General features: G+C 47.0%; 2 protein-coding genes across 3 annotated transcripts in view; one reads left to right on the plus strand and one right to left on the minus strand.

The window, feature by feature from the left end:
• The window catches only part of SOD3 (superoxide dismutase 3), a 5,312-nt gene extending 555 nt beyond the window's left edge, over window positions 1–4,757 (plus strand). The window contains exons 1-3 of one of the 2 annotated variants that reach the window (XM_057727927.1): window positions 92–156; window positions 1,028–1,136; window positions 3,071–4,757. In XM_057727927.1, coding sequence (XP_057583910.1) covers window positions 3,087–3,821 — 735 coding nt within the window. In that variant the 5' untranslated portion in view covers window positions 92–156; window positions 1,028–1,136; window positions 3,071–3,086 and the 3' untranslated portion in view covers window positions 3,822–4,757. Of the gene's footprint in view, window positions 1–91; window positions 157–1,027; window positions 1,137–3,070 lie in introns of those variants that run through there. The other variant, XM_057727928.1, reaches the window with a different exon arrangement.
• Window positions 4,758–10,686: 5,929 nt separating this feature from the next.
• On the minus strand, window positions 10,687–103,491 carry CCDC149 (coiled-coil domain containing 149). The gene is given in 13 exon segments (XM_057728146.1): window positions 10,687–13,077; window positions 13,080–13,459; window positions 19,174–19,290; window positions 25,122–25,198; window positions 33,748–33,892; window positions 35,953–36,037; window positions 37,447–37,519; window positions 38,220–38,392; window positions 39,189–39,305; window positions 55,044–55,151; window positions 69,077–69,115; window positions 70,588–70,749; window positions 103,299–103,491. Coding segments are annotated over 13 exon segments (1,560 nt in total). The 5' UTR covers window positions 103,347–103,491; the 3' UTR covers window positions 10,687–13,041.
• Between the last annotated feature and the right edge of the window lie 40,688 nt (window positions 103,492–144,179).

The following is a 144,179-nucleotide window of genomic DNA, read 5'->3' on the forward strand; positions in this document are numbered from 1 at the left end:
CGCAGTCTTCCCAGGCCCAGGAAGGAGGCACTGGCTCGGTGACTGGCTTTGTCCCCTGTCTCTGATTACCATGTTCTCCCCTCCGGACCAAGCAGGCCCTCCACAAACCACTTGGTCATCCACAGTTCAAAGTGAGTGAGAGACTGTGCAAGAAGGGTGAGTTATGCGGGCTGGCCTCGAGGGCTAGAAGAGAAAAGCTTAAGACCCAAGGAGTCAGGGCTTATCTGGGATTTAAGAAGAATTCTCTTTTTAAGAAAAAGAACATCTCCTTCAAGTGTTAATGACGACCCAAGCATTCTTGGAAAAGAAAACTTTGTGGACACATCTGAAACAATCTGTTTTTGCTGCAAGGTTTTAAGGAAAAAACTTCCAATCCGCAGAGCCCTCCTGAGGGGCAGGACCGGTTCAGAAGGAGAGGGGTGGTCGGTGATGACGGAGAGCTTGAGGCCATAGTCTGACCTCAGGGATGGTCCTCTGTGTGTCCCCGCTCCAAGCTTCAGTGTAGTAACCGGGCCATGTCACAGGCTGTTCCCTTGACGACACTTTCTAACCTTCTCCTCCTACCTGCCACTCCTTCTTGGAGCCTTTTCTGGCCACCTCCTCCTCCCATGGCTTCAATAGAATCTTTCAGCGGATGGTCCTGAAATCCCCAGTTCCTCTCTGATGGCTAAGAGCTGCCATTTACTGGGAATTTTCTACGAACCAGGCTCTGGGCTAAGTGGGTTCAGTGGTGCCTACACCTCGGGCTTGGAGCAGACCACACCCTTTCAAATCCTGCCTCAGCTGTTCTAGAATGTGTAACCTCAGGCAAGACACTTGCCTTTCTGTGCCTGGGTTTCCTGCACTTTAGAATGGGCTCAACAATGCACCCCCCCCAGAGGGGTTCTGTGAGGCTTCCATGAATTAACACAGGCAAAGTGCTTTTAACAGGGCCTGCACATGTGTTCGATAAATGTTAGCAATTCTGATTGTGTCTTTTAAGCCTCATAGCATGCCTCTAAGGTAAGAGTTATATCTCTATTTGCAGATAAGAAAACTGAGGTTCAGAGAGGAGGGAGAGCCCAACTAGAGTGTGCAGCCCAGCACTTTCTCTGCTGCTCTGCAACGAGCACAACAATTGTGCTGCCTCTTAAAGAGTAAGTAAAGTGGCAGAGTCAGACTTCAGATCCAGTGAGTTCCGGAATCCATTCTTTTAATCGCCACACTAGATTGCCTTTCTGTAACGGTTATGGAAAGAATAAACATTCACCTCCAGAGTTTAACTTTAAACTGGCACCTGCTTGGGGGTGGGAGAAGGCCTTTGAAAGTGCAGTTGACCCTCAAACCAGCTCTTGGGAGGCAGCTTTGATCCTTGCAGGCAGACTTAAAAAATGTGAAAATAGCCTGGCATCTCATATCTCATTTAATTCTCCTGGTGGCCTGCAGTGGTCTTAACAGCCTTGTTTGACAACTAAGAGAGAGTCAGTAACTTTCCTCATGATACTGTAGTGCATGTGTCTCACCCTAAAATTCCTAATTGGGTCCCAGATTCTTGATGGAGCTTCAAACAAAAGAAAACAAAACAGCTCATGCCCACTGAATCAGAATCTCTGAGGGTGGGGCCTGGGCATCTGAATTTCAAGAACCAGAATCTGATGTACAACCCACACTGAGACCCCCTTCCAGCTACACTGCCTCTTCCGAGGGCCAGAAGCCCCATTTACAACTGTCTGACAAACATGCCACCTGGGATGTCACACCTCAGCAGGCTCGGGCTGAACTTGCCCTCTCTCCCTTCTTCTCGGGGCCTGGTACCACCACCCATCACCCATCTCCCCTGCTCGGAACTCAGTCAACCTCAACGCCTCTTCCTCACTGCCAGTAGGATCCAAAATGTCTCCTGAAACCATGCTGCCTCCACCTTGGCAAAAGCCTTCTGGTCTGGATCGCTGCTACTTCCTCCTAACTCATCATCCTCTGACCACCTCTCTTCCTCCTCTGTGTCTCTATTTCTCCCTGTCCTCCTCCCCTGCCTTCTCCATCCCCGAAATCCAGCCCACGTTCTTTCTCCTGCCAGACTTAATGAACTAAAAACGATCTCAACACTCACTTTCCTGCTTTAAAACTTCCACCAGCACTAGCCTCCTGGCTAATAACCACACACGTTAGCACAGAAAACCCAGCCTCCATCCCTGGCTCAACGTTCCCTCTTCAGCCTCGACTCCTCCCTGGTGGAACAGGCCGTGTTCCAGCCACACTGAATTACCTCATCCCCAGAATGAATTGTGTCCCTTTACAGCCTGCGAACACATCATGTTGTGCCTTCTCCCCGAAATGGACTTCTGACCTGGCTTGGCTGAAAAACTCCTACTTGTCTTGTGGGACCCTTACAAGTCACCTCCTCTGGGAAGCCCTCCTGGTTTCCCAGGGGACGGGCACTCCTTACTCTGCCCTTCCCCAGAACAGGGCTCCATCTTCAGTCACAGGATGGCATTGGAATCATCTGATGTCATGTCTGCCTCTCACTGGACTCCTCATTCAACACTCACATATTAAATGTCTCCTACTGCCAGGTGCAGGCCCAGATGCTGGAGATACTCAGGAGTAAAACTGAGCTTCTCGGTTCAAGTCCTGAGCATGGCAGAGAGGAGGGGATAGGGCACTTCAGAGAGGAGGCACAGCAAGTCCAAGAAGCGGCGGCAGCAAGCCTTATGCTGCCTAAGAAAGGATGCAGAAAGAGAGCGGCAGGAGATGAGGGGCAGAGATGAGGAGAGGGAGGAGATCTGGAAGGGGTATGAGAGCCTCCCTCATGTATGCATACGTGACTGTGAGGGCCCGGATCAGACTTGTGGCTCAGAAAGATCCTTATGAGTTTCTTGAGATTAGGTCCCATCCAGGTTTACAACCACAGCCCCTAACAGTTCCCGGAACACAGCAGGCCCCGGAGAGACGGGCGGAGAGAACAGCAAGCACTCTAGGCGAGGAAGGGGCTCGGCGGGGAGGGTTTGGATTCAAGGACACCGGGGCCCCGGGATGCCAGGTTCCAGGTGGCTAAGTCTCGCTCCGCTCCCACCCCCGGGGGTGCCCGCAGGTGCCCGCCTCCGGCCATGCTGGCGCTGCTCTGTGCCTGCCTGCTCCTGGGGTCCCGCGCCTCGGACGCCTCGAGCGACCCGGGCCCGGCGCAGCCCGGCTCCCGCACGGAGGAGCAGATCCGCGACACGCACGCCAAGGTGACGGCCATCTGGCAGGAGCTGACGCAGTGGCGCGCGGGGGACGGCGGCCAGGACCCCGCGCTCCACGCCGCCTGCCGGGTGCTGCCGTCGGCCACGCTGGCGGCGGCGGAGCCCCGGGTGAGCGGCCTGGTGCTCTTCCGGCAGCTCCGGCCCGGCGCCCTGCTCGAGGCCTTCTTCCGCCTGGACGGCTTCCCCGCCGAGCCCAACGGCACCAGCCGCGCCATCCACGTGCACCAGTTCGGGGACCTGGGCCAGGGCTGCGACTCCGCCGGGCCGCACTACAACCCGCTGGCGGTGCCGCACCCGCAGCACCCAGGCGACTTCGGCAACTTCGCGGTGCGCGACGGCCGCATCTGGAAGTACCGCGCGGGCCTGGCCGCCTCGCTCTACGGTCCGCACTCCATCGCGGGCCGCGCCGTGGTGGTCCACGCGGGCGAGGACGACCTGGGCCGCGGCGGCAACCAGGCCAGCCTGGAGAACGGCAACGCGGGCCGCCGGCTGGCCTGCTGCGTGGTGGGCCTGTGCAGCCCCGCGCCCTGGGCGCGCCAGGCGCAGGAGCACGCGGAGCACAAGAAGCGGCGGCGAGAGATCGAGTGCAAGGCCGGCTGAGCGCACCCCCACCCCCGGGCGGCCCGAGCGCACCCTCCACGCCCCGGACCCCTTCCATGCGCCCTGGGCGCCCCTCCACGCCCTGGCACCCATCCAAGCGCCTGCGATCGCCTCCGAGTGCCCCAAGATCCCGCTACACCCTGACAGCTCTCCAACCTCCCGAGGTTCCTTCCATGCGGCCCAGGCCCGCCTCTGCGTACCCCAGGATCCCTCTGTGCGGACACCTCTCCCAAGCACCGAGACCCCCTCTACACCTTGACTCTCCTCCAAGCCCCGGAGATGGCCTGCATGTGGCTTAGGACGCCTGCGACGCAACCCAGGGTCCCGCCATGCCTTGACACCACCGCAAGAACTCTGGGACCCTTATACACTCTGACATCTCTCCGAGTGCCCAAGATCCCCTCCATGTGACCCAAGTCCCCACCCTCTCACCTTGGTTTTTCTCCTCCTGCTCCCAGAGGCACCCTCTACTCTGAGGTATCACCTCTGCCATGGCTAGGATCTCCCTGAAAATCCCCTCCACCCTGAGGTCTCCAGCCATGTGTACTGAGACACGGCCTTTCATCCTAAGGGTACCGCGAGCTCTGAGGGCCCCCAGAAACAGTGAAGTACCCCTATTTACCCTGATGGTCTTCCAGACTCCCTGAGGTCCCTTTCCACCCGGACACCCCTGCCCTCACCCTGAGAGCCCTGAGATCCCTGGATGCCCTAAGAACTCTCCTACCCCACCCCCTTTATGTTCCTTCTTGGCACTCTGAGACCCCTCCTGTGGTTGCCTACCCCTGCCCCCCCCCACTCCCGTAGGATGTGCATTGCAACCTGCACTTAGGCACCCCTGCCTGTGCCTCCAGCTATTCCCCCAACCCCACACTCCAGAGAGCTGCTCCTCTGGGGGCTGTTTGGCAGTCTTCCTGTTGCACATTAAAAACAGCAATTGAGTACTGCACGGGGGCCTTGGTTACTTTTTTCGGTTTGTTTGAGGCTTCTCTCCCTGCTCAGCTATTTTTTGGGAATGGCAAAGATGTTTCCCAAATCCCCACAGGACTTCTCGTTCTCCCCTCCCCAGATCTGCTGGCTGCACGTTTCAGTCACTGATCTTCATGCCTTTAGGTGTGGCTCCCAAGAGGGAGGAAACCAGGATTACTTAGGGAAGGGAGAAAAAAAAATACAGCTTCCTGGGTGATATCCCAGAGCTGTAGAATCCAAAAGGAGAGGAGGAGATCTATTTGCAAGAAGCATCCCAGTGATTCTGAGGCTGGTGCCACTGGCCTGGCATGAGGGGTGCACCAACTCACTGGTCCCGGTGGCCTCTCACATCTGCCTCTGTGCAAAGTCTGAGGCCCAGTTCCCAGATGGTGGAGACGGGGCCAGGGAGGCAGTGTCACTGGGCAAGTTATAGGGAGGTTGGTGTTGGTATTCAAAGTTGTCAGCCTTCTCCACAACCGGGACAATGCTCTTCTTGACTTCTTGTTACAAAAGCAGTTGGAAGCAGTGGGGTCCAAAGGCAGGTTGGTCTTGTTTAGGGCCTGATGGGGGTTCTGCCTCTCTTTTTGAAAATTATAATCTATACACAGACTAGATCAGTCTTGTGTATCCACTTTCACTTATTGAATAGAAGTATCCATCCTAAGAAGTGGACCCACTTCTTAGCTGTGGCTTTCCCACCCTGGTTCTTCAGAGGCAGCTTCTGTTTCTCTCAGACTTTTAAGCCAGTGAGTCAAACTGAACCTTAGCCAGAAACCCATCCCCAGTGGCTACTTTCACCTCTTACTAGGACTAACTTGTTATTTAGAAACCTTTCCTTGAACCCAAGTGATAACTGGGAAGAAAGGCTATTGCCTGGTGAATTTGCTCCACCAACTGGTTCTCACTGGTTTTGAAACCAGGCAGGACTCTGCAAGGCTTTCCCTGGGGACAGACCCCTTGTGTCCCCACCCCCCAACCTCACCAGGTTATAGAAAAGCTCTAGCCTCCTAGGCCTTCGCCAAGTTCCAGAGAGCAAATTTAATCAGAGAAGTGAAAAAAAAAAAAAAATGCAGAAACAAAGGAAACTAGTCAAGCAAGACAAAATAATAATAGTTCAGTTATAAAACAAAGTCAAGGACCTTTAGTTCCTCCTCGAGGGCTACAGATAATATCCTGAGCCATGTCCTTGAACTGTTTTGCAGAGACTAAAACCCCCACCAGGTGGAAGAGGTTAACAGCATGCAGACCACAAGCGCGTAGACCCCAGATGGTTTGGAACCAGAGGGTTGATGACGGAGATTCCTGAGACATCAGCCTGTCGTCATCACCAACCAACCAGAAGGATGTCCACGAGCTGATCGTGGCGCCCTGTGACCCTGTCCTTCGCCTTGCCTTCACCCCTTCCCTGAAAGCCGTCAGAGAGCTCAGGTCTTTTGAGCATGGGCCGCCCATTCTCCTGGCTTGGCCCCACACTGGCCCCATATTACTTTCCTTCCCCACAACCCAGCGTCAGTAGACTGGCTTTACTGCATGTCAGGCAGGCAGACCCAAGTTTGATTTGGTAATGGTTTGAAATATTAACTTGAAATGCGCAGGTCAGCACTGGAAGGGAATTAGCAAACTGCATCCTGAAATATCCTGATCTCAAATGGATGTGTTTGCCTTTCTCCACAATTAAAAGTTGTGAAAACGGGGCAGCAGTTACACAGGAACACACGATGGACAGGAATAAAAAGCCAACACCCTATCTTCGACTCTGCTGCCTAGAGGATAGGTTAATTCAGGATGGTCAAGGGACGTTTGTACTTTTTTTTTCAGAAGGAGGCTGGTGCTTCTCGTTGCGTGTCTTCCATCTTGGTCTGTTCGGGCTGCTGTCACAAACCACTGCAGACGGTGTGGCTTATAAACAATAGAAATCTACTTCTCACAGTTCTGGAGACTGGGAGTCTGAGGTCAGCATGGTCCGTGACAGCCCTCTTTGGGACCCACAGCCCGTAACGTTTTACAGGGTTCTCACACGGTGAGGGATCTCTTTCAAGCCTTTTTTAAGGCGCCAGTCTCATTCACGAGGGCTCCCCCTTCATGACTCTGGGACCCGCTACCAAAGGTCTCACTTCCTAATATCATCGTATCTGGGGGTTAGGATTTCAACATACGAATTTTGGGAGGACACAGACATTCAGACCACAGCACCTTCTGTTTTTAGTTTCTCCCTTCACTACCCTTGACTCCCCAGACGGAAGAGATGCCTTTCAGACCCACTTCATTTCTGTTCTGTCCATTCATGGGAATGGGATGGATAAACTATTCTGTGGGGTCCAGGGCCAAGAAGCAAAGAGCAGAAGTGATAGAAGGGCAAATTACAGCTCACCGTCAGGGCCAGGAATGGGTATAGCACAGGGGCTGCCCGTTCAGGTGCAGGTAGGAAGGCCTGCATGGAACCGCAGCCCAGCCACACGTCGAAGCTGCGTGACCTGAGCAAGTCACTTCCCCTCTCTCTTCTGTAAAGTAAGACTATCGCATCAGACTGCTGTGAGGATTAAATCAAGTGTTACTTGTGAGAGGTGTATAGCATAGCGTGAAGGCCTAAGGATCTGATGAGTGTCTAATAGCAATGGCTAAAGTCAGAAACATAGCCACCTAGTACTGGACTGGATGACCTTGCAAGGTAGTGAGTGTCGTGTCACTAGAAGGATTCAAGTAAAGGAAAGACTGCCACCTCTTCCGTTTGGAAAGATTTCCGCATCCATTAAGAGGCCCGCTGGGTTGAAGTCTGTGCTCCCAGCTCTTGAGGGGGGGGGGATCCAAGATGAAGGAAAGACTGGCGCCCATAAGGGCAGGCATCTGGTTCCTGGCGCAGAACCGGATGTGTGCCACCAAACCCGCCCACGGGACCCCACTTGGCCCCTGGAGGGTATTTTTACTCCTCTCCTCTTACAGATCTATTTTGTTAATCTCCTTATATTTTGCTGTTTTGACTTCCCAGCCAGCTTGCTAATCAGTTTGCCTATTTGACTCACAGGGTTTTGCGTTTGTCACTGAGACTTAAACACACACTTGTTTTGATTTCTTTTTGTAAAATTAGAAGCGTTTGATGTAATGACTCTACCTAGACACAGCTGGTAAAGTGAGAATAATGCACAAGTTGGCACAGTTTAAACACAATGTCGACAATAATTAGAAATGCTATCTTTAGATGTTTAGGATAAGCTTTTTCTCAGAATTGCAGTGCATTTTTTTCCAAGTGGGGCTTTTCAGTGCATGTATATACAGAAATACTAAAAACGTAAGAAAATAGAGCAAATCAGTGAGTGCTTTGGTCAACTTGAAAGATGGCAGGAAATAAACCAACTGATTTTAGATCTGGCATTTTCAACTGAATGCATAAAATCTTTACATTCTCCATATTTTTCATGACTAGCATATGACCTAATAATTTTAGGTGACAGATTGCAAGTGATAAGTTGCTACAGTATGCTAGAAGCTACGCTCAGCCTAGGTTTGGCCTTCGGCGAGGGTGGACCGGGGGTGGGGGAGGGTAATGTAAATAATCCAGATGATTAATCACCTACATCAGGAAAATTACATTTTAATTTCAGGTAACAAAAAAGGTATAGTTACGATACATGATGATCATAGATCCAATAAATCAAGGTCTACAACTGAATAGAAGTTCCTTCTGTCTTTAAATCAAACTATAAAACAGCAGCTGATTTTTTTTTAAAGTCCATTGTTTTAAATTTAATAGTCTATCACTGGCCTTCACCAAGATCCCGAAATATATCCCTGGGTTCATATAGATTCCAAAAAGTCATACCTGTCAGTATTATGCAAACTTTCCCTAAGTATCTGAAAAACATCCTCATTTAGTAAAGAGGTGATATGAAACGTAAGGCAGCACATCTACATCTATCATTTTAAATTGCCTTCATGCTGTATCAACTTGTTTTGTTTTTGTGAGCAACCGTAATATCGAGAGACGGGTCCTTCTTGTTTTTCTGCTTCTCATCTGATTAGATTCACTGTCTAGCTCTCTATTGCATCTCTCTGATCTTCAAATTTTTCTCTGTTCAGAAAGACATCTGGAAAACAAGGAATATATTCAAGTAGTGAGTTGAGGGGAATCCTTTGGCTTTTTGACATCCTAACTGAGCCGGGTGAAGGTACCCTCAATATTATTAAGGAGGAAGATTGTTCCAAATGGAGGCTTCTAGAATGAAAACAGAGGGCAGAGGGGGAGGGGACTCAAATAGAGACCTTTCTCAAAGAGAAATAAGGTACCAAGTCACAGGGCTACAGGAAACAATCCGGCCCGGAGAGAGCCACAGGTTTTAGAGGAAACCAAGAGGGGCAAAGGCACGCTGGGATCTGAAAGAGACAGAAAAGATAACCTCGCCCAGCAAGCAGCTGGTCTCCAAAATCCTTTAAAGAGAAGACTGGACGTCCATTTGGAACAATTCACGTGGTGAACTGGGGTGCAAGTGCTCCCAGAAGGAATAACACATCCCCAAATTCAGTCCAACACATGAATGACTGACACTAGAACTCTTTTTTAGAACTTAATGTCACGATGGTGGTGTGTGTTTGGGAGTGAGGGCACAGGAAGAGGAAAAATGATGGGAAAACGAATTTAGCTTCCTTAAGATCACCAACTAGCAGCAGGTTCCAGCAGGGATTGAGCTGAGTGCCAACGGGGGCCTCGCAGCTAGAGAGGCTTCAGGAATAGCTGTTCCAGGGAAGAAGAAAGGGGGAGGGGGAGAGGAAGGCACAGAGGAGGCATGGCAAGAGGAGTTAGGGATGAGAAATGGCTGGTTTACAAAAATCAATCCATTTCCACGGGCTGTAATTAAAAGAACAACAAACACTCATATGTAAAAATCCACACCTAAAGGCTCTCAGGTACACAGCTATCACAAGAAGCGCAGTGTGTGCAAACAAGCTTTCATTAAGAGACCTGTCAGCTCGGTTTCATTTATCCAGACTGTTCTGTATTCTGCTGGCAACTGAGCTGGAAAAATAATGGAAGGACAGACACACTTGAAGAGATAAACAAAGGTGGGAACGTTCCAGTTGCAAAATAGGACAGATGATAAAGAAGCCAGGGAAAGGGAGAGATGAGATGGCATTTTTCTTAACAAACAAACAAACAAATAACCGCCCCTCCCCCAACTCCACACTCATCAGCAATGTAATATTCTGGCTTTTGAAAGAAAAAAATAAAACAAGAACAGATATGTGGGGTTCAGAGACAGTGCTATTGGTGGCCTACTCAAATCTATTCCCAACTCTTCTACACGTCCCAAGACCTGATTTTATTTTAGTGTTCACCCTTTTAGAGTCTGCGTGTCCAGGGACAGGGCTCCTCCCCAATTCAGAGGATGGTCTTGATGAATCTAAACCCATCAGAGTAATTTCATCTTCCTTATTAAGAATTGTTTTAGACATAGGCATGTGACATGGTCACATAGGCATGTGACAATTCTGACCAATGAAATGTGACAAGAAGTGGGTTACTTGCTCTTAAAACACATATACACATACACAGAAACTTCCTTTTGCCTTTGGACACAGATGTGAGAACAGATGATGGCTGGAGCTGTTGCAGCCATCTTGTTAGCATGAGGGAGTAGGTGACACCAAGGTAGGCAGAGCAGGAAGACAGAAACCCAGATCCTTGATACCTTTCTTGAATGAACCAGCCCTGCCTGGAATTCCCTACTTCTTAAGTTCTTGTTATGCAATATAATTCATTTCCTTATTGTCTAAGTTTCTTAAAGTGTGAACTGTAGCTGAGAGTACCCCAAGTGATACAGGGTTATCTAGTGGAGTAGGGGACAGAATGCAGTACACTTTCACAATGACTCTTAAAAAGACAAAAGACAGCCATAAGTAATTGCCGAAACTCTTTTTAATGTCTGTGGAACAGAAGAACCATGTTGCGTTGGGATAGCAGAGGTGGGACAGTGTCACTTGTGTGTACAGGGCAATGTCAAGGTTACAGATATGACAGGATCAACTCATTGGTTCCAATTCCATCTAACAGCACAAGACACCCCCCACCCCCACCCCGGCTGATTGGACACACAGAGTTTAGGATATTGCGTCCTATGATTCTCTGCCCTGACCCTGTACTCTGGGACCCGTGGCAGTTTTCTTGTCCATGATGGAATGTGTTGGGGTTTATTATAAGCCCTGCTTTCCACAAGGTGATGAATGGGCCCTAAAGACATGCACCTGGCCAACCGTGTGTCAAAACCAAGGCTTCTGTGGGAGAGATTTTTCTTTTTATTATCATCGTATTAAATCTGGCTGTGTGTTCCTTTGGTGACTCTGGCAGTAGTGCTAAACATTTGCAGAGTTTAGGCCTGGTGCAGCAGGAAAATGATTTCTGTGGCTGCTGGCCTAGGTAAGCTTTGCTACCTCCCTGGAGGGGAAGGTGAGGGAATGAATCTGGGAGGGTGAGAGGCTGGAGCACAGAGGGATGAATGGGGCATCGGGGCCTGACAGGCAGGGGTAGATGTCGTGTCCAGCTTACCAGGAGCCACAGTGCTCTGACTCAGGCATGCCTGCACCCTGCTAGGTGGTGAGGGTGACCTGAGGGTCATCCTGGGGTGGCCTCAGGTGAGTGGGAAGAAAGCAGCTGGAGGTCCACCCAGGACGCATTCGGCAGAGGACCAGACCCTCTGGTCTGCACCTTGAGCTCCTTCAGAGCGAGATAGCGCAACGTCTGATGGATCCTATCCTGCTGGCAAAGTGATGCCAGGAGAGACATGTGGCAGGGAAGTGCTGGTAGGGGTGGGGCGGGGGTGCTGGCCACCCGCGTGTGTGCCGGGATTCACACCTGGGATCACAAGCCTGGTCTAAACATCTGATTTCCAGCATGAACGGACGAATTTTCTACCTCTCCTACCTTGGGAACTTCTCTTTTCCCTGCAGGAGAGTCTCTCAAAGGAGGGATTCTGGTTCTCAGGGGCATTTTGAGCTTTGGGATCTAGTGTTAGGTCTTGCTGGGGAAACACACTGCATTCAGCACAATGAAAGATCTGTCCTTTGATGCACCTTCAACGTGCTGCAGCACCCGATGCTGCCTAGGAAAGCTAATTTTATCCCTAAGGAAAGAAGCAGGTGGGGCTGACCGCTCGCCGCTCTCCCACTCTCGGAGCGCGAACGCGGTTCCACAGCCCCCTCCCCAGGCTGTCATGAGGTGACTTCGTTTTTCCCTTTCTTTCCTCTCTGGGGCCACGAGCTCTGTCTTGTCTTGAGACCCCCGCACCTGGCAGCCCGGAGGAGGCGGCCGCCGCATTCTGGTGCAGTGCTGGGTAGAGGTTTCAGGAGGTGGGGACTCTGGATTGGCCCTAAGCAGCTCCAGCCCCAGCCCCACAGGACCGTAAAATCCTACACGTAGTCAGGGTTGAAGGGAGAGAACCAGCATTCCCAGGTTCCGGCTCTCATCTCATCCCAGAAACAACACATCAAGACACCGTTGGCGTCCCCTTCCTCCCTACCTATCCACAGACCACCCCCCGCCCCCCACCCCCTTCCCTGTAGGTAGATTAATCCCCTAGAATTACAGGCTGGAAAACTCAGCTCTAGTAGTCAGCAGACAGGTCTCAACAGGGGCTGTGGATTTCAAACTGGAAGCCGAACCTTCTGAGCCCACTCAAGCCCCTTTCCCCCTGCCAGTCAGGCCACTGCAGACAGCACGGCAGGCAGGATGCCGAGAACACCCATGCTGGGTGGGTCCTACTGGGCCCCGACGTGATGGAGAGAAGCTGGGGGCCCTCTGGAGCCACTGCGCTCAATTACAGCTTACCCTACAGCCGCCTCATCATGACAAAGGCGGGGACCTGATGAAAAACCCCATCCGTTTCAAGCCCTTCCCACAATTTTGATCGACAACTTTAAACGCTAATGGAAAAACATCTTATCGCTAAGAAAACGAGTGCTGACGGAAAGATAGATGTTGAAAACCAGCCATGTGGCTGACACAATTCCGTGCCTGGCCGCGCTTACAGCAGTGCAGCTTCCGCAGAAAGAGATGACACTGAGAAGCTTGAGGACCCGCATTTACTACATCAAACTGTGCTGGTATCATCAGAATAGTCACAGTTTGCAACAGGAGCTGTGTGTCCTTTCTGGCGTGCAGACTTGGAGGTGTTTTAGGAGAACGTGGCTTCGGTGAGCTGTTTTGATGCTTAATTCTTTACCGTCCCTGGTGCCTTCGATGTGACATCATGCCTGATCTCTTTCCCCTTCAGGTTTTCATGGTGCTCCCTGTACCTCCACCCTCTGAGGTCTCTCCTTGCCATCTTCCAGGGTGGTAGCTTTGGCCGCTGGCTGGCTGGACTCAGAGGAATCCGGGCAAGGTTTGGGGCACGACCCGTCGGCGGTCAGGCCCGGCGGGGATGGCCCCATCTCGTCCCTCTGACTCTCCGCAGGACGCTCTCTTGTGACCGCTTCTGGTGCGGCAGCGGCCTGCTCCTCCGTCAGTTTCACAATTTCCCTTCCAAGCCTGTTTACTTCTTCTCCCTCAGAAGGTAGCTGGGGGAATGACGGATGAAAGTGCTTGCGCTGGTTCCTGTGGCTCTGATTTGCTGAGGAGCTGACAGCGGGCCTCCCGGCACCCTCCGAAGCCGCACGACTTTCACCTCGTTCTTGCTTCTGAGCCTCCCCTGAAACAGACCCGGGACAGCATCAAACCTCCGGCCGGAAGTCAGCCCTTACGTCCCGTCTCCTCCCAACCTCGGGCCCGCGTTGCCGGGCCTCCAACGTAGAAAATGCTGCTGAAGGCAATACAGGGCCCACAGAAGAGAAAGCAGCCCCTCCGGTGATTCCTGCGTCACTAACGGAGGGAAGGAGAGCACAGGGGCCGTGTCTGTGAGCCATCCTTTCTAGGCACCTGGTCACTGACTGCTTTGCTCTCTGACAGTGACTCCCTGTGTCCATGAAATATTTAAACTGAGGACGAAGGTTTTGTAGGTTCCAGAGCTCAGGGAAGACCTGGGGCTCTTGAGTCATGAAAAGAGACTCTGGCTGCTTTCCGTGTGGGAAGCAGACGGAGCAGTGAGGGAGGGACTGAGCGCCCCCAGCGCCCGTCTCCATCAGCACCTCATTCTTTGATGCAGACCACTGGTGCTTTCTCAGTTTCAATAAAATGTTATATGCAAAAGCAGCTTCAAGCTCCCTACCGCTCCCCACTAAACTGTTCTCCCTAAACCTGTATAACAGAAATTCTCTAGCTGCACCTAGAGGGGGATGGGAGAGAACACGGGGCCCTGAGAGCCAGCATCCGGCCCTCATTTTCCTCTTCGTTTGCTTTTTGATCAGGATGACCTGTTTGGCCTTCTGGTTTTTCAGATACAAAATGAGGCGCAGGACTCTCTGAAGGCCCTTCCGGACCTAACAAACACAAGGGGCTCGGCAAGCCCGGGAAGCCCTTGGGGAGTGAACTCTTGGCACCCGGACGTGTGTGTTCAGCACCAGACCCTGAGGTTCCCGGAAGTCAAGACAGACCTTGACTGCTGTCTCCACAACCCAGGCCTTTAGCTCTTCTCATACAGATGTGCTTCTCACGTTCAAAAGATGCCATTTTCTTTCTCTTTAGCCCTTTTAATGACCATAGACATTTCCCAGGGACGGACATTCAACCAAATCTTGTATACGCTCTAAAGCCTGTGTGTAGTCATGGACCACTATGTATTCCTAAGAACTCACTGACCTTGGTAAGTACTGTGCCTGGAAATGAGACCATGTCTTGTGTTTACAATGAAATTCATTCATGTATAAATGAGTGACTAGAGCAAGCCTTGATTTTTAACAAAGTAACTATTCAGATCTGTGTAGCCAGGAGAACCTGAGGTCCCTGCTGTCCTTCCTGCTTCTCCTGCTCTAATCCAATCCACCAGGAGAGGAACTTCCCCTCCCTAAAGTTTGCTACTCAAAGTGGGGTCGGTGGACAAGCAGCGGTGGCATCGCCCGGCAGCTGGTTAGACGTGCAGGATCCTACCCCAGACCTGCTGGTTCAGACTCTGCACTGTAACAAGCTTGCAGGCGATGTGGTGCACATGACAGCGTGAGACACGAACGCGACAACAGCGCCTTTCCCCAGCTCTCAAACCTCCAGCGGCTGCCACTGCCCAGAGGACGAAGCCCGAGCTCCTCCTGACATGTGAGGCCTTCAGCACCCGGCATCCATTCACCTGTCAGGCCAGGTCGTCTCCCTGTGTTCCTACAATCCAGCCACGCCGAACCCTCCACAGCCCCCGGCCCTGCCCCCTGCACCTTCGCTTACATGGTTGATGCCTCCGTGACCATCATTCCTTGATGCAGACAGATGACCGGCTTCAGAAGTGAGCCCCACCTCCTCCACGAAGCCTATGGGATTAAATCCTGCCCCTGTCCTCATCCCCACAGGGTTGTGTCTGGACCTCCAAGGGACCTTCGTACTTTTTATTTTTTTACCCTTCAATCGTAACTTATGTATAATTAGCTTATAAGATCCACCTGAAGTATAACATTATACCTGATTCATTTTTTACCTTTGCCAGTGTTCTATCGTGGGGGCTCAAAAAATAGCTTAAATGTTTGAATCTACGGACATATACAGGAATGCATGAATAAATGAGTATACTAGTACCTATATTTCAATACCATCTATTCACAAATGAAAGCAATCCTCAAATTTATTTGTTCCAGGTTCAGGTAGCTACCCTAAAAGTTCTTAAAACGGCACTTTGACAAAAAAAAAAAAAAGGTTATTTGTAACCCACACAATCATTTCTCTACATCAGAGGTAGCTCAGGGAAGCAATCGCATGGTTTTCACACTAACAAATGAAAAAGCGTTAGAGTGGTTGTGCAGGAGACACAGGAAACACGGAGTCACGATGAGCCAGTTCCCCGCCTACTGCAAGCAGCTTTATTCAAAAGGAGTAAATTATGGTCCTTTCTGTGGCTAAATTTTTTCACCAACGTCAGATGAATAAACTCCTCCTGGAGATTACTCTTATGAAATTACTTCTTCCAGGACACTTAAGAGTATATTCTGGTGCCTTTGAAAAAATTAATTAACCTTATCGGTAACAACCTAAGCCCTACACCATTGGCGGTGTTTTCACTGTGGGTCAGGTTGATCTTCTCTACCTTAATTTACATCTTGGGGAGGGTGGTCTAAATTACACTGGGGCATTTTGGTCGCCAGTCCTTTTTGCCTCGTGCCGTTTCTTTAGATGACATTCCACTCATGTCCAAATGTATGAATCTTTTTTAAAATGGCAAACCTCTGAGATTACCAGGGAGAACTTTTCAACTTTTGGGGGGTTGAGCTACACTGCTGTCATCATCGCAGGTCAAGACAGAGCCGCAGTAAGGGCACGGGCCCGGCTGTGATTCTTTTGTCTGGTCCCATCGCAGATTTTTTTTTTTTTCTGAGAAAGCTTAGATTTTCAGAGTCTCAGGACCAGAAACATACAGGGACCAGCCTCCGAGACTGGGTTAAGGGTCAACAGCAGGATTTGGCAGTCCTCTTCCCCCTTTTGTTTATCCAGAAGATTCTAAACAGCATACTCAAGTCATGATCAGAAGACAAAGAAAAGTTACTGAAAATACCCACAGCTCTTGAGCGAACAATAAGGACCTCTGGCTATCTGTTGTGAGAGCAACATCTTCCTTTAACTCTCTGATTCTGGAATGTTGACGCTTAAGCTGTGGGAGTTTTATTTTTCCTTGGAGAACAGACACATAGCATTGCCATTTCCGTAAAAGAAAGATTTCTGAATTGGCTCAGACTTGGAAAATATTATTACCCCCAAATAGTAATTATTCCGTGCTGCTTTAGCAAACAGAATTAGTATCATTAATACTTATTAATAACAATAGACATATCAATAATGATGAGGCAATCAACTGATACAAATGCATTAGGACATAAATAGTGCGGAAAGAAAAAATATTTCCTCTAAAAGGAAAAAACAGTAGCTCTTTGTAGAAAAGATTGCTAGTCTCCTAAAAATGTGGGTACCCCCCGCCCCCCCATTGGCCAGAAGAGCACATTCATCTTCTTTTGTTAACTGCTCTCGGATGGGCTTTCTCCTCCTGAGTGTGAGCTGCTTTCCGTCGGAATTAATCAGAGAGGCGGTGGTGATGAGGGCATCCCAGACACTGACAGCAGCTACATAAATGCTTCCTTGCTGCCACCCGTGCTGGCGAAGGACGGGGTTGGAACAATGAGAGCTAATGATGGAACTCTGGAAGCTATCATTTTGAATCAGGCCATTGCTTACGCCACCCTTCTGAAAATCAAGCCAGGCACAGACCCCAGGTCAGGTTAGCAGGCTTGGGCCCGCCGAGGGCTCAGCAGGCCACAGCAGACAGAGGGCTTTGGATCTCCATGGGGACCCTGGATGCCAGCATGGGATGACCACCAGCCAAGACATGGCCCAGACTGCACAGCATCCGTGGTGTGTTACAGGCCAGCCTTGCACACAGTCACATGCTGCTGGGTGCAAAGTCCCAGACTTGTCTTCCGGCCAGTGTGGGAACCACCCCAGTCAGAGGCTCTCTCCAGGAATTCTTCCGGTGTGCGCTTGGGGAACCTCTCTGTGGGATCCCAGACCTGTCCTGGCTTCTCTTCTTACCATTCCATGCACTAACATGAGTGACCTGGATAGGCTTCAAAACACAGCAGAAGAAGGAGTGAGCCCTGCTGAACCCAGCTCAGATTAGCAGAACCACCCATCTGATCCAAACACTCATGATAAATAATGCATAGTTTCTGCTTTAAGGTCTAAGTTCCGGGGTGCTTTGTTACACAATAGCCAACAACAGACAATCCAGAGCCCCTTGAGATTTTTGAGCAGAGTACAACCATGATGGAAAGCAGTGCTCCAGAAGCTTTATCTCAGAGCAGTGGGATGCAGACAGGAAGGGAATAAAGAGATTCCGGGAGGCAGGAAAACCAGCGAGGAGGCCTTGTCAAGGAAGTTGGGAGGGCCTCAACCAACCCAGAGGTGGTAGGAAAGGAGACACAAGAAACCCTGAAGAAACAGCAGCAGCAGACCAGACCCGGACGCAGAAGGAAAGTGGACAGTGGTGGATGACTCTGAGGGCTGCTGGACAGCTAAGTGACAAAAAGGAGAGGAAGCAGGCAGAGTTGTGATGTCATGCTGGAGAAGTCCATAGAATATGCGGTGGGCAAGTTTGTGCTTTGGGAAATATGAGACTCTAACTCTGCAGTTGAGACCCACTGTGAAGAAAATGTCAAAGTATTTTCATAGAGGGGATGGTTGAAGGCATGGCTCTGAGCAAGAGAAGATGGAGAGGAAATGTAGACATCCAGGGAAGAGGCTTGACACCCGTGTGCCGGGTGTGTTAGTGATCTAACGCTGTGTAACAAATTATCTCAGAACTTAGCAGCTTATCTGGGTGGTTCTTGCTAATGGACTCTAACGTGGTGTCATCAAAACGTTAACCGGGGCTGCTGTCATCTGAAGGCTTGACTGGGGCTGGAGAATCCACTTCCAAGACGGCACACTCACGTGCCTGATGGCTGGAGGCCTTGGTTCCAGGCCACATGAAGAGCATGTAGGGCTGCTCAAGAATCTTGCCCCAGAACAAATGATCCAAGGCAGAGAGAGCAAGGCAGACACCACGTCTTTTATAACCTGGCCTCAGAAGTCACATACCATCACTTCTGCTGTAATCCATCATCACACAGACCAACCCTGACACAGTGTGGGAGAGGACGACCCAGGGGCATGAATGCCAGGAAGTGGAGATCCTTTGGGCCCATCTTGAAAGCTGGCAAGCACACCAGGGTGGAGGAAGAAGGTAAGCAAAACTCAGAGAGATGTGAAAGGTACTTTAGTTGGGGAAATGAGACTGCCATCTGGTTCTCACCCCTGTTGCTTCCTCTGGCATCTTAAATGGGCCCTTGACCCCTTTCAAAACATACTGCCTCCAGAAAGTGAGCCTGGTAAAGAAGTCTTTTATCTCCAGTCAGCTGATTCCCAGACCACTTGCCACGTGCCAGGCAACGTGGCGAGATTTCCCTGAGGTTGGCACCATCATCTCACCATCTTATAGGAAGGGAAACTGAAGTTGAAGTTACCAGTCCAAGTTCTCACAGCCAGTGTGACGTGGGGCTGGGATACGAACCCAGGATGCTCAGATCCTGAGTCCTCACTCTTGACCTCTACACCACCATGCAGGGACCCTCGTTCTTCTGCGGGAAACTCCAAACAAGACAAACCCACGTGGGCAACAAGAGGAAACACGAGGGATGACCCAACAGTGCCACAGACGCTGCGGGAAGGCGGAGGACTGATGTCCACCGAGCCCCTGTGCCAGGCGCAGGCCGGGCAAAGAGCAAGAAGTCGAGGGCTGCTTACCGTCCTTGGGACTCGCTTTGCTCTCAGTGGGCGGCTCGATGAACTTGAGCAGCGGGGATCTCGACCGCTGCATGGCGGGAAGAGCGGGGTCGCCGAACAGTATGGTGTCTTTGCCTCCTGTCACGGAAAAGAGGAAAATGGGCATATCAGGTCGCCACTGGAGTTGTGGTCACACTCACCCCACACAAGGGACGGGCTGTTTGGGTGAACAAGGCACCTTCTTCAATCACAGGGAGTGCCGTGGGAGGGAAAGGGCCAGCACGCCCTCTCTGCCGTGTGAGCACAGGGCAGAGAGGCCCCAGGGCCAGCCGTCTCCGAGTCTGCCCACAAATGCCACCACTAAGGGGTAGCCTGCTATGTCTGCCAAGAACTGAGTGGCTGTGATCTGGGCGAGACCATAGGAATGAAAACAGCGGGCTCTGGAGCTGTGCCGCCGTGCTTGTGTCCTGCACCCCATCACTTGCCAGCTGGGTAGCCTCGGGCGAGTCCCTGAACCCCTCTGAGCCTCAGAGCCCTCATCTATAACGTGAGGAGGAATGACCGCGCCCGCCTCGTGGGGTGGTGGTGACAAAATGAACTGATCCGTGTACGGCATTTAGGCATTCCGTCAGCACTCAATAAATTTCACATATTGAAGTGATTACTTTAGGGAGTAGATAGAACTGCCATGCACACTGGGTCTGATTTAATGAGAGGTGGTCCTTTCGATCCAATCAGAAGTATGTCATAAGGCAGGTAGTTTCAGGTGCCCTAAATGATCACAGCTAAACTCTACTTCAGACACAGAGACCTGTACCCGCCAAACCCTTTTATCAATTCACCTGAGCACCCTAAGTGGATCGAGAAAGGCTGGGGCAAAGAGAAGGAGGAAAGGAAAGCCGTTACCACTCTAGTTTTGAGGCCACGGCAAGGTAGGGAGGCGAGGATCAGGGAAGCGTGGCTTTGAAACGTGAGCTTGATGAGCACAGACACATGGACACAAGACACGTACATAGAAAGTGCTGCTGCTCCAGGGGTCAGGAGAGCCCTGCAGGGAGGATTTGATCCCAAACTCCTGCCCACGGGCCCTGAAGAGTCTCTCGGTGGGAATCACCACGCCAACAGTGGAAAGGCCAGGGGCCATGGCCCAGGCCATTCTCCAGCTGCAGCTGTCGGACTTTGGATGAGACCTTATCTGAAGCCAAGCCACTTGAATGTCTCTGGGGCTCAGATCAGAGGCTCTAAAGTTCTATGGCTCTACGCAGTTTCAGGTTTGGCGGAGCACAGGATGGTATTTGGGTCAAGATGTCCACTCCCTCGGAGAACCAGGCAAACCTTGGTCTAGACCTTGGAGCCCTCAACTTGTCTATAATACGACCCTCCCTGTAGGCCACGCGTGTCTTCCTGATTTCCAGAACTGTAGCGGAGAATGTGACATACGGCAGGCGCTTCACAGACAGCTGATAACTGTGAACAAATGGCTGCTGCATTCTTGGGAATCCCGATGTCTCGGCGCGCGTGGGCGTGCGCAGCTGCCTCCGGCAGACGGAGCTGACCCTGAAGTTCTCCACCAGGACAGCTACTGTCTCAAGTGGAAAAACTCCTGAAATCTTCAGGGCCTCAGTCGGCAGAGGTTTCCCAAGGAAAACCATTGAGCTCTATCTTGGGATGTTGTAAGAGGCCCTCAGGATGAAGTCAACCCAGGCAGGTCTCCCCTTGTGCTGCAAAGATACCATCTAGCAATACGGTGAGGAACTAATCTGTTCTTAGGAAGCCACAGCAGATGCCTCGGGGGGCTTCCTTTTGTTTCTCTCCACCAAGGCAGCAGTTACCGTCCTCAGGTCAGGGACAGGACTGCAATTCCTGACCCATGTTTCCCTAGCAGGTAGGCTGGAAGCTCTAACCTACAGGGGACTCAGGAGAAGGCACCCGCTGCCCTCTGTGTCCCAACAAGCCTTCCAAGTCCCCTGTGCCCTGTGGTCAAGGAATCAGAACTACGGGCAGAGCTGGGAGTTGGCTGCAGCCAAGTGACGAGGGCACCAGGGCCGGGTGGGCGGCGGGGGTGGGCTGGGGAAACGCGGCCCTTCCTACTGTGAGGAATTCTCCAGGGCAGGATGCCTCCGTGGCCCTCTCCAACCACAGGGAGTTGCCAGTCTGCAGTGGCTCCTCAGAAGCGCTGGTGCCAGCACCCAGACCTCCTTCACGAAGCTGAGCACAGGCACGCAGACGAGGGAAAGGGAAGGCGCCCTTCAGCCACGTGCAGTCAAAGCAGGGCCTGGGGAGAGATTAAATACCTCCCGAAATCCCTGCCTGCAGACACCATTTCCCTATCTGATGGTAAAATGCCAAGATTTGGTTTTTGCAAAATATTTGAAGAATTCAAAGACCTTCCTTAGAAGGCTGGCAGCTTTACTGTTTCTAACAAAGCCCGGATTCTATCCGTGTTGACTACGTGGGGCCCTAACCTGACGGTCTGCTATCTCCCAGGTCCATTTCGGTTCCTGGGCCTGGGGAGGGGGTGTGGGTGATCCAGGAACTAGATTCCAACCACAACCAACGTGGTCACACAGGCCCTTCCGTTCAGCTGGCATTCGAGTTTCTGGAAGCCCTCCTGATTCCCTGTAACACAACGTCCCTCGTCCCCTTCTCCAAAATGTGCCGGTTACTTTCAAAACGCACATTTTCCTCCTCAGGCTGATGTTAAGAGTGGAGAACAGAGAATTCAAACAAAAACTCAGAGAGCCAGGCTCTGCTCTTGGCAGACTTTTTCCTGGCTTTCAGTGTTTCTGCTCAGAGCGCGAGCACATCCAGGAAATCTCCCCTCAGCAGCCCCCACCCAGCACCATTCTCATCTGCAGATGCCAGCAAAGGGCTGGCAGAATGAGGCTGACAGCTAGGGGGCTGGGAGGGTGGACGGTCATTCCTTCCTGAACGGCGTGGCCAACCAGCCCACCCTCTGGCTTCCTCAAAAGAGCCCCATGCCCTTCCCACTTCTCAGGGACCTGTAAAACAGTCTGCAGTACACTTTCTAGATGATTTCTCCACGCGGGCTGTGACCTCTGTTAGCCTTGTCTACTTTCCAGCAAGATCACACATTTGCCCCGGCTCTAGCAAACACCATCAAGAGCGATGCATTGTGGGCTGAGAGTGAGGAGGGAGGAAGAAGAGAGTCAAAGGAAAATCACAGTATGCTCCAAGTCCAAGAGTAATTCTGCCTTATAGTAATGAGTGATGGGCTCCTTCACCACGGTCCTTCAGCATCTCAGGAGAGATGGTTCCAGCTTCTGTATTTTTCTTCTCCAATTCAACTTGCTTTGAGAACTGATCCCCAGCTGATCTGATCTATGCCCCCACCCTCGTGTCTCTCGTCTCTGAATTGTACTTCCCCAGTGCAGCTGGAGCACTGAAATGAAGATCTGAGTCACTGAGTTCAGCCTCTGTGGCCTTAGGTATCACCTAACTTCCTAAGCTTCCGTTTCCTTATCTAAAATGAGGGGACCAGACTAGATCAGGAAAGGGAGAAATGTCTTCTTTCACATATCAACTGTGACTAAGAGGTGGCCTCTTGGAAAGCCAACATGGAAGACTGTTTTTAGGGCCACATGTGAGATCAGCAAGGAAGAATAATGTGATTGATTCGCAATGTCTGCCACTGGCATGGGAATGGTGCTGGTTATATACAAGTGTTTGTCATCCTTGAACTTTTTGCTCTCAACTGTCATTCTAGGTCCAGCATTCGATGACTTGCCACATTATTCCCTCACACTCTAACATCTTTGTCACTTAACTGATACTTAATTATGTACTATTTCGTGCTTTCCTTTCACTGTTTGATGCATATTCATTTTATTCCCCTAGTGGGACCATCGACTCTTGGAGGGGGCGAAGGGCGTGTCTAGAATGCCTGGCACGAGATTGGATTCACAAAGTCGGTGCTCAAAAAAGGTATCAGCATATTATGGGTTGATTTATTAGAGGAGACACTGATGCTTTCAAGATGCTGGTAAATGAGAGAAAGCTAGCAATTCTCTGAAACCAATGGGACTCAAACTCTCCAGTTGGCTGAAACACTATGATTTGGTTCTTACTTGGGGAAAGAGGAAGAAGAGAAGAGGAAAGTGGAAGAAGAGGAGGAAAAGGAGGTGGAAGAGGAGGAGGAGGAAGAAGATGAAGAAGGGAATGAAGAAAAGAATATGCGTCTTCTTACTCCGCTATTCAGAAGGTTAAATGGAGACCACAGAACAACGAGCAAAGAGAAGGGACTGGTCTGATTTGCAATGAGAGAGCCCGCCTGGCCCCCGGCCACGGTTTGAAAATGATCATAAGGGGACGCCTCATTGTAACATCCTTCATCTCTGCACCAGGGCAATGCCGTCGCCGTTACATAAACTGTGTCAGATCTGGGGAATTGCCACTCTCTTTTCTGTCCTCCCACTTTGCAGCTATTTGGAGGCCAGAGATGAGAACAAACATGGCAAGGGCACAAAATCCATTCGATTGGCGCCGTCCAAGCTAATTTTACCATCTAATATTTGCTTTGTGCTAAATGAATTCTCTGTTTCAATTCTAATCAGAAAAAGTGCAAGGATACATAGAGAATGCATTTCTATTTATTTACATGCAGGGGTGATATTAATGCACTGCTATTAGCCACAAACACAGATATTTCAAATAGAACATACTCCCAAATCCCACGGAAACATTGTAGCTCAGGCCTTCAGGCAGCAAAAAAAAAGGGGGGGGGGGAGAAGAAACAATTGTTATTGCATAATAGCCATTCTAACCTAGACCAAACAACAGCGGAGATAGGAAATTCTCAGCATTCTTTCATTTATTCAACTTCCATCTTTTTACATAAGTTGTAGAAATAAAACATTGTGAAATCTCACTAAATCATTTGGAGAGGAAAAAAAAATCCAAATTCCAGTACATGCACAGAAATAGCAATCCGACTGCACAAATAAACGATAAATTTGCCTGTGCTGAAATTCAGTGCAATAAAAGAAAGGCCTTCAAAGGAGATAAGGTTTTAACTGCATCAAAAGGTTCTTGTGCAAAGTGGATCATTCAAATCCCCAGCATGGCTCTTGCCACTAATTAGGTCTGTTAGGTCTTTTGACATCAAGTTCAAGGAATTGCTACAAAAAATTCCAATTTATCAAAAACACTTCCAGGCAATCTGAGGTGGCTATTCAGATTTACATTAAGAATACATGTGGTTTTGTCCACGTCCTGGTGGCAGTGTTCATTTCTCACATACAAGGAAGCAACCGATGTGCTTCAAGGGTAGAGAAGGGTTTGCGCAGAAAGGTTAAGTAACTAAAAATATGCATACAAAGTTGCTTCCAGGGAAAGAGGAGGTGGTAGAAAATGATAAATACAAGTTTCCGGAGAATGTAAAAAGAAAGAATAGCTGACGGGGGTCTCATGAAGGGGGTATTTTACCAAGACAAACGGGATAAATATAGCTAATTAAAGTGAAACATGTTTCTTAACACCCTGTACAACTGGGAAAAAAAAAAATCTCCAGAGGAAATTTTGATTTTCAAGCTATGGAACAAATGGGATGGGGGAAGAGAGAAGGAGGTTATAAACTGCATTTGGGATAGAACAATTGTTGGTTCTTATATTCATTTTTAGGACTAATGATTAAATTGAACACATCTCTATAAGATACCTACAGGGAAAAAAAAGAAGCAATTTACCATATTCACAAAAGTTAAAAATAAAATATATACAGACACATACAATGGCAATTTCAGAATTTAGATTAGCAAAACTTCATAGTTCACCTTGCATATTTATTAATTTTTTCTAATTTCCTCCTAAGTTTAAAACACTTGTAGATTTTTTAGCAGTGATCATCAAATAAAAGAACATTAATAAGGAAAAGTGTGGTCTGCAAATTTTCAAAAAACCTTTTTTTTTTTTTTTGCAAAAAAAGAAAATTTTCCTGAAGTCCTGCTTACCTGGAAGACTCCACAAACCAGAAACTTCCAGAGTTCTTAATTTTTTCTCCAGTTCAGCCACCCGATTCCCTAGGATTCTGGAAAAGGGAAAAGAATGGCAACAGACAGATCATTCAACATCGATCTTATTAGCTCTCAGGGCTGTGAGCAGGCTACTTGGGAATGTTTTGAGACTTAACACATAGGCTAAAAGCTGCACGTGTGTGTTTGTTACACACACACATACTCTATTGAAAGTACATATGAAAATAAAAAGTGAATGATTAAAAATGATGTAAAAGTTACTAAAATGTTGCCATTCAAGTGCATCTTCTCCCACAAAAGTAGCTGGGAAGCCAAACAAGGGTTCTACCATCGCCCAGACATCTGACATCATTTCTGCTTGCTCACTGCTCAAGAGGACACTTAATTTTGAATACTCTTACACGTATCACACCCTGCTTCTTTAAGGGTGGATCTGAGTTTTGGAAACAACCAAGTCTAACAAACGAGGTACAAGAACATGCTTAGTAATGTTACTCAGAGTCAATAAAATCATAAGACTTGCCTTCTTGGACCTAAACAATGGCTTACAGGTGTCTATGTCCTTGATGTCCAGCATAATGCCGGGTAGATGGTAGGTGTTCAATAAATACATTTGATAAAATAAACGCGTTCCTGTTTTTTCACGGCTTGTAATGATCGCTGGAGAGAATTTAAAAAGAGCCATTTCAAAAACTCTCAGAGATGACAGAATCACTAGAGTAATTACATTGCCTTCCGAGGTGACCGTTCTGACTCAAACCATGATATGTAAGATCTGGAATGTGTATTTGAACAGATTACTCTGTTTACTTGGAAGCCAAACTTTGTCTATATGCATGGAAAGACATAAATGTGGACACATATTTCCCCTCCTTCACTCTACACAAAATTAAATATAGTTGGGAAATGATTTGATAGTCATCTGAAACTTCAATCACTCTCTGTTGGCCTGGAAATTGAAAAACCAGTCTTTATCTTTGGGGGATTTTCTTGGCACTGCTGTGCTAAAATGATGTGGAAATCACCTTCACAGCCAAGTTTCAGATCCTTTCAGCAGGAGACACCAGAACGCCAGAATTGTTCTTCTACCTCTCTTTATATTCCAGACATAGCCGTACACACCCACATACATACTGAGACATGACTATGCATATATCTGCACACACACATATATATATGGCTTTGAATTCATCCTTATTTTACCTGCATTGACGTGCAGCATCTTAATTAATATTCCCTTTGAGTTCACAGAAAACTCTTTCACGTGACTCTAGGTGGTTTTGTTCACCTAGGTACTTAGAGTTTTTTTCTTTTCTTCTTTTCCTTAAGTCTTAAATTCTGCATAGTCTTTATCAATTACTTTCCATTTTCACTCCATTTGTTGGGTCTATTCTGCTTTCATGTCTCTGACCCCTCAATAAACGCCTTTCTTCGTAATCTCGCTTTCAATATTTTGCTCAGAACTTCTGATCTGGGCTCCCTTTTCACCAGCTGATGGGTTTGAGATGTAATCACAGCGGTGTTCAAGTTGATGCCTGCTTCTTAGCGAGATCAGATCATCTGTACGTGGCTGCCTCTTGGAAACAAAGGATAAGGCTTAACTCCTCTGTGTACAATGAAGGATGCCGTCGGGGCAACGTTCGAAGGCGTGGTGAAGAGACATTCGGTTGTATTTTTCTGATGTTCCTGGATAACGCACCATGTCTCTCAGAAACGCGCTGAGGTGAAACTGTTGGTGTCCCCAACAATCTAATCTCGGGGACTCTGCCTAAGTTTGTCAGTGCTGACTTCTTTTATCTTTAGCCTGACATAAGCATCTGATGCAGGACTAGAGGTAATAAAATGGACCCAGTAGAAGTTGTTCTAGTAGTAATAGTAACAACAATGCCATCAATAACAACAACTACACTACAGTTAACACGAATGGCAACTAACCTTTCCTGAGTCCCAGGTCTGAGTCAGAGCCCATGCAGAACACCTAATAAATGTGCATTTTCTTATATGACCTGCAAAGACTCTGCAGTGAAGACTGTATTTTTATCCTCCTTTTACACTCGTGGACCCTAACAAACAGAGAGGTTAAGCGACTTGTGCAAGGACACACAGTTCATCTCGAAGCTGTGTCTTTTCCCAGCCCCCAGTGTTCTCATCCATCACACCTGACACCTCCCGTTAGCAGACAGAGGCATGGAAGTCAGTGAACTTATCCAAAGCCACGTGCAGGACTCAGCTGGTGATGAGTCTGGATTTTTAACCTATAGCTCAGTTGGCCTCCCAAGTGCATGTTCTTAACCAATAACCCCGTAATGGCACTAGAAAATCAGCATTCTCACACCTAAAGCAAGTTCTCCTTAAAACTATTCATAACTGAAATATGGATGCAAAATATAACCCAAGATGCTTGCAAATGACAGAGGGTCTTCTAATTGGCTTCACACTGAACAGATATGGCAGGTGGTCCACTGAACGTGGTGTGATGCAGCCCAAGGAGGGAAGGGGGTTATCTGACTCTTAATAGCGGGCAGTATTCATAGATGGAGACAGAAGAGGTGGAAATAGGAAACTTCTGTGAAGTTCGACCAATTCAACAATTATTGCAGCTGCAGGGGACACCAGAGAGAAGCAGACCCCGTCCCTATGCTAGAGGACTACAACTCTGGTGGGGGACAGACAGACAGACAGATGCACGCAGACACCCACAGGTACTCTGCCGGTGGAAGGCTTTAACAACAGCTGATGTTTATTAATCACTTGTTCTGTACCAGGTATTACTCTAAGCCCTGCACAAATATTTTCTCCCTTAGACCCTCGCGACAACAGATGAGGCAGCTCTTATTCCAGTTACTCTGTAGATAAGAGAGCTGAGACTCAGAGAGGCCAACTAACTTGCTCTGGGTGACACAGCTGGTCAGTGGAGGGTCCAGCATCAAAACGTGCGCCTGGAAACCCACACGTCCTTCCGCAGAACTTGGGGAAGACGTGACGATTAGATGGAAGGTGAATCCACAGCCGCCTGTAGGGCCCCAGGCCACAAATGATCTTGCTGCCATATTGAGGACGGTGAGACTTCTATTCACCGGCCAGGGGGAGATATTGAAGGGCTGTAAGCAGGGAAGCAGCAAAAGGAAGTTTAGAAAAACTGTTCCCGATGTGGGGTTGAGAACGAACTGGAAGGAGGACGAGTAGAAGCAGGAAGACCAGTTAGGAGAGCGTCGTGCAGGGCAGCGATGATGACGGCCCCGTGGAGCCAGCGGGGGTGCAGGGAGCCAGAGGAGTGAAGGAACAACCAGGAGGCAGACGAGCAGCTGGAGGTGCCTACGGGATATCGGGGTAGGCAGCGGGACATCTGGGAGACAGGAAGATTCGGGAGCGCAGAGATGAGAGTATACGCAGGGGGTGGGTCTACTCCCCAACAGAGTAAGAAAAGTCAGAGGAACAGGGGACCAGAGCACCACCTGCGGAAGCTGAGAAAGGATGGGCAAAGCACAGGCGGAGAGGGAAGCGGAGCACCAGGGCCACGTGGGGGCGGGGGGAGAGGGTTCCTGGGCGGGCAGCAGGGTCAGTATCGTCTTATTCTAGAAGGTGGTCACACAGGATGAACAAGGCCACTAAGAAGATGTGCCTGACCCTTGAGAGAGCTGTTACAAGACAGGCGAAGGGGTGAAATCCCGAATCCAAGAGACAGGGCTGGGAAAAGCAGCCTATGAAAACGTTGAAGCGGTGAATGTAGATGACTCTTCAGGTAGTTTAGCAGGGAATCCAAGGAGACAGCCAGGGCAGGGGCTTGGGGCGTAAACAGGCATGAGAGAGATTTTTTTCGGTAGGGCGAGGGAGATTTTAAAATAAAGCTTTTATTCAGCTGTGGCTTGTTGTAGGATAGGGGAGATTTCAGCATACGTCTACCTCGTCGTCAAGAAAAATCCTCAAGATGCCCGCCTTGTGGATAGACTTTCAGGAGTAGTTTCTGATAACAGCAACATCATAGGGGATCCGCAAAGACAGAGCTAACTCAGGAACTGGCCACCGCGGTGCCTCTGTCCTCGCTCTCCGGACAACCCGGGGAGCAGCGATCTCTGAGTGAGGGTCCTGGGGGGAGCCTGATCCCAAAGAGGAAGAGGTGGCCGTGGCCTCACACAGATTGGAGATAACCTTGCCCCCCCACCTCCACTCCAGGAGACCTCCTTTTGAATCCCCGCTCTGATCCATGACAGCTCCTGCTGTGTTCAAGATCTTGAACTTCCAAGCTACTTACCACTGGCCAGGAATGGGGGAGAGTGGCGAAGCGTTTCAGACAAAGCACAGAGGGTAGTGAAAGGCCAGCACGTCCTCACGCACGAACCACCGCTGCCACCAGCCCACCACTTGGCACAGTGAGGGCTTGGTGGGAAGGGCTGGAGAACTAAAGGTGGTGTTCCAGGAGACATACTCTTAACATCTGTCTCTTCATTAAGGCGTCGCCACCTGCTGCTAAGACACACGGACCCCATCCCTTCTTTAACAATAGCTACACAACTGCACGCTCCCAACAGGTACCTCGAGCAAAATGCTGATTCATGGAACGTCCTCTCGAAATGTGAAGTCCTAGGTTTGTTCATCAGCTCTTCAAGATGGGTCCTGCTGGGCCTTCTCAGCGTGGAGCGGGTAGGGGGTAAGGGGTGGAGGTGGGGGTGGGCGGGGCCGTAAGTGCCAGGCAGTGGAAAACCAGCGCAACGCCTGTATCCTTACTTCTGATGCTCCGCCAAACAAAGCTATCCTTTAATTTTAGTTACGAAAGGCTAAATCACGGGGGATAACGGCAAGCTGACCAAAGTCCCATTTTACTCTTAGCCCCCGCTCCATCTGTTGTATAATGTGTTTCTTTCCACACCCCCAAAGAAAACATTTATTGAACGTACGAAACTGAAGACCCTCGAAGTATTAAAAATGACACATTAGGTACTTTATGTACTGACAGGAAGCAATCTTCAAGATCTATTGTTATGAGAGAAAAAAGTAAGGTGGGAGACAGCGAAAAAACCTTTTTTTTTGATGAATACTAACCACCATTTGTAAAAAAAAGAAAAAAGAAAAAGAAAAAAAGAAAATCTACATCTATATAAATATATATGAGTATTTATGTGCGTCTATATAAGTGTATTATGGATTTGCTTATATATGCATCCTTGGAGAGGCTACATAAAACATGAGGAATGGTGGTTTCTTCCAGGAAGGGGAATTGGGTGGCTGAGAGATGGTAGTAGTTTGGAGATATATTGCTGTTTAACCTTTTAAAATGTGAACCATCAGATGGTTCAAAATTATTAAATAATAGTTAAAAATGAAAAGGTACATTACAAAAATAAAGCCAGCAAAATGAACATGTCTGTCTTTCTCAATAGAGGGCGAGAGCCCATGAAGTCTGGGGGTGTGTGTGGCTGCAGTGGAAGATGGTAGGACCGTCTCAGGAAATTAATCTTTCCCAAGAGGTGGGAGTGTCAGGCCAGCAGCTCCGGGATACAGAGTTTGGCCGGCGGAGGGGCTCAGCTGGAGTTTTCGGTGAGGCTTGTGTCGTGAGCAGCACTGCAGCTGGCAGGTGGGGGTGCGTGTGCCCGGGTAAAGTAGTGGAGGAGGTGGGCTGGGGTCTGAGGATGGAGGGTTGATGGGAGGATCTTCCCAAGGACAAGGTAATGGTCTGGTGGGAAGGAAGCGGAAGGGACAGGTAGGAGATGTACACAGAAGGACCACAGCGAGCACTCAGGAGATACACACTGAATAAATGAATGCATGCATGAAAACCATAGCTTAATGCCCATTTGCATGTGAGTCTTAAGGGAACAGGAGCAGAGGGTTAGAGGACATTCAATCATCTGCTCATGACCATGAGCCCCTACGGTGGGCCCAGAATCATCCCACATGCTGGGAGAGAGCAGTGACCAAAATGGACAAACATGCTGGCCCTGGGACGGCTTCAACCTGAGTTATGTGGAAGTTGGTCAAACCTAGGTATTAGGATGCTGGGCAGAGCATGTTAAATATTCTTCAAGTCACGCTTTAAATGGCTGCATAACATAAATTGTGCCTTATGGATTTAGTACATCTTAACCATTCTCCAATTTAAAAATATTTGGGTTGTTTCCTTTTTTTTTCCCTTCACTCTTATAAATGAATCCATAGTGAACCACCTTATGTATAAATCTAGGTCTTCATTCAGATTTTTTTCTTTAGGATAAATTCCTAGAAGCAGACCCTCTGGGTCAAAGGACACAAGCACTAAGGAGTAGATGCTCCAGACTCTAGACTCATTGAATTTGCGGAGCTGAAAAAATATCAGGGGAAACTGTCAACCTAGCAGCTGGAAATGTGGGTCTTGCTCTTGACGGCAAGGTGGGGACAAGAGTTCTAGGAAGAGTCTGCAGAGAATAAGAAGCAAACACAGAGGGAGTGAGGTCCCCCACGTGGGGTAAGAAGATGGAAGACCAAAGAAAAGAGGAGGAGGAGGAGGGGAAGGAGGCCTGCAGTGGAGGGAGGGGGCAGAGGAGAAGGGGGAAGGGAACAAGGCAGTAGAGAGAGTGAGAGGAATCCAAGAAGATGGGTTTCAAGAAGGAAATTGGGATGAAGAAAAATTACAGAAGAAAGAGACTCAGAAAGTGGGGTTTGGGGGTCCTGGTGACCTCTAAAGGAAGACTGCTATGGAAAATTCAGAAGAGGTCTCGGGAGGTATTAAAGTGAGGTGATCTTTTGCTCCTGCCCACGGCATCACGGGGGGCTTGCTAAAATCCAGAATCCTGACATTCCCTCCAGAAACCCCCCGAATCTGCATTTCTAAACAAGCACCCCCTCCAAGTAATTCTAACATAGGTGCCCCCCAGAACACACTTTGAGGGGGTGGCTGTTGAAGAAATAGAGGTGGCCTCTGGTTTGCAAAGACTGGAGATGAGTGGAATTCACGGGAACCCTTCGGATGTTCGGGAAGATATGGGAGGTTTCTGGGTGAAGATGCAGAAGCAGGAGGAGGGGCAGAAGTTGAAGAGGTTGACAGAGGAGGTCGCAGGAGAGCCAGGCCTGGGAGGTGGGAGGAGGATGTGGACCAATAGCACCGTGGGTCAGCGTGTTTCCCAGAGGCAGGAGGAAGAGGATGGAAGATATTGGCTTCGGGGGAGCAGTAAGCCTTGGGGCTCGTGATAGGCAGACTTTGTTTTCTCAGTAAAAGCGGAGCCGAGGTCACCTGCTGAGAAAAGACTAGGGTTTAGAAGACCCGAGGAGGCTTAAAAGCATCCCAGTGGGTGCTTCATAGGGAGCCAGCGAGGACAAAGAAAGCTCCTGGGAACGCTGCCTGCTGCAGGGGATCTGCCTGAATAAAACAGACCTCGTACCTATTCCGGGGAGACTCCCCTCTCTTCGTCCTCCCCTGAGGCGTATCTCCATTGCAGCATCTGGCTGTTTCAGTCCTTGCTTAAGATTTCTTTTAAGAGAATTTTTAAAACGTCTTCTGTCAATAAATTACCCTTGTCATCCCTGTGAGATTGTGCAGACTCCCTCCACTGCTCCCTGCCTTCCTTTATATACGTCTTAATCTCCTGCGCGATCTTCCCTTCACTTCCAGTGCCTCTTTCTGCTCTTCTGTTTTTACAATACTCTCCATCATCTTCCAGCTGCCTCTCTCCCTGCACCCCTGCCTCGCCAGGCCCCGGATTCCCTGAATTCTCCCCCTGCTTGCTGGGAGCCCAGCCTTTGGGCACCCGCTCCTGAATTCCACACTTAAATTTTGCTTCCACGTGTAGGTCTTATAAGCAGGACCGGCTACACACTTTGCAGGGCTCCGTGCAAAAGGAAAACTCAGGGCCCCCTTATTAAAAAATGATTAAGAATTTCAAGATGGTGATGCAAAGTGTTCATTAGATCAAGCGCAGGGACCCTCTGAGCACCCGGCCGTGCGTGACTGCTTGAGCCGCTGGCCCTCGAAGCTGGCCCTGTCTGCAGTGCTTGTTGCTTTAATGTATTGTTTATTTACCACTCTCTGAACGCTTCCGGTTTTTGCTTTTGTTGTCTCTAACTGCTGCTTGAACTTGCTTGCTTTTGCCCAACACAGTCAACATGTTTATCGTAACTGAAGAAGACATTCTCTTTTAATTATTGTCCCTTTTCACCATCTTTTTTGCCGATCTGGAAAAGTGGCAAGAGACTCCGTTCTAGGCCAGGTTGCCTGTAAGTTGATGCTTGGGTGTTCCCACTGTTTAGAGCCCCAGAAAGCTGAGCTGTGAGGTTACAATGGCACGAGGTGGTGCCTTCCCTGGAGGAGATGTGCAGGAGAGCAGGTTAAGCCCCTGGCAAGCATACCATCGAAATCAGCTGGGTGATGTACATTACCCCGTGAGTCACTCAGAGGAAGCATCCAACAGGCAGTTATTCGATAAAAAATTATTTCCGTGTTGGTTCCAGCTGAGAGCCAAGATGCTGTCACAAGGCGGAAGGCCAGTTCTAGCTCATTAAGTCTCCTTCCAGGTTTGAGGGCTCTTCTCTCCTTCCCTTGAGGCCTGCAGGCCCACCTGGCTGCACCCACTGCTGGATGCCACGGTGCCACGTCTCTCCGGCCCAGCCTGCCCCCCAGGGCCCGGCCACCTACTTGTTGGTCTGCCTCTGGTGCTGAATCACCATGTTTTTCTCATGGATCGTCTCCAACAGGGCTGTTGCCAGAGATTTCAGATCAGAAATGGACTGCGGAGTAGCTGGGAGACTGCACCCGTGATCCTCCGATAACAGATCCTGAACTGCGTGGGATATAAAATTTACAACTCAGTGTTAAATCCTTCTGGAATGTTGGAATGCAAACCAACATCAGTTCTTCCTGGACAATGAAGCTGGGATCAGTTCCCGGCTTCTACATGCTACTGTGTTGTCAAAGTCCACTTCAAGTGTCCAAAGTAAAACAAAATAAGATTCACTGTTGTGAGGCTTCAACAGAAAGGAGGAAGTCCTCAGGGACTTTTAGCAACACTTTTTTTTTAAAAAGGATAATAATCTTTTGCATTTGTCCAGTATTTTACACTTTCGAAACACTCATACTAACTCGAGACTTCAAATTTAAAAAGGAGCCTGGAAAATGTTATTTATTCTCATTTCATGGACAGAAAAGCAAGGTGCTGATAGATGAAAAAAAATATGTGCAGGTCACACAGCCATGCAGATGACAATGTCTAGTCCTGAGCTCCTGGCTTTATATCCCAGCTTCCCACGGTACCCTTGGTGGGTGGTACCCTTGGTGGGCAGTACCCTTGGTGGGTGGTAAGATAATGTAGGAGATTATTTAGAATACAATATATTTTGTATATGCATGTTTTTAGAAACTAAGAGACAACTCAAAAAGACCACAATCTCTTGTACTCCTACGAGACAGGAAAAAAAAAAGAATATAAATCTCTCATTATATATCTTTGAACACCATTTCCTATATGCCTACATGTAGACACACAAATTCACACATTCCTCTCTAAAAATGGGAAAAAGCTCTACTTTTTTCACTTAACCTTACGTCTAATCATGAATATCTACTAAAATATAAAATGTAATGGCTGCTGAGCAGTCCACGAAAATCTATAATAATTTATTTAATTACTGCCAGACATTTATGTTGTTTCCCATGTTTTTTTATTGTAACTAATATAGGAAGTACTTTCTTCAAGCAAAGTGCTTGCATATGTCTGTAATCACTTCTTGTCGGCTCAAAGGGGCTCCGTTTAAGGCTTTTTATAACAGAGGACCAAATGGTTCTCTAGAAAGGCTGTGCCCGGCTGACTGCTCTGCCCCAGTGTTTGAGCGTGGCTGGCACTCCCCACGTCAGTGACGGGACTGAGTGTCAACATTCAACATTCAAACATTCAACATGCAACGTTCAAAGGCTATCAAGGGTATCCAGAGCTATACTTAGACAGGCTACTTCACGTTTCTATAGAGTACTGTAGTTTTCTTTTTAAAAATAATTCTAGGATGTCCTTTTCTAGTTGAGTGGAAAAAAAGTTGCTTGGAAAAGTGCCCTGATTATTAGGTAGGCTGGAGATTCAGCATTTTTTTTTTTAATCCACCACAGCTCTGATGAGGACCATCACGTGATCCTCGCTGGCTGGTCTGCACTGCCAACAAGCCCAAAGAGGCCAGCCTAGCACGGGGTCCACTTGAGGCTCATGGTTAGAACTGCATCCCAAATATTAAGTGTCAGAAGCAAGCTCTCTGCTATTTACTTCCCTGACTGTTCCTGGAAGATCATTATTTTTCATCGGAATCGACAAGAAGGAGGAACCAAATTGCAATCAATAAAAGCTTCTTTGAAAAAGGCACATGAGCCATGTTAAAATGATTTCAGCAGCTATGAGACTTTTCTAGCCTGATCACAGAGGCCAGGAAAAGGAGAAACTCAGTGAGGACGGAACAGACACTTGGCGATGCTAACCTAGTGCTTACAGAAGGGAAAATATTCTGGAATAAAGGGGAGCATACTTAGGGGAACAGATGCAAACAGGGTCCAGTCACTAGAGAAACCTCAAATGCAGCGGCTCTCAAAGCAGGGTCCCCAAGCCAGCATCAGCGTCGCCTGGGAACTTTTTAGACATGCATATTCTCCAGGCTCGCCCTAGACCGACGAAATCAGAAACTCCGAGGTGGGGCCCAGCAATCTGTGTTTTAACAAGCCCTCCAGGCAATCCTGACGCAGGCAGAAGTTTGGGGGTGACTGCTCTAAGGATCCCCTCCATTCCCAGTTCAAACCGTGAGATGTAGATCCACAGCACTAGTATTCTGCGGTCAGAAGCAGTCCCTCCCCGAAAATGACCCCTACCTTGCTTTGCAGAGAGGACTCCAGTCAGAGCACTGCTGCTGGATTTACCCTGGCCTTTTGAGTTTTTCCGTCTCTCCAGAGCATTCTAAAGGAGCATTGGGAGGAAACAAAAACCTCTGTCAGAAAAGCCAGTAATGGAAAAACACCTAATTCCGGTAGGTGTGTCCTCCCATCCCGCAAGCGAGAACTCTTTGCAAATTCCAAATGCGGGCCCAGCTTCTAAAATTCAGAGTCTCTGCCAAAGAGTTATGATTTTTATGGATGTGGTAAAGAGCTTTGTTGTTTTTTTTTTATAAAGTTGGTGCCCAGCAGAATTACAGCAATTACATCCTCCTATATATAGAAGGTACTCAATGCATATGCGTTAAATTAAATCAAATCCGAAGCAAGAACTCAGTCTAATGTGTGAAGTCACTAGTTATGGAAACCCCTTCCAAACAGACATGAGATGGAGACCAGGTTTACTTTCATGGACCACTGCCAAAAGATCATTAGTGGTGTTTGGAAGGATTCTGTGGCTGGACTGGAAGAAGCGCCGTGATTGATTAATGAAATCTGCCATGGACTCAAGATGAAGGAAGTGCATGTGTGTCATTCCTAGAACAGACCGTTACATTAAAATTGATATGTGCTATATAGCTGGTGCTTGGCATATAGAAGGACTGAATAAATGTTGTTAAGCAAATGCATACACACATTTTTTAAATTATGTATTAATTATACAACTTTAAGAGCTGTATTCGTCTTTGGCTGTGTGTGTATATATAGACGGGTGTATACTCAAGTGTGGCCCCCACAGAATGGAAAAGGAAGAACAGCGTGGAGACTTCGGAGAAAAAAGTGAACGTCAAAAGCCAGGAAAATGAGATCGCTCTCCCCGGCATCAAGACGGCTGTAAAACTTCACCCTCAGGAAGAGAAATCAATCTATTTTCAAAGCAGAGAAACCCAGGAGATTTTGCTAATTATAACGCTTACAACTAACATCTGCAGAAATAGATATTATCTAACTAATGGTGCTGGAATTAGACTACATAACAGTGGGGAAAATTTAAACATTCAGTCCTTTCAGGGCGATGCGAACATTATCGTTTAGCTTGCGGTTTCCCAGTCTCCGTTTCTTCCTTGCTCGGAAATCATTTTCTTACGGATGATCAGGAGACAAAGAAGATATGATGACAGAACACTTTATAGGAAAGCTGGATAGGAAAGCTCATTTAATATAGACCGAGGCTGTAAAGTGGTCACTTCCAGATTCGGGTGGTCTCAGAGGGCCCGGGCCCGGTAACGGAAGGAGCTCTTGCAAAACCTGGTTTTTGTTGTGTTTGCTGTTTGGGGTTTAACTCTTCCTGGTTCCTCAGTTAAAGCTCTTATTGAACTATGTGGGAGGGCAGGCAAGCACTAGAATATCTCTGGCACATAAAAGAGATTTACAATAGAATGACATGTAGATGTACAATAGGGAATCGTCACCGTCACCCTCATGATTTTCTACCTTGTATTTGGCAATGTTAGATTTCAAGAGGTTGACCTCTTCGTGGAGTTGCTTTAATCTCTCTTGAAGGTACCTGGGAAAGAATATACACAACGAGGAAGAATTTAGCGCAAAATAAAAACATACACACAAGTAGGAGAGAGAAAAAAGAAAGCCACACACTCGAAGAGCCACCTTTTGCATACAATGCCTTCCCACCACTGAAAGGAGAAAAAGCGCATCTTGGTGACCTCTTCTTAAATGGATGTGATCAAGGTCAAATACGCCCAAATCACTGAAACCCCACTTTAGAACAGTGCATCCCCCTAAGGGATATCAACACAGTTTTCACATAATTCTCATTAAGATGATTCCGCTGGGAAGCAAGGCAGGAAGAGGCGATACCAGACACAGCCTTAAGCTAGTCACATACACACACTGAAATTTGCCTCTGGGAAAAGAAATAGCTAAGGGAATTTCTCAATTTATTTTCTTATTCTTTTCTGTCTTCTTGATAGCAATAATAAGCAACTTTCACTGGTTCTCTACCCCTCTCACCCAACCGGGGAGGGCGGGGGGAAAGAAGGTATGGATATAGGCGTGTAAGCATGTGGTTCTTCTTTTCTTTCTTCTACAACCGTGTGACATTAATATCATTGTTTTAGGGGTGGGACTTTCCTTTCATTGGAAGGCGATTTTCTTAAATGTAAATAGGGCTGCAAATAACTGCCAGCCTGCAGGCGAGTGGGGAGGCAGCACCCTACCCGCGTGCAGGCCTGGGACCGGCCACTTGCCTGTTCTCCATACAGAGGGCATCCACGTCAATGATCCGGTTCTCGTGGCCGCTCAGGATGTGGTTTAGCTCCTGGTTGAGCCTCTCGACTTTGTCCTGGTAGGAAGCCCGCTCTTCTTTAATGTCTTGCAGCTCGTCCACAGAGGCCTGCAGGTCATGCTCCAGAGACTCGATCTGAAACCAAAGGCAGCGCCCTTACTCAAGCTGTTCTGCACACGTCGGCTTTGCGCTCAGAGATGGAGCCTCCCACTGGCTGAGGGACTTTCAGAGAGCTTATTACTACCAGCCACGTGTGCCACGCACTGGAATATGATAAATGCTAAAAGCAGGGAGACAACTTCCGGCCAGACACGTACTACATCCAAGATGAGATGGACGCGGCAGCTTGGAAACGCAGAACCGATCCCTTACCAACTGCAGCCTGCCCTAAAGCCAGGGGCTCAGAGAGGGCAAATCTGGACATTGGGAACAACAGCCAGTGTCTTAGAAATACATACTTTTTCAAATCACTCTAGACCCAGAAATCTTGTTCTGCTCTTCAAAATCAATTAGTAAGAGGAGAAAAACAAAGTCTAGGCTTTCTAAGCTGTTCCCTAACTAGGGCTCGGTACCCGTTGAGATTTTGCCTAAAGAGCATCCACTCAGCATTTCAGCAGAAACTTGCAAATTAAGGCCAGTTTGTCATGTTTTTTCTCTCCCTGCCTATCCTGGATACAAGAGGGGTTTCTTGTGTTCTGAACAATGGCACCCAAAATAAGAGGGCAGACCTGCTGGAAGCTGGAAACAGAAGAGGCTGCTTGGGAACCTAGCAGAGAATAGAGGGAGTAAATGCATTCAAATTATATCTTCCTCCCTCCTCTGACCTCATCCCAAGCACCCCATGGTCTCTGAGAAACGGGGGGTACAGTCTACTCTTCTCTGTCGTGCCCAGCAAACACATCCCCCACTCTTAACGGATGTTGGTGATAACCTGTTCCTTCGCTCTCTCCAGCTGCTGAACCAAATCTTCACGCTCGTGGGCTGCAAAGTGCCGCACGCCGATTTCTTCGTCTCCCAGCCTCTGTTTGGCAATTGTCATTCTCAAGAGCTGCATTTTAGTACAAAAAGAAGGGAGTGAGAAAGAGAGAGTTAAGATAAATCGATCCGAACAAAACCCCAAGCATACTAGGCAGAAAGTGTTGGAAGACAAGATTTTTCAAGAACTACTGGAGAAAGGCACAAGACAAAGAAATTTCTTGCCAGTATTATGAATTAAAAAAAAATTTTTTTTAATCCACATTGCATGTACAGACATGTGTGCACACGTACACCTATGAAGCTAATGGGAACACAGGCCTGGGCATCTGAGGGTGGATGTCCTATGTAGCCCGGCCACAGTGAAGGGAAAACTCTGCCTCTTTTAAACTTAGCAAAGATTTAAAAATGGCAATACAGTGTTGGAAAGGACCTGCTAAGATGAGCACGCTCCCACATTCTTAACAGTTAGGAAATGTTATCAAGAGCCTTAAAAATGTCCCTATCCCATGATCCAGTAACTCTACTTCTAACAATCTGGGCTAAAAACAGTCCCAGACATGGACTAGCTTCAGGAAAAAAGGAAAAAGTAGATTGTGCTGTTATTTATAGAAACAGTAAAAACAAAAAAATAGAAACAATGTCTAGCAGTAGTGGAATGACTAGAAAATGAACTTGCAATCTATCAAGCGGCAAGTTTCCAGCTGTTTGAAATGAGGGTGGTGGTGAGGGTGATGTGAACTTTGTAATACCACTGCCACGCAGATGCTGCCGTACTAAGTGGGGAAAAAAGCAGAAAACTAACTTTAATACGTAGTATGGGGACTTCCCTGGAGCTCTAGTGGTTAGGACTCTGCGCTTCCACTGCTGGGGGCCCGGGTTTGGTCCCTGGTCAGGGAACGAAGATCCCGCAAGCCACACAGTGTGACCAGAAACTAAATAAATTAATTAATTTAAAAAGTTTTTTTTTTAAAGGGGCTTCCCTGGCAGTGCAGTGGTTAAGACTCTAAGCTTCCAGTGCAGGAGGGCAGGGGTCATGGGTATGACCTTCGGTCAGGGAACTAAGATCCCACATGCTGCACGGTGCAGCCAAAAACAAAAATTATGCGGTATGATTGAAATCATACTAAGAACCCACATACAAAAGAAAAAAATTACCAAATACACTAAAAGTTTCAGATGTGTGTGTTTAGGTGGTGCGAGACTGTATGCTCTCTGTTCTTTTCTTTGTTTTTCAACTTTTAAAATAAGTATGCATGACTTTCATAACGTATTTTTTAAATGTTTCCAAATCCCTGGGAATTAAATTCTCGTCCTAAAAATGTAATTTTCCAAGGATCTCGGCAGAACCCTTGGCTTTACTGGACTCTGAGGTCGAGCTCCATGTGCAGCTCCAAACCTTCCAGTGGGGCCACGATGGAAACTATGTTAGAGACTCCTGGAACATCCAGTGGTCCCAGAACATCCTCTACACGCCCATCGGTGCCAAGCAGGTGGTCATCAAAGTGCTTTTTTCACGTTATGGCACTGCTTCCTGATGCTTCTTCAAAAGAGGTTATAAGTCTGATTCCTCCACCTCCCTGTAGGGTATGTGCAGATGGGCTTCATATATGGTTGAGATCCCGGGGACATTTTTTTACTGCTACACAGTTCCAACCCATCCAGGAGTACCTGCTGGGGTATGCTCTTCCTTGTTCCTGCGTGGATCCTAAGGGGTTTGTTGCCAATAGAGAAAATGGCTTTATTTTTCAAGTCCCTAAGGATTTAGGGGCAGGTAAGAAAGTTAAAAGCCAAAGTAGAATATTAACTATATTGGAATAATAAATGACAGCAATGAACTCTGCAAGAAATGATGACTACTGAAAAGTAAAGAGCATTTTCAAATGACATATATCTGGGGTCCTTATTTGAAAACTAGTCAGATGAACTGGACAAATATTTACTGTGCACCTACTATGAGCAAAAGCATCATGAGGGTCAGTACAGTGTTCCCAGCAGGTGGAACAGCTTGTACAAAGGCCTAGCAGAGGACACACAGCACTCAGGTGTACCAATGGCCGTGCTTAATGGAATCCCCAGTCCAAAACTCAAGGACTCTGTATTTGCATACGTGCATAGTGCAAATTTATTTGTAGCCTCAAAACCAGCATTCATGGTGCTTTTGCATCACAGAGGGACATGCGCAGATAAACACAGGGTTGCGAAAAATCCGAAGCATCCCACAGGAACGTTCCCAGCTAAAGTCGAACAAGGCAATGTTCTGCTTTCTTGTTTTAGCTCATACTTTTCAAGGTCTCTTTCATGCTACTTTTTTTTTTCACATTTTTGTGCTTTCCGTTGGTGTTTTGCTGTTTAAAACGCGGCCCCCTGCCCCGCCCCGCCGTGCAGTGCTGGAGTGCTGTCTCATGTTCCTGAGCCCAAGAGGCCGCGATGTGCCCTATTGAGAATATACGTGTGTTAGATAAGCTTCATTCAGGCACAAGTTACAGTGCTATTGGCTGTGATTTCAATGTTAAAGAATCAACAACACAAATTAAATAAGGTGACTCAAAACAGAAGCACACATAAAACAGTTATACGTTGATCAGGTGACAAAAATACTGTGACCAGAGGCTCAGAGGAACCTAATCTCCCTATTTCTCCTAGGAACAATGGTTCAATATTCCCTAATTCAATGTTTGCAGCGATTTTAGAGAATGTAACTAGAGCCAATGTCAAGAGTCGGCTGTACTGGAGGGAAAGGAAGTTTATATCAGAACCGGCTCATTCACCTGAAAGCCGATATGTGAAAACATCTTTCATGTCACACAATTTCTTGGCTCTGGACTTTCAGAACCCCAAGTGAATACACAGAAAGACAAACAGCTAACCAAATAAGAAACACTTCTCAGATCAAAGGGTCCAGGAACAAGAAAGCCTGTGCCTTTTTTGGCACGAGGCAACAGGAGGTCTGTGACACGGCTTTGAAAGCAGGCTGCTTTTCTTCATATGTGAAAAGCCAGACTGACAGCCTGAACTTTAAGTAATAAAACACCACTGTGGTTTTCCATTCATAGTATGCTTTGCCGAACACTTAATTTAGAATCACACAATTATGTTTGCTTAATACCAATTAATTATTAAACATGTTTATTGAGGTCTGACAGCCATATAAGAGAGTCATCTTTTACATAGTGGATGCCTGTTAAGCTTCAATAAACATGTGAACAATCATTTGGTGTTTAATGTGCATACAATATCGGCAATTAAATCTCAGGGCTGGACTGGATAAAACACTTATTTTTAAAAGTGAGGCCCAAGTTGGTAAAATTTGCAAAAAGATGAGGGGGCGAGCCAAGAGGAGGAAGGGAGAGATGGAGAAGAGGGAACGGGAGAGAAATAAAAATTTTAGAAAATGGTGGCTCTACCCACCCCTGCTTTCTAGTGTCCCAGACAGAGAGCCAGGTGGGAGAGGGACTGATGCTACATTGAGGCAAAATCCTACTGTTCACATTTATACAGAAGAATCCTGTTCGGGAGGACGCATGGCCACGTGCCCTGAACTTTATGGACAGTTTAAGGGACCATCAGGGTGAATTTCTGCTAGACACAAGTTTTTGCCTCTTACACGCTGACTGCAGAACCTAGTCCCAAGTAAGAGGAGATAAGGTTTCTCTACCACACTTAGCACAGCCCCAGAACATAAAATGTGCTGGATCAACATCAGCTGCTCTCACAACCAGTGCTGTGATCACTGGCGTCCTCCTCTGCGTGTTTCCCCACACACACGCCCACTGGGGACGTCCGATCTTTCCTCTAAGCTGCAGGAAGCTGCGAGCGGCTGAGCCAGCCTCATCTGTAGACTGCAGGCAATGAGGCTGATTCCCCACCTTGGAAGCTGCTGTGAAGCAACTGCTCGGAACACTTAATTTCCTCCAGCGGGGCCGTCAGAACGGCACAGACAGCCTCCCTGTGCCAACCCTCGAAGTGGATCAGTGCCCTGAGAGGCATGTGCACCGCCGCCCGGAGATGCACCCGTTTGCTGATTTAGATGGAAATAAACGTTTATGAATGAATTACGGGCGTGAGTCGTCCGCTTATGGGTGAGGTGCAGCTGCAGCTGGGATGCGGCTGAGGGGACAGGGCTGCAAAACGATGCGGCGAAAGGCTCTTGGGTGCCCTTCCCCGACCCTGCCGACAGAGCCCACCTCCTCTGCCAAAGCCCTGCTCAAACTCTGATCCCACAAGGCCCCCCCATCAGAACGACTTGCTTCTTCCTTGATCTCTTCTTGAGTTTCATCCCTCACAGCCCTCAACAGTCTCTCCCTCATCTTGTTTTCATTTCCCTGAATCCATTTTCCCCAACAGACAGTGGGAGGGAGGTGGCCGGCAGGAGCCGCTCTTCTTCCCCAGGTGTTATCCGTGTTCAGATCCTGCATCTGGTGATCCTAGTCACACGTCCTTGGCTGTCACGTAACCTAAGCCCCAGGTGACATTAGTTTTTTTGAAAGTGGGGATTGTCTTAGTCCATTCAGGCTGCTATAACAGGCTACCACAGACTGCGTGGCTTATAAACCACAAACATTTATTCCTCATAGTGCTAGAGGCTGGAAAGTCCAAGATCAAGGTGCTAGCAGATTGGGTGTCTGGTGAGAGCCTGCTTCCTGGTGCATTGATGGCTGTCTTTTTTCTGCGTCCTCACATGGCGGAAGGGGTGAGGGAGCTCTCTAGGGTCCCTTCTATAAGGTCACTAATCCCATTTATGAGAGTTCCACCCTCATGACTTAATCGTCTCCCAAAGGCCCCCACCTTCCAATACCATCACATTGGGAATTAGGTTTCAATATATGAATTTTGAGGGGGTGGGGACACAGTCTCTAGCATCCCACCCTTGATCACTCCCCGAATTATGTTCTTCTTCCATGCAAAATACATTTACTCCATCCCAAAAACCCCCAAAGAATTACCTGGTTCCAGCAGCAACTCTAAAGTCTAAAGTCCAAAACCTCATCGAAACATCGACTAAATCAGGTACGGGTGAGACTTGAGGTGAGATGCATCCTGAGACACGCTCCTCTCCAGCTGTGAAACGGTGACACCCAGCAGGTTATGTGCTTCCGAAATACAAAGGTAGGATACGCGCAGCAGAGACGTTCCCATCCCAAAAGGGAGAAACAGGAAAGAAGGAAGGGGTGACAGGTCTCAAGTAAGCCCAAAACTTACCAGAGCAAAAAACGTTAAATGTAAAGGCTCAGGACTAATCCTCTCCGGCTCAGTGCCCTGCCTTCCAGGCCCACTGGCAACATCACCCCCCGGGCTTGGCAGGACGGCCCTGCAGCGGCTCTCCTCTGGGGCCCTGCAGCTCCGCTGGCTGGGGTCTCAGCCCTGGGGCTCTGGGAGGCCCCCTCCACTCTCACCCAGGCAGAGGCAATCTGTCCCCCGGAGCCATGCTCTCTGGGCCTGTGGCGGGACTGGCAGGTCGCTGGTCTCTGAGTCACCTTCATGTCATTCTTCTCTTGTCCTGAAGAAGAGCGGCAGACCTCTAACCCTACTAATCCCCTTATCCAAGGGCTGTTTGGCCAACACCCTTCGCATTCTCATTTTTTGCAGCATGGACAGGCTGAGAATTTTCCAAATCTTTACATTCTGGTTCCTTTTTGCTGAACAATTCCATCTTCAAATCGCCTCTCTCTTCTCACATTTTATAAGCAGTCAGGAGAAACTGGGCTGCGCCTTCAACGCTTTGTTTTAGAAATTTCCTCAGCTAAACATCCAACTTCACTGCTCACAAGTTCTACCTCTCATAAGACAACAGAACCCGATCACAGTTCAGCCAGATTGTTGCCCCTTTATAACAAGGATGGCCTTTTCCCCAACGTCCAATAACGTGCTCCTCATTTCCACCGGGGGCCTCATCAGGGCGGACTTTACCATCCGTATTTCTAACGACAGTCTGTGCAGGATGACTGACGTGTTCTCCAAGAAGGTGGAAGCTTTCTCTACAGCTCTTTCTTGTTTTTTTTCTGAGTCCTCACCAGAACTGCCCTTAACGGTCCTGCGAAGGACAACAGGCTTTTTTCTAGCAGGAACCTCAAAACCCTTCCAGCCTCTACTCGCTACCCAGTCCCAAAGCTGCTTCCACATTTTAGGTATTTGTTATAGCAGCACGCCACTTCTCAGTACCAATTCCTCTCTTCGTCTGTTTAGGCTGCTATAACAAAGTACCACAGACTGAGGAGCCTATAAATAACAAACATGTATTCCTCACAATTCTGGAGACTGGGAAGTCCAAGATCAAGGCGCTGGTAGCTTCACTGTCTAGTGAGGGCCCACTTCCTGGTTCACAGTCAGCTGTGTCCTCACTGTGTCCTCACATTGTTAGGGGAATCACCGACTGAAACCGCCCGCCCTGGCCAGGCACGGCAGTAACCACTTGCATGAGTAATCCTGATAAGAAACATGGAACTACCAAGCCACCAACAACAGGAAGAATTTGGGAAAAGTCAAAAGGAGAGAGGAGACGCCAGTCCGTGCGACCTACCAACCTCCCAGAATCCTTCTCGCTGGCGTCCATCTTGGCTGAGTGATGCGTGTGCCACCAGGAAGGACCCTGAGTCAGAATGACTGGCCAGAGACAGTTGGCCAGATGGGGAAACGAACCCCACCACCATAAAACCCAAGACTGAGAGCCACGTGGCAGGCAGTCCTCCTGGTTCCCTTACCCTCCTGCTCTCCGCCCGGGCGCCCCCTCCCAATAAAGGCCCTTGCTTTGTCAGCACGTGTATCTCCTCGGACAATTCATTTCAGAGTGTTAGACAAGAGCCCACTCCCAGGCCCAGGAAGGGGTCCACCTTCCTGCAACAACATGGCAGAAGGGGCAAAAGAGCTCACTGGGGTCTCTTATGAGAGTGCTAATCCAGTTCATGAGAGCTCTGTCGTCATGACCTAATCATCTCCCAAAGCCCCCACCTCCTAATACCATCACATTTCTGTTCACATTTCAATATATGAATTGAGAAGGAGGGGGCTCATTCAGTCTATAGTAAGAATAAAAGCTATCTGGTAGACAGGACAGCTATGTACAGCTGCCCAGCCTGTGCACTGCACAACTCCAACACTGGGGGTTTCCATCCTCTCAATGTGAAGATACAATGCAATGATCACTCTCTGAAGAGTTTTAAAAGCTCAATCCCCAGTTACAACTGGTATGGTTATAATTCTCATACAATGACTCTATTTGTCAAAGTTACTGGGAAGATCAGATGAAAGAATTAATAGGAAGTGGAGGCTAGCCCTTCCTCACCCCCAGTCCTTGTGTACTGCTGCAAATAGCATGCCTAGCGAGAGGTCAGCACCAAAAGTCATTTATTAAACATTCATCTGCCAGTGTTGTGCTACGCAACTCAATAAACAAGGTCCTGCCTATCTTTTCTTTGCTTTTCCTGTTGGTTTTCTCACATCCTCTTCAAATGCCCCCGACCTTTTGAAATACCCTTGATAAAATTAGACAAAAGAGCTTTAAAAGGCTCCAAGTAGGCAACTCTATTGTGTATAGCAAAGGTCAAATTCCTAGACCTATAGGAAAAATCCAGTTCTAGCTTTAAACAAAAGAATTTGTGACTTAAAAAAATCCCAGCAGTTTTCATTTTCTTCCTCCTAGGCTCTGGAAATCATCACGCACACACTCATGGATGTGTATCAATGTTTCCCAGTTAACAAGCATCCAATTTGGGCCAAACACCATGCTAGCAGCTTTCCTTACACACGACACCTCTTCACTGCAATGGGGGTAAAGCTGGAATGAGCGGCAAAGCCCTTCCGAGAGCTCTGATGCCTGAGCTGCCCCTGCCCTCCTCCCAAGCCCACCTCCAACCACCTTCCTTGTTCGCGGGCTTTCCTCCAGTGCCTCAGGCACACTCTGCTGCTGCCTGCCTCTGGGCCTTTGCACTCGCTCTGCCCTTGAGCAGCCTGCCCACAGGTCTATCCAGAAGCCACTTCTTTTGTCTCTTTCAGGTGGCAGGTCAAATGTCACCTCTGCTGAGAGGTCTTCCCTGGACATGGTCGCTGAAGCCGTTCACCTTCAAGTACCCCATGGCCTTCATCGTACGGCTGGGAACCGCCTGGTTCATCTGCTTGTCCCTCCCGCTGTCAGCTCCACTGCAGGGACCTCCCCGGTCACAGGCACCCAGGGCAGTGTCGGGCCAACCGCAGGGAGTTCTCAGACACATCTTAAATACAGGAAGCCTCTCATCTGCTGCTTGCCACCACCCCGGGAGGCAGACGCCGTTCCGGCCCCCTCACAGCAGAGACGCTCAGAGGGGCTGCTGCAGGGCTCTGAGGCCGGAGCTCCTTGCCTGGGGCCCACGCTCACAACAGGAGGCTGCCGCATCCCTCTCCCGGAACACAACGAGCCCTGTCCCAGGTGCTTCCACACATCGACCCAGGGAGTCCAACAAGCACCCTGTGAGGTGCTGCTGGGATCCCCGTTGTCAGATGAGAAGCAGAGACACGGAGAGGTGGAGCAACCTGCCCACGTCACAGACCTTGGAAATGGCAGGGCTGGGAGTTAAACCCTGGCAGCAAGGGTTCTGGAGGGGATGCTCGGTGGCCTCTCTCCGCACCGATGACAGCTCTCACTGCCTGGCGCTCCCCCGCGGGGTGTGTCCTGTACTAAGTGCTCTGTATAACTTTCTGTATTTAATCCTCATAGAAGGAGAACTGGCCCCCCGTGTCATGCCTGTGTCACCCAAGCTTACTCGCTCAGGGTCTCTGCACCTCATCCCCCGGTTGTCTGACTGCCTCCCACCTCCCTTCCTTCAGGCCTCTGAGCAAAGGGCATGTGAACAGAAATGCCTTCCTGCCCACCCCGGCAGCCCAGGCTTCACTCTGCAGCCCCTCAGGCGGCAGTAACTTGTTGACTTAGCGCTTAGCACCTTCTAACATATTATACTGTATTTCATCAAATAGAAGACTCGATCAACTCCAAGACCTACAATTATGCACAACTAAAAAGACTGAAAAGTACCAATCATCATTACATGATACCAGTAAGCATATAAGAGATGTTCAAATGTGAAAAACTGTGCCTCTCAGAATCCGTGTAATATGGTATATTTATTTGTTTATTTGCGTACTGCCCATCTGTCCCCGCTAGGATAGAAGCTCCATGAAGGCAGGAACTCACTGGTTTTCTTTACTATCCTATTCCCAGACCACAGAGTTGGGTCTTCAGTAAAGATGTATTGAAACAAATTGAACTGAATCATGCTCCATGAGGCAAGTACTCCTGTCATCTCCATTGTACAGGTGAAAAAAACTGAGACACAGAGAAGTCAAGCAACTGGCCTGAGATTACACAGCTAGGAAGCCTCTGAATGAGGCTTCAGATAGTTAAGAACACATTGCTCCCAGAGTGACAATCTTTGTGTGTGTGTCTGTGTGAGACAATCTACTTTTTTTTTAAATTGGAGTATAGTTGCTTTACAATGTTGTGTTTCTGCTGTAGAACAAAGCGAATCAGCTATGTGTATACATATATACCTTCCCTCTGGAGCCTCCCTCCCACACCCCCCACTCACCCCTCTAGGTCATCACAGAGCACCAAGCTGAGCTCCCTGTACTATACAGCAGCTTCCCACTAGCTATCTATTTTATACATGGTAGCATACATACATCAGCACTACTCTCTCAGTTTGCCTCCCCCCAGCCCCGTGTCCACAAGTCCATTCTCTACGTCTGCGTCTCTTTTCCTGCCCAAGTGACAATCTTTAGAGAATTGCACGAAGCAGTTTTAAAGCCGCTTCAATTTGTTTTGATTTTACTGTAATTTGGGTATCGTGTACGATAAAATAAGTCTTAGGTAAGATATATTTCAGAACCAGTTCTCTACAAAGTGTAATTACAATGCATGGTCTAAGGGATGAATGTCCAAAACCACGCTGTTCCGGTCGCATGGTCTACCTGGGCTATGAACTCATATAAGCCAGAACAAGCTCAAATACAGCTCAAGCTCAAGCTCAAGCTCTGAGACCAAATTCATTTGTCTAATTCAACTGACAAGAAAACATTAGGAAATGCTGGACTAGTCCAGCTGCTTGCTGAACTAACTGAACACTGCCTATCTTTCACCACTGAGATCCCAGTTAGAGTAAGACATGATGGGGCTGGAGCAGGTGAAGGGCCCTTATTGCTATTTTGAATCTTTGTAATTAATTTCTCTAATGCCCCAAGGTGAGAGCTTTTCATTAGAGTGCCCTCTTCATGTGGGTTTCCCACAGGCTAGGACATCTCCGTGCTCCTTTGAAGCATAGACAGGAAATGTTTACAAAGAGCTCTGATCCCTCATCCCGGATCCTGGACTGTTACAAACATGGACAGCTGAGCACTCTTTTTTTTTTTTTTAAACCGACTATACTTTAATTAGTCACCTGCATGCTCATTGGTCTGTCTTTATTGGCTGGTGGCTTTGACATAATTGGTTTGCTTGCTGAAATCTGTCCAAAAGTCCCACATCAATAGAGGTACGTTCACAGAAGGGGCCCATCATTTTACGGGGCCAACGCCAGATAAAACAGAGCTACTTAAAGACCGTCAGCTGGTGTAACATAAAGCTCCTTATTAAGGGCAAAGCCCCATGTTTATGCATGGTCGCAAACAGCTACATTTAAATTGGCCATCAGGGGCCCAGGAAATGTGACTGCCTGACACTGTCCACCCGAAGTTCCTCGCTTTTGAGTACTTCGCATTGCATTCTTCTTCTTCTGCACGTCAAGTGCCATAATCTGTAAAATGAAGGAAAAAATAAAAGCAAGCGGACAAGGAAACCCAACAGGAACATGAGATGCCGTTCCTGGCCGATTCTATTAGGTGCTCACTCCACACGGGGTACACAAAATGCAAGGCAGCTTCCGGGAGCTTGACACCAAAGCAGGAACGTTTGGGGTGGTGATAAATCATACAGTCGGGTGGTTATAAGGACGGCTGATTTCTGGGCATCCATTTGCTAGATGCCAGGCTTCTCCCCGCCATTCTCCATCTCTATCGGGAGGCACATACCCACCCGGAACAGGCAATCAACAGAAAGGAAGTCCTTGAGACTCCTGGTGGAATTCTTATACGAGAGGACGGTAAGCCGATCCGGGCCCAGGTTGTGCGAACGATATCAGCAATGTTTACCCTTTATGGGGAGCTTACTAGATGCCAGGCACTAGGCTACACCTTTATAAACATACTATCGCGTGCACACACACGCCCAACCGTTAAATCTGCTTGCTTTTCTTCCCAGCACTAACCCCTGTCTGATGATCTTACGTATTTTATTTTCTTATTCTCTGTCTCCCCAGCTAGACTAAAAGCTCCACGAGAAGAGGCACGTTGCCTTTCTTATTCCTTGGTGTAGTCACAGCTCCTAGAACATTAATCAGCACACAGTGAGTCCCCAGTTATGTACTGCTGAATGATGAGGAACCCTGACAGCAATTCTGTGTGAGGTACCGTCACTCTCGTTTTACAGATGAGGAAACTGAGGTCTAGAGAGACAACTGACTTGCTCAAGGCCACACAGACAATAATCGGCAGAGTTAGAATACAAACCTGGGTCCGCAGTTTCCCAAAGATGGACCTCCTGGACTATTCTAGACTATATCACTTGGCAGTGGGAGGCTGGAGATGGCTCTTTCTGGAGTGCCAAGCTTTCTAACTCCCAGTTCAGTGACTTCACTTTGCCAGCCTGATATTTAAATGCCATGGTATCAGTATTTACACCACGGAAATTGGTATAGTGCTACCAGCCATGCTTCCTCTTCAGAAGAGCTGGTTCACCAGCTCACGTCTGGATATCTGGGTAACACCTCTGGATAGCAAGGGTGCTCCGTTAGCGTTGTGGATTGCCTCTTACTGATGCTTAAATTCTCAGAGGCCTCCTTATTTCTCCTGGTCCCCTTCCCCTGAATCCACTCTTTTCTTACTGCCCAGAAGAGGAAGCAGGCATACCTCTGGGGCAGGAAGGGGAGCTGTAATTCTCTCGGTGGGCTGCTTTCCAGACTTGAGGCCACGGCATTGCCTGGGTTTTCCGAGTAACTGGTCCTTATTCCTCACAGACTGACACAATGAACCCTGGGCAATCCACCCTCATGAAAAGCTTTTCCCAGGGTGATTTGTGGAGGTGTGAGTCCTCCATTCCCTGGGTAACCTTTCAGAGCTGTAATTATCGAGGATGGGGAGGGTGTCTACTAGGCTTCCCTTTTCCCACCTCTCGTCTGGTTTGAACTGGGGCTTTGTGTCTGTCCAGGAGACTCGAGAAATTCTCGGGTGCTGTTCAGAGAGATAATAGGTGTGTTGATCATGGAATCCCACCCTCCACCACCAACCCCGTGTGAAGTGCTAAGCTGCTTGTAAGCCAGGGTGGCAACAAATCTTTCAAGAGGCTGTTTGACAATGCTTTATGGCACGTAGGGTAACAAGGCTCTAGCTGAACAAATGGAAAAATTAGTCTACCTTAAAATAGCCAAGGCAAGTAATTTCCTATCACCTTGTTTCTTAAATGTACTTAACATCTAGAATCTGGGCTTCCCAAAACATGGCTAAGGGTCATCCGTTAAAACGGCAACTTGCAGATAAAAAAACTTGCACTTTAATAGTTGCTCATAAAATGATGCCATAAGCCGTTCTGTTAGGAGTGGGAGGAGTTAGGAATCCAACAACATCCATTATTAAGTATTCTTGAACGTAACCGGCTTGACGCAGCCTAGGGGCACGACTCTTACCCCACATCCACTAAGGCTCAGCATCCGAGCCCCCGTCCTCTCCAGGGGCTTCCAAGGTCTCACACTTTAGGTTTGCTTTTCTTCTGCTTTTTCTTGAGTGGGATGGTTTGCTTTTCCAACTCCTTTCTCCAGATTTCTAAACTACGCCTCACCCCACAAGGAGACTTAGTGATGGCAGCCAGCCAGTCTGCTATTTTCTTGTGCTCTTCCTTTTTCTTTTTCTCTTCCTCTTTCTTGAACATTTTTGCTCTTTTTTACGTTCCTTTTGTTCATTCACTCATTCATTCATTTATCCTATTCCATCCATCCGGTAAAGATCTATTAAATAATGTCTATGTATCATGAACTAAGAATGCTAAGTCCTGCGAGTACAGGAATTCAGCCTCCAAAGGGTTTACCCTTGGGGGAGGGGTGCCACACAAGTCAAGCAGAGGGGAAAGAGCAAGGCACTGTGGGTGTGTGTGGGACCTGCCCCTAAGAGCTGGAGAAGGCTACGTTTGATCTGTGACCTGAAAGATGAATGAGAGTTTGTAGAAGGAAAGGGGAAGAGTATTTGAGACAGCAGACAGCAGGTGCAAAGGTCCTGAGGCACAAGGCAGTATGGCTCAGCAAAGGGGCTGAAATTAGCACTGCAGGGCTGAAGTGTGAGGTAACTAATGGCAAGAGATGTGGCTGGAAAAATCAGGAGGAGCCAGATAGTGGAGGGCCAGGCACACCAGGATAAGGAGGTGGGACTAGATTCAGAAGGTGATGGAAAGGTTGCAGCTGTGAGTGACAGGATGAATAAAAGAGCAAAGGGAGGTTAACCTGTTCCCCACCACACAGTCACAGCCACCCTTCAAGAGCAGCCTCTGAGCTTCTCAAGATGGCTGGTGTCACTACGGAATGAGTCATCTGGCCTTAATGTTGATGACTTGGGGGGGGGGAGGGGGAGGATGACCATGACTCACAGGGGGCTGAAAATAAACCAGCCCTATAACTTTAGGTGCAAATGAGAATGAATGGAATCTCTGGGGCTCACTGCACTTGGTCTTTTTGGAGGAGGAGAGGGCTGGGTACTGAGATTCGGGGACCACTAAACATGATAGCATCTTGCCTGCACCTTTGGCAGGCAAATTACTTCACAGCCCATGAATATCAGTCACTAAATTCTAAACCTTGGGTGCGAAAACCAAGTTTGATAAATGTGTCCAGCTATTGGAATAAAGACCCAGAATGCAAGCAAATCCTGAAGTTCAGATGTTGCCAATGCAAAGGCAGCCCGGGAGCTGCGCTTGGTGTTACACATGCACTCACTCGTGCGCACACCCCCTCCCTTCCTTTCCTTGAAATACCAGTTGCAAATGTCAATTCCTAAAATATCTCAGGCTTACAAGGCGATACAATTAAAAGTGACCAAAAGATGAGGCAGAGGTGTGTCTAGGAAAGTTGGCGGTGGGGGGTAGCTCAGAAAATAAAAAAGGAAAAAATCAGTCAAGAAGAACCATGAATCCAAAAATCACATTTCAAAATGTTTCAGTAATGTGTGGGTTTATAACATCTCCAAAATTCCTGCAGTGTTTTTATGGGTTCAAAGGAAATAATTGCACATACTTGATTTTACTCTCTAGAAAAACTTGCCCTGATGTTATCACTTGAGGAAGTGACTAAGAAGGCCTGACCTTTAATTATCGACCAAACACCTAGGTTACAGAGCATAAGTCCCTTTGAGAAGCCCGATTAGCTTGCCCAGGGTTAACTAGCACATTTCTTCGCCCACCCCCTATTTCTCGACTAAGAACAGTAGAGCCTACTTTTCTAAATATAGTATGTTAAATCCAAGAGGTTTCAAAAAAACATATATTTTTTTAAGGCTAAGTGGCTACATAAAGGACAAGAGGCTACATAAAGAAGACTTTCCAGTATGCCCTTATTTTTTAAATTTTTTTATTTTTCCACTGTTTGGCCACATCTCGCAGCATGTGGGATCCTAGTTCTGGCAACCAGGGATCGAACCCACGCAGCCTACAGTGGAAGCGGGGAGTCGCAACCACTGGACTGCCAGGGAAGTCCCCCCAGTATGCCCTTAGACTGAGCCTCTCAAGCCAGCAGTGAGCACACAATCCTCCCTGCTCTTCTTTTGTCATGGGAGAGTTCTCTGGATAATCCAGACACTTCCATGCACTTTTTTTTTTTTTTTAAAGAATGAGCATCTTTCAAAACGGCATCTTCCAAAAACCAATGACTCCCAGGAACAACAAATGTCCCCACCATTTGACAGGGAATTTGGTACCATTCAAAACACATTTCCCAAGAAAGCACCTCCTCCCCACCATGTAGCTTTCTTGAGTCCAACTCTGAAGGCCATCCCTGTTGTGAAAGCGGCCTCTGGCAAGAAGTTGAAATTGCATCTATCTTGGTAAAATGGGATATTATTTGGGGGGGAGGGTGGGCGGAATTAAACTTCGGTAGTTTTTCCTCCTTTCCTCAATTGTACTTTGTTCACAGCTTCAGCTGGGAGAGAGAGTGCTCACATTTAGTTTGGAGTTTATGAGTTCATATTTTATAATTAACGTTGCCAACAGGGGAGTTTGATTAATACCGAGCAGTGGATTTTGAGCAATGTTCCATACAAATTGCCAAATTTAGCAATAAAATAAATTGGTTATGTGAACATAATTAGTAGGATGACTACTTAAAATTCAAAACTGAATGTGAATAATTCCAAATCATCTGAGCCACAAATCCATTATTTGTGTAGAAGGGAGAGAGTATAGCATTTGGGTTTTATTTTGCCCTCACCCACAATGTTATTCAGTACCAAGCTGCACATAATGAAACTTCTACAATGGGTTGTGACAATATTTTAGAGCAACCCAGAAACACACACAGACGCGCGCGCATGCACCCACACGGAGGGCATGTAATAGAGACAAGAAAGGCTAAACGGTGGATTTTCACTGCAAATGTAAAAATCTATAACGAATTGTGCTGCAAATGCTGCATTACATTTTTTCTGACGCGCCATACATAAACCTCTGGCACACAATCACTCAGGAGAGCTTTTCGCCTTTAAATATTCACGGTACCTTATTATCGCCCTGGACTTCTCCAAGCCTTTGCTGAAGTTCTTTCATTTCCTCTCCCAGATGTTTGTTTCGGTCCTGAGAATCTCTCAATAGCTGTGCAAGATTAGCCTGCAAATATCAACACATTAAGAAATACAGTCAGAAACGGAGTGGAGAAACACAGCTTTATTAGGCTTCTTGCAGCCAGTATCCAAGCCCAGCTGAACCATTAGAGTAAACACACGTACAAATGCAGCAAGTGTGCAAATCATGCCGCTACAACTGCATGGAGAGACATAAAGGGTTGGCCATGAACCTCAATCTGGGGATGCTCTTTGTTTCCAGAATGGCTCACAGACAAGTGATGGAGGGCTTGGTCTTATTTGACTTTTTTTTTTTTTTAAAGAGTTCCTCACGAAAACTCTTGCAAGTGGTCCTAGTTCAATTCTAACTTTGGGTCAACAATATAGGAAACATTTCATTTCCTTGTTTGGATAGTTTTCTTTTTCTTTCTTCAGATAGATCATGTGTAATGAACTTTTCCTTGCCACCTTAATGTCCAGAATTTTGATGTAAAAAAAATCAGCCAGAGAAGAGACCAGTGAGGTGTCACGATTTCAGAAATCAGGACCCAGGGGGAATTCAACAGTCTGCTGGGCTGGTTCTCTCACCTGCTCATTCCCCTGTTCTAGTTCCCAGAGTACCAAACAGCCAGGGTGAGCGCCTTCCAGTCCATCTTCACGATGTCATCCCTCCCTTCTCATTTCCTCCTGCTCAGAGCGGATCCCTCTGGCCCCTGTGCGCAGTTCTTTCGTCCAGCTTCATCAACACTTCTCGGGCCCTTGCCCCAGAACACACAAGCACCCTTTACCATGCTCCCACCCTTCTCAGGTTCCCTCAGCCTGAACTTGCATATGCTCCCAAACCATGCACACGCTTTTCTCCACTCAAGCCTTTAACTTACTCTTCCACTTTACCTCCCATGGCTGCTTCTTCGATACTATTTGAAGGTTGCGAATTTGCTCTAATTCTCACCTGGCTTGTGGCACTCTTATCTAACCTCAGCAAGAAGAAATGAGCTACTGAAGGGCAGAGATTCTTTCTTTCTCCCTCCTCAGCCTCCGCGTACATTGCTCCAGGAAGTGCTCCTGTTCCCGCAAATGTTTTAAAGACTCATGATGAATACATGAATGAAGGAAGGAGGGAGGGAAGCAAGCCAGCAACCGGAATATGACGCCTGAAGAGGAATCGATCAGAAACAGTCACACGAGGGCCTTGAAAGTTATCTTTTAGATTCCCTCCATGTGATAACTGAAGAGCCCAAATCCAGAGACACTGTGGACAAGTGCAGGTGTAGTGGCTAAATCCCCAAAGACATCAATGCGAATACTTCCGGGAATACTCAGGTAGGTAAGGTAACCAAAAGGGGGTGAAAGGGAACGAATGCAAGGATCAAACCTTGGGTCATCCTTGAGTCCTCGCTTTATCTTACCTCCCGTATTCCACCCATGGGGACACCCAGTGTTTCTACCGTCAAGGGAGCCCCCGTCCAGCTCCCCCGAAGCTCACCTCCCAGCTGTTCCCCACATACACCAGGCAGGAGCCCATCTCAGCGCTGCTCTCTCTGCCTGTTCTCCTGGACTGAAATGCTCTCCCTCCAGGATACCTCTTGGCTCACTCCCTTGCCTTTTTCAGGTCTTTGTTCATAGCGCATCACTTCAACGGGGCCCACCTGGACCACACGATCTAATCTGCAGTCTGGCCACCTCCCCCCTGAACACCCAAGCCCTTTCCCCTACACTACTTTTTATTTCCACAGCACGTGCCGACTCTTAACATACCACGTAATTTATTTTACGGTTTATTGCCATCTGTTTACATATGTTTATTGCCTACTGTTTATTTCCTGTCTCTCTCTCCCTACTAAGACAGAAGTTCCATGAAGGGCAAGGGACTTGGTTCTCTCTGCTGGTCTATCCCAAGCACCTAGTGGATGCTGCAGAAGTATATCTTAAGTGAAAGATATATGCTGGGTCTAGAGGCTGGTCTCAGCCTAGGGAAAGAACTGAAATAATCAAATACTGAAACCAGTGTCTGGCCTGCAGCGTTGCACAGAAACCCCACTCATCCCCTCTGGCTGGATTTGATCCAGCTCTGATCTCCACTCATTTGTGAACGTTACTCAATAACGTGATCTAATTCTCAACCCCATATTTGCAAAGCTCTGTTTATCTTATAATAGTTATGTTCCAATTTTCCTAGACTTCCATTCTCATCAGATAAAAATTTGGTGAAGGGTGAGGAAAATTAATCCCCACTTTACAGGCAGGAAAGCAAAGAAACAAGAGGCACTGTGATCAATTGACTATTTTTGGAAATTTCTCCCGAAGGAATCAGATAGACTAAGTTGGATCCCAGTTCTGCCACTTACTGGGCTGGCTGACCTTGGGTAAGTTTATTCACCTCTTGAGTTTCCCTACCCGTAAAATGGAGGTAACCATACATACTTCATGTGGTAATTTGATACTGACACTGACTAATGAACCTAGGACACCAATCACACTGCTTGGTATACAGCAGGCACTGGTTAAAGGCTGGTCACCCCCCCTTGACTCTGCCCTTCCAGTGGCTCCAACTCAATCGCTCAGCGGAAGTGGGGTGGATCTGGCTGAATGGCTCCTCAGACACGGCGGGCTCCTTTGTCATCCTGCTGCTTCACTTACTCATCCATTCATTTCTACAATAAACATTTACGGAGTGCCTACTACGTGTCAGGCACTCTTTTAGGTTCCGGAGGTAGAGCAGTGAGCAGTACAGACAAAGCCTCTTGTCCTGTAAACTTACATTCTAATAGATGATATTATACTTATTACATTATATTACAACAAAATGAATAACGACCGAGGAGCTGGACGGTAAGTGCTACGGAAACAAACACAGCAGGTAAAGGCAACAGCGGGTGCCGGGAAAGGCCACAGAAGGTCGCTGGGAAGCCCACCCTCGAACCAAGGCTTGAAAAAGGAGAGAGAGCGAGCATGCGCCTTGTGGATATCCTGGAGAAAGTTCCAGGTAGGGACAAAGGCAACCAGCTCCCTCCTCTCCCTCTCCCCCTCACATCACCAGACGTTTACTTTGGAAAGCAGTTCAAGGCCGCTAGAGTAGGTGGACCCCAGGGACTGCACCGAAGTGGAGAGATGACTCAGTTCTCCATTTTCTTCTCCTGGTTCCTCCCCTCCGTCCTGCAGCAACCCTGCCGTAGCACAAGGTATCACAAGTGGGCAGCCTCTCCTTTTCCCCCTGGGAACTCCAGAACATTTCCCAGACATTAGCTCAGCAAGCACAATCCCTCCCCCAGATGGAGAGACAGCCCCCCTCCCCCCCCCCGCCCTGGGCTGGAAGGACTGGCCCGAGGTGGGGCGGGAGGAGTAGCCGGGTACTGGCAAGCGGCTAAAAGTGGCCTCAGGGAGCCTGCTGCTGCCTGCACACAGCATCTCAGCACCCCACCTGCAGGCGACCCAGCAAAATTCACCTTCGCAGGAGCCTGCTTTGCTTAAACAGTGGAAGAGAGACGTTCAGAAAGAAATGTTTGTAAGAGCCACAGTGACACGTTAACAAAAGACACACACACACACACACACACAAATCTACAACTTCCCTAACCTTCCCTTCTTTTTTTTTATTTAATTTTTAATTTTTTACAATAAACTGCATATATTTAGAGTGTACAATTTGGTATCCCAATCTCCCAGTTCCCCCCCAACCCTCCCCGCTTTCCCCACTTGGTGTCCATATGTTTGTTCTCGACATCTGGGTCTCTATTTCTGCCTTGCAAACCTAACCTTCCCTTTTTGAATCAATAATGGCTTGAGCCCCTCAGGTGGGTGGGACGACCCTCACGTTTGCTCGCCAATGTGACCAGAATAGTTAAACCCGTACAACTTGAATAGTCAGTGGTGAAAGACCTCGACCTCCGATCTGTCACAGATCAGTACTTGTGCAACATACGACACAAAAATCACTTCTTAGGAAAACAAATTTAAGAAGACACCAAGGCCCCAAGTGCTTGTTAGACTCACCTGACATAACATCATGCATAGTGTCAGATTGCTCTAAAAGTTTCGGAACACTTACTCTCAATTTCCGCACTTATAGCGGGGACCAGAAATGGCAGCTTGCAGCCTGGCACTGGTCCTCGGGCCCCACGTTGAATAGCATTAAGCCCAGTGATAGTCCCCAGTATTTGGATGTTAGAGCAAGGCAGGCACCCAGTTTATATATCAAAGGTCCCAGGGATACATGAAGCAAACGACAGGGCTGCTTTAGGAGACAGCGATTCAGAGACCCCTGTGATTGTCAAAGTGACTGTCAAACATTATTTACTCTGCAGCCTGGCTGAAAAGAAACCTACCGAAATAAAGACAAGCGTTTCCACAGCAGCTACAGAACAACAGTTAATTAGAATCACATTGCCTCCAAGGGAATTCCCTGTAAATCTACCCTGGCTTTCAAATTGACCCCTGGGGTAGGTAGGGTGCGGGAGACCCCCTTGTAAAACAGGTGACTGTAATTTTCTCTCACGTTTCACAGGCTGGCTTACTTGTCAACACACGATTCTTTTCTATTCAGTCCTTCCACCTCCTCAACTCCCAAACAATAACTTTGAAAACTAGAAAATGACTATTCTGATACGGTGCCTAATTCCGTGACATACACCTTAAAGAACAAAAAAGAAAAAAGAAAGAAAGAAAAGTAGTACATTTCAAAGCACTCAAAATAGAGGAGAAAAGTTCACACAACTCTTTTGACCAAAAATAACACCCATGACTCACACACATTCACTATAACCATCCATCAGGCTAACACACGGCGCTGCATATAATTTATCAGCTATGCAGAGCGCTCTGTCTCTGTGTTATTGAAAAGGACTCTGTGACCATCAGTTTAGAATAGCAGCACTATGTAAAGGAAATGTCAGGGAAAAAGTGGCAGCCCGTCTAACACTGGAAAGGATTTCACAGGGAAGGAAAACAAAACCAAGAGATTATTTCCTCTAAATCTCCTGGGCGTGGGGGAGGGGTGGTAGCATAAATAGCAGAACATGAAAAGGTTTCAAAAGAAGCCTCTTTTAAATAGTTAGATCTAGCCAGGGCTGACGTTGAAAGGTTGACAGTTTCGCTCAGATAATAGTGGGATGCTGACTATTCTGGAGTGTATGGTAGAATCTATATATTTAAGTCACTCTGTCTAGCTTGGAGTTGAGTTTTTAAAATAGTGATGGCGAAGGGAAAGAAGACAGATTTGATGAAAACATAGCTGGGAGACCCAAGGCTGAAAGGACTTTACAGCTGTCCTTTCCAACACACCTTCCTTTGTCAAAGATCAAGTCAACCCCAGATTACAATGGATGTCTTCAGAAGCATCCCGCCAGGGCTGGCCCCTGGTGTGGGGACTGTGATGCTTGTGGAAATTCTCTCTGCACAGAGATGAAGACTACACGTCCTGACAGCTGTTGCAAAGGCAGAGATCTGGGAGTTGGGAGAACTGTGCACATCTCACCCCAACCTCTCTGTCTTTTTGTGGAAACTCTCACCGAGGCAGATTAGTCACGGGGACAAGGGGAGCTGTTCTCCCTTTCTTCAGGTCCTGCTGCATCCTAAACTCTAGATCTTGCCTCCACCACTGTGTTTGAATTCCTTTATGAATGTCACAAAATACATCCAAATTTATACTATAGACGCAATACATTTTTGAAACTTATAAGAAGTGGTGGGAGATTTTTTTTTTTAATGGTATATCACATTTGGCAATGACAGTCTCTGTGAAGGACATCTGTTTTCAATGATCAAATAACCAAGACTGGTTTACAAGGAAGGGGGAATTCAGGATACCAGTTGTAATACACAGCCCTAAACCTTTTAGAAGCGGAGAAAAGGATCCACTATATACCATTTTCCTCCCTGATGTTAGACACGAAAAGTTGGATATGAGGCAATCAGAACATACCACCCCAAAATATGCTCCTTTGCCATGAGGATTATTGTGATCTGAAGGCAACTGAGAATCAGCAGATACAGAGAATATTCTTCCCTCCCCTTTTCAGCCTAAAAACAGGGCATAAATTTCCCTTTGTGAGGTGTCCCATCCTCTCCATACCTGGAAGAGAATAGCAACTCTTTATCACTGGACACACACAGCACTGGTACCGTGATGAGTCTGCATAAACAAACCTTACTAAAATATCACCCTATCTTCCATTAGTTTCCTGTGTATCTCATGGGCACTTTCCCGCAATTTGTCATCCCTGGAAGCCCAAACCCCCTTTCTTTTACTAAAGTGGTATATAAGCCCCCAAGTCTAAACAATTCTTTGAGTTTCACTTCTTTTCTGTGAACTCCCAGGCATGCAAAATATTCATGAAATTGTTTGCTTTTTTCTCCCGTTCATCTGTCTTTTGTCAGTTAAATTTGCAGGCCTCCATGCACTGAACCTAAGAGGGTAGAGGAAAAGCTTTTCTTCCCCAACAGATAAAAACAAAATGAAAGAAAGTGATGAAAAGTTTAAGATAACCTTCCAACCTTGCCCTAGCCAGACCCTGGGAAGGCCACATGTTTTCACCGGAGTCCTTAAGTAATTCAGCTCAGCCATCAGGAGGGGAAAGGGGTAACATTCTAGTTACTATCCCTCAAGTCATCCTGAAATATTTGTAATTTATTAGATATACACCACTTTAGTACCCTAGCCATGGAAAAGTCATTCTCCATCATAATGTAAAAATAACGTATACCAGAAAATCCTATAACTTCCTTATCAATTTGCTGACATATTAAAATTGGAATTCAAAATGGGAGAGGAAAAAAGTAAGAGAGAGACAGTAAAACCTTGACTTAGGCACTTCCTCAAGAAGAGTTTGTTTTTTGTTGTTGTTTCTTTAAAAAAAAAAAAAAAAAGCATGAGAGAGAAAAAGAGACCAGATTTAGAAAATGCTCAACTACATGGTGTTGACCTCTGAACCCTTTAAATTCACACCTTCAGTAGGGTAAAGTACTCCATTAAGCAAGAATATGTTAAAAAAAAATGTTTGATAAAATGTGGAGTGTACTTGGGTGGTGTGATGGATAGCAAATTTGATTGCAATTTCTACTCTGCTACTTTGGTCTACAGCGACTCCTGTGTTAACAGTAATAGAGTGAAACTTGCTTTGCTGAGCAAGGGCCCCTATTCATAGCAACTGCCAAAGTGATGACCTCTGCTACAGCGACAGCTTTCTTATTTACAAAAAACAACCACCCGAGAGCTCATTCCACACAGAGCTTTAGGCTGTGCAAGGAGCCCCCGGCAGCCTACTCCCACCTCACAATCTCCAAACACACACTTGGGAACGAAGGCATTTCCAGGCCCACAGGCAAAAATGCTCTTCACTAGGTTTGGGAGGTTGCTATTTAAATAAATGTTTGCTTAATCTTGGCCATTATGGTTCTGCGTCTGCCACTTAGTGGCTCCCTTAATATCTCCCAAGTTCTTTAGACTCATTGAGCCTAAATTCCCCCATCTACAAATTGGGGGATGCTCTCACCCTCCTGACAAAAATTGTTGCAAGGATGCAAAGGGCTTCTGAGCAGGAGGCGTGAGCACTCAGAGTGAAGTTACTGTTATTATGATTTGGGAGGGCTCCCACAGGCTAACCCTGGATTTCTTCCCAGTTTCCCTAGTGTAACAGTAAAGTTGCACTGTTCAAAGTGTTATAAAAAGAAACATCTCAAAGCACTCAAGATCTTTGAAGGAAGTTTTAGGTTCTGAGCATCAAACCGAGATGCATATACAAAGTTGCTCTGATTTGTGGTCACGGGGGACTAAAATAAGATTGACCAAGAAGACTTTTCTACTGAAGTAAAAGGCTCCCTCCCATCCCACAAAGGGCCACTCTGTGCTCTGATTTCTCCAGGGTTGTCATCCTGGTGCATGTCACCGTCTAAATAAGCCATCACTTTTTAAGGGAAGAAAGCAAAGGCTCCCTCCCCGACCAGGAGGAATACCTCCCGTGGTACCTCAGCTTGAAATCAAAACAGGGAAAGACAAAGATGTGTTTGATTGTTTATTCAAGGAGGAGTTTGCATGGGGAAAAATGTGTTGCTGTGACCCCAAAGAATCCCATCTTATAAGAAGATTAACCCTAGACAATTCAAATTTCCCTTTATCTCCTTTGGAGGAGCTGCTTGTTTAGCAAAAGAAAAATATTTAAAGGGCTGTTTGAGATCTTTTGGTGATCTCGCACTGCGGTGCAGAGAGGTGCTCTGTGTACAGTTCTGCGTGGAGTATCAAGAGGGAATTTTCATTTCAATGTCCCATGAGAAGCTATTAGTGAAATCACCGTTGGCACGATTTCTTCACAGCTTCTTTAACGGATGATTTGCCATTGGAAACTGAGTTGTTTTCAAAAGGATTCTAAATTCTAAAAGAGAGCTTCAATCGACAACCAATATTACTAGAACTACAAACATGAATATTCTGGTCTGTCCCGCGAGGAAGAGACGAAAAAGCAGCAAGATATTGTGGCGAGATATTGGTGGCCACAAGAAAGAACACTGGCCTAGCAGGTAAAGATTCCCAGCTCAGTTTCTGCTTCTCAACCCCTCCTAAGTAGAAGCCTTCCGATAAAACACTTCATTTTTGAACTTCCAAAATGGTTGGATTAAATGTTGACTGTGCATCTTCCCCATTCGAACAGCCTAAGAGTCAAATATGGAACAAAAACCTGAACTAGAATATTGAACGATAAGTAAGCAGATTTGGATTTTGAGTCCTGCTGTATTAACCTGCTGTGTGACCTCAGACAAGTCACAGAAAAAATAAAAAATAGCCGACACCCACTGAGCACTCACAAGTACGAGGCATTACAAGCACTGCCACACCAACTCTTTATAAAAACTTCACGACTGTATCTCCGATTATATTCATTTTGGAGAGGAGGAAATGGAGGCTCAGAAATGTTACACAGCTTGCCCCGGATCAACGAGCCAGCAAGCGGAAGTGTTATATTTGAATCCACAAAATTGGATGCCAGAACCCAAGCTTTTACCTACGGCCATCCATGATGCTGCCCTGAGACTTTATGAAAGACCTAACTTGCAGGGCGGCCGCAGAAGACAGCTGGGAGATGACACACATACACAGATGCACACACGCGTACATGGTCTCTGAAAAGCACAAAGCACTGCAAAGACTGAGGATGGGGTATTGTTTCTACTCACATTTGAGAAGAACCCTCAATGCATTTACAGTCAGCTTGAGCTGCTACAAAAAAAAGCACCATAGACTGGGTGGCTCATAAACAACAGAAATGTATTTCTCATGGTTCTAGAGGCTGGAAATCTGAGATCAGGGTGTCAGCACAGTCAGGTTCTGGGGAGGGCTCTCTTTCAGGCTGCAGATTTCTTGTTTTGTCCTCACATGGTGGAGAACAGCAGAGAAAGCAAACTCTCTCCTGACTCTTATAAGGGCACTAAACTCCCTGGTGAGGACTCCGCCCTCATGACCTCATCTCACCCTGACTACCTCCCAGAGGCCCCGCCTCCCAATGCCATCACATCGAGGAGCAGAGTTTCAACATATGAATTTGGGGGGGGGGCAGAAACATTTCGTTCATCACAGAGCGATGACAGTAATCTCTCCTGAGCTGAGAAATGACCAGAGGAAGAGTCCACAGAAATTCCTCCTTCAAGTCAAGAAAAGGAAGTCACGGTCTCGAGGCTGACGGGCAATAAGATGCTCCATGCAGCATCTTCTCCTCTTCCAATATGTGGATCCTTTGACCCCCGTGTCCCATCTGTTACCCCGGCAGCTGGTTCTCGTTCCAGCGCCTTCTGCTTACACAAGGCACATTTGCTTTAAGCTAGAGGGGTAAATACTTCACCTACTGTTTTGCCTTTGGGATAAACATGCAGTATAAGACAGGAGACACTAGGTCAGGGTGCACGCTTCTACCCTCATCTGGTTGATGAAAAAGTGAAGAAGGTAATTGTGCCTCTCCCTTCTAGTACTCCTAAGCCGTCGGCTTCCGGCTAAACGGAAAGTTTCACTGTAACCACTGCCTGCAAGCTGAAGGGTGCGCTCTCTTCCCCACGCTGAGCTAATGATGTGGGTATCTTAACACCCCCTCCTACTCACCCAAAACCAAGCCCATGCTTTTACACATAAACTAACTAAAGGTAAATAAAATTTGAAAACATGCATTTTAAGCAGGTAACATGCTTTTTCCAAATACTGGAACTATTTCCCCCCACTGTTTACCAAGACCTTTCTTCCGTGACTAAGCCAGAATTCCCTCCCTGGCTTTGGGCAGTATTTTTCTCTCCACTGCACCGATTACCATTTAACATCCTCTATATTTCAATCATCTTCTTATTGTCTGCTCGTAGCACCCCTACTAGAACCAAGGGGACTGTATTATTTATCCTCCAAACCAAGACACTTTGGAGAGAGCAGGGAGCACTAATACAGACTATGCCAGGACAGGAGGTCAAAATGGCAGGGATGCTGCGGACACAGAAGGTCTGGTCACCCTAACCACAAGGCGAGTTCCACACGCTCAGAGATTTGGGTCTGACTTTTCTGGCCCCTGTGTCCCTAGTGTCTAATTAGCACAGGACACCCGCCCGTGAGGTGTTCAGTAAATACTGTGTCATGGTGGCTCCAAGCACAAGCTCCGAGTGGACTGCAGGACTTTGAACTCTGGCTCCATCACCAGTTACTTACTTATTTCCCCTGGGTAATGTTCGTGACCAGCACAGGCCTGCATGTCCTCATTTGTCTGATGGCAATAATAATAATAACCTCACCTCCCGTGGCCGTGCGGGAATTAAATGGGACCATTCACAGCGCGACACTGGGCACGGGGGCGGACAGACTCAAAACACGGGCTGCCACCGCGATTCTCTCTCATTCCAAGAAGGCATGTAGAGCAGGTGGTTAGGACACAGTCTGCCCGGCACCCCGCCAACATGGTAACAGGAGAAGCTGACTTGTATCTACAGGATGCCTGGCCCTGCCCGGCTGAGCCTGAAATGGACCCCTGGCCTGAGCCTGGCCGAGAGGAGCTCTCCCCTGGGATTCAGGGAGCAGCTTTTTCCGAGAGGTTAAAGCTCTGGGGTCTGTGGCCCTCCTGGGGTCAGCAGCCACCATTCCTATTCCACAGGGAAAGCAGATCCAGAAAAAGAAAGGACAGCTGACCCAGAGAATGCTGAGGGCAGAGGAGAGAGCTGGGGGCGCCTGCGTCCCGAGGCAGCTGGTGCTGAGGCCTGGCTGCAGCTGACTCCCAAGGCAGCTGCTCACCGGACCCTTCTGAGGCCCTGTGATCCAGGCACTTCCTCTTCGGCCCAAGCTATTTCAAGACGCCAGGTATACCCAAAAGGGTCTTGACAAGGGCACACTAATATGCAACTGATTTAAAAAGAAAGGGATGATAGGCAAGAGGACAGGGTGATAATAAGTACCTACGGACGCCCGCACGGTGCCAGGCACGGCGCCGAGGACTCCGCTCGCGCCCGGCATCTCGTCTGTTCCTCACAGCCACACGATGGGGTGGGCACTGTTTTTGCTCCCATTTTGTAGATGGGAACACTGAGTCTAGGGCACCCAAAGGAATCTTCCCAAGGCCATACAATTAGTTTGGCGGGTATCACTGCTGGCTCCCTAAGTCCTTCTATCCCAGGCGATTAATCCAAGCCAGTGAACGTACACTATCCTCCCAGGGAATGTTCGTAGACCAGGAATGGAAGCACAGCCTACACGGGCCCAATGAGACTGGAGGGAAGGATTTACATTCCATGGCTGGGTTTTCTGCCTTTCCTGCTTAGGGGAACCAGCCTCAGAAGAAAGCTGATGCTAACTTCAAGAGGACGCTGACGTTAAAATCAGCACAGTGGTAGAGTGGTCAGATAAAATATAGGATTCCCAGCTCAATGTGAATTTCATATAAACAATCAATAATGTTTTAGCATAAGTATGTCCCCAATATTGGATGGTCCACAGTCTTACACTGGAAAAGTATTCACTGTCTCTCTGAGATTCAGGTTCACCTGGGTATCCTGTATTTTTCTTCGCTAAGTGTGGCAGAGAGGAGAGAATGTGTACATGGTGACAGGATGGCACCTGAGACCTGCACCACCTCTCACCCTGCAGTTATGCAAGGGCATCAACTCCTCTACTGCTTGAGCAGTTTAGAATTTCTGTCACTTGACCCCCAGTCCATCCTACGTCATCCATCCCAGGCAGGAAGGATGAAGAGCCCAAGCTCACACCACCACACTAAATCCTAGAGGGACAGAAACTAAATGCCATATTAAAAGGTACAAAGCCAGCACTTAGGACATTGAAAAAAAATTTTTTAAGAGCTGTAAGAATGCAGCTTGACAGACTTACTGGAATTCATCAGATTCTCTTCAGTCAGTGTAAATTTTTTATTATAAAGTCACAGAATGTGAATTCACTTACAAACTGTAAAACTCCTTCATGAATACTAAGAAACTCTAAAATCGCAGCAAAGATGACGGCTCATAGCCACCAGAAACACAGAAACACAACCATTAGTGATTCCACACCAAGGATCCCAATTTTTAAACTTTTATGCTAGCTTTCCATGTCATTTTGTTTAGGAAAAAAAAAATCAATGAGTTCCATAGAAAATTTTGACTTTAAAGCAAACGTGGAGCATCACAAAATAATCAAGTAAAATAGGAAAGGAATGTGGGAGTGAGCAGAACGGGATGACTGAAAAGATAACCATAGGACTGAGTTGTTATTTAAGGGTAAACATCATGTGTGTGTGTGTATGCGCGCACGCACATGAGTCTACTGTTTACTCAGTAACAAAAATCACAAGGTAATGAATCTAAGGAGTTTATATGCTGTGCCAGGTATATGATCAATGAACAAAAACAGGATGTGGTCTTAGCCATTACAGCTATGAAGACAGCAAACAACTCCTGTGTCCTTATTTTCATCCACCAGTTTTGAAGCCCTGTTCTGGTGCAGAGGGTTTCCCATAACGTGGAACACACAGCCCTAACAGCACCATCGCCCGGGCTCCCCTCCAGCCCATGAGAGGCTGTCAGTCAGCGTATGTCAGTATAGGACAATTGTGAAGTTAAGGGAAGTGTTCACAAAGATACCTTTGGAGAAAGCTATATATATATATGCAACTGGTTTTAACAAATTGATGTATGATATTCCTGGACATAATGGTATAAAATTGTTCACTGTCCTTATATTGATCTATAAACTTAACAAAACCCCAATCAAAACACCAGTAGGTATGGGTTTGGGGCAGGGGTTAGAATCAGAGGAGGACTTGATAAAATATTTGTCCGTTATATCTAAGTAAAGAAAAATAAGAAGCATCTGAAAAGAAAGAACAAAGGGGGAGAATAGCCCAAACAGCTATTCAAAGTATTATAAGCAAAAACAGAATAATGTGGTACAAACAGGACAATACAGGAAGCTCAGTGGAACAGAACAGGAAGTCCAGCAACAGATACACACACACACACACACACACACACACGGATTTGTTCATTGATAAAAGTGGGCATCTAAAATCTGTGAGGAAAATGGATTCATCAATAAGCGATGCTGGTTACCATTTAGGAGAAAAGAACGTGAACGGCTTATGAGCTTTGTTGGTAAGGTGGCTTTGAAAAGTCTGAAGTGGCAGGGGCTCACGGGCAGAACGGTGTCCACCCACAGAACCGTAAGCTAAAGTCCTCTAGCGGTGTGCCCTCAACTCGCAGCTTTCCAGAAGCTTTCCCAACAAGAAAGGGAGCACAGTCAACTGGTGTGCCCTCTTGCACACTGTTGGACGTCACTGTTTCCTTCATGCAATCCTTAGTCCCTCTGTGTGGTCAGTATTTCTCTACCACCCACTCCCCCCAGTGACACAAAACGATTCTGGGAAATTAAAAGATTCCTCTATACATTTCAGGGTTCCCTGATCCCCCAGTTGCTGTAAGGCGTCCACACGAACATTCTGAGAGTTACCAACGATCAGGAATACGTCTTACCTGTTTCCTCTTTTCAGGGGGAAGTGATGGATCTCCATCCTACAAAGAAACCAACGTTACATTGTATTTTTTAAAACTTAGATACGCCTAGATTCAAGGAATTAAACCCAACTATGAACTAAGTTCAGACCCTCTCCACTCCCAACCCCCGCAACCAGCAATGTGCTGAACCAAACTCAAATACACTTTAAAGTTTTTAAATTATGAACTGAACCAGAGTTATTTTAGGAAAAACCTCTAAGGAATCACTTCCCATTAGGACCAATCTATATATTTTCTAAACCTATGTGAGCCAAATAAATAAATAAACTGGATTTATCAAACTACTTTTGAGCATGAGCCTAAACTGAAATAATATTTCATTTGGTTTGAGTTGAGTTCCTCTTTTAAATAGATCCGAAGGAACAGTAATGGACACGCAGAACGCGCACATACCCTTGAGTTTTCTCTACGGGCACAACAATTTCGGGAGTGGGGATAGAATATGCTCAAAATAAAAGAAAATTAACTGAGACTTTCTAGTCCTAGCAGACTTTTTGTCTTCAAAGGATCCCATTCCTCTCCCTTGTTTGCCATCTGGGAATACATAAATATCTCAGGTGAATGATAAATGCTCAGGAAACTGTACTTCTCTATCTGAGGCTGTCCACTTATAAGTCAACATTATTTTAACCTCTGGAATCTTTCTCCTGTATTTCTATTCCAGGATAGTTCAATGACCCAGAACAGACGGTTAAATGTATGCAACAGTGTCAGCACTTAAAAAAGAGATGGCATCAGTGAGAAAAAAAGGAGTGAGAATGCAAAACAGCACTATGCAGTTGGTATCGTCCATTTCAGTAACATATGCATTCTTAAAAATCTTGCCATATGAAAACTAGAGAAAATCTAATTGCCCAGGAGAGGGAAAGGTTTAACAATTATGGAAATATTACGATGCAACTGTCTTAAAAAATGAGTTAAATTTGTATATATGGCTCAGAGAGATGTCCAAAATAAAGTGCTGAGTGAAAAGAGCGAGTTTTAGAACAACATTTATATAAAACTGTCCAATAGAACTCTCTGCAATGAGGGACATGTCCTACAGCTAAATGTCCAATATAGCAGCCACCATGGAAAAGTTCTGTATCAACACAATCCCATACGGTAGCCACCAGCCACCTATGGCGATTGAGTGCATGAAATGTGATAAGTGAGATGGAGTGTTCAATTTTATTCAATTCTAACGAATTCAAAATGAAATTTAAATGACCACATGCAGGTAGTGGCTTCTGTATTAGTGCAGATTTATAACACAAATCCTCTTAAAAAACCTCCATACAATTGATTAATAGGTGAACAGGCACACACACACATTCAGATGCGTGTGTATGTCCATGGGCGGCAGAGCAAGTGTCCGGAAGCATACACTTATCAACTAGCAAGTGGGATTGGGTCGTGCAGGAAGTAGGGGTGATGACTTTCACATCTTAATTTTTCCACTTTGGAACTGTTTGTGACGTCATACGTACGATCAGCTCGCGGTACTTCTTCTTGAGGGACTGGTGGCGCTCTCGAAGCTGATTGGCCATGAGTTTGTACTGGTCCCTTTCCTGCTGGCATGTGTCCAGCTCCTTGGAAAGGATCAGCAGGGCTTCCTTCTTACTTTCCAGCTTCCTTTTACACACCAGGTACTGCAGAACAAACACATCCACGCCACTGCTCAGAACTGTCCACAGGCCCCCTCCTTTCACCCGCGCTGGGGTTCACACACCCTGCAGGGTTGGTTTTGCTGCCTTTTTTTGTTTTCAGAGATTGTATACCCAGAGACATTTGTCAGTCAATGACATGTGAGCCTAAGGACTGCTATGGTACCTGACATAGTGCCTTCATGACAGAACCGAAACCTGGGACATTCATGAACTTTGGCCAACTGAGACAGGGAAAATAACTGACAAATAAGTTAAAAAGCAGAACCCTTTTTAACAATTACAGATAGATAAATAAATAGAGAGCTGGACCCAAAATTCTGTTTAAAAAGGATTTATATATCCAGGTAAGATTATGTAATAAAGTTCTATTAAAATTTTATCAAATGATATAACAGAAAGCGTTAATAAAAATTTTATATATTACTAAAAATTATCCCTTGGTAGCAAAATTTTTTGCATGTGTTTTTATTTTTTTTTTATTCTTTATACTTTTCTGTGTTTCTAAATTTTCTAGAATACACCTATATGGCTTCTATAATAAAAAAGTACAAAAAGAATTTAAAATAATTTAATTGAACCATAAATTACTGCAATAGAGTGCACCTGCCCGTGCAACCCAGCAGACATTTTCTCACTTGAGAATTTTTGTCCACTAAACTTGGTCAGAGGTGTGCACCTTCTTCTATGATTCCAGTGCTGACATCCACCACCCACAGACCAATTTTACGAGCTAAGTATTTTAGTCACACGTTGAATTATCCCCCGAAAGCCAGGTGTATCTTGCTGAAACTCTTCCTCAGAGTCGCGGGATATCTTCGTCCCTCCATCTCCCCACTCCCCGCACCGTGACCGACCCTCACCTGGCAATCACCCACCACCTGGACCCGTGTGAGCCCGACTGGAATTCTGTCCTTTTATTGGATCTATTGCACCGTCCGGTGTTATTCACATATGTGAAATGCGGCGCTAAATACCTTTTGAATTTGCCCCGTAAAAGACCAAATTCAGAGCATTCATGAAAACAATTTATAGTTTCATTATACACTCTGACATGAGCACTTTGTCATTATGGACGCTCACACAAAGCAGAGAGAGTAGCAGCGCTCCCATACCATTTGAGTCAATGCTCTTTTATGGACAAAAAGCATTACTCATATATAGTGCTTGCTTGGAACTCACTTTGTTAAGTTCAATTTCAAATAAATGAAAGCGGAAAAAGAGAGTTTTGTGCATTAGCACATTTTTTTTCCTTAAAAAAAAAAAAAGTAATTGCTTAGCTTCAAAAACAAAGGGGAAAGAAAAGCCATTCTGAGACAGATTTGAGTTCTAAGAAAGGACACTTCCACCTTGGATGAATCTTATTCCTGGCAGTAATGAGGTTGGAATCCTGCCTTAAAACGTCCTGGATTTTAAGACTTTGACATCGTCTTCGTGGAGGCAAACGGTTCTGTTGCCACAGTGATTTCTCAAGAGTAAAATCCCCGATGAGTAAATATCAGAGGAGAGCAGCTCAAAAACCAGAGCTGCAATGTCCTAAGGGAGGTATTGAGATTTCACAGGAAAAAATACCATTTACACACAGTTGAACAGATCTGCCCTTGTGCCTTCAGTTCTTTGCCATAATCAACAGCCTTGGTTGGCAGTGCTATTAGTACTGGTGCCACAAAGACAGTCACCTTTGTCCCTTCAATGTATCAGATCCAAGTCTAAGTCCCCCAGGATCCTCCAAGTCTTCCAACTTTGAGGAAGAATTTCGCAATCACATGGAGACGTCATCGAGGAACAGCACGTCCCGTCTACTGAAGGGGACCAGGTAAGAGCCACCACGTATTGGCAAAGTAGAATTCAAATTCCCTGACCTTGAGCTGCAGTCTCTTAGGGTCCAAGAGAGAAGCCATTTCTCTCCCGAAGCACAGTCCAAACAGGGCCTTGAATGTGGTTTAAAGGGCATCACTACGGCGTCTGTTCCCTCTGCTCTAAGACACCTTGTAGAAAACAGGCACAGAGGCCCCCGCTAAGACCCAGTGACCCGGGATTTGAGGAGCAGCACTGCTGCTGTTCGGGTCTCCTTAGGGCATGGAAAACAGGACAATTATAAACCCCATCAAACGGTAAGAAACTGATTCTCCAGAGAAGATGAAGCCACACCAAGCAAAGCGTGGTCTTTAGAAAGCCAGCGCTGGGGCTGCTCTTTCTTCGGCTTACTATGGTCTAGAACAGTGAATTTCGAAAATGTTATTCCATGTCATTTATTTTTATCAGCAGAACAAACCTTAGGCTGCAGCCTCATTTATAAAACAGTTCAGTTTCAAATAAATGAAAGGGGAAAAAGAGTTTTGTGGTGCTGCTCTGGCTGAAGATAGGACACCTCCCCTGTAGTCCTGGCCCCCCCAACCCCGCCCCCGGCATGGCAGCACCAACAAGGGGCCCTGCTCCACATCACCCTGGGATGCTTGTGAAAATGCAGATTCCTGGGTCCCAGCTCAGACTGCTCACCCCCAGCTCACCCCCACACTGCCTGAATCATTGCGCTCTGGTGGCTGGCTCAGAAATCTGCAGTTAGCACACGGCACAGGTGATACTTAACTCCATCCATATTTTGAAAACCCAGGCACTGGAGGCCTCCAGCCTCATGGTGTCTCAGAAGTTAGAATCAATTAAAACAGTCTGGAGGGACTGATAGGCCAGTGGCAGCCCAGAAGCTCAGGGCGAGGCTCGGTCTCAGAGCCATTCCAGGGCTGTCTGAGCCACCTTTCACAGCACAGACGGACTCTGAACAAGTACAAGCACAGACTACATTTGACCATCTGGCCAAAGAGCCTATACTCATTAAAATATCACCAGAAACTCTGGGAGGTGGGGTGGGAGTGGTCCTGGAGAACGGGATGGAAATTCTCATTATTATTCTAAAATGGTGACAGTTTAGTCCCTGTAGTGGCAACCGCTAAATTGTCCCAATTCCTATCCCTCCAATGGGAAACAAACAACCTAAAACTTGGAAAGAAAGAAAAAGGTGCTGAAGATCCTCCGTTGGCAGCTCTGGACAACCAGCAAACACATGGATCCAGCCTCCGCCTTAGAAGGGACCAGAAACAGGACAGAAAGCGAGACAAGTCCAGTCACTGTGCTCGGGACGTTTCCGCTTCTAAAGGAGGGTGGGTAAGTGTAGACGACGGAAGGGGAGGAAAACAGAAAATCACCAGGCAGGGTCAGGAGGCCTCTCTCCAGATGTAGGTCTAGTGATGGGCTGATCATGAACCGTTGGGACCCTGGGAAGGCCTCAGAACACAAGGAACAAAACAAACTCACACTGCCTGGGCCTCAGTTTCCACACTTAGAAAATGAGTGGAGTTCCCAGAATGCCCTCCAATTTGGGGAACCCATGATTTTAACGTCCCATCCAATATCACGGGGGTGGCAGGGGAGAACACTTGGGGAAGGGGCTCCAGGCTAGAAGGTATGACTCACTTTGAGCAACTAGAAATTGCTTCCTCTGCCTTGTCGAGGGCAGAGCCAGCGCAGGGACTTCCAGGGATCAGCTGCAGCAGTGGCGGTTCCTGAATCTCCAGACAGCAGCGGCTTCAGGACCGCCAGCTGGCTGGAAACAGTGCTGGGGCTGAAACGACGTTTGCAGGAACACTTTACAGTAGAGTGAGAAAAGGCTAAATGTCCGAGTGGTTGCCATTAGTGCCCTTCTCCAGTATTTCTAGCTCTCCTTTCCTTCCAGGAGGTTGGCAGGACTGTTCTTCCCCACTGCTTTGGAGTAAGGCAGAGCCATGTAACTTGCTTTAGCCAATAAAGAGGGGCTGGAAGGAACATGAGTCACTTCCAGGGTAGACGCTCCCAAGAGTCAAGGTATCAAATGCCAACTGCACCTGGATCATGGAACCAGCACAGCAGACAACTGCCCCGAAGAGTCGTTTGGGTTCATAGAGAAATGTGTATGATCCAGAAATAAACTTTTGTACTGTTAAGGTACAAAGATTCGGGGGGTGTTTGTTATCAGAGCATAACTTAGCCCATCCTGACTATTACAGTCCATAGCAAAGTGTGAGGGTAGGGAGACTGTAGAGACCATATCTGCCCCTGCTCTGCACTTCTAGTGAGTTACCCAGTGATGAAGAGGATTAACATTATCACTATTATTATTACTATTAATAACAACAAAAACCAAAGTTGTAGTGCAAATGCTTTCCCCGTATGATCTCCTTCAGTCCTCACAATGCCATAATGGGGTTACTGCGTTATCATCATGTACATTTTCTAAATAAGAAAGTAAGACTGAAGGAGTTTATGTAATGTGCCAGGGGTTTGGCAGAGCTGGAATTTGAACCCAGCCTGTGATTCCCAAGCCTGTGGAATCCCGATTCTCGACAAACCAAGCACTCAGCGAAGAAACCATCAGAATATTCATGGAATTGGTTACTACATCTAGTTGGTATTTTCAGCACAGGGAAACTAAGAAAGGAGAATTTTAAATCTGGCTACTTTTTATACCTAGAATCTCTTCACCCACCCACTTCTAAAACTAGATGCAAGGCCTGAAAGAAGAAGGAAAAAATAAACAAAGAATCCGCGAGCATCTCTCCCCTCTGCTCCTCTTGAGGGAACCAAGTAGAGGCAACAAGGTTTCCATCCACTTAAACAAAATGGGATAAAACTAGAGGCTTCTTTCTCATAAGCGGCTTGGTCCTAACAATTTTCTATAAGCTGTAGTTGCTCTCAATCATTCATTCAACCAGTATTTTCTGGGTGCCTTTTGTGCGTTAGCCACTGAGCCACACATTTGCTCTCCGAAAGGGATAAATGGTCCTGGGGATTTTGAAGAGGAAAAACATGATACCTGGATAACAAAATGTAATTTCCACAATCCCTTATGGGTTTTTCGGAAACTCCCAAAATTGTGGAAACTGAAAATGTATTCGCATCCCGTCAGCGACCTCAGCTGACGTGAGGGTTTTTATTATCTTTATGCCACCGACTGTGAATATTCATACATTTGCTGAAGACAAATCAATGTGTTTGATTACTGGCTGCTGCCCAGAACGCTGCTGGGGTTGATACACAATATACGGTATGCTTACAGCATTTCCTTTCAGACGCAAAAACTCCTGCGTCTCAAACACATCTGGGGCCCAAGAATTTCAGATACGAAACCTGCCTTTTATTTGAAAGTCACCCTTGCAAATCTCTACACAGTCTCAAAGACACACTGGTGACTAAAATCAAATCTTTCTCAAACAGCAATTGTCCAAAACCTAAGAATTTATTAGATTTTGACTTCCTCATGTAGGCCAGAAAAAACTAAAACTGTGCTATACGCAGTAAATGTTCGAGCTGCCACAATGCTTCTGTGCCTGTTCCCATCACCTCGTAATATCTTTATTCTCGAGAATTAGCATGAACGCTGGAGCAGGGAAACAGCATCCCAGAGAACCCAAGTGACTTGCCCAATTGCAAAGAACAAGGTTCCCAGCTGCCAGCATCTTCCATAACAGTGTCTTCCAAATTGTGGGTCACGATACATTAGTCTGGGTAGTGAAATCAATTCAATTGCAACCCTCATTTTCTTAAAAAAAAAAAAAAAAAAAAGAACAGAAAATAGCATGACTCCCATGCAATAAAGGTAGGTATCGCTTCATGAAACTTTTCCTTTTGCAGATGTGTGTAGGAATAAACACACATATATGCATCTTTTCACACATTTATGCTGGACTGCCATTTTAAAAGTTTGGAAACGACTCTTCTATAACAAGCCACTTTGCACACGTATTCGTTCCTTCAACAAATATTTAGTGAAAGGCACCAAAAGAGGCAAGAGTGGGGCGGGGGGGGGTGGGTGGGTACTGGGCAGGAAAGAAAAGCTACGCAGAGGAGATGATGCTTGAAATGCATTTTGAGAGATGAGTAGGTACAAAAGGCACCCGAATAAAAGCCATTATATAATAGAAATAATTAACCGGTACTTTGGGGTTGAGGCACCACTCTGATTAATTCATACCTGTTATGCCCACCTCACTGAGATTCCTGGGAGCTTGAAGTGCAAGGTACTATGCTAAAATTAGGCTTTGGAAACTTTCTCAAAATTAAAGGCATTATTTTCATAGCATTTAAAGCTGACAAAAAACTTCCCCAAAGACTCTCTCGCTCGATAGGCAGCACGATACAGCAAGTATGACAAAAACTACTTTCCCCATTTTACAGACAAGATAGCCGAGACTGTCTTTCCCAGAGGGACAAAGCTCACAGCTGTCAGCTCAGACGAGTGCTCTTAACTACAGATCCCAGGCTCTTTTTAGTATTCTACACTGGCACCAATGAAATTATTAGCAATTCCACAAATTACCTCCCTTGGGTCAACCATATCTTTAACAAGACACGCTTAGAGATGATCGTGTCACCGAAAGCTATGCACTTTAATTCATAGTATTTCGAGAGCCTGTTTGGAAGACAGGCAGCCCTCCTGGGGCCTTTTCAATCGTATTCCATGGGGTGCGGCTGAGGAGACAGAGGCCACTCCATGTCCCCAAGAGCTCTGGCTAGCCGCGTGTCGGATGACGGGCAGTTCACCACACTGGGGAACCACGGACATGAGACACTTTATTTCCCGGAGAGCACTTGAACTCGTAATTGTCTAAGCTGTGACTCAGGCCCTAGCCCTCCTCGCTAACTCGAATTTCACCCCGCCCAGCCCCGCATCAAGGTGATCTCATTCAGTCCAATGACGTTCACGGTCATTTCTGTGTTGATTTCACTCAAACTGATATCACAGCTCAGACCTCTCATCTGTACTTCTTGCTCTGCTATCCAATGTGTACCTCTATCCGAACATCCCAGAGGCATCTTAAACTGAACCCTTGATATTCCCTCAGACCTGCCCCGCCTCAAATCTTCCTTCATCGTAAATAAATGGAGCAAACGATGTTTGATTTTCCATGAAAACCTTGTAATCATCTTTGCCTCTTCTCTTTCTTTGCCAGCCCTTACATAACTCATCAGCATAGCCTATGGGCACCACCTTTATGAGACACATGGAACTCCAATACTTCTCACCCACTTCTCCCACGATCACCCTCCTTCAAGCCACCACCATCTCTTGATTGGATTGTGGCCTTCGCCTCCTACTTCTATCTCCTGCTTCTACTCACCTACAGTCTATTTTCCAAGTAGTGATGAGAAAGATGCTTTTCAAATGAAAGCAGATGGCAACACGTGGTAGCTCAGAATCCCCCACGGCCTCCCATTGCCTTTAAAGCAAAATCCAAAGTCTTCCCACTCCCCCTTGCTCACTGCTCTCCACCCTCACTGGCCTCCTTGCTAGCTTTGACCACATCAAGGCAATTCTAATCTCAGGACCTTTGCACTGCCCTCTGCTTAGACTGTGTGTCTTCTTCCCTGGCTTCATTCAAGTCTCTGTTGTAATGTCTCCTTCTCAGGAAGCTCTGCCACCACTCAGACTCCCAATCCCCTTATACTGTGTTACCTTCCTTCATAGCACTCATTACTTGACCTTGAGTTACATAACTTATTATTGATTTACTTTCAACATCGCCCCCTCCATGGCAGCAAGAGGTGTGCTGTTTCATCCCAGATCCCCAGTGTTGAGAACGGCACATAGTACCTAGTTGGTGAATGAGAAAATTTAATCTTACTGCATCTTCAACATACCTGCGACACATGGTATTGTACCCATTTTACAGATTTCCAAACTCACAACTAGTGAAGACCTGAGGAATGATCTAAGCCAGTCCCTTCATTCTACAGACGAGGAAACCGGGACTCAGAATGGTGAACTGACTTATCCAAGGCTGGCCAGTAGGCTCCAGAGTTCAAACCTATACTGAGGATGCTTCTCATTGCAAGCTCAGCACCATTTTCACATTACTAAGTTGAGGTACACATTCCTGGCTGGGAGACATAAATGCCTATAAACTTATAATGGTACCTGGTACTTGTTTATAGTATAGATAATAATAGATGATAGTAAGAAGCCCAATCATCCCTCATGAACAGTTACTAACTATAGTAGGTTAAATGCTATAAAGAGGTGAAAACAGCTCCCAGAACACAGAGAAAAGCAGTTCAGAGTCATGGTTGAGAGCATGGCAGAAAGAGCAGGAATACCAGACTTTAAATCTTGGCTTTGCAATCCCACTACGGGGCATTTATCCAGAGAAAACCATAACTCACAAAGATACATGCACCACAGTGTTCACTGCAGCATTATTTACAATAGCCAGGACATAGAAGCAACCTAAATGTCCATTAACAGAGGAATGGATAAAGAAGATGTGGCACATATATACAATGGAATATTACTCCACTGTAAAAAGGAATGAAATTGACCTATTCATAGTGAGGTGGATGGTAAGTAAGCCAGAAAGAGAAAAACAAACACCGTATGCTAACACATATTTACGGAATCTAGAAAAATGGTACTGATGAACCTAGTGGCAGCGCTGGAATAGAGATGGAGACATAGAGAAGGAACTTGAGGACACCAGGGGGAGGGGAAGCTGGGACGTAGTGAGAGAGGAGCATCAACATATACACACTACCAAATGTAAAACAGATGGCTAGTGGGAAGCTGCTACAGAGCACAGGGAGATCAGCTTGATGATTTGTGAAGACTTAAAGGGGTGGGATAGGGAGGGTGGGAGGGAGGCTCCAGAGGGAGGGGATATGGGGATATATGTATACATGTGGCTCTTTCACTTTGTAGTACAGCAGAAACTGACACAATACTGTAAAACAATTATACTCCAATAAAGATTTTTTTAAAAAAGTTAAGAAACATACAGGTCTTGGGGAAAAAAATCTTGGCTTTGCCACTCACTAGCTATCAATTACTTAGCCTCTCCATGCCTCAGTTTCCCCATTTATTAAATGGGTATAATTATAGTATCTTCACAGGGCATATGTGAGAATTAAAAGAATTTGCATACGTAAAACATTTAAAATAGCGAGTGCTGTATCCACATTCAATGTTATTACAACTATTTTTTATCACGAGGCAAGTGATCATAGCTTGGCAAAGAAGGTAGTCAAAGACCTGGAGGAAGATGTGAACATTTGAAATGGATTCTGAAGAACAGGTAGAAGGATGTGTTTTGTTTGGGGATAGATGGAGTTGTGACAGGTGGTAGTAATGGGAAAATAATACTCCTGGCAGGGAAACAGCCACAGGAAAAAAAAAAAAAAAAAAAAGGTGAGAATCAGGAAGACACATCGTCAGACAGTGAGTGAGCAACGTGCTGGGCTGGCTTCGGTGGAGGGGTGGGAACAAAAGCTGTGAGAGATAAAGCTGGAAGGAGAGCGAGACGGTGGCTGAGGAGTTCAGATTTTATTCTTCCAGCAAGCAGGAGCCCCGAGGGTTTCTGAATAGGGGAGTGACATTAAGAACCCTTTTAGTTGATGCCTTAGAGGGCCAGGACAGGGAGGGTGGGAGGGAGCCGCGGGAGGGAGGGGATATGGGGATATATGTATAAATACAGCTGATTCACTTTGGTGTACCTCAAAAGCTGGTACAAAAGTGTAAAGCAATTATATTCCAATAAAGAGCTTAAAAAAAAAAAAAGACAGGGGAACAAGTAAATTGTTACATCTGTACAATAAAATATTCAATCATTAAAAAAAAAATCCAAAAAAAAAAAAAAGAATTCTTTTAGGAAGACAGTTTTGTCCTGACGTCGTGTGGCGTAAATTATCTTGGACTATACAGCTTGAATAAAATTGGTTGCCAAGCTCACAGGGGGAGGAAAGGATTTGGGGTTCAGGGCCCCCTTTGTAGACACACCTCTGGATCCTGTGTTTTGATCCAAACTGCCAGGCCTACAAAGAACACACTGGCTTGGCTGTTTCTTAATGTGGGGTCTGCTCTTACCTGGTCTAATGCAACACGGATAGGCAGGTGCTACCCGGGCCACCCGCTGCACCGTGAGCTCAGCCTCAGCCTCAGCCTCAGCCGCTGGTATCAGAACCACATCAGCTGTGAGTGGGTCACGTGGCCGCCCAACTGCACCCCAAAGGGCTGAGCTGAACAGGCAAATGCCACGCTTCCTGGTCACTCCGGTGGGGCCAAGGGATACACACTGGGTTCTCCTCCACTTTTGCTCCTCAGTTAAGGTGTAACTCTGCTTGTCATGTTCACGTGCAGTGTACAGACCAGGGATATTTGCTCTCTTCTCTATCCCAGAACAGGCGGGTTTGTTTTCAGGAGAGGGGAAGGAGAAAACAAATTAGCATTTTTTGAAGGTCTACTATGCGCTAGGCACTGTTAGTAATAATAATGAAAAGAAGACCTTGATTTCATTATGAAAGTGGAGCAGCCACTATTTAGTGAGTATTACTATTTTCCAAATTGCGCAAAATGCTCTATTAGAAAGAGTCTATTCAGCCCTATGAGATAGGTTCTTTGATTATCCGTTTTAGAGCTGAGGACACTGAAGCTCTCCAAGAGGGCAATTTACCCTTTATCATGAAGGTAATAAGCAGCAGAGGCAGACGGTTCTCTGCACATATCTGTGAGGATCCTTTGGTCGTAGGCAACAGGAACTCGCACTCTCACATAGGAACGTGTTGGAAGGATACTGGAACTCATAGAATTGGCAAGAAGATGGAGAAGGAGACCTGGAAACAGGCAGGCAGTGAGGTGACTCTGGAGGCGGGAGGCAGGGCTAGGAACCACCAGGTCTCAGTGCAAGCAAGGTCGGGTTAGAGGTTACTGAAATGGGGTAGAAATGAACTCCGTCATATTTCCCATTCCTTGTCTCTCTGCTCAAGCCTGTCTCCAACTGGACTAAAGCTGATCACGTGCCATTCTTTGCCTGGGGGTGCCGCTGAGAAAGACCAACGAATGCTGGGAAGTGGGGAAACAGCACACGTTCACCACGATAACCTAGTGTTGGGCTGCTCCCCGCAGGCCTGCAAGACCGAAGAGCCCCGAGTCGGCAACAGAGACGTCAATGGTCTAACAGATGCGGGAGCTTACCCGTCTGAAGCAAGGACCTGGAGCGACAAGCCGCCGTGCGTGGCAGAAGGCAGGCAGGACTTGGGGGCAGGCACCACTCCGGGGGAAAGGGGAGAGTGCCAGTTACAGGGGGAACTGATGTCCCGTTGGCGCCCTGGTCACCAGGGAAACTAGCAGAGGGACACATCCCTCGCCACTCCTTTGATAGGAAGAACCACGAGCTGGGGCCTGGGGCAGGTACGCAGGAAGCTCAGTCCTGTGAGCAGCTGCAGGTGCACCAGGCACTGGTCGGGCAGGGGATGGACAGACAGCAAGGGGACAGCCGTCCTGAGTGGCCTGACCACACATCTAGGTAGATCCACCCTATTGAGCTTATTTCTCAACCGTGCGCAGGTTCCCCTTCTCGTGCTTCATGAATAAAGGTTGAAAAAGGAATGGTAGGCATTTAGAGACTTCCCTGGAGGCCCAGTGGTTAGGACTCCCCACTCTCACTGCCGAGGGCCCAGCTTCAACTCCTGGTTGGGGAGCTAAGATCTTACAAGCCTTGCAGCGACCCCCCCCCCAAATGGTGGGCATTTAATAACAACTTTCCTTTGAACTAACCTCTGAGCCTCTGCTCATCATACACAGAAACACATGTACCGTGACTCCCGTGGGGTACAGACACCTACCCGCTGGAGAAAGGAAGAGCAAAAACTGCACACCGAGTATGCTGGGTAATCAGTGAAACATGAATGGAATAAACTTGGTAAGATATGCCAGTTCTTGGCATGTATACTAGATACCATGAAATGCTTTTATTATCCTCTCAAAAATAGATTTCTTTGGAATTGCATTTCAATTATATTTTTAAAGCAGGGCTCATAGCTCATGTGTGGATGTTAACTCATGCCCACACGCAGACACCTGAAGGCAGCCTTGTGCTTCGCATCTTAAGAACCCAAACCCACCGTTTTCACCACGGAGTGGCTTTTATCTACCCATTTACGGTTATCTGCAATAAAGCAAGTCATAATTGCTACACGGAAGATCATAATAATTAAATGACTATCTGACATACTACATTACTATTGGGATGGCTTTACACCCAGGAAACGGCGGAGAGAGATGCAGGTAGCCCGGGCGTCAGGGAGGGGACCTCTCCGCCAAGTGACCCTCTCTGTCAAACAATGACTCGTGGTCCTTGGCGGCTTTTACTGATGGAGGATCGGGCTAGATCTCATCAGCCACTGCGAGGAAACGGCTTGCTAATCCAGAAAGCCTCCTCAGCGCGATGATACACACGCGTGGCTGAAGGGTTCCTGTTCAGGAATAATTGAGAAACTTCTCAACGGCACACTCACTCTTGGTCTCAGAGGGATGTCCTCCCCTGGTCTGCTGCCTTCTCCTCTGTTACCTTCCTCTTCCTACCCTACCCTCTCTCCCCGGTCCAGGGACACCTCCTCCCCCACCCACTGAGCAGCACCAGGTAAACAGTATTCAACAACCAACAGAACTTCTCCAACCTCGAAAAGCTCAGGTAAACAGTATTCAACAACCAACAGAACTTCTCCAACCTCGAAAAGCTACTCCCTCCATTCCTGGAGCTCCTACCTTGTGCTGCCCAGTGATTGCTAGCTGGGACCATCATTTGTCTGCCCACCTGTCTAGTCCAGGTACCAGTCTCTTTGAAAACCATAATTGGGCCCTGCCCCTCGTCTTTAAAAATATCTCCATTAAGGAGAGTGGCAGACAAGAGCCCCACAATGTCTGGCTGCAATCCACCTCCCTGACTTTCCCCACCCACTGTGTTTCTATCAAGCCCCACTTACTGCTTCCCCATACTCGCTCTCCCTCACCTCTCTCTTTTCTTGTCTGCTCCTGCACCCAGCTCATGAGTCCCTGACTGGGAAGCCCTCTGCCATCCCCGGGCAGGGTAAGAGCTGGCTGCTGGTGGCCACCCGGCATTCTGGGTACACCTTGATTAGAGCATCACATGCATCACAGTCACCTGTCCACCCGCCTGCCTCCCCACAGAGTCAAGCCTCTTTGCAGCCGGAGTCCAATTCACTCACCTTTGCATCTCCACAGCCAGGCACAACTCCTGATCCAGAGTGGGTGCCCACAAAATATTTGAGAAATAAGTAAATTTCAGTTCCCATGAAGCTGAAAAATATTTATATATATATTATCTATAAATAAATTTATGTACATATTATCTATAAATTTATTTTTAATAATATAATTTATTATCTATAAATCTATACATATTATCTATAAATTTATTTATAGATAATGTGTATAATATATATTTTTAGTAAGATAGCCATCAATTTTTACTAAGCTTAAATCTCTAAATCCCATTTTAGCATCGCATTTAGGGGGAGAAAAGTACAGTTTCACGAAAACTCGACGTGTGTGGAGGGGGCACAGGATAGCTCCTATAGAATCATCAGAATGGTGTTTTATTTAACCTCATTTTTAATCACTTAAAATGAGCACTTCCCTACATCATCTGGGCCTAGACGCCATTCACCACCTTTATCCTTTGAAGTCTTGTAGAATCACTGCTCTAGACAGAATCCAGGATCGTCACTTGCAGATACATGTATACTTATAACTTCGCTTGACCAAGTGTGGGCATCTACAGGGTACATGCCACGTGAGGCCAACCACATGCTGATGCCCACTGGGCGGAAGTCCTCCAGCTGCGGCAGTCCCAGCCACGCACCGCTAACCCGCGGCTGCCTTCGTGTGAGTCTTTCCCGTCCGTGCCTACACCCCGTCTCCAAATGTACAGCTCCCTGAGCATTCCACAGCCTTTTTCTAAAGCTGTGTTCACCTCTGTAATTTTTAGATAAAATTTCAGCAATTTCAAGTTTGTAACGTAATGATTCTAATGCCATTCTCTAAGATGACTTTTTCTTTCTTTATGATCTACCTTTCTCGGAGTCACCATGTCGGTTTCCCCTCTCCAGTATTACTTTCGACAGGCAAACTTTGATTATTTGAACGCCCCAGGGGACATGCTGAAATTTAACTTAAGTGAGATTTCAGGTAATTGGAAGAGTTTATAACGTGAACCATAGTAGCTGGGGGGTATGTGAAATCCACTGACAGTCTTGGTTAACTGAAGTCTTGAATAACGAAGGTTTGCCTGAATATCTGTTTCAATCCTTTCACTCCTGTTATTTCTCCTTTCCTCCCTCTGTCCATCTTCTCACTCTCCAAAGAGTATATCCTTACTCTTTTCAGGCTGATAAAGATGAGAAAAAGCAAGGGAAGAACATTGGCTTTCCTTCTAGCTGGCCACACGTGGGCTAGGAAACCCCTTCGCCTTTGCTGAAGAGAGCACATATTTTTAAAAATCATTGCTTCCCGGGAGTGAATTCGCTCTCTCCCCTGTGCTAGGCTGATCCAACCTTGCCTCGGGCCGAGATGCTGAGGGTGGAGCATGCCACTCTGGTTTGTTTGAGAGATGGGGTGTTCAGGGTGGAGCACAGAAATCACCTGTGCATCTGAGGTTCTCCCTTTTCCACCCAGGTTGTCAAGAGCCTGGGATACACTGGAGGCAGGTGACAGCCCACGTCACCAGCCCTCACAAAGGCAGTGACCCATTATAACATGTAACAGTCACATTTGGAATGTAATGATAGACTTGCTGGTTACTTCATTATATGGTAAGAATTCGATTCAGTTCCAGAGGGCTCCCCCTGTGGGCTGGGTGGCAGCAAAAAGCCAGCAGAGCATGGACACATTTTGGTCAAACTGTCTTAAAGAGCTGTAAAAATGCTGTGGCTCTACTTCCCCTTGTCTCAAAAAAGAAATCAGAAAAAGACCCTAATATTCCCCAATACGGTGCCCCCTTGTATATCTGTCAGCTCTTAACCTCTTAGCTCTACTCCCAAACACCAGGAGCAGAGGGACCTGCGGCAGCGCCCTCACTTTATAGATGAGGTGCTGAGAGGACCAAAGGGTGGCATTTGCAGAACAAGAATTGATTCCTGGACCATCCTTTAACAAGAAGGAATTTGGGAGATACAGAGACAAAGTTGCCATTAATAGAATCAACTCAGCAGGTGGGATTTAGAGTGAAACGTGGGTTTCACTGCCCACCTACCACTGGGCCATGAGAAGCCCCATCCCCACTCTGAGCTTCAGTCTCCCCTTTTATAAATGATGATATGAATAACCACCATCATTTATGGACGCTCCTCGGTGCCCAAAGATGATTCATCATTTCACACACATAAATCATTAGTCCTTATCACAACTCCAAACGGTAGATGTCATTACCCCTTTTACAGATACAGAATCCAAGGCTCTAAGAGGTTAAAAAAACAAAAAGTGTGCAGTCTGTAAGTGGCAAAGGTGGGATTTGAACACAGGTCTGTCCCATGTCCTTTCTGCTGCAGTGTCCTGCCTCTCTCACAGAAAAGCCTAAGGATTTTAAAAGACAATGTATGTTAAAAAAAAAAAAAGCACTCAAACGCTAAAGGCATCAATCTTATTATCACCATATCAAAGGAATCAAGAGAACTGTGTCTGCCCTATTCAAAGAAAGGAAACAATCTCCATTCCTAAGTTTGTCAGCAGACCTTGCCTTCCTGAAAAAAATTATTTCCCTGCTGGGATTAATAGTTCCATAAGAGGGCCAGAGTGCTCAAGAGGAAGATGTAACTCAAGACGGTGCATCTTGTGGGACTAGTCCCTGGCTGCCTTCTCTCTGATACTAGAGTCAGGTGCAGATACTCTAAAGTAAGGAGGTGGTCCATGCCCGTCTGCCCCAGAATGCAGTCATCTGCAAACTGGAGATCTTGAAATCAGCCATGCAAATCCATCACCATTTTAATTATCCAAGTAAATAGAGCTCTTACAACCATCTGCCAAGATTTCAACCAGTTGCGATTGTTAAGCTTCCCAGTGGTTCTTTCTGGATGAGAACTACAGAGTCATTGCTAAAGGGCCGCTTGGGCCCAAATTCTGCCTCCAGGATGAAGGTGTCCCCAGCTGAAGCATGCGTCTCGGAGCTGTTTCTTCCCCTCTCTAAGCCTTGCTCGTGTATTTCTGAAAACTGTTAATTTGCTCCTTCAAATTAACTTCGCCTTTATTGTTCTTCCTTTCTTTCCACCAACTCCAGGCAGTACTGATTAGTGAGAAATTTTCCTCCACAAGAATGGTCAGCCCAGAACTCATCCGCACAGCCAAAGTGAGGTGGGGATGCCTTCTGGAACACGGGTGGGTGTGCGATCCTCGCGATTTGAATCGCTGGAGACTTCAGAGACCAGACTAAATCGTAAATACTGCTTAAGGTGGGGGCTCTGTCCAGGTCTGTTTCTCTGGCTGATAACTGTGCAGATGAGTTGATTATGTTAGTGAAAGTCTCCCGTGGGCGAGCTGAGTTAATTATGGCCTTCAGGGAAGATGGCAAAATCCTCACTGGCGACAAATCACCAACAGACCACATGGCAGTGTTGGGCGTGACTGCACTTGCTTTCCTTGACAATCTGTCCACCAACACCACTACCTCTGTCATCACCGTTCATCGGGATAGCATTCAAATGACAATAAAAGTGTTTACTCTTCTGCAAGTACAGAATCAAGACCTGACGGTTGAAAGATTCTTTGGAGATGGACACACAGACATCACTGATGCAGGTAATGTCAAGGTTTGGGCAATTCTCTTTTCCTAAAGAAAATTCCCTGATAGGATCACCACAGACAGCAGCAACACATTGCTAATTGCTAAATATATGATCAGGCCGACCGCTCCAAAAGGAGGTGAGGTTTCAGAGGCAGAGAGACCTAAAAGAATACAGAGGGCAGTGGATATGCTGAGTAAGACCCTGAGCTTGAGACCCAGATATGACCATGGACGTGTCAGTCAAAGCACAGATGGCAGACCCTCCTCTACCAGTGACTGTGCACCAGGCACTTGTCCTCACCATGAGACCCTACAAGGTAGATACTACTATGATCCCCTATAGACATATAAAGTGCTGGGCAGTAAGACGGAAGCAGAAGTGTCCTTTGGGACTTCTGGGAAGTTTCCTTAAGGGGAGATCTACACTCTTTTGCACGTCTTCCTTGTCCTGAAATATATGGTCCACAAAATAGAAAACCTCACTCTTGGAATGGAGCGGTAGAGCAGAGAAACGGAAGGTGCCCGGATCCCTGACAAACAGTGAGCTGCCGTATCAGCCCAAACCATCTACCTCCAAATTTACTGTACGTGTGTGTGGCTATTGGCGTAACTGAGGTGATCTTGGGCCTTTAAAGTTTCTCCTGTCCTTTTGTTGACCCCACCCAGGACTGTACTGTGCAATAAGTCACTTCTCTGTCATCAAGGGCTTTGTATTGATAGTTAATAGATATTGTTTAATAATCATTAGGACCGGGTGACCTCTATGCTCTGTTAGTCCCCAAACAGTGATGAAAACCTTCACCGACGTATTCCCTGTGCCCACAAGACTCATTCAAGAATCTTGACTTAGGAAGGCGCGTCCTGCTTCCCAACACCTACCCCAACGCCCCTTTCACCATAGAATTGTCCCCACGGCCCCCAGGCAGTGCAGGTGCAGCGGCCAATGCTTCCGGGCCATCGTCCCCGCCGACTCCACCCTGTGAGTAAGTTACTGTAATAAACTGACCCATTGACTATATGGAGCTGTTTGCCTCATTTTTTTGGTCTCAAGATGCCTTCTCAATTTCGTGGGCACTTTTTGTTCCCTCTGTTCTTCAACAATGTGAGAAATATAGATAATTTTATCTTCTTTAAACCACGATTATTTCTGATATGACATTAAAATCAATCCTAAATAATATATTGATATGCCCAAACAACTGATATTGAAGAAATTTCAGAAAGATATTAATAAAACAATCCCATTTACAATCTCATCAAAAATAATAAAATACCTGGAAATAAATCTAACTAAGGAGGTAAAAACACTGTACTTGGAAAACTGTAAGACACTGATGAAAGAAATTGGAGACAACACAAACAGATGGAAAGATACACCGTGTTCATGGATTGGAAGAGTTAACATTGTTAAAATGACTGTACTCCCCAAAGCAATCTACAGACTCAATGCAAGCCCTACCAAAATACCAATGGCTTTTTTCACAGAAATAGGACGATTCTAAAATTTGTATGGAAACACAAAAGACCCTGAATACCCAAAACAATCTTGAGAAAGAACAAAGGTGGAGATATCACACTTTCTGATTTCAAATTATACTACAAAGCTCAATCATCAAAACTATATGGTCCTGGCAGAGAGCAGACACATAGCTCAATGGAACAGAAGAGGCAGCCCAGAAATGAATGCACACTTACATGGACAGTTAATCTACAATAAAGGAGGCCAGAATTTACAATGGAGAAAAGACAGCCTCTTCAATACATGGTATTGGGAAAACTGGACAGCTACATGCAAAAGAATCAAACTGGACTACCTCCTTACACCGTATGCAAAAGAAATTCAAAATGGATTAAAGACTTAAGTATAAAACCTAAACCACAACACTTTCAGAAGAAAACATAGGCGGGGCTTCCCTGGTGGCACAGTGGTTAAGAATCCTCCTGCCAATACAGGGGACACGGGCTCGAGCCCTGGTCCGGGAAGATCCCACATGCCGCAGAGCAACTAAGCCCGTGCACCACAACTACGGAGCCTGCGCTCTACAGCCTGTGAGCCATGACTACTGAGCCCATGTGCCACGACGCCTGAAGCCCGCTCGCCTAGAGTCCGTGCTCCGCAACAAGAGAAGCCACCACAATGAGAAGCCCACGCACTGCAACGAAGAATAGCCCCTGCTCGCCACAACTACAGAAAGCCCACGCACAGCAATGAAGACCCAACACAGCCAAAAAATAATAAATACATAAATAAATAAATTTATTAAAAAAAAAAACATAGGCAGTACTCACTCTTGGGATGCAGTGACAGAGCAGAGAAACAGAAGGTGGCTGGACCCTTGACAAACGGTCACATATCTGTATTTTCCAAATTTGGGGTGGAGGGGTGCAGTGAACACATATCACTCGGGTATTTAAAGTTGTATCCACACGACTCAAGGCTTTATCGTCTCTGGGTATCACTAATACCTTCAGCCACTCGGTTTCCTTCCCCATCCATTCCTCGTTCACAGATTCAGCCCATCAAGGGCAGGGCCTTGCTGCTGTGATGAGGACACCCTGTGATGGGGGTGAACACGCAGGGCTGGGAGGTTCGAGTCGCTCACCTCCACGGAGCCGGTGCTTGGACAGGGCTGCGTCACCGGGCACACCTGCCTTCAGCTCACAGCACAGAGGCGGTGTCCCACCTGTCCTTCAGGATGCGGTTATGACGGCAGGGCTCCTGGCACCCCTTTGGCTCAACTTCCAGCTGAAATTTAAGTCATGGCAGGAGTCTGGAACCAGACGCCAAAAGGCTCTTGTTCAGCTCAGGTTTTTAGGTTTAGAGGTAGGTCAGCTGATGTGAGTGTACAGAGGGTCTGAACCCAAGGTTCCCAGAGGGAAAAACTTCTAACTTTCACGTTTAAAAGCCTAGCTCCACACACTTGCTTCTTGTTGAACGACCATAAAGAAGGACTCTGAATTTCTGAATATTTCATAAACACTCAGTTTCCATTTCTTCGTCTATAAAATAAAAACACTACCCCCTGCTCATTCTAACTGGTAAAGTAGTTATAAGAAATTGATTAAGGAATACAGAGGAAGGTGACAACATTGTACTGGATTCTGCACCCCAACTTTTATCAAAGTACCTGGGACACAGTGAATCCTCTTAAATATCAGTGGAGGGGAGGCAAATGTAAGGAATTATTTTTATTTGCTACTTCTCATGATGAGAAGATGGCTATGGGGACAAAAAAAAAAATCGCAATTTCTTTGCATGAGAGTCAACTGTGGGTGGCGAATAACCTTGAAACAAACTTAAATTCTAGTCTAGAGCAGAGTTAAAGGCTGGCATCTGTTCAGACACTACAGCACAGGTCAGAGTCCATTATAGAAAGTAGCTCTTCATAACCAAGTGATTTCCCACCCACAGCTTCTGCCTGACTCTGTTCAAGCAATACATCTGATAGAATAAAATTCCAGTTTGGAAGAAAAGAAGGGAACTTGGGAGGGAGAGTGGGAGGGACTTGACGCCTAGTAAATTCATAAATCCCTAGAGCTTATTATAAGGAGATTTGACTTTCCACCTTTATAAGATCACAGTCTATATTTCGAGAGTCAGAAGGCCTGTGAGAGCAAATGGAGACAAGGGGACTTTGGGGAGAAAAAGAGCTAAGGATACTGTTCTGACAAACAGAACAGGATGTCCTTGTTTTAATTCAGTAGGTTTTCAATTCAAGTATTAGCTGATAACCCAGTGGGTCTGTCATCTCGTTTAGATTTGTCCGTTGCATGTAGCACATCGTTCTGGGCACAAAGGGAAATTCAGAAATGAACCTACCCATCCTGCACCGAGTAACTCCAGGCTGGAGGTGAGACGTGTACACAAATAACTCCAACGTGAGGCGACCAGGGAGATGCTGGTCACAGAGCTGTGTTTAGATGCCTGGGATCACAGAAGGCAAGAGACCTTCCAGTTGGGGGTCAAGGTGGTCATGACCAAGCCTTGAAAGAGGAGTGAGGAGAAGCGAGAGAACAAGAGCTCCCGGCAGAGGGCACAGCCTGAGCAAACGCCAGGTGCATGGAAACACAGGCTTCCGGTAAAGACCCCAACGTGGTTCTGTTCGCCAAGAATACAGGACACTTGAAAAGGAGAAATGCAACATGAGGTTGGAATGTTTGGTTTGGATGAAAGTAAGAAAGCCCTTAAAGGACAACAGAGTCTGAGTCAAAGGCAGAGCCAACAGGGCCACGAAGGGCCTTGAGCGAGGAAGGGATCGCAGTCTGCTTGCAGACTCTTGACCGGGCAGGACGGATGGGAAGGAAAGGCAGAAGGAGATGCAGGAGACAGGGAGGCTGCAACAGTCCAGGGTGGGGAACTGACTGCTGGTTCTTTGTGAGCAGGTGCTGAGTCTTGAGCGCTGAAATCAGCTGAATACGAGGCTTATTCAAAAGCCCCACAGATGAGGAAGGTAGAGTGGTCATCAGGAGGCTGGACTAAGGGAGAGTGAGAAGGAGCAAAGTCAGAAGGTGAATACGGTGAGCACAGAAGAGGCTGTGGAATGGAGGTTGATCGAACAGCCTGCAAACACGCTAGAAGATCTGACAAAGCTGGAGACTATTGGGAGAGCAGAAGAGGTTACAGATTGACCCCGACAGTACTCACCAGTCTGGAGCAAATTAAAAAGCAAATTGGAACTGGCTTGAATAAAAGGGAGCTCCATCGCTGCCGCCTCCAATATTGCCTTGGTCGTGGGGTCTGCAGATGGCAGAGCAAGCAGGTACATCAATCTGCACCTCATCAATACGAATTTTCAATGGCATCATGTTGACAGCCTGCAGCTGACACATCACCTCCCTCTGCTGAAGCATCTCTGAAGCCCTGGGAAGGCTTCTCCTAAAGCCCAGGCAAGGACAAGGACCAGCCCCTCGGCTGTAGAGGGTGGGGGACTTTAAAACACACTTTCAAGTACATCATCTCACTTTAACCTCATCTTAGGTGAGAGACACAAGACAGGTACTGGTATCCTCATTGTACAAAGTCCAGAGAAACTGAGGTCTGGACAAGTCAGGTGTTTTGCCCAAGACCATGTAGCTGCATAGTGGTGGAGCTTGATGACTTACATAACGCACTGCAGCCTGGGACAGGAAGCTGCCCGGGGACCCCAGCACACTGCCCAGGACACCAGGCATCTGTCAGACCATGTGGACACTCGCTCCCAGCTCCTTCGGAGCCATGGTCAGCCTGGGAAGAGGTTAGAAGTGGGGCACACCGGCAGGTGAGTAGGATTGACTTCAAAAGGAATGTTGAAAATGGCCAGGTGAACTGTCTCCCCTTCCTCGTTTTCTTCTCTTTATTCCTTCCCTGCCTCCCTTCCTTTCGTCCACAAGTACCTGCCGAGGATCACGTGCCAGGCACTGTGCTTGACACGGGTGACCACCCGCCCCTCTGAAGTCCCTCATCCTCAGGAACCCCCGCCGCCTTACCTGCCCACAATCCCCCACACTCCCTGCCCCACTGAAATACACCATCCACTTCCCAATCTCTCGAGGCCCACAGGAGGTGGGAAACCCAGTGCAGGTTATGACAATTGACCTGGGCCTTCACGTGTGAGTAGGAGGTCATCTTCGGACATAAACAAAGGCTTCGAGAGGTCTTGGGGTGTGGAATGATCAGGTAACAGGAGTGCTACAGAGCGTGGGGGAGGTGGGGGTATAAGGGGTACAGAGGAGTTACTGAAGATGAGGAGAGAGCAGGCTCTTGGAGGCCACCTGAGCAATGGCGTTCACTCTGCAGGCCCAGAAAGCCATCAGGGGCTTTATTAGGCACTTGAGTGCTTGGAAGGACAACTCAAGTAACTGCAGGGAAAAAAGAAGATCTTAGAGGGTCTTTGTGCAAATATTCTGGGAAGAGTAGATGAGAAATGGGCCAGTGGGATAGTAGGAAAGGTGACACAGAGCCCTTATTAAGGACTTGTACCGAAGCAGAAAGGATGGGCCTTTGTAGAGAATGAGATGCATGTGGGGTAAGTTGGAAGAAGAATCAAGGAAGATTCCATAGTGATGTCATTAACTGAGCTGGGATAGAAGGGAAGAGAGGTGGGAAGGGCAGAAGGCAGAGGGAGGGTGAATTCAGTTCAGGGCCCACTGAGTGCGAGGTGCCTGGGGGCCACATCCAATGGTCCCACGGCGGGATGAAGCCCAGCATGTAGGAGGAGAAGAGTGGAGTGTCAGAGGCTGCCCAGCCAGGTGTCAAGTAGGTAGAGGCCTGAAGAAAGACCATCACATGTGGCAAAGAGGAGGCTGGTCTTGGGTGGCCTTGGCAAAAGCATTTTCTGGAGTAAAAAAGAGGTAGAAGGCAGGCTCAGGTGGGTTTAAGAATGGGTGAGAGCAAGGGCGCAGAGGGACAGGTGCAGGTACAGGCGGCCTCCTGGGCCCTGCCCAGCCCTCATCCCCAGGCAAACACTCCCTGCTCAAAGCGTACAGTCGTGCCCTTTGAGTTGCCTGCAGAATGAAGGCCACGCAGGACCCCCGCACTCTCTAGACAGCTAACCAGGCATTCAAGGTCAGCCTAACACTCAGCACTGATGCCCCGCTGTGGGTCTCTAATCAGAGAAAGACATCTGGGATTTCCCAAACAAGCCCTGCATTTTGCCACCTCTGCACTTTTGCTATCTCCATTCCTTCTGCCTAGAACACTTGCCCTTTACATTTCCACTTGCAGAAACCCTGCCTAACCTTCCTGGCCCAAGTGCTACCCTCATTAAGAACCTTTCTCAATCCCCCAGTCCAAACGAACTTGCCTGCAAAGCATAAAGCTTTGCACACAACAGTGCTCGTTACGTGTCTGCTACACGGAATATTGACCTCCTCCTTTGCTAGCCACCTGTCCCACTGAAATACCCCTGGGCTGTGTTTCATTCTTCTTTCATGCCAACTGACCAACCTAACACAGTGATGGATCTATCCTGACGTCACTGACCCCCACCTGTGTGTCTGTCGCTAATAAACTATAGGTAGGCAGGCACGTCTGTGAGTCTCTAACCATAAATGAGAATGTGAAATCAAGGTGGAGGCCCTGCAGATGGGCCAGACCTAGGTCACTTGGGGGATGCTCCATCAGTATCCTCACTCAGGCCCTGCACTTCTTGAGCCACAGCACGAAGCCTCATCATTCTAGAACTCTTGTCTCCTACCCCAACACAGGTGGTCACGGTCTCTCCTCTTAGGAGCACACTAACTTGTGCAGGACTTAAGATCCACACACAGAGAAGGTCCTTTCCTTTCCCAGGGAGCATGTAAGTTCTGCATGAGAGGTTTGTAACCCTCACGGCATAAGGCAACAGGATGAAGAGCTCACTTGAAGCTTGGGTGATCATGGTTGATTTCATGAGGGATGTGATGTCTGTGGCACCTTGAAGGGCTGGTAAAGGCTGTGGTCAGGGAAGAAGTGGAAGGCCCACCTGGAGGAGGTCAGGATAATAAGGTAGTAACCAGAATGCAGAACAGATCAGTTTGACTGGAACAGCCAATTTATGAGGGAAAATGAGGCATAAGACTAGAAAGATAGGTCAAGAACAGCTCGAGGTGAACCTTGCACACCCAGTAATGGGGAGCCCCTGAAGGCTTCTGAGTAAGAGGACCTGGTGACGTGCCTTTTTTAAGGTAGCTTAATAGGCTAGTTGTATAGAAGGTATATTGGCTTGAAGAAGAGATGATACTTTGAACAAACTTAAGATGTTCGTTACAATCAAAATAGCATAAGATAATGGAAACAGAGTAGCCTAGAAGAAGTGAAATGCAAACGAGAAGACTTCAAAATAAAAAATCTGCCAAAGGCCTGTGTTCCTTGGGGATCAGGTACCCCCCACCACTGGTGCCGTTTTACCTGAAGGACCAGAAAGAGATGCAGGCTCCCAGCTAAGCAACGTCCTCTGCCAGTAGGTACCCAAAGCCCCACCCTGGTGTTATTCGTGGAAAACCAGGCAGTGGGTAAGAAATGTCGCTCACTCTGGTCATTTTCATTCAGCCACTGGCCAAAGACCTCTTCTAATCTTCAGCCAATGTATTTTATTCAATGTGAAAGTCACTAAATTAATTTTTTTTAACACAATAAGAGTAGAAATTGCCTATTTTAGAAGCACATATGCGAATGTCCCTGCACAGGAGAGAACATGAATCCCATTAGTTAAAAATAGCAGTTGCGCTCACTTTCCCCCACATGCTAATTTTAATAAACTTACTCTGAAATTAGCCTGCCACTATGCAGACAGCTGCTCATCAGAAATGTTCCCAGGAAGCACTAAGCCTGCCTCACACGAGTTCAAGCACTCCCAGGAAACTCTGAACAATGCCGAGTTCTACACGCAACGCGTCCTCTTCTCACCGACTCAGCCGCCCCCGGCCCTCTGTCATATCCAGCACTAGCACCCTCTAGTCTCACCTCGAGGGTCAGCTTGGACTCATTCCACTGCATCTTCCCAATCCAATTGGCTATGAAATCCTGTATGGGTCTTCCTTTAAAGTCTTTCTCATAGCCGTCCCTTTTTCTCTATCCCCACTGATGCCGTATCCCCTCATCACTTCATTTATTCAAATATCCAAGCATTCATATGTTCTATATTCACTGAGTTCTATATTCAAAGGGCAAGGTACAGTGTGAAGGGCTAAGGTCACAAATTAATAACACATGGTCCCTACCCTCAAGGAGTTCAAGATCTTTTGGGTCCAGTGGAGAGAGAGACAAGTCAAGGGTTAGTTAAAGAACCATCTGGGGACTTCCTAGGTGGCGCAGTGGTTGGGAGTCCGCCTGCCAATGCAGGGGACACAGGTTTGATCTCTGGTGCAGGAGGATCCCACGTGCCGCAGAGCGGCTGAGCCCCTGCGCCACAACTGTTGAGCCTGCGCTCTAGAGCGTGTGAGCCACAACTATGGAGCCCATGTGCCGCAGCTGCTGAGGCCCACGCACCTGGAGCCTGTGCTCCGCAGCAGGAGAGGCCCCCGCAGTGAGAGGCCCGTGCACCACGGTGAGGAGTAGCCCCCGCTCACCGCAACTACAGAAAGCCCGTGCGCAGCTGCAAAGACCCAACACAGCCAATAAATGAATAAATAAATAAATAAAAATTAATTTTAAAAATTAAAAAAAATAAAGAACCATATGATAAAGTGGTATGACTTAGGTGCAACAGGGGATATTGATGGTGACTAGAAAAGACTGGTAGCTCATCTTTACTTGTCTCTCCCTGATTCCTGGGAGAGCTACCAAACTTGTCTTGCTATGCCCGCTGCCTGGCACAGTGCCTTGTGAATGACAAAGGCTCAGTGATTATTGAGTTCAGTGGAAACAAATCTTTCCCAAGTATTCTCACCAACTTACAGTCCAGTTAAAAAAAGCTTTCAGTGCCTATTACCAGCTACATTAGAGCACACTCTCTGTCTTGCTTTTGAAGGCGTTCACCATACGGTCTACCCTGGCTACCCAACCTCCGTTTCTGCTATGCCTCAACCCACTAGTTTCAGGCTTTATTTGCAGCATTTCCTCAAAGGCCAAGCAGCAGGCCAGCACTCAGCGTGCATCCTGTCACCACCACCATCCCCACTGCAGCCGAAGGCAATGGACCCAGTTCAAGTTCTACTTCTAAGAAGCTTTTTCCCACTTCTTCAGCTTCACCAACTGCCTATATGGTATCTAAGATATACTTGTTCATTACTGTGCACGTTTTTCATCTAATAATAATAATAAAATACTATGAATATGAATAATGCTTTGAAATATTAAATGATTCCCTATTTACCCACCTTGCCTCAAATTCCTGTAACTCCCACCTTGTTTCTCTCCACACATCCCGCTCCGTTTTAAAAGCCAGACATTCTGCCTTCATGTTCCAAGGAAGAGAGTGCTCAGCAGAACACTGGTAGCCAAGTGACGGGCTTTTTAGCTTTGAAAGTCTGGTCCTTAAGACACCAGAGTCTCCCCAGTAACTCCCTCCCCCACGACCCTCCAAAAGACTAGAAAAGATCTCCAAACTTGAGGAAAAGGCAGACAGAGGGCAAGGAAAGAGGGCCTGGTTACCAGTGAGTGTCTAACAGTGAACACTAATCAGCCTGGTGTGCGGAGAGCAGAGTAAGGACGGTGGGACTGAGGTGTAGGGGGTGTGGCTAGAGGTGATGGAAACCTGATGAGTTGGGGAATCAGAGAGGTGAAGAGTAAAGTGAGAGAGCAGCATAAACATTTATACACTACCAACTGTAAAATAGATAGCTAGGGGGAAGTTGCTGTATAACAAAGGGAGATCAACTCGATGATGGGTGATGCTTTAGAAGGCCAGGACAGGGAGGGTGGGAGGGAGTCGTGGCAGGGAGGGGACATGGGGATATACGTATAAATACAGCTGATTCACTTTGGTATACCTCATATGCTGGTACAAGAGTGTAAAGCAGTTATATTCCAATAAAGAGCTTAAAAAATAAAAGAGTAAAGCTCTCCAGAGCGATGGCTGTCTTGAATATCCATTTCCCCTCTTTTTAAGGACTTAAGTTTGTTGACGTATAATTTATATACAGAAAACTGCACCATGGTTTCTCAACGTTTCCCTCAGCTCAGGAGTGACTCAGGGACAGCAGAACATGACTAAATTCCACACCCCACCGTGGGCAAGGAAGCAAAGTCCCCCATGCCCAGAACAGTGAAGGAGCAGTATAAAACCTCGTTCTTCCTTCACCCAAAGTAGTGTGGGTCTGGTACAGCTACCAACGGGCCAGAAGAGGGGAGCAAGGGCAGACACAACAGTGACCGGCAGTGACGAATGACCAGATAGTAGACTGAAAGGAGGAGAGCGTGGTTAACAAAAATAGCCCAGACCAGTTGTGGGCCCTCCACCCCATCACCCCTGCCGACGGCTGAGTACGACTTACCACCCCTAGAATGCAGATAACAAGTTCAGGCAGAGGTGTGGTTCCCACCCAGATCACATCCCCCTCCCCACCCCGCCTTCCAGTGGGAGTTTGTCATCATCATTAAGGTGTTACAGCAAAACTTTTCATTTCGTGAGCACCTGAGTTTGTGCTCTGAGGTCCACCCTCACTGTACGGACGTTTGCTGAATATTTACTGCTTGCCGGGCAGACAGCAAAGCATTACCAAGCACGATTTCACTGGATCCTCCCAATTAGAGCACCTACGTGGCAGGTACGTCATGAGCCTGTGTAAAGATGAGACACGAGGCTCGGAGGAGCTGCACGGTGCCATGATTCTCGCCACATCCATCCCCTCCTTCTGGCAACTGTCCCCACTGCCGCGACCCACTCTCGGTCCCTGTGGCCTGGGCAGCGCCCGGAGCACAACTGCAGGCCCGAGACAGTCAGATCACTATGCTCCTGGGGAACTGCTTCCAGGGCAGGTGAGGATCTACGTGGGTTCAAAGGGAGTGATTCCCGGGGTTTTATGGGATCTCCTGCATAAGAGTTTCTGTCCTCCCCTCTGGACTTGAGCTTGAGAGGGTGCGAAGGTGAGACTGAAGCCAGGCACCAAGCAGACCCAAAGATGGAGAGAAAGCATCTGTCTGAGTGCTGAATTCAGCTGTGCCCCATGCCACCCCGATCTTGGAAATGACAGTCACAGCAGCTGTATTAGTTCGCTAGAGGCTGCTGTAACAAACTGCTTAAACGGGGTGGCTTGAAACAATAGAAATTCATTTCTGATAGTCCTGGAAGTCAGAGGTCCAAAATTAAAGTGTCGATAGGACCAGGATCCCTAATAAGACTCTAGGGGAAGACCCTTTCTTGCCTATTCCTAGCTTCTGGTAGCTGCCAGCAATCTTTGGCATTCCTTGGCTTGCAGTAGCATAACTCCAATCTCTGCCTCTGTCATTATCTGGCTTTCCTTCCTCTGTGTCTTCACATCATCTTCCCTTTGTGCATCTCTGCGTCCAAATTTCCCTCTTCTTATAAGGACACTGGTCATTGGATTAGGAACCCACTCAAATAACCTCTTAACTTGAGTACATCTGCAAAGATCCTGTTTCCAAATAGGGTCATATTCACAGCTATTGGGGGGAGGAGGTTAGGACTTGAACATATCTTTTCAGGGACACAATTCAAACCACAATATCAGCTGATAAGTCCCCTTTGAGCTGAACCTCCTTGGGCTGGGTTTTTGACCATTTGCACCAAGAAAGAAGTAGAGCCAAGACTTACTCCCAGCTCTCAATCAGCAAACAAGACCCAAAGCTGGGCCCTTAACCACAGGCTCAGACTGTAACCCTGTTCAGCTTCTCTCCCCCAAATGTCAGCGGCTCTCCTTCGGGCACAGGCCCAGGTTTAACCATCTTTTATATCTGCCTCCTTGCTACTGCATACGACATGCTCAAGGAATACAGGACTGGTTGCTATCCAATTAATGAACCAAAATTCAAATAGTGAAATTGAATTAGGCACGGTTTAGTATAGGGCAGTAGGCTGAGAGATGACTAGGATTTTCATCTTAGAAATAAAGTCATGGATTGTCTGCACGATTGCATTTCAAGATTTCCCCCTGATTTGAAAGATCACCTCAGGTGGTGATGAGAAGAATGTTTCCCCCTCCCCAGACATTTAATTTGCAGAACAGAACAGCAGCCACGCTTCTTTCACATGCACGGCCGTGTTTACTGCAGGGCCTGAGAGAAGCCTGTAATTTCAGCTTGTTATACTAAAAATATGAAAATAAAACTGATCTCTACAGGATCATTTAAATGAAAACGGCTTCCTAGAGGCAAGCTGAAGAAGCAAACTGATTGAAAGAGAGCACAGGGCTCTGGGCAGGAAGGGCAATGGAGTGTGGACCCAGGGTGGGAGGCGGAACGGGGGGCTTCTGTAGAAACAGACCGGAGCCCCAGTCACATGGGTGGTGGCGCCTTCCCCAGTTCCTTTCACTGGCTTCCAAAGTCCCTTTCAAACACCACTAGCCACCGATCACTCTCTTCCTTGAATGCTACTTGCCCAGGGCCCAGACGATGTCTCCGCGCCCACGGAAGCCCCGGCAGCTGAACGTGGGGGCGCAGGGGCATCACCCGGCGAGCTCCATTTGTGACAAAAGCAGATTTGGGGCTACCCTCCTGAGCACTTTGATTCAGTAAGGTAACTAGTTTCCTGTGGTTACCACTACAAATCACTACAAACTGGGTGGCTTATAACACAGAGATGTATCCTCTCACCACCGTGGAGGCCAGAAGTTCACAGGCAAAGTGTCAGCAGGAGTGGATCCTTCCGGAGGCTCTGAGGGAGCATCTATTCCAAGCCTCCTCCAGCTTCCGGCGGCGTCCGGCAGCCCTTGGCATCCCTTGGCTGTCACTGACCATCTCTAATTTCTGCCTCTTCTCATGCACTTCCTCTCTGTATGTCTCTGCCTCCCCGTAGCCTTCTCCCTTGTATCTCTGTGTCTCAAGTCTATCTTTACGTTCTCATAAGAACACTAATCATCAGACTCAGGGCCCATCCTAAATCCAGGAGGATCTCATTTTGAGAGCCTTAGCTTGATTGTATCTACAAAGACCCTATTTCCAAATAAGGTCTCATTACAGCTACTGAGACGTTGGGACTTAGACGTGTCCATGGGGGGAAGAACAGAGTTCAATGTGCTACTGCAGATTTGGGGAGAGAGCCAGAAACTTGCATTTTCTCCCCAAATGCCAAGTGACTCTTTGTACACTTTGCTCCCAAAATGACTCTGAGGATCTGTAAATCACACTCTGAGCAACAGTGATCCAGCTGCTGAGGATTCAAAGGTGAATAAGACACAGACCCCCTCCCTTTGAGAACCTGCTGTCTAGGGGAAGATGCACACGGATGAACTGGTGACGAAGATACAGTGTGGCCTAATGACCCCAAGCTCTGGAGTCAGGCAGACCAGCATTCAAATTCTGCCCCCTCCAGATGTGAGGCTTTGAGCAAGTTCCTCAGCATGTCTGAGCCACAGTTTCCTTATCTGTAAAATAAGAAATAATCCCTGCCTTATACCATTATGAGTATGAAGCTGTATGAACGCTAAACATGGAGGGTAGACTTGAAGAAGAGCTGTTAGCTGTTATGAAGGTGGGAAGCACGTTGCATTCATTTTCACATCCCGCAGCCCCGAGCTGTGCCCCCTCCACGTCTGAAGCTTTAAGGAACATCCAAGGCAAGACGGCATTACTCTGGAGATACACAGCTGGGACGCGCAGGACACCTCTGGAGAGACCCATAGCCGAATCTTGACTTATTCTGCAAGCATTTTTTGAGCATCCGCTATGAATGGCGCTCAGAGTGTAGGCACTTGGGACAAAGCCATATAAGACATACAGCCTAGTGGGGAGACCATTAGACTACAATACTGTGTGGTCAGGGCAAGGCAGAGGCACCCTCAGTCCAGGGACAGCCACGCCAATAAGAACTTCCTTCTTTGGTTTCCCATCCTTCCCATTCCACCCGTTAGGATTCTCTGGGTGTGACTCTCCTTCCACACTGTACCATATGCTTCAGGAGTTCCTTGAAAGCAGCAGGGGTCGTCTGTCTTCCTGGCCACTGTATCCCAAATACCGAGCAATGTACGTGACTCCTAATAGGCATTCAACAAGTATTTGCTGGAGTCATGAACACTCTGCTATTTCAGAGCCCAGCACTGGACTTCCATGAGGAACCACCTCCAGCTTCCTTGCCCACTGGGTATGATTCTTGATGGGCCAAGAGAAAAGATCCCCAGAGGAGCCATCCCTTAACATAAAGCCTCACAGAGGAGAGGGGGAAAGGCTGCATGACAATGTATCATAATACTGTACAATCATTATGCACCCATCAAGAGTGAACAAACCAAACTTGGGGAGGAGCTATGACAGTCCATCCCTCTTCAGAAATACAATGCTTTGCACACACTGGACATTAAGTACTGTTGCCAGACAGACCCAGAGGCCCAGGAAATGGTTAAAGGAGAAAGACTGTACAAGCTTTCCCTTCCCACACCCAACATGGGGGAAAAGACAGCAAACAAGTACACCCGGCACTGGGCACACAGGAGTAAGAAAAAGCAGGCCCAAGCTGGCCTTGGGGATGAGGCTGGTTCTCAGAAGGGAGAGAGCAGAGAATTTCCGGGAGGTGGTCAGCACAGCTGGGTGAGTGGCTGACTGCCATCACAAACGGTGGGAAGGCAGGACGGGCACCTCACCTGTGAGAGGGAGATACCAGCACGCCCTCTCACCTGGAGAGGTCAGGCAGCCCCTCCGAGGCCAGAAAACATTCTTAGGGTGGGCTGAAGAGGGAATAGCGCAGGAGCCCAAAAGCCGACCCCAGGGGTGTTTATGACAAAATCGTTGTGGGGGGAGAGGGGGCACGACATTCTCTGCTTCCACACATCGAATGACTTCTGCACCAGTGTTTTACTCCTTTGATAAACGGCCCGCCACCTACACACAAGGCCCGCGGTAAACAAGTGTTCATTGAACCGAATAACTGAATGAAGGCTCCGGAGGCGCCCACGGGACTCCGCTCTCCCCCACCCCTCCGCGGCAGGTGGCTCCACCGGGCCCGGGTGTTGCCCAGGACCCGGATTTCCCCCCCGGGCACCACCTTTCCGCTTCGGCACCAGGCGTCCAATCGCTTGGCTCCAAAACAGCGGGGACCGCGAAGGCAGGTGGGGCTTGGCTCCCGCTCCCGGATCCCCGCGATGCTCTCTCCAATCCACGGCCGAGCCCGGCCCGGGGGCAGCGCCCCGCCCCTCCCCAAGGCCGGCAGCCGCTGGCGCCGCCGAGAGTGGCGCCCGGGCCGAGCGCACTGGGCGGGAGGCGCGGCGCAGCTGGCGGGGCGCGCGGGGGCGGCGAGCGGAGGCCGCGGGGCGCGCGTCCCCCGCGAGTCCCCGCCCGGCGCGGCCATCGCGGAGGGCTGGGGGGCGCGGGCGCGGGGCGGGCGACCGCGCGGCCCGGCCCATCCCGCCCGGCCGGCGCCTCGGCCTCACCTCGCTCACCAGCCCCTGCCAGTCGCTCTCGGTCCGGTCGCCGTTCATGGCCTCCTCCTCGGGCGCGCGCCGGCCTCGAGGACGCCGCCGCCGCCGCCTCCTCCGCCCGCCGCGCCGCCGCCGTCCCCGCCACCCGGGCCCCGCGCGGCCCCGAGAGGGCCCGGCGCCTCCGAGCCGCCGCGCCGCCTCCTCCCGCGGCCGCCCGCGCTGTTGACTCCACGTCAGCCTCCGCGCGAGGAAGGGGAGGAGGAGCCGCGGCCCGCGCCCGGTCGCCGCCGCCGCCGAGCCGGCCTGGGACCGCGCCCCGCGCAGCCCCCCGGCCCCGCGCAGCCCCCCCGACCCCGCGCAGCCCCCGTCCCGCGCAACCCTGCGCTCCGTGCAGCCCCCCGGACCGCGCGCAGCCCCCTGTCCCACGCAACCCCGGGACCCCGCGCAGCCCCCCGTCCCGCGCAACCCTCCGCTCCGCGCAGCCCCCCGGACCCCGCGCAGCCCCCCGTCCCGCGCAACCCCGGGACCCCGCGCAGCCCCCGGACCCCGCGCAGCCCCCAGTCCCACGCAACCCTCCGCTCCGCGCAGCCCCCCGGACCCCGCGCTGCCCCCGGACCCCGCGCAGCCTCCGGGACCCCGCGCAGCCCCCGTCCCGCGCAACCCCGGGACCCCGCGCAACCCCGGGACCCCGCGCAGCCCCGCGGCCCCAGCGCAGACCCCCGTCCCGCTCAGCCCCGGGACCCCGCGCAGCCCCCGGATCCCGCGCAGCCTCCGTCCCACGCAACCCTCCGCTCCGCGCAGCCCCCCGGACCCCGCGCAGCCCCCGGGACCTCGCGCAGACCCCGGCCCCGCGCAGCCCCCCGGACCCCGCGCTCGTGGCGGCCGGGGTCGCAGCCCGCAGGTAACTCCTGACCACAGGGTTACTACTCTCCTGGGCGGGAGGCGGCTTGGCGTTCGTACCCCACCTCCCCGCCCCCCGCAAGAAGTAAATCCCCAAATCCAGCCGATCCCTGAGCCCTGTCGCGGCTCCCACCGCTAGAATGTAAGCCCCACCTGGGCAGGGGGGTGCTTCCTTCTCTGATGAATGCCGGGTACGGGGCCTGGCACATAGTAGGTGCCCTGCAAATATTTGTTGGACCTATGGCTGAATGAACCATGTGTTATTATATACTTAACATGGTTTTTTAAGCTACTAATGTTTATTTCTATTTATTTCTTAAATTATCAGCTGTCATAAATAAAAAGCAAATAAAAACCTTGAAAATAAAACGATAATGAATTCTAAATAGGACCGAAAGCTCTGAGTGTGATGCTTAACGTGTGTCAGGAGAGGTGTTGAAAACATACTGGCATCCCACTGAGACGTTCTCCTAAGAGGGAGGACTAAAAGGGAATTGCAAAGGACAGGGGACTCTTCACACGTGTGGGTATTATTCGAGGTGGTTTTCCCCCGTCACCTAAAATCCCGTCCTGAACCACTACCAGTAGTGAGCTTTCCATACTTGCAGAAGCCCTGCCTGTGGAAGTGAGCAGGTAGATTGAAAAGTGGTGAACCCATTTTAGGCGTGGACGCATCACAGCCAACATTTATTTGTTTTAGTCCCTGTTGATCCTAAATCAACCTTGCAACGTTACCTCCATGTGTCAGAAAACATAGAGAAACCGAGACTCAGCTAGGACTTCAAGCTCCTAGAGACCCTTTCCAGCATCTTGGAAACCTGAAAATGAAGCATTGCCCCTTGGGAGTTGGGAATGTTGTATTCTACTCTTGGCCTTGCTTTATTGGCATGATAGGTTGTTTGCAAAATGATGTCAATAATTCCCCACCCATGTCACAGCCATGGTCTTTAACTTTGACGCTAGGCTCAGCCCCGTGGCTTGCTCTGGCTAACGCAGTGGTTTGCAAATGTGCTACACAAAGAGGCTTGTAAAATACCTGCACAGGAGGGCTTGTCCTTGCGTACGCTCTTGGGAACCTGTGATCACCACTGTAGAAACAAGCCCAGAATAGCTTGCTGGATGATGAAGGACTCATGGCCAACAACCAGCCAACTGCCACATGTGAGTGGGGCCACTGACCCCCAGCGGCCGCAGATGCCTGCGTGAGCCCTGGTGAGATCAGCCGAAGAACTACCCGGCTGAGCCTTGCCCAACTTGCTGAGCCACAGAGCACGTGCTGAATAAGCTGTGGTGGTTTTAAGCCCCTGAGGTTTGGGGTGGTTTACGCTATATCAGAAGAGAACTGATATGAGGTGACACCACTGAGGAGGAGCCTGGATGGCCTGAACTCTCCCTGGCAGCCCTGGCGTCATGACCTGTTGGGTCTGTATCTAAGAAGATTCTACAGAGGATTATGGCAGACCAGGGGCTACAGGAAGCAGCCAGTCTAGTAGGCTGCACTTTTATTCAGTGCCTGTTGTGTCCAAATCCTGTACTCATCCTGGACACATTCAATCACATTGCAGACCACCGTCCCTGTCCTGGAGGATTTGAAAGCCTTGCCATTAAAGTTTTGCAGACAAGTGCCCTAGGGCGGCAGTCCCCAACCATTTTGGCACCAGGAACTGGTTTCGAGGAAGACAGTTTTTCCACAAACGGGGGTGGAGCGTGGAGGGTGGGAGTGATTTTAGGCGGTAATGCGAGCCGCGTGGATGAAGCTTTGCTTGCCTGCCTGCCACTCACCTCCTGCTGTGCAGCCGGATTCCTAGCAGGCTCAGACCAATACCAGTCTACGGACTGGGGGGTTGGGGTCCCCTGCTCCAGGGAACAAGAGAAAAAGAAGGGGCTAGAATACAGCTAAGGCTTCTGGTCTTCTGACCAGCTGGTTCACCTAATCCATTCTTTGTAATCCAAGAGGGTGGAAAGAAGGTCATCCCTGAGCTGAATGTCTAGGGTTAACTCAGCTCCGAACCCTTGTTCCTAACAGCCCGATCATGTCTCATGCTAAGAAGAAAGGTACTGTCTGCCAATATATTGCCCTCTGGCAAACCATCTGGTTTCATTCCAACCTGTCAATGAAATGAACTGTAGGAAGAGCGGGCATAACTTGGTCCATCTGCCTTTCGCTGCCTCGTGGTCTGCGCCGTGCTCTCGGCTGGCATTCAGGTGGGTAAGCAGCCCGCCCCTTCCAGTTACCATGTTTAGCTGAGGCTTTCAGTACTGCTGTGGCTTTGGAGGCTTCACTGGTATTTCAGGCAGCAGGACAGTCAGCAAGCTGTTGGGAGCTAAGGAACCTTCACATGAGAGATCGTGTACCTTTACGACACCTCTCTGGGTGGCTTTATCGCCCCTACTTGCTTTCCTTCTCTGAAGTAAGCCTGCCAGTTATTAAGGTGTTTAAAAATAAAACTGGGGAGGAGAATCAAAAAGCGGCAAGCCTCTACCCTCCCCAGCATGTGGAGAAACTTTCAACTCAGTTGAAACGGCATCTCCAGTTGCCTGGGTTTCCCTTAGAGGCTTCATGCCCCAAGTGCCGGCTCGAACCTGCTTAGCTTGTGAGATGTGATGAAATCACACACCAAGGAAATGTAGCTGCGAGCAATTCTTTTTTATCTTTCATTTATGTAGCCTGACATTGAGTAATAATAATAATTAAATGCAGTTTAAGCTTTTAGGCACCTATACCAGAAGGCCTCTAGACACCTCATCAACAGCAGCCCAGGCTGACAAAAACAAAGCTAATTATATTGCAGTTAACATTTCTCAAAGAAAAAAAATGAAACTGCTCATCAACTGTCCTCGCCTCTGATAAAAGCGGTACATTAAATGTTGCATTCCATAGTCCATTTGCACGGGACCAATTTAAAACCAGGTGCCTTCGTCTTCAATTTGCCACCCTGGCGCTAACTATAGAAACGTTGTCTTTAGCCTCTATGTTCACATCCCCTTCACTCTCTGAAAAATCTCTAGGGATCGAATTTTTCCATATATATTCAGAGCCTCAGGGCCCAGTCTATGTATTTATTTATATGCACGTATAGTTAGAAGAAAGTGCAAAGGTGCTTTTGAGCGATGCTTTAAACTTTCAAAAGTTTGAGAGGGTTTTAGATGTGGAAACTCTAAGATAGTTTAATCTAAGAAATTGAAGCAGCAAATACTGATGAAAACAAAACATAATGAATCTCTGGAGAGACTGGGAAAGAAAGGACACTTGCACTTATTGTTAGAAACCCAGCCTCTCCTTACGGGTTCTCTACTGACTTGCAAGATAACTTTGGCCAAGTCCCAGCAGCCCCAGACACACGGGAAAGCCCTAAAGCTTTGGATACAACTTCTCCAGACAGTATTTTTAGTTCAAATTCTGGCTGTCCAAGCAAAAACGTCAGCTTTCTCATTAAAGGAAACTAAGCAAATCTCCAGTAGAGATTTTTGGCTCGACTTTTCTCTGAACTGTACAATTGAAGCAATATTCACGGCCACTCCTTTCTCCAGTCACTTTTCTCCTACCTGAAATAAGAAACCCAGTCTGATGAGCCTGGGAAGAGAATGATTCTTAATGACTGTGGTTTTCAGTGGTATGTATATATATATATGGTATATATAGTATATTAGTTAGCTCTATATATGATCCAAGGTCCCCAATTCTTTCTCTTGTCGAGGGAGGGCCATTTTGACAGGCCCTGCCGGGAGCCCCAATGATCTTGTTGCTAAATGCCTTCCTTTGTTGTTGACTTTAACCCGGGGCAGAGGACTGAAGGTCCCAGTGTGCACTGCCCTCAGGCCTCCTGCAGAGCCCTGAGACCTGAGGTCCCTTGGGCCACTGGCCTCAATTCTGTAAAAGATAAGCCTCTTTTCTTCCTCTACCTGGGGATATTCTGCGAAGGGCCTCATCCGTCATTTCCCTACCAGAGCCAGCAGCCGGACACCAGACAAACAGACAGACAGACAGACAGGGGATTCCAGCAGGGTTCCTGACTCAGAGCATTCTCTGTCTCTTAGTCCTCTGGGCTCCTGGACCCTCATTCTGACCCCACTAAGCTCTCCCTGCGCAGCAGCAAACAATCAGCTTCTCCCCTCCCCCCACCCCAGCGTCCCCCCCTTCCCTGCTGGCTGCCAATCAACCGGGCAGCAGGGGGTGGAAGGAAGTTCCACTCCCCACGGAACCTCCGTGGAGGTGCTCAAAATGACTGAGTGGGGCTGATGATGGCCTGGCAGGCCAGGGACCCACAATTCCATCCCGAAGGGGCAAAGCATGGGTGTGATTGACTGGCACATTGTGGGCAGGAAGTGGGGACCAGAGAGGCAGAGGGGCAGCTTCTGTTACCTATGGAAGGGTTCTGATAATAGGGACCAAGGTGTCAGGAGAAAAAGGCCACGAGCTGGAGAAGAAAAGGAAGAAAAGGAAAGACAGAGGGAGATGCAGGGCTTGCAGCAACTGATAAGAGGCCAAGAAATCAACTAGAGAAATCAACTAGAGATGATCAAACTAAGTGACGTAAGTCAGAAAGCGAAAGACAAATACCATATGATATCACTTACATGTGCAATCTAAATTATGACACAAAGGAAACTATCTACCAAGCAGAAAGAGGCGCACAGACACAGAGGACAGACTTGTGGTTGCCAAGGGGTGGGGGATGGGGATGGGCTGGGAGTTTGGGGTGAGTAGATGCAAACTACTACTATTATATAGAATGGGTAGACAACAAGGTCCTACTGTATAGCACAGGGAACTATATTCAGTGTCTTGGGATGAACCATAAGGGAAAAGGATATAGAAAAGAATGTATATATACATATTTAAAAACAAACAAATCGGGAAAAAACCATGAGAGAAGAGCGGGGCAGGGTGAGAGGTGGGGAACCTTGGGCACAGGGGTGGGTGAGGGTAAATCTAACCCTGGCCAGTGGGGGGAGCGGAGTCAGCCGTAGCCCCAGGAAGGGGTTAAGTGGAAAAGAGACAGGGAAAGTCACTCCGCTGCTCTCAGATTATTCAAATGTGTTGTGCTTATCGATAATGTATTTCATTTCTTCTGCGTGGGGGGGATATGATTCAGCACAAATTTGATGTAAATTTATGGAAATGGAAATGCAGAGAGACACCGCGGGCCGAGCCGATGGCGGGTTGGCAGCTCAGCCCTCACCCAGGCGGAGGTTACCGCTCTCTGGACTTGGGGAGCTGAAAATAGAAATGTCTAACTTGGGGGGCCACTGGCCTCTCTTACAGGCCAAGAGAGGGACTCACCCTGTCGCTCCGTGAGGCTTATTTAAAAAAAAAAAAAATGCTGATCACTATCTAAAATAGGATCACCTACATTGTCCTCTTGTTTGATTTTTGTCTTAGGGTTGGGGGGACACTTTTTACCTAGTAGAGATGGGCAGTAGAAAAGGGAGGAAAACAAAGAAGATAATTAACATTATCGAGGACCTACTATGTGCACAGAACTCGCTAGTGAAGTGACACAAATGTTTTTCTTCCTGTACTGCAGAGGAATCGTGGGGCTGGGAGGTGGAGAAAAAGAAAACAATTTGCTAGAGAGGGTGAAAGGTGGCATGCCTCACAAATGGCCGGAGCTGGTCAAATATTTATTGTCCATTAGGCTGTCCTTCAGAACACTGGATGCTGATTTTTATCTGTCCCCCTCATACCAGGTCATGGCATTTGTCTAATGATGTGCCTCTCCCAATTGGTAGCAGCCTCTCCAGCCTGGCCGTGACCCTGACAGCCAAGAGAACCTTTCACAGTTTGGGAATAGCTTCTCTGAGCCAGGCCTTACTTTCCAACTCGCAATTTACAATGAGACAGGAAATTCAAGACCAAGATGCAAAGCCAGACCAAAGGGTTTTACTGGCCCTTCATTCCCGTTAGAGATCAAGATTACTGGCCCTGGTTCTTGCTTCCCACCAAGGCAGGGATTCCTTTCAACGTCCGAACAGTCGTGAGGTCCTGAGCTGCCGTGCTCCGCTGGTCTGGGGGTCAGACAGAGGTGTTTGCCCGCAGCCCACAGCCATGGTTTGTGGGTGTACTTGGGCAAATGTTTCCAAGGATGGCAGTGATCTGCTCACTTGTATTAATCCACGGGATAGAAATTGTCAGCCCTTGGTGACACTGTTTATAATGCTTTGACCTCATTCAGTCACCAAAGGGCAAATTTCTCTTGTTCTCTAACGGAAACACAACATGGCAAGTAAACACGACGTCCGAGAGACCGTAGACAAGGGTGTTTACGAGCTCATCAGGCCCCTGCTGTTCCGCTGAGTAGCTCTGGGGAGAAAGGCACATATAGGCCCCTCATACACCCACATGTGACACAATGGTTGCCGTTTCTTAGCACTGTTTGCTCCCATGAGACAGGACAAATTATCTTAGGGTGATACAAGTGAGTCTGAGGAGGGTCTCCTTTAACATGCGGGGTCAATTATTCACTCGACAAATATTTCTTGAGCTCGTCCTGGATGCTGAGCTAGGCAGTGGGGGTGACCACAAAGCTAAGACCCGCTCCTCTACCCGCGAGGCTCCTGGTCTAGCAGCTGAGTTCCCCAAGCAGCTGGACACTGCAGAAACATGGAGAAATATCCCAGAACTGGACTCTTTAACTATGATATGTCATATAGTCAGCCTCTTCAGGAACTGGGAATGAACCATGAAACCAGATCCATTTGGATCTGGTTAAAATAGCAAATTTTATATTATACATATTTTACCATAATAAAAAAATGGTTTAAAAAAACCTTCAAAAAAGAAAAACCACAAAAAAGAAAAACCAGGTCCATTTGGAAAGCTGGGAGAGGTCAAGATCGAAGGCGACAAAGACAGAGAAAGCATGAGTTGGCAAGTTTACTCATCAAGTCCCAGAACATTTGAAAAAGAAGTAATGACCCCTTTCCAAGGTGAGGGAAATTTGTAACTGGACAAAAAAGCTTTCAAAAGGGAGCAGTGGGTTGTAGCAGTAAGCCTGGGAGCTGGGGCACCTTATCTCTCTGTGACTTAGTGTCCCCAGCTGTACAATGAGCAGATCAGGCCAGATGACCTTGAAGGTCTATGATTCCACGAAATGAAGCCAAATTTTACATTTGGGTTGAACTCTGTACAAAAGGGTAGTAAAGGTGCTGTTAATATCATTGAAGAAAGATTATAGCGCCATAAAGTGTTGCAAAGACAAGGAATCTTAGATAACTGGACCCTTATTGTGCAAGAGAAGTAGAGGCCCAGAGTGATAAAGCACTGTGCCCAAGGTCACAGAGCCTGTTAGGGACAGAGCTGTGGCCAGAGTCCAGAGCTTCCAGTTCCCATGCCCTGGCTCCTTCTCAGTGCTCTGAAGCTAACATTCGAAGTTCCTAAAGAGCAGAATTCTGGTTACCTATGACGATGCAACAAACCATAGTAGGTGCTTAATAAGTGTGTTTTGAGCTCTATTTAAATACCATTCTTCTCAATAATAACGTCAACTAGCATTTATTGAGCAATTGCCATATTCCAGGCACTTGGTTAAATACTTGCCGTGCGTCACCTCATCTGATCTTTACAAAACTGTATAATTATCTGTAATTATCCCAGGCCTGATATTCAGCAGGTGAAAGCCAGGAAGGCCCTGTTAGTTGTTGAAATTGTCAAATACTTCCATATGGGTTGGTAAATAACGGCTGCTCTGTGCCCCTGGAATGAACCCCTGACCCTTACCCCTCTCCACCCTGAACACCCCAGCCCAAGAGCGACCCAGGTGCGCACAGCCAGAGGGGAACCCCCATCATGTCTGAAGCCCTGTTTGCTTCCCCGCCTTGGCTCCATCCCCACGTGTCTCCCTGTTCTGAGCTGACCACATGTTGAAGGGGTAGACAGAGCTTGGTTGTCGTGCTGATGCCTCAGCAGGTAAGTGCTTGGTGCCCATCTAGCCAAGAATCTCCAAGAATGGATGGATGGATGGGTGGATGGGTGGATGGATGGATGGATGAATCTTCAAGAACTAATGTGCTAGAGTCACTGTGGCCACTTATGGGATTGGCGGCCTCTACAGGGTGCCTTATGGGCCACTGAATATTTTGAATATCACTCTTGATCACCTGTATTTGAAAGAAAAGGAAGCTGAGAATTTTAAAGAGATTTTAAATGATTTGACCAAAGTCATATAGCTAGTGAGGGGTGGATCCAGGACTAAACTGCCTCCAAGCTTCACATGCTCTGTTATTATACTAAGCTATGGTATTAGTATTTTAGAGCTGCTCTAACAAAGGACCACAGACTGGGTGGCTTCAACAACAGAGATTTATTGTCTAGCAGAACTGGAGGCTAGAAGTATGAAATAAAAATCGGCTGTGTTGGTTCCTTCTGAGGACTGTGAAGAATCTTTTCCAGGCCTCCCTCTTTGACTTTAGATGGCCATTTCTTCCCTGTGTCTCTTCACATCGTCTTCCTTCCATGCCTGTCTGTTTCTGTGTCCAAAATTTTCCTTTTCATAAGGACACCAATCACATTGGATTAGGAGCCCACCCTACTCCAGCATGACCCTATCATAACGAATTACACCTGCAGTGACCCTATTTCCATATAAGGTCACATTCTGAGGTTCTGGGGGTTAGGACTTCAAACAGGAATTTGGAGGGAGAAACTACAATTTTTTTTTTAAATGCGACTTCCTCATCTTTGTGTAACAAAGTTAATTAGGTGTCTACATAGATTATCTGGAGAAAGCTCACCATGTACAGGTCGACTAGCTCCCCAGTTCATGCTTAACCATCACCAAGGCCCCCTTTACTTCAGCTGGAAGTAGTGAGAACTGATACTGACTGGGCAATGTTTGCCCTTCCCCCGATGTAGTCCATATCTTTCCATTGTGCCAACCCCTTCTGAGGCGCAATTGTAGGCTCCAAGATGAGATGTTCTTTGCTCGTTTTCATTCTTTTCCATGTTATTTCAATGTCCTTGGGCTCATGGCTGTTTCTGCAGCCACTGCTGGGTACAAGAGATCAACACTTGTCCCTTCAGCTGTTGGGTGGACTCTGCAGCTTGAGAGATCCTGGAACTGTGGTTCATGTACAATGAACCCCTTCTTAGTCTCAAGGAGCTACTGCAGAGGCCTGTCCCAGGAAGCGCTATTGGAAATTCTTCTCTCACTTGGAGCTTTAGCTCTGTTCCCTGTATGTGAGATGGTTGTCTGGTCTGCTTTCGTACACGCCTTTGAAACAGACAATAACCTTGGTTTCAGATGCGGTGTCCTCGGACTTGGAAACTCATTGGACCCAAAATGTCTGCAACTTATTTTTCCCCTTAGATTTTCTTTTTTTTTATTGATTTTCCATTTTTAGCACAAGATTGATCACCAGCAAAATACCAATTTACATACAGATTCTGCTAAACTCAGCATCCTATATACTTGGGACTTTTTCATCCATAAACCAATTTTTTAAAGAGAGAGATTCTATTATCAGAAGTGTCCCTGACGACAGTCAAGATGGCCTGTAGAGAGCAAACTCAGGAGGTCCACAGCCTGGTGGGGGTGAGCTCAGCTGATTTGTGAGTGTAATAACTATGAAGCCAAGGTCGTAGCTTGATACCCACATGGGCAGGTTCATCTTTTGCTTACTTCTCTGGCCACAAGCCTAAACTGCAAAACTTGGTCAACTCTCTTACAAGTTTATTCAAAAAATTCAACAAATGCTGTTTGAGTACCTACTATGTGCCAGGCACAGTTTAGAAACTGGGAATAGAGCAGGAAACAAGAATGACATGAGCCTTGTCCCTACGGTGTCTACAATGTTATGGTGAAGCAGATATCAAACAGCTATGCAAAAGATTATTTAAGTTTTATTTAGGTGATAAAAAAGATTCATGAAGGTGATAAAAGATTTATTAAGGTGATAAGTGCTATGAAAGAAAAATACAGGGCTGCTTTGAGAGCATATGAGAGGGAATCTAAGATAAGTGTCATTTAAAGCAAGACCTTGGGGGTAAAAGTTAGCTAGGCAAGGAGACAGCAGAATGAGAACAAAAGAACTTCATGCAGTTGGCTTAACCAAAGAGTAGGGAAGTGAGTGACAGGAGATCTGGCTGGAAGGAGGACCAGAGCCTTAGCCATGTTAAGGAAGTTGGAATTTGTCACACAAGCACTGGGTGTCCTTGAAAGAAGTATTAGGATTAAAGTGACGCTTTAGTCACAGAGACCCAAAAATATATAATGGCTTGAATAACAAAGCACTTAATTTCTCCTGCACGTGCCAGGCTGGCAGGGAGCCCTGCTCCCAAGGCCATTCAGGGCCCCCAGGGTCCTTACATGTTATGGGTCTTCCTTCCTCTAGGACACCATCCTCAAGTGCAGGTTTGAAGCTGAGTTGCTGGCCTAATTGTGTTCCAGCTTGTGGGAAGGGGAAAAAGTCTAGGGCCTGAGGCTTTTTTCTAAGCAAGTGAGAGGGAAATAGTAGGTATCCGTTCTACTCATGTTCCCTTAGTGAGAACTTAGAATCATGGTCACATACCACTGTAAAGGAGCCTGGGAAATGTAGCCAACAGAGAGGTCATGTGACCATAAAGAAGACAAGAGATTCGGGGTGAGGGGACAGCCAGCAATCTGACCCAAAGGTTTTTGTTGTTGTTGTTGCTGTTTTTTTTTTTTTTGTTCTGTTTTGTTTTTACTGTACAACCAAGTGAATCAGCTATATTTATACATATATCCCCAGACCCAAAGGCTTTTAAGCTATATAGTGATAAGATCAGATTTTCAAGTTTTTGTAACTGAAAAAGGATTTTGCAAGTCCTGTAGACCAAATTCTTCAACTTACAAATGTGGAAATAAAATGAGGTCCAGGGCTCTCTTGCAGCAGTCACTGTTGCTGCGAGACAAACCATCCCAAACCTAATGATGTAAAACATGTCATTATGTTCACAGATTCTGTGTTCAGGGATTCAGAAAGGACACAGCAAGGCCAGCTTGTTCTCCTCCATGATGTCTGGGGTCTCAGCTGGAGAGATTCAAAGGCAGAGTGACTCAACGGTGGGTTAGGAACCATCTGAAGGCTCACTCTTTTGCAAGCCTGACACCTGGTCCAGGAGGACTCTAAGACTAAGACTGTTGACCAGAGTGCCTACATGTGGTCCCTCCATGTGGCTTTTCTTTCTCGTAGCATGGCAGCCTCAGGATGGGGATTTCTCACATGAGGCTGTGGAGTTGCAAGGATGACTATTCCAGCAAACATGGTGGAAATGACATTGCCTTCTATGACCTACCCTTGGAAGTCATTTAACATCATTTCCACTACATTTGTTGGTCATAAGAGAGTCGAAAGCTTGTCCAGACTCCACTTCTTGATGAGAGGAGTATCAAGTTACATTTCAGAGAAGGTTGTGGGGTGGGAAAAATTGCTGTAGTCGCCTTTGGAAAATATAATCCAATACAGGGACCCACTGACTACAATGCCCATTGCACTTGCAAAATGAATCACCTCTCTCCCAAGTTGCAGAAAGTCTTATCCCATTACTGCATCAGTTGTATAAGTCCAGAATCTCATCTTAAAAGTCATGTCCAAGTGTGGATGATGCCCCTCAGGTACAGTTTTTTAACTGATCTCTTTAAGTCCCACACCTCTTAAACTGTATGTCTGTGAACTGAAGAGATGAGTTGTCTCTCCCACACACAAGGAGCATGCAACAGTAAGACAGGTGTTGTATAACTGCTGTCAACACTCCATTCAAAAGTAGGAAAAGCAGGGCTTCCCTGGTGGCGCAGTGGTTAAGAATCTACCTGCCAAAGCAGGGGACACGGGTTCAAGCCCTGGTCTGTGAAGATCCCACATGCCTCAGAGCAAATAAGCCCATGTACCACAACTGCTGAGCCTGTGCTCTAGAGCCTGCAAGCCACAACTACTGAGCCCATGTGCCACAGCTACTGAAGCCTGTGCACCTAGAGCCTGTGTTCCACAACAAGAGAAGCCACTGCACTGAGAAGCCTGTGTACCTCAATAAAGAGTGGCCCCTGCTCACCACGACTAGAGAAAGCCCAACACAACCGAAAAAAAAAAAAAGTAGGGAAAACAGAAGGCATCCGTGGTCACTGGCCCATAACAATTCTGAAATCTGGGCTCATATTAGCACCTAGTTCTATTCTCTGGGATTTTCTCTGTGGCTCTGGCCTCTGAGTTATCCCTCCTTTTTAATAAAGAATGACTTGTGCATGCATTTGAATAGACTTTTCATCCTGTTTCTTGTCCTTAAAAGATTGGGTGTCAAAAAACCTCTTTTGATTTTATGCTATCTCTATTCCTTTCAGTCAAATCTGCATAGTTTAAAAAAAAACTTCTTGAGTTTTTTTTTTTTTTTGGTATCACATATATAATTTGTATATGTATATCAATACATAATCTCCTGCATTAGACAAAACCACATTTACAATCTCTTTTAGTCAGGCCCTTCTCTCTATTGGGCCCTTGTGTGGCTATTGTGAGACAATACCCTCAAGATTCTTAGAAGTCTTATTTTTTAATGAAGAAGTTTTACAAGATACACAGTAAGATCCTTTGAAGGACTTTTATCTTCCTCGAAGAGTCTCTGAGGTAGCACCTTAGATCTTTCTGAGATTTAAACAAATGATCTTATAGCCACATCTTGAATCTACATTTTCCCAGAAGCCACTTCTTACTTTGGGATACTTTCTGGCTGAAAAGACTATTCTGGGACTTTTATATAGTCTCCAAATTAGACTTAAAAACTTAAGAATTGATTCTCTAGCCTATCTCACTCCTCTCTCATTTTATAGGTAAAAAGAAGAAGGCAGGCTGCACCCTCAATACGCTGCCTGGAAATCAAGTTTACTAGATATATTTTCTATTTTATACATTATCACAGGGAAGCGTTTTGCTGAAATTTTTCCACTACATAACAAGCATCTCCTTTTCTTCAGTTTCTGGTAACATGTCCCTCAGTTTCCTTTAAACCCTCATCAGTGCTCTCCTTGAGTCCCTTCCGGCTTGACCTAACTGCCTTCACAAGGGGTTTCTGGAACCCACCTGCCATGGGCTCCCAAAGCTAATGCCACAGGTTTTCGTTTTTTGTTACAGTAGTCCCCATGTCCAGATTCCAAATTTTCTGTTTCTATTGCTTCCAATTCTATTCCTATTCCTTCCAAATGTAGTGACATAAAATATTATGTGAGCAGATCATTTGAGTCAGGAATTCAGAAAGGGCACAGCAGGGATAGCTGGTCTGCAGCCTGTCTGGAGCCTCACCTGGAAATACCTGAAGGTTGGGAGTTACTCCATCACTAGGAGTTTGGATCATCTGCAGGCTTCTTCAATCATATGTCTGGCTGGGAGAACTCTAAGACCAGGGCTTTTAACGGGAGGGCCCCCAGGGGGCTGCTGCCCGCTGCGTAGCTTCCTCAGAGCCTGGCAGCCTTAGGGTAGTCAACTTCTTACACGGCAGCCTGGCTCCAAGTGCAAACGTTCTGGTGAACAGGCAGGAGCTGCGTCGCCTTTTATGACACAGTTTCAGAAGTCACGTCTGGTCATTTCTGCCACATTCCATTAGTTACAAGGAAGTCACAACCTATTTGGTTTCTAAAGGAAGGGACATAGACTCTTCCTCTTGATGGGAGAGTGTCAGGGTCATATTGTAAAGGAATATAAGGAGTGTGAGATTTTTGAGGCCATCTGTAGAAAATGTAATCTGTCATATCCAGGAAGGTCATTACTGATGCAGCAGAACTGAAACGTGGTTTTTAAGCCCGGACCCCTGATCTTCTGCTGTACCATGCTGATGAGTCAGTAGCATTATTTGCATGAATGAGGTCCTTATGTTATTTAAAAGAAAAGTTGAAACATAAGGCAAGACGCCAAATTCAGTCTCAATTGAACATTCTCTATATCACAAATGCAGCATAAATATATGTTTTCCATAGCTCTCATAGAGCAAACAGCTGCACTTATTTGCGTCCAAAAACATGGAAAAATTCCAAACTATAAGCAAAAGGAAGGAACTCGAGAAAACTATTCAAACTTCTATAAGTGTAAATCTTCATAAAAATAGTTGTAAGGTTGATTAAAGCAGGTGCTAAAGCCTCCTAGCCTGAAGTGTTCCACTTACAAACAACCCCCTTCCCGGTACTTCTACTATATTTGGCTAAGCAGTCAAATGCCTGTTAAACTTTCTTGACCCCCCCCCACCCCCCGCTACCCTCATCCCCAATCTGCAACATGAGAGAACTCAGTCTCTCTCCTTCTCTCTCCTCTCTCCATATGCGCGCGCGCGCGCGCGCACACACACACACACACACACACACACACACACACACACACACACACTTTCCTATATCGCCTTGGAACCCTTGAGAGTTCCTTAGCTCCTTTCCAGAAAAGGTATATTTTCTATAGCTAAGACTTGGCTTGGACAAAATCAGAGCACACACACCTGTGGACATCCATGCAGTCTATTTTACTCCATGTGAATTCCTTCCTTTTGCCCCATGAATACAGATTTCATCTAGAAGAAGAATGGGACCAAAGAACCTTATAAAACTGCTCACCGGTTTTCCCCCTTGATCATATTCTATCTCTGGTCTGGGAATCTGAAAATGTCAGGAATGCATTGTTGCCTGTGATTTATCATTAGCAAGAGAGCCCTTTGAAAGGATTCTATTACATCTTTATGTCTTTGCACATAAACTAAGTCTTCTCTGAAAACTCAGTTCCAATTTGATTTGCAGTGAAAATCCCTACAGTTGTGGTAAGGATTTTAAGAGATGAAGAAGGGAAACACCATTCAGTGCTTCATGTGTCTATAGCAATGTGCTTTCTAGACATCTGTGCCTTGGATGGTTTGGCATAAAAGAGGCCAAGGTGTGTCCTGTGTGTAGATGGGGCAGATGCAAGGAGGAGGTGATGGAGGAGAAGGGGGGAGGGGGCAGAATCGGGGGAGGCGGGCACAAGCTGGCTTGGAAGGATGCCTAGGAATTCCAGCAGAGTGGATGGTGTGTGTGAAGGAAGGAGGCTTGTCCTTGACGTCCTGAATTTCCCTCCCTTTCCTAATGAACTCCCTGACTGCTTATCACTGCCCGTGTGGGAACCTGACCAGTACTAGGTGGCCCAGAACTCTCGCCTCAGGTCTCACTGCTCTTATTCTTTCCCTCTCTGCTCTGATCGCCCTGACCAGGCATGCTCCCACCTCGACACCTTGACATTTTTGTTCCTCCTGCTTTGAATGCTCTTCCAAAACTGTGAGAGAATAAATTGCTGTGGTTTCCAGTCCCCCGGTTAGTGGTACTTTGTTGTGGCAGCCCCAGCAAACACATACAGTTGTGCCGTGGTCTTCACGGAATAGAGATGTTCTCCCGTCATTCCCTGATGTGTCCAGGAGCTGAACTGAGTGCAGAAAGCAAGGAAGGCAAAGAAGAAGAGGAGTAGGTTGCTCTCCATGTAGCAGCTGGGGAGCAGACACCTTTTTTTTTTTTAATTGGAATATAGCTGATTTACAATGTTGTGTTAATTTCAGGTGTACAACAAAGTGAGTCAGTTATACATATACATAAATTCCACTTTTTTCGGATTCTTTCCCATATAGGTCATTACAGAGTATTGAGTTCCCTGTGCTATGTAGTAGGTTCTTAGTAGTTATTTATTTTATATAGTAGTGTGTATATATCAATCCCAATGTCCTAATTTATCCCTCCCCCTCCTCCCCCCGCCCTGTAACCATAGGTTTGTTTTCTACATCTATTTCAGCAGACACCCTTTTGTTAGGTGACATTTGTGGGCAACAGAAATGATCTTGAATAATTACTAAACTTCATCTGCCAGGTAGCTACAGTTTCATGCGCTTAGCTGGTCTGCCTGCTAATGTGAATGAAGAATAAGCACTCCTATTAGCATAGTGCTCTTTGGTGCTTTTTTAAAGACTGAGGGTGGAGGAAACCAGTCTCAACAGCAGTGGTTTTCAGTCCCACCAGCCGTGAAGATGTTTGGTCCCGTGCAGAACTGGCCTGAACGTGCTGTTTTGTGACTTCTGTGTTCTCCAGACGGATTGCCAAGCAGCCCTGCTCTGATGCTTCTCAAAAGCAGTCTGTAATCTGCTGCACTTTTTCTCATGTGGGCTCCCAGGGAGCAGAAATCGGCCCACGGCAGCTCATGAGTGATGATCTCAAGGATTCTTCTCAGAGTGAGACAGAAAGATCTCTGGGCAGATTAGGAAAATGTTACAGAATCCTTCTCCCTCCTAATCATTAGCACCACCGCTACTATCATTTCCATAATCATCTTTATAATTATTTGAAGTGGAGAGGAAGCAGGGTACCTACTTAATGAAAAATAGATGGGGAAAAAATAGAAACTGTGGAGATAGGTGAGTGAATAGTCTCTCTCAGAAATGCACATCATCGTATGTGATTAGTGAGTGTTTGAGGGCATTCTTGAACCCCAAGAAACTTTTCCAGTGGAAACTTGCTCTCTCATCTCTCACACTCTTCAGTCCAGTCAAACTGAATCTCTGACTTCCTACCATAAGAACTCCATGATCACCTACCTCTGTGACTCTGCTTCCGTCTTGCCTACAATACACCCTCCGGTCACAGACTCCTCCAACTGTTTCCTCTTCTGAACTTCCAAAAAGCCCTATCTGAACCTCTCTTGTCATTGTCTGTCACAGATATTGTTAGGTAGAGAGATAGATAGACAGATAGATATAGATAAAGATATAGATAGATAAAGATTAGATAGATATAGATATAGATATAGACGTAGATATATAGTTTTTTTTCCTTCTACTAGATTATTAACCCCCTGAAAGACATTCTTTGCATTCTTCTCTGCATCCCCCTTGCCTGAGCCATCAGGCATGTGCTTTGAACAGAGTAGGTGTTCCATAAATGTGTGAAAGGCTGAGAAACCAGAAGTTTACTAACTCATTTTTTTTAATAGACATAAGTCAAGAGGAAAGGTCTGGGGAGAGCAATGCCAGTTGTGACAGAGGCTGCTATTATTCCCCAAACATCTTTCCTCTCCTTCCTGGACACGCAGGTCAATGACATTTACCTGCCTATTTTGTAGTTTGAGGAGACCCGATAACTAAGTTCTGGTCAGTGTAATGTGAGCAGAAATGCTGTGTACCACGTCAAGACCTGGCCCATTAAAACTCCATGCATGACTGACCCTCCATTCTGTTTGCTTTTCTGCCAGCTTGATACAGATTAGCACAGTGACCTTAGAAACCAGCTGGATGATCACAAAGCCCCGAGCTAGAAGGAGCCTGGGGTCCTGAATCATCACGTGGAGAGACGTCCCCCTACCAATCAGGAACATCATTTTGGGATTTTGTGTAAGAAATAAATGTCTACCATATCTATTACCCAGTATAGGGTTTATTTGTTACAGTAGCTAGTATTACCTTAACCAATATAATAGGTTTTAATGTTTCCAGAAAAAAAAGTACAAAAACCATGATTCTTGGTGTACTTAAGCAACTTGGTTTCCCACTTTGGGCACAAATACGTCCCCTTTTAAGTTTGGCTGTGGAGAAGCAGGTATTTAAAGACCACTCCATTTCCAGACATGTGCTCCCTCAGCAGTGCCCCCAGCCAACAAAGGGAAGCATGACAGTCTAGGGGTCACTCTTCCTAGAAGCTGCCGTAGTGAGATGTTGTCCCAGTTTGGATAGAAAATACAGAGAGAGTTCCTTCCACTGTGGACAAGGAGAGTTTATGGAGATGAGTTAGGAATCATCATAAAAAATTTCCATCTTAGAGATCATAAAACCCAATTCTTTTTGGTACTGACCTACAGAACAAACTTCCAGTGTTTGGGAAAGGGAGGAATCGCCTGGCTCAAGCAGGTACCACCTGAAACTATTGGACTTCATGAAAACCTCTTGCTCTTCAAAGAGATCTCACTTTTGCTACCTGCCCAAAATCATTACCCCAGGAAACATACTTCATTGTTCCCTGTCACCTTACGGATTAATGTCGGAACTCTTTAGCCTGGAATTTAAGACCCTCCATGATCTGACCCCAGTTTTTCTGTCCAATCAAACAATATTTATCCAGTAAGCTGTACTTTACCCTGTTTCCATTCTTTTTCTTGGGCTCAGCACCATCATATACACCATCATACACATAAGGTTGTGTGTATAAGGTTATATGTATAAGGCTAATAAACATTTATACCTATTATAGAAGGAGACAGATTAAGTAACACTAGGTGACAAATTAAGCCCAAAGTCCCGATGGCTTAGCATATAAAAGGTTTGTACGTTTCTCGTGATGGCGGGGGTTGTGCGTGAGCGTTTGGGTTGGAGGACGCATCCCTACCTCACACCAGCCCTCGGGCACCCAGGCAGGTGCTCTTTCCACCGTTTGTAGCTGCAGCATCTGGGATGGGTGACCTTCTCTTTCACTGTAGAGGAGAGGAGGGACCAAGTAAGCCCAGGATAGTCACACGTAGCTCAACTTGTGACCCTGACAAACGAGTGGGGGACGTAGATGAAGCAAACGTCATATTGAGTGAGCATTAATGTCTTTGCCATTCTTCTAGGAAGCCTCCCTGGTTCCCTCCATATGCAAACAATGTCTCCTGCCTCTGAATTCTGAGAGTGCTATATGCGCCCCTTCCTTGTGACAGGTATTCTCTACAGTGTATGGACACACACACACACACACACAGCATATATCCACGACCATATCTATATAAAATAGAAGTCACTTACTACATGTCAGACACTCTCCTGTTTACATTTCTCCACTCATTTAAATCCCCGTAATAACCCTCCGGGGAGCGACTCTTGTTGTCTCTGACTTACAAGTGAGGGAACTAAAGCACGGAAAGCCTAAGTATTCTAACGGGATTCTAGCCCAGCCAGTTTACTTCCACAGGGCGTGCTCTGAACTACTCTACTATATGATGGCTTGACGTTTTACACTTCTTTATTAGCAGAAAGCAGATGTAAAATTGATTCATTTTTTCCCCCATAATGTCAAGAACAGGTTTAGGCATATAAAAGGTTTTGGGGACGGTATTGCCCACATCTAGTACCGTTTCTTATCAAGATCATCAGCACGTCTGCTTTTAGCAGCTCCACTTTCAGCACTGCTGGATTGCTTGTAAGGTTGCCAGGAAGCATTTTAGGAGATGCAATTGTTTCTCCTTAAAAAGCTACAGGTCTTCAAGAAGACAGAAGGGGGTATTTGGGGACATCTAGGGGACAGCAAGGCAGGAGGCGGCAGAAGTTAAGGTAGGACACTCAGGAGACACTCGAGCCACTTTATTTATATTGTGTTTGATTTTGTGCTTAAGAGACTGTTAAATTGCAGCAGGGACGTGTGGCTCCTCGCTCTATTTGGTCTTCATTTGAGTCCCCAAACTTTGTAAATAAATCTGGATCCCCAGAGAGGACTTTCCTTTGCTTAAATGTGGATTCCTGGTAAACCGTAATCCCCTTCGACTGGCCGTGAACCTTCTACAAACTAAATTTAGAGAAATTAAATTACATCCAAGCACTGTGGCTCCCCAAATGAAATATATAGGAGAGAGGACCTGAAAACACGGGGGAAAATGTTCATCCGAGGGAAGTGGCAGGGACCCTTGATGAATCTCACACGTCTACAATCAGAAAGGCAAAGATCTTGTTCATTTAGAAAGAAATAGGATTGTGCAAACCAATTTAGAAGCATCAGGGCAATGATCTGGGAGAAGAGCCTCGTTCTAATTATGACTCTGTGTTCCAACCAGGCATGAAAAACATCGCAGTAAAATCTATTGCAGAGGAAGGCATTCCCCAATGAGGCAGTGTCCGATGTCTTATGCACGGTGAGGGCCAGTGAGTCAGGGAGGAAAAGAGCTAGAAAAGGATCTTCGATGACTAACAAAGAGGGACTGTTCTGATGGAAAAATTGGTGGGATCTCAGAAATTAATAAGGAACTATCAGCCCCTGCTTGGATGTTTTATCCTAAAAGTGGGGACTTGTATGTATTTAAATGGGAGGGGCTGGTGGCACCAGAAGTCTATCCTGAGAAGATGGGGACTAAGTGGTACTTTGTCATTAACCCACCCAAGGGATTGTTCTGCTCCACGCAGTGAATGGTATTAATGCCCAAGTTATCTTAAAACGCACTGTAGACCTTGACCTAACATGTTTCCTGGACTAAAAAAAAAAAAAAGAAAAGAAAATTCCTGTTGTTTTAATAGTAACCTGATAGAGATTTCTGGTGTAAAAGGCAAAAGTAATTGGGTATTGGGATTTAAAGGAAAATGTTTCCATGAAGATGGATATCATTTTTGGAGAAAAGGAAGGCTGATGTATCAGTGGTTTGTGTCCATCTCAGCCTGTCAATAACCAATGTTGTGGTTGGACTGGCCTTTGTGGTTCTTATTATAATTGCAAGATGCTCTTCAGCAGTAACCATCAGGAAACTTTGAAAAATTAAAGATTTATTACTTACAGGACCAAGAAAGTATACAGTGCAGCTGGGGCCACACAGTGAGGTCTAGGGGGAGAGAAAGAGAGTAAGAGAGCACTCTGGCCTGGGGTTCTGCCTTTATATTGGGATCAAGGGTGATGGCCTGGGGTTTTGAGGGCCCACTCTTTATTGGTGAATCTAAAACATAAGCATGGGGATTCAAAGCATGGGAAGAGAAAAAAAAAAAAACAAGCAGCCCAAATGGTCAGTTATGAGGACCAGCCAAGAGCTCCAAAGCAAAGGAACCTCAGTGGGGGAGGCGGCCTAGCTCTTTTCCAAGTCCATAGCTGGCAATGAATTGTTGGAGATCGCCATCTTTGAAGTAGCCACGTCTTTGAAGTGGATGCTTCAGCAATCAAAGCTTAAGTCAGGCGCTCGCATTAACAAAAAAAGAAAAAGAAAAAAAAAAAGAAACCCACCAGTGTCAGGGTTTTCACTACAGTCAGGTTCTTGGTATATTCATTTATTCAACAAATATTTGTTGAGTCCTGAAATAGGCCAGGGATTGTTCCAAGCACTGGGAATGCTGTGGTGAAAAAAACAAAGTCCTTTTCCTCACAGAGTTTATATTCTGGAGGGAGAGCCCAATAGTAAACAACAGATGGATAAAGTAATAATTGTGTCATTTCTTACTGAGATAATTGCCATGAAGAAAATAAGTAGTATCTTAGATTGTGCAGGCTACTATAACAAAATACCATAAAAATATGGTTAACAAAATACTGTAGGCCGTGCGTGCGGCTTCCAAATAACATAGTTTATTTCTCATAGTTCTGGAGGTTGGGAAGTCCAAGATCAAGGTGCCGGCAGATTTAGTGTCTGGTGAGAGCCCGCTTCATGGTTCAAAGGTGGCCATCTTCCCCCTGTGTCCTTACATGGTAGAAAGGGAACAAGAGGGCTCTCTGGGGTCTCCTTTATAAGGGCTCTAATCCCATGCATGAGAACTCTGCCCTCATGACCTCATCACCTTCCAGAGGCCCCGCCTGCTAACACCATCACACTGGGGAATAGGTTTCAACATATGAATGTGGGGAGGACACACTCAGTCTATAGCACAGAGTGAGGAACTAGAAAGCATTTCAGTTATCCATCACCTTGTAGCGAACTATCCCAGCACTTAGTGGCTTTAAACCATGACCGATTATGTTTCATGATTCCGCGGGTCAGAAATCTGGGAAGGACTCAGGTGGCTGGTTTCTCTGCTCCGTGTAGCATCAGCCGACGTCCATCACTTGGTCGGGTTCAGTCGGCAGGGGACCAGGCTGAACGGTCCAAGGATATGTTATTCCTGTGTTTGCTGCCTCAATGCTCCTCCATGTGTCCTCTCTCTCTGCACGGTATTCAGGAGTCCAGTTTGATCTTTACAGCATGGCAGCTGGCCTTCTCAGAGAAAACAAAGGTGGAAGCTTCCAGGTCTCAAAGGCTAGTCCTGGAACCGGCCCTCTGCCACCTCTTCTGTGTTCCATTGGTCAAAGCAGGTCCCAAGGCCAGCCCAGACTCAAGGGTGGAGAAAGAGACTCCACCTTCTGATGGGCGGAGTCTATGGCAGCCATGTTGGAAACTGTCTCGTGCTGAAATTGACGGGAATGGGGTAAGCAGGCTGTGTTAGATAAAATGACCTTAGAAAATGACATTTGAACAAAGACCTGAATGAAGAGAGAGGCTGAGCCATGGTAAAGACGGGGGCGGGGTGGTGTGTGCTCTAGACAGAGGGAACCATGAGGACAAAGGCCGTGGGATGGGATATACTCAGTGTGTTTGGGGATTAATAAAACAAAGAGGTCACCGATGCAGGGAATATAGCTGAAGAAGACTGAGCAATAGGTTAAGTAGGCAGTTGAAGGAGACAGAGATGCAGTCAGATTACCAGGGGTTTTGAAGGTCATAGTTAGGCCTTTATATTTTATTCCAAATCTAATGAGAAGTTCTCATTGAAGAGTAACATGAAATGGTGTACGTATCAGAAGGATCACACTGGCTGCTGTGTGGAAAATGGATTAGATGAAAGGAGTAGAGGTGGAAGGAGGGAGAGCAGCCGGGAGGCGTCCTCGGTCATCCAGGTAAGATGATGGTGATGGAGAGTAGAGTAGTAGTGATGGAGGTGTCGGATTCTGGGTATATTTTCAAGTTGGACCCAGCAAGGCTTGTGACAGATTGGATATAGAACTGAGACAGAGGGTAGCATTAAGGCTGATTTCAAAGTGTTTGACCTGAATAGCTGTGTTAATCATGGCACCATTTGCTGGACTAGAAAAGACAAAAAAGGAGCAGGTTTGGGGTAAGGGGTAGTAAGCATAAAGAGTTCTCTTTTAGATATTTTAAGTTCAAGGTGATTATTAGAAATGAAAATACAGGTTTTAGTTAAGTAGTGGACACATGAGTTTAGAATTCAGGGGAGAGGGGGACCTGAAGACATAAATTTGGGCGTCGTCAATGTACACCAGCCTCTAAAACCATGAAATTGAATGGGACCTGGCATTCTCAACGTTCAGAAGTCAGGAAGTGAGGGGGTGGGTGGTGGGCTAGCCAAAGAGACAGAAAAGAGGTGACCAGTGAAGGAGAAGGAACAAGAAAGAGAGTGATGCCCCAGGGGCCGAGGAGAGAGGGAGTTGAGAGAATAAGGCAGTGCTCGCCCAAGTTGCTGATGGTGGTCAAATAAGATGAGAACTGAGATCCACTCATTGGTTTTGGCCAGTGCAGAAGTCTTGAGTAACCTTGACAAGAGCAAGTTCAATGAAGTAGTGGGGAAAGAACTGATGAGAAAGTAGAGGCAGCTAATACAGACGACTTTTTCAAAGACTTTTGCTTAAAAGGGCAGGAGAGAAATGGGTCGGTAGGGGGTATGCATAGGCAAGGTTTTAATTTTTTTTAAGATGGGCAATATTAGAGCATGTTTTTACACTGATGAGAATGTCCATCATTGATGGGGGAGAAATTTATATTGAAGGGAAAGAATATACTTGCAGTAACCAAGTCCTTGAACAGGGAGAAGTATGGGACCCAGTGCCCAAGAGGAAAGTTTGTCCTGAAACAGAGGAGTAGGTAGATGCAGATGCAAATGGCTTGGTTGTTATAGTGGTTAAATTGCAAGGAAGTTCTTCTCTAGCTGTTTTGGTTTCTCAGTGAAAGGAGAAAGAAGGTCATCAGCTAAGGGTCGGGTAGTGGTGTTATAGATTTATGGAGAGAGGAGAATGCTTTAAAAGTAGAGTGAAAGAATTTATTGATTAGAGAATGGGGTAGGATTCTGGGGCCGTATGAGGTATGTGGTCATAAATTCATAAATTTAAAAAAATATGGTTGTGTATTTTTCTCTAGCCATTTGTACCTGCTAAGGTGCACGTATGAAGTAAATGGAGAACTGGGTTTATCCAGGGGTTTGCTTTTTGCCACACAAGTAAAAGGGAGGGAATAAGATGCTTTTTTCCCCCAAAATGATTGAGGGGTTTAAAAAATTTATTCAACATGCATGTATATAGTGGCTCCTATGTGCCAGACACTATTCTAAGTGCCATACAGGAACCCATTTGATGTTTATAACAACCCTATGACAAAGATATTATTATTTCCCCCCATTTTATAGATGAAGAACTGAGGCACAGAGGATTAAGGAACTTGTCTAGTAAGTGACAGAGCCAGGATTTGATCTCGCCGTCTGCCCCTGAGCCTGTGCCGCTCACCACTGAGATGCTTCTCCGGAGGAATTGTACAAGAGGGAGGCAACAGGGATGGGTCAGGAGGGAAGGAGACACACAAGGCAAGTGATGAGCAGCGAGGAGTTTGTAGGGCTTGAATGGAAATAAAGGTTTTGGTTGGCGTTAGGATAATAGAAAGTGAGCTGGAAAGATGGGGGCAGGTAATCAGAGAGTGGGATGCTTCTTGAAATAGAGATGGAGGTGGAGTTATTAATCATGTCACCATCTACAACATGATTCTGGGAATGGGTCGCTGAGATGGGATGAGAAAAAAGGTGATTGGAAGATAGAAATGAGAGGCCAGAGTGTTGGATGAGCTGTCTACCAAAGTCTCCGAGAATGTTAACAAGTAGTGGTAGAGGGAAAATACAAATAGCCAAGCTAGTTGAACTCGTCACTGCATGAGGGGGTACGTCTCAGAGGCTGGTAGGCAAGGGCAATAGGACAGTAGTGGGTAGATGTGCTTCCAGTGAGTTAAAAGCTTTGCAGGAGAGGGAGGCAGGGGTAGGATGGGAGGCAGTGGTCTAGAAGGAGAAGTGGGGGAGATGCCCCATGCCTCCAGGGAACAACTAGTGATGACTGCAGAGGGCTTCAGGGAAACCACATTCTCAGGGAAAGGCAGGCTTTAATAAGGCAAGAGGCTGAGGAGAGTGGGGTTTTCTGCTGATCAAGCATGGGTTTGAGAGACGCGCTGGAAGAACCTGGGGGCTGGGAAGGGTCGGCAGCTTGAGTCACATCAGGAAATACCCAGAGCTGTATGGGAATTAGATCACTGAGGAATGGCCTGAGAGGCTGGCTCTCTTACGCATCTTCTGAGGAAATGAGATGGGTCTTGATAGTCTCCTAGGGGGTAAAGGATAATCAGAGTTAATTGCAGACTCTCCCTGGGGCTTGGTCTCTAAGGTGATTTTGGTGTGGGGTGGGCAGTGCCCGTGGCAGATGCGTTCTGCGTCTCAGCAGGCGCACAGGGGACCTCTTTTGAGTCCTGCTATCAGTGGTGCCAAAGCCAAGGAGAGGAGCTTTCACAGGCCAAAAGAAACAGATCTTGGCTAAGCGAAGCAAAGGTGAACCTACTAGAGGGATATCAAGAGACCCTCAGAACTGACGAAAATCTAGAGAGCCTGGCTGGGAGACGGGCAGGAATGACTAGAACCCTGGATTGAAGGACAGGGCTGCTGGGGTATCAGTTTTGCAGTAGGAACAGTCTCATGTACACATCATGGTTGTCGTGACTGTTCTCTCAGCATCATGCATGTGTAGAGGCACTTATTCAAGACTCAAAGTTCTGGGAGAGTAACTTACTGATCAAATTTAGATCAGAGGCTCTATCAGTCAGGATGGACAAGGCCATGCTACAGTAACAAATCTAAACCACATATCTCAGTGGCTTAACCAGCAGGGACTTATTTCTTGTTCAGTCTTTGTGAGTATGCAGAAGGCTCTGCTCCATTCGGTCACTCAGATATTCAGGCTGATAGAGGAGATACTGGTCACACTGCCTCAATATGTGGCTTCAGAGCTTGCTGCAGACAAGGAGGGGAAAAGCTGGAGGGACACACACTGGCTCTTAAATGCTGTGGCCTGGAAATGACACACATGCCTTCTGCTCACATCTATTGGCCAGAATTAGTCGTGTGGCTCTGCTTAACTGGAAAGGGGCGGGGACATATGGAGGTGCACACGGCATTCAGTGCAGAGTAAATGTCCCTGCCCACAGGCTGTTCTGGAGCAGGAAGGAGGTTAGCACTATATCCAAGGTCTTCAGACACCAAATTCACACTTTTTCCTAAACACTACACTGCCTCCTTAAGGATTATAGGGGGTGTGTGTGTGCGCGTGGGGGTAGGGGACATGATGTGTAAAGGGGAGTGTTTTATATTTCCTTATGTACCTTCTTATTCCTTTCAAAAAATACTTAACACAGTGTTGGAGCACAGAGAATATGCTTGAAATTTCTTTTTGACTGATAGATTGATACATAGCATAAAAGTTTAATCACAGTGAGATAGCCAAGACCTCCACATCACATAAATTCAATTCAGCCAAGCCCTGGGAATGAGTCGTACCACCCATCAATTACTGGCATTAAAGAGAAACGACAGAGAGCCCTAATCGGAGGAATAAGAGTTCAGACATCTTAAGAGAGAATATTATTTCTTTTTCTTTCGGTTATTAAGAACGCCTTCATTTCTTTGGAAGAAAGAAGCAACACTAAGGACTAAAGACACAGTTTCTAGAAATGAAATTGATTGCCAGGGTAGAAGGACCATCCTTTGACTCTAGTAAACAAATGTTGAGAGTTTGTATGTGATGACTTTTGTTTTCTGCCATATATGACTTGAGTAGAGGATGATAACGCTGACTGTGAAGGTGGTGATTTGGGGTAAGTATAAATGCACGGCAGCTTACGACCATGGGCAATGTCATCAGAGGTCAAGTGCAGGCTCACTCTTGCTTCGAAGTCCGGCCCCACATTCCTACTCCCCTGCTACCCCACTGCCTCACTCTCCTTCCTATCAGACACTCCCTTCTCCTTAAAATGATAACTTTCATTTTGTTCTCTGTGTGGACTGAATGCTGAATTTGGGAGATCGAGGTGCAGCTCTTTCCAGGACAATGGTCCTTACACTTTCGAGGGCTCTTCTAATCCCCTGGAGGTCTTGTTTAAACACAGATTCCGGGCTCCACTCGGAAAGTTTACGACTCAGTAGGTCTAGAGTGGGGCCTGAAAATTTGCATTTCTGAGAATTTGCGTTTCCCAGATGTTCAGAGTTGAACAGTGTATCCCATCACCCCACCCCCGACCCCTCAACTCATATCCACCCCGAACTTCAGAAAGTGACCTTATTTGGAAGTAGGGTCTTTGCAAATGTAATCAGTTATGATGATGTCATACTGGATTAGGGTGTGGCCTAAATCAAACAAGTCCCTTATAAGAGGAGAAGGGAACACAGAGGCAACAGGGAGAAAGCCATGTGATGACAGAGACAGAGACTGAACTGCTGCACCTACAAGCCAAGGAACACTGAGGATTGCTAGCAACCACCAGAAGCTAGCAAGAAACAAGGAAGGAGGTTTTTCCCCAGAGGCTTCAGAGAGGGCATGGTTCTGCCAAAAACTCGGTTTCACGCTCTAGCTTCCAGAACCATAAGAGAATAAATCTCTGTTCTTTAAGCCACCCCAGTTTGTGGTAATTTGTTGTGGCAGCCCTAGGAAACCAATACTAGTGGTGCTGATGCTGTTGGTCTGGGGGCCACAACTTGAGAATTACTGTTCTAGCGAGAAATGAAGGAAGACCAAGTACCTTTCCATAGGAAAATAGAGAAGAAGTTGAATGATAAAATCTTTTTGAGAAAAGGGAAGTTCTAACCTGTTTTCTTTTCTTTCGGGTTCTGTAGCGGACGTGTGCTGTTTTGGCGTTGCCCCAAAGCACCTTACATTGCTTTTGGGGAATTGCCACCGAAACAGTCATTCTAGGAGACTTTACTCTGAAGCTGGGTCCTTTGTGTCCCTGACCTAATACAGTCAGAGCTTGGCATGTGATCTATCCTTGGGCAATCACACTCTTTTCTTGGACTTTGGATTGTAAACAAGAGATGCAGGCACAAACATACAGCACTTATTTCCAGCCCAGTGACTGGACACGTCTATGAGGTGGTATCATGGTTTTGCTGCCTAGCTCTGCAGATGAATCCTGCCCATTTTTAGGCCACTTCTCCAGCCTGCTGAAGATTCTGTCAGTCCCCAATATCCTTCCAGTAAATCCCTTTTGGTTAAATTATCAAGTCAGTTTCTGTTGCTTGCAACCAAAGAACCTAAACTAATACAGAGTATGTGTTGTCTTCATATGTGTCCTTGAAGTGTTTACATTAGCTGAGTTGAAGAGGGATGAGGACAATTTTTTACTTAAAATTTCCTATCATTCAAACATAATATTCTTTCAATTAAAAATATTGCTTTCTCCCCCGATTATAAAATTTATGCAAATATTGCAACATTTCTAAAGTTTTTTCTTTTTTTTTGAAGTCTTTTTCCTTGACTTTCCATTGGTTAAAATGCCATTGTATTATTTCATTACATGCATAACAAGAGGATAAAATCTCAGTTAACTAAAGGGCTTTCCCCTAAAGAAGGAAAATCTATATCAAATGACTGCCTAAAAAGACCACAGTACTGGTGAACTCGCGGCCATCTTATCCTAGTAACGGGTGGGAGTTTTCTCTCTGCCACCTTTTTGTACAAGTTAATCTTAACTCCAGCTTCATTATCAGGTTTAAGATTTGTCTTTAAAATCTCACTTATGTTAACTCCAGGTACATTCTTAGAGTTTGACTTGATTTTTAATACACAATTATTTGTGGTGTCTATGTGTTCATATGTACCTCACCGCTTTTCCTCCCTGAATTGTGAATCATTTCCTCTTCGTGATGCCATCTGCTTCCTCCACCTAAGCTACTTTGTAATACTTTCTAAAGTCAGCAGCAATAGCTTCCTCTTTGACCTGGAATTCAGGTTCCCAAGAAGGACAATAATATATATATTCACAACCATTGAATACATTATGCCAACTTTCCCCTTTTATCAATGCACTAATGCATTAAAACAAGCCCAGCTGGGTTTTCATACCTGCTCTTTGCTTACCAAATGCCTCCCTCCTGCCCTGCACTAAATCACAGGTGTTCAAGTCAAACTGGAATCCAATGAGCCCTCCCAGGTCCATCTTTTCCTCCCAAGAAAGGCAAGCCAAGCTTTCCCGAATCTCCCCAGCAACCTTTCTACATCATAGGAAATCTTCAAAATTTGCCGCCACCCATCTTGCATGTTTCATATAAAAATACAAAATGCTACCTTTTAAAAATTAAAAAGCCAGTGAACTGCCTCCCAAGGTTCAATCTGAGTTTAGAAAAGTCATTATAATGAAAAGAGAAGAAGGCGGATTTTTTTTTCTTTATTGCCGATAGTTAGTGGCATTGATAGATCATGGCAGAACCACCTGCAAGATGGCCAAATAATTTCACTGGAGAGGATTTTATATAGCTACAGCTAAAATTCAATGAACTGATTCAGAAGGCTCGGTATAAAATATAACAGTGACTTCGAGTGCCAAATCAATTTGGGGGCTTGAAGGGATGGGAGAGCTCTTCGTTCCCTCCCCCTTCATGGATGTGACTTTAACTGGAACTATAAATTCAGAGACATCGGAGTGGCCAGGCAGTGGGTTACAGCAGGTGATTTAAGAGACCTAACACGAAAAATCAGCAAGTGGTTGCAAACACCAATGCTTAGAGCGTGTGACTCTGAAGTATGTCCCCAAGAAAGAGATAGAAGGATATTCTTGAGGACAAATTAGGAATTTGCAGTCAGGTGGCTAGGGTTCTAGATTTGCAATGCGGACCAATTCAAGACCTGATTTTCTACCTCAGTTTCCATCCTTGTGAAATAAGGAGGATGGATCAGAGTCATGGGGAAAGTCCTGTTTTTTTTTTTGTCTTTTTAATAGTAGGAGGCTTTTTATCAATGACGTCATCCTCCTGGGCTGAATGTTTGATTGGCTTCCCCAGGTCCCACTCCAGCTGCTAGAGACCGAACAGCTGTGGGCCCCTGAGACGCGTGGGTCGAGACCCAACCCCCAATGTGATGGTATTTGCAGGAGGGGCCTTTGCGAGCTGATTAGGTCACCAGGAACCTTCATGAATGGAATTAGTGTCCTTATAAAAAGAGGAGGGGACACAGGATGTCTGTCTGTTCTCCACCACCTTGGAGACATAAGAAGAGACAGCCAGCTGCAAACCAGGAAGAGGGCCATCACCAGACACCAGTGCAATCAAAGCATACTGAGCTCCTACAGTCGTTTATTCACGTATGCAGCTATCATCAATAGAACACCTCAGTGAGGCGGATTCTGTGCTAGGCTCTGAGGTGAAGAGGTAAACAGGGCATGATGCCTGGTCTCTAGAGCTCACACACATTCTGAAAGCGTACCAGCCATATATTAAAGATTCAGATTCGCATCCTTGCCTGCCCTGAGGTCAAGAACGTCCCCCAAGGTCAAAGGGAGGCCCCGCCTCTGAGCAAGAACAGTAAATCCTGCCCTTAGGACCCAACTCCCTCTGAGAGAAGAGGGCAGAGGCAGAAGGATGAGACAGGTGAGGTCTTTTCCCCAAGAGGCTATCAGGGATTCAGGCACGGACATCCCAGGGCTCTTGGCTTGGGTAGATGGTTGCATTAGAAACCTTCAGGACCACAGAGCGAGTGGCAGAGGCGACTGTGAACAGAATAAAGGGCTGCAGAGTCCATGGGCTGTGCCAAGCACCGGAGAGCCAGGTTCCTGTCAGTGGTGCATGGCTGAAAGCACCAGGTCTACGTCAGGGCCATTCCTCTGCTGTGGTGTCTCCTCGCCTAGGGAAGTGAGGAGGGAGAGTGCTCATCCTGCTGGGGGGAGACAGGACTGGTCCTCACCATCCTCAGTGGCACAAGGGGGCAGAGGGAAGACGCAGTATCGCCTCCCTCCATCACGTCTGACAGCGCCGTCGGTGAGCACGCGGTCCAGAGCCAAATACTCGGCTCCCACATCCAGCCTTTGCCTCTTGCTGACAAGCCGTTTATTGTCGTCAATCTCCTCATCCGTAAAGGCGAATTCTAACCATACCTCAGAGGAGGGCTGTGAAGATGTAATCAATGAGTATATGCAAAGCACTTAGTACAGCGCCCACACTGTGTAAGTGCTATACTAATATTAATTATTATTACTCCATGCCACTTGACTATTTTTATTTACTGATGGCCAAGTCCTAAAAATGCTTCAAGATGGTCCCTGAGTCAAGTGCACTTGGAGGTGGACATCTGGCCCCTGAGCTGGAGTACAGGTTTGGGAGGGAACGTGGAGCTTCCCAGGTTAAGGCAAAGATTGGAGTCTCAGCTCTGCCGCAAGCCAGCTCCGTGATCTTGGCAAGCGCTCACCCTCTCAGATCTTTAGTTTTCTCATCTGTGAAATGGGCATGCTGGTGGTGTTGCCCTCCAAGGCTTGCGTAATGCAAATTGTTCCTTTATTTTTCATTTGCTCATTCATTTATTCAATAAACAGGGTTTTTTTTTCCCCACCACGCTAGATGTGTTTACTAAGATAACAAGCTTGTTTCTCCATTTGGAGGTGGGTCTGAGGCGCACGTAAGGATCCTTCGGAGCCTCTGATGAGCAGGACCAGATGAAAGCTGCCGAAGGAGCTGATAGAATTCTCACTTCTGAGTCAGATACTCCCTGTGTTTCTCACGTCCAGCCTTCAGGGACTCCGATTCTCTGGACATCCCAGCTCAGAGGCAGCATCTGTGTTCCCTCAGAGACCCCTTCTGGAGCAAGAGCAGCTGTTGCCATGTTGGCTTGGGGCGGGGGGAGTGGAGGGAGGTGGCGGGAGTGTGCAGGAAGCCGCCGCCCACCGTGGATGATTTCCCCTGTGTGGGTACCGCTTGTGCCTGGGCGGTGACCAAGATGGCGGGCAGCGAGTGACAGATGAGACCCGCGCCCCATCATGTGTATGTGACCCCTGCTCCAGATCTGCCTGTCCCCAGGGTCTCAGGGCACGTTGCCCCGAACGTTTCCGTTCAGAACGACGCATCCCCACTCCTTTGGGGAAGCTTTTACACTTCAGGGTGGACAGTGTGGCCCTTGGGAATGTGCTTGCATGCATTAGGAGTTGATCGTAAACAGCAAATATGCCGCTGTCAGTCACAGAGGGAAATAATAAAACAACTTCAAAAGAGCAGAGCCCAAGAGAAAGGGTACTATTAATGGAAAAAAAAAATGTTAAGTCATATTGAAGAGCCTCAAGTCTGGTGGAAAAAGCCAGGAAATGGAAACAAAATTAGCATTATTATAGCTTTTCATGGTAACTTACTCTGGGTTTTTATGGTGGGAGAAAGAAGGGAGAAAAGAAGGGAAAACCTAGATGATAACAATTTATACAACCAAATACATTTCCCATGCCAAAAGTAGCTGCAATAGGGACTGTATTTAAAATGTTTTCTTTTGATATTGGTTTGTGGCCATTTATAGCTCACAGCGTTCTTAGAGAAAGCAGCATTTTGTGGGGAACAGTCAATAGGAAAGCTCTTTGAGGCCTCTCAGGAAGAGGTGCCACTTAAGGACCAGGAATTATGATCATTAATTTGCATCTTAATAACCCAGGTCTTCACAAAAGCCCACACTGCAGAGGCATCCTCCGAATCCCTGCCGAGGGTCAGCGCTGTAAATCCATGTGGCTCCTCAGGTCCTGGAGGACACGAGGAGTTTCCATGAAGGGCGAGGCGCTTCCTTTCTCTCTCTGTGGTCCTCTCCTAGGGGGTCCCACCTCCCCTCTGCTTCAGCCCTGGGCTCAGCTAGACCGCCTCGCTCCCATGGCTCCGCACACAGGAGCGCTGATCCCCAGTGTCCCAGACAATCTTCCTCCGTTTGGCTTTGGGGCGCTCACGACTCCACGTTCCCGAAAGTATCGCGGGACGCGTGTGCACCTCCACGTGGAGTGTGTGCAGATGGGCACGCCTTGAACACACAGCTTTGCGCATCGCGATGGCTGTGCACAGTCTGTTATGAACTGGAGCCACCTGGGTTTGGAAGTATGTGAAGTTCAAATGACTGAAAAAATGTTTTATTGTGATAAAAACACATAGCATCAAATCTACCATCAGAAGCATTTTTAAGTGTACAGTAGCATTAAGTGTATTCACATTATTGCGACACAGATCTCCAGAACGGGGGGAAGTGATTTTCTAAAAATAAGACGGTTTTCTAGAGCGGCTTTGGGTTGGCCGTAAAATTCAGGGGAAGATGCAGACATTTCCATAGACCCCCGCCCCCACACACACATAGCCTCCCTTATTGTTCACATTCCTCACCAAGGTGGTACCTTTGTTACAGACAACGAACGTGCACGGACACTCCGTGATCACCCAGAGTTCGTGGTTTATATCACTGTTCACTCTTGGCGTTGTACATTCTGTGGGCTTGGACAAGTGTTTGATGGCATGTGTCAATCAATACGGTACCATACAGAGTATTTCCACCACCCTCAAAATCCTCTGCCTATTCATCCCTCCCCAACCTCCCCAGAATTTTTTCATCTTTTAAAACTGAAACTCTGTACCCATTAAACAATAGCTTCTCATTTCTTCTCCCCCCAAGTCCCTGGTGAGCACTACTCTACTTTCTGTTTCTGTGAACTGACTACTTTAGGTAACTCATATAGGTGGATTCATAGAGAATTTGTCTTTTGGTAATTGCCTTCTTATATGAAGGTTGGATTTGAGAATTTCTATGAGGAGATGGTCATGATGTCACTGGAGACATAGCTGATACTTCTGTGTGGCTCCGTGAGATCCAGCCAACCCTCCAGTAAAGCGCTCACCCTCCAGTGACAAAACTCTCCTCTTCCCGTTGTCACCCAGTGCCTCTTTGCTCTGGAGAGGATGGCAAGTGGGCAGCTGGGAAAGGAATGAGGACCACTTCTGCTGCAGCTGGTGGGGGCTCCACTGGAGCTGAGGCTGAGGGGCATCCCTTCCTGCCTACCGCCTGGATGACTAAGAAGATGCCCCAGGTTTTCATCTGCCTGGAAGCCCCATGTGGGCCAAGATAGCTCCTTCCAGCCTGAGAGACAATAACATCAACTTCCCCTGGTGGAAAGAAAAGGAGAGAGTGTCATTCCTAGGTTACATTTGAAGAAATGAAGATAAAATTCTTCTTGCGACTTTAGTTGAATGACACCTATCCTCCTCCCTGAAACAGAAGAAAACAACCTTTGCTATAATCTTCACTCGTGAAGGGGGCAGAAAGCTTACTGCATATGTTAGATTCTAGAGGTGGTTCTGAAAAAAAAAATGGGCACCATCATTAGAATAGTAAGAGGCCAAAATATAAACCTCAAGGTTTTCACGTATCTTCTACCACATTAATTGGATCTGTGCTGTCATTTCTCCCTGTGCTGAGGTAGAAGCAAAAGTGGTTCTTGGGAGACGATGGAAGTCCTAGTTAACCCAGCCTGACCCTATAACAAGGATTTCTCTGAACTTGCCCTGGGCCTGATGATCCCAGCACACCCTCTTGGTGACCCTCTATTAACTTATGTAAAGACTTTCAAAGTGACTTCTAAAACTGTCCTGTTTTGTTTAAAGGCTGCTGACAGCCTTCTGATTCCATCCTCCAGCCTGAACTTGTGAATGTGCTACATGACTATCCAGCGAGGACTGAACTACATCTAGGCAACTTTTGTGCTGTCAATGCAAATTATTTTAGTGATCAGTTACCTCAGCTCTCCCCAGCACACACCCCACTTTCACACCATCCCCCCTGTTACTCCAGACCTTCACCACCTCCTTCTGGCTCACAGAACACGGTGTTGGATGGGCAGCCAACAAGGGTAAATGTTTAACATGGAAAATCAAGAGCTTGAGAATGGGCGAGAAGACTGAGGTCAGCCACCTCCGTAGAAAGTCAGGACCCTCTGCCGGCTTCCAGACCTGAGCCACTTCTCAGACCCACAACCCGCTGCCTGGAGGACAAGTCTTGAAAGGATGGCTCTTGCAACAGCTTAGCAAGTGTCATCCTTCCTCAAGGGTCAATGTCCATGAATTCAGGGAACCTGCAGAAGGGGGATACCCAGAGATTTCAAGGGCTATTTGATATAAGTTCTAACTTGACACTGAAACCCAGAGGCGAAAAGCAACACCCTTAGTACAGACATATGAGGTCAGGTGATAAATGGAGTCCTGAAACAAGTCTGTTTCACGGTGAGACATTGGGTCCATGAAGCTACCCACTGGTACTTTCTCTGGTTTCCAAATGCATAATGTGAATAGATACACTTAGCAACTGACGGAGCCATCACATCGGTTTCCTGTCTGTAAACACCAAGTGGAAGCTCCTAAAATTGCAGCATCTCCCCACCCCCTGCCAAGACATGATAGTACACATATTTTATATGGATTTTTAGAAATATACATCTATCTATCTATCTTCTCCTGTGGGGGAGGGGTATGGAGAGATCAGTGCCATCTTCAAAGGCTTAAAATATGCAGGGGTCCTGGTCTCCATCATATTCCCATTTAATTCACCAGTCTGGCCCCTGCAAAAATCAGATGGATCAGATGGTGGATGGAAAGGGACTACCACACATTTAATCAAGTAATAGCCCCGATTTCAGCTGATGTGTCATATTTGGTATCTTTACTAGAGCAAATTAACACAACCTTGGGGACATGGTATGCAGCTATTAATACGGTCAATGTGTTTTTCCCCACACCCATCAAGAAGGAGGGTCAGAATTCGCATGAGATGGGCACTAGCATATAGTCACAGTTTTGCTCTGGATTTATACACAAGGTTTGCTCAAGAGCTATCCTGATTTGTATCATGATATAGTCTGAAGGGACTTGAGCAATGTAGACATCCTGAAGGACAATGAATGCTTCGGTTCACCATATCAGTGATATCATATGAATTGGACCCAGTGAGCAAGAAGTACTGTGGATGCCAAAGGAGGACACAGTAGGGGATGGGAGATAAACCCTACAGAGGGTCAGAGGCCTGCCATGTTGGTGGACTTCATAGCTGTTCAGTGGTCTGAGGCAGGCTGGCACATTCTATCCAAAGAAAAATGTACCTTGGACCTCTTATCCCTAAGAAGGAAGCACAAACTTGGTGGTCCTCTGAGTTCTGGAGGCAGCACGTGTTTTACTTGAGAAAACTGACACAATCAGATTCATCAGGGGACCTGGAAAGTTTCTAGCTTCGAGTGGGGCCCAGAGCACGAAAGGGCTCTGTAGTAGAACTAGGCCGTAATATAAGCATCCTTGTTTGTGCTGCGTAACCAAGAAATCCCACGGTACTAGAGGTATCTGTGCAAGAGAAAGATACTACATGGAGCCTCTGATCCCAATCGTAGGGACACAGCACTCTAGCACCCCTAGAGTTCTGGAACAAGGTCATGAAGTCTGTGGAAGAAAACTGTACACCATGTAGGATAAAGAAGACGTGGTACACATATACAATGGTACACATACACACATGTACCCTCAGCCATACACAAAGAAAGAAGTAATGGCATTCGCAGCAACATGGATGGACCTAGAGACTGTCATACGGAGTGAGGTAAGTCAGACAGAGAAAGACAAATATCACGTGATATCGCTTGTATGTGGAATCTAAAAAAATGGTACAAATGAACTTATTTACAAAACAGAAATTGAGTCACAGATGTAGAAAACAAACTTATGGTTACCAGGGGAGGAAGCGGGGTGGGAGAGGGAGAGATGCATTGGGAGATTGGGATTTACATAAACACACTACTACATATAAAACAGATAACTAATAAGGACATACTGTATAGCACAGGGAACTCTACTCAATACTCTGTATATTAACCTATATGGGAAGAGAATCTAAAAAAGTGGATATATGTATAGATATAACTGATACACTTAGCTGTACAGCAGAAACTAACACAATACTGTAAATCAACTACACTCCAATAACAATGAAAGAAAAAGAAAGAAAGAAGAAAGAAAGGAAGAAAGGAAGAAAGGAAGAAAGGAAGAAAGGAAGAAAGGAAGAAAGAAAGAAAGAAAGAAAGAAAGAAAGAAAGAAAGAAAGAAAGAAAGAAAGAAAGAAAGAAAGAAGAAAGAAAGAAAGAAAGAAAGAAAGAAAGAAAGAAAGAAAGAAAGAAAGAAAGAAAGAAAGAAAAAGAAAGAAAGAAAGAAAGAAAGAAAAAGTAAGAAAGCTACATACCATTCAAAACACAGCTCCTGGAAGGTAACTGGGCTCTGATAGAAACTGATTACCTGACCCTGAGACCTCAAGCAACCATGCGACCAGCACTGCCCGTCTTAAGCTGGGAGCTGTCAAACCAACCAAATCTGTTTCACAGATTCTGCTCTCACGGCTCACACTTCACACCCTATGTGGGTTTCCCTATCACTCTCCGAAGGAGGAGGCGTTAACCCAAGCTCGGTGCACTGACTCATTGATGTGATATGTAGGTGTGGGCCTGAGATGGGATACAGCCCCACGTGGGGCTGGAAGATAGCTGGGAGAGAAATCGTCCCTCAGGGTGCTGCATCTGGTCAACCACTTTGTACAGACCACTTTGTACAGAGCAGAAAGAGGCTGAGTAAAGGAATACACGTACGCGTGGGCAATGGTGCGTGACTCAGATGATGGGGCTGGCCAAGGAGACCAAATCCAGCCCCAAGCCTGTTTTTATAAATAAAGTTTTATTGGAACACAGTCACCCCCATTCGTTTTCGTATTGTTTGTGGTTGCATATGCACTATAGTAGTAGTGCCGAGTACTTGCCACACAGCAAAGCCTAAAATATGTACTGTCTGGCGCTTTACGGGAAGTGTCTGCTGACTCTTGACTTAGGTGGTTGAGAAGAGGACCAAGCAAGATTGGGAGTCTGGGGACAAGAAGGTCTGGGAAGGAGGCATGGCGGGGGAGGCGGAACCCCTGAGAGTGGACATAAAGTGTTGTAACTTTGACTAGTATATTCAAGTTCACCGGAGAGCATCCCCTGCAGGAGAGACATAAAACAGCCAAGTGGACCAATGACTCAGCCCACAGATATCAGCCAAAGTCTGTCCTTGCTCAGACTTCTAGGTATATTGTAATACCTAGAACAACCACTAAAAAAAAAACTATTAAAAGATTCAAGTCATACCAAGTATATTCTTTGACCACAGCAGAAATAAACGTGAAATCAATAACAAATATATCTGGAAAATTCCCAAATGTTCGAAACAAAATTACACACTTCTAAATAACATGGATCAAAGAAGAATTAAGAATTAAATTAGGAAGTATTCTGAACTAAATGACACTGAAAACGCAGCATATTGGAATTTGTGGGACTCCCCTAAAGCAGTGCTTAGAGAGAAACGTATAGCACAAGCATCTATGTTAGACAAGAAGAAAGGTCTCAGATCAATGTTCCCAACTTCCACCTTAAGAAACTAGAAAACCAAGAGTCAATTAATCTCAGAGTAATCGAGGACCTCCCCTCACAAGGAGTACTCACTATGTGATTCCATTTATACAAAACTCTAGAATATGCAAACTAATCTCAAGTGAAAGCAGATCAGCAGTTACTTAGTGATGGGGGAAAAGGAGGACTGAGAAGGAAGATTACAAAGGGGCCAAGGAAACTTTTGGGTCAGAGATATACTCACTATCTCGATTGCAGTGATAATTTCTTGGATGTCTACATATGTCAAGATTTATCAAACTGTACACTTTAAATATGTGCAGTTTACTGTATATCAATTGTGTCTCAATAGACCCATTAAAAATTAGCAAAGATGGGACTTCTCTGGTGGCGCAGTGGTTAAGAATTCACCTGTCAAGGCAGGCAGACACGGGTTTGATCCCTGGTCTGGGAAGATCCCACATGCCACAAAGCAACTAATCCTGTGTGCCACAACTACTGAGCCCATGTGCCACAACTACTGACCCCATGTGCCACAAGTACTGAAACCTGCGTGCCTAGAGCCCATGTTCTGCAACAAGAGAAGCCACCTCACTGAGAATCCTGTGCACTGCACCGAAAAGTAGCCCTGCTCTCCACAACTAGAGAAAGCCTGCATGCAGCAATGAACTCCCTCTTCTTTGTTTCAACTTGGAGCAGAGAATGTAAGCATGAGGCTACTGGCAACCATCTTGACATTATGAGGAGTAAACCTGTTTGAGAATGAAGCCAACCCAAGGGAAAATAGAACTGGAAAGAAGACCAGAAAAAGACCAGATTCTGGTGGTCCATAGAGCACCTGGATCCAGCTGTGCCTGAAACCATCCCTGACATTTTTGTTCATTGAGACAACATGCGTGTGTGTGCAGCTCAGTCTGAGTTGAGTTTTCTCTGTTGCAACTGAAGAGTTCCATGTAATACTGTCCACAGTCAGACAGACAGACTGAGAGGCCCTTCTTAATCAGCACCTATCTTAGGGAGGGATTCACTTTGGGATTGTGGGAGTGCTGCCTGTCTTCAGGCGGGAAGGCCATGTCCTGCTCCCTGGTGGTCCCTGGGCACAGAAGCCCGAGGGGGCGGCTTCAGGGCTTGTGCGCTGGGCTGTCTCAGAGAGAGTCATGGCCAGTTGCGCATCTGCTTTGGAGTATTTTCAGCAGCAAATAGAGCGGTTTGCAAATAAACAAACGCCTGGAACAAATCCCGAAAAGGAGAACGTCTGTGTGCGGCCACTGTCAAACTAGGTCAGCCTCGGGCACAACTGCTTTTGACAGTTTGCTCCCGAAGGTGACCGCAGGTGCCAGCTCCTTTCCCCACCAATCGGCCATCTGCAGCTTGAGGCATCCGGGCCTGGGAGAGACCTGGGAGGCCGTCGATTCCATGCACCGCACTTCCACGAGGGTGTACCCCGACCCCAACCCAGAACCCAGAGACCTGAAAATCCCCTGACTTCCACAAAGGGACGCCCCACTGCTTTGTCGGTGAGCAATTCCAGGAGATGTAGTCTTGTCAAGTGACAAATGTGTGGGCCTAGAGGGCACAGTGACCACCTTGGAGCCAGGCAGACCTGACACCCACGCTCAGCGCCTGTGTGGCACCGGAAACTACTGGAATTTCTGTGTCTTCTGGGCAGACTTATCCTTAGGATTTAAGGACCTATTTCCCCAGCTCTGAGGACGTGCTCGAGCGATGGGACTTCCCTTCTTCCTCCTCACTAGATTCTGAGCCTCTTAAGTACACGTGTGGTGGGGGCAGGTGGGGAAGCATGTCCTAGTCACCTCTACACCCCCCACACCGATGCCTGCACGCAGTAGGTGCTCCGTAAATGCCTGCTGA

This window comes from Hippopotamus amphibius, chromosome 3, assembly GCF_030028045.1.
Source record: "Hippopotamus amphibius kiboko isolate mHipAmp2 chromosome 3, mHipAmp2.hap2, whole genome shotgun sequence".
Lineage (NCBI taxonomy): Eukaryota > Metazoa > Chordata > Mammalia > Artiodactyla > Hippopotamidae > Hippopotamus > Hippopotamus amphibius.